The sequence below is a fragment of the Pelobates fuscus genome, chromosome 10, assembly GCF_036172605.1.
Source record: "Pelobates fuscus isolate aPelFus1 chromosome 10, aPelFus1.pri, whole genome shotgun sequence".
NCBI classification, from domain to species: Eukaryota; Metazoa; Chordata; class Amphibia; order Anura; family Pelobatidae; genus Pelobates; species Pelobates fuscus.
In genome coordinates, this window is record NC_086326.1 from 65,207,486 (window position 1) to 65,351,664 (window position 144,179).

At 40.9% G+C, this 144,179-nt stretch overlaps 2 protein-coding genes across 3 annotated transcripts; one reads left to right on the forward strand and one right to left on the reverse strand.

Annotated features, from left to right (window-relative positions):
• Nucleotides 1-15,777: 15,777 nt before the first annotated feature.
• On the forward strand, nt 15,778-77,723 carry PAPSS2 (3'-phosphoadenosine 5'-phosphosulfate synthase 2). 2 transcript variants are annotated; one of them, XM_063434122.1, is made up of 13 exons: nt 15,778-15,898; nt 50,740-50,857; nt 51,355-51,590; nt 55,283-55,421; nt 58,392-58,510; nt 60,043-60,156; nt 60,699-60,810; nt 61,758-61,799; nt 64,194-64,399; nt 66,913-67,048; nt 69,329-69,597; nt 70,346-70,575; nt 76,887-77,723. In XM_063434122.1, exons 1-13 carry the CDS (start codon nt 15,887-15,889, stop codon nt 77,026-77,028), a joined length of 1,875 nt encoding a protein of 624 aa, XP_063290192.1. In that variant the 5' UTR covers nt 15,778-15,886; the 3' UTR covers nt 77,029-77,723. The 2 variants fall into 2 exon arrangements, with proteins under 2 accessions (XP_063290192.1, XP_063290193.1); XM_063434123.1 differs by lacking the exon at nt 61,758-61,799 and having other exon boundaries at nt 15,779-15,898.
• Nucleotides 77,724-82,301: 4,578 nt separating this feature from the next.
• Nucleotides 82,302-106,223, reverse strand: ATAD1 (ATPase family AAA domain containing 1). The gene is made up of 10 exons (XM_063433941.1): nt 106,136-106,223; nt 101,817-101,980; nt 100,344-100,442; nt 96,846-96,966; nt 95,810-96,010; nt 90,656-90,762; nt 89,112-89,201; nt 88,469-88,519; nt 85,418-85,551; nt 82,302-83,759 (listed from the first exon to the last, which is right to left on the reverse strand). The coding sequence occupies exons 2-10, from the start codon at nt 101,976-101,978 to the stop codon at nt 83,642-83,644; spliced, it is 1,083 nt and encodes a 360-aa protein (XP_063290011.1). The 5' UTR covers nt 101,979-101,980; nt 106,136-106,223; the 3' UTR covers nt 82,302-83,641.
• Nucleotides 106,224-144,179: the final 37,956 nt, after the last annotated feature.

Here is a 144,179-nt window from a genome sequence, read left to right on the forward strand (position 1 = left end):
GCAGCCATCCCCTTTCCCCATCACTAACAGCCATCCTCCTCTCCCCTATTATTAGCAGCCACCCCTTCTCCCCACCAGCAGCCATCCTCCTCTTCCCATCACTAGCAGCCATCCCTCACTCACCCCTATCACTAGCAGCCATCTCCTTCTCTACATGACTAGCGGCCATCCCCTTTCCCTCATCACTAGCAGCCACCCTCTTTCCCCCATCACTAACAGCCATCCTCCTCTCCCCTATCATTAGCAGCCACCCCTTCTCCCCATCACTAGCAGCCATCCCTCACTCACCCTTATCACTAGCAGCCATCACCTTCCCCCCATCACTAGCAGCCATCCCCTCTCCCCCATCACTAGCAGCCATCCCCTTTCCCCCATCACTAGCAGCCATCCTCCTCTCCCCTATCATTAGCAGCCATCCGCCTCTCCCTCATCACTAGCAGCAATACCTCACTCACCCCTATCACTAGCAGCCATCTCCTTCTCCCCCATCACTAGCAGCAATACCTCACTCACCCCTATTACTAGCAGCCATCCCCTTCTCCCCCATCACTAGCAGCCACACATTCTCCCCATCACTAGCCGCCATTACTCTCACCCCTATCACTAACAGCAATCCTCCTCTCTCTGTTACTAGTAGCTATCATCATCTCTCCCTCCCATCACTTGCAGCCATCCCCCTCTCTCCCTCCCATCACTAGCAGCCATCCCTCTCCTCCTCTCATCACTAGCAGTATATGTCTGTTTATGTCTGTCTCTGTATGCCTTTCGTCTGTTTGTCTCTTTATGACTGTGTGTAAATCTCTGTATGACTGCGTCTGTATGTCTCTTTATAACTGTGTCTGTATGCCTTGTTCTGTATGTCACTGTATGACTGTATCTCTGTCACTGTATGACTGTGTCTTCATGTCTCTGTATGACTGTCTGCGTGTCTCTGTATGACTGTCTGCGTGTCTCTGTATGACTGTCTGCGTGTCTCTGTATGACTGTCTGCGTGTCTCTGTATGACTGTCTGCGTGTCTCTGTATGACTGTCTGCGTGTCTCTGTATGACCGTCTGTGTGTCTCTGTATGACCGGTTGCCTGTATGTCTGTGTATGACTGTATGTGTGTCTGTGCATGACTGGTTGCTTGTATGACTGTGTTTGTTTGTGTTCCTTTTATGACTACGTGCCTGTATGGTTGTGCCTTTGTGCATGTATGTATTTGTACCTGTATATCTATGTCTGTATGGTTTGGGATGAAAAAGCCAGGCAAAGAGGCTTGTGGTGGGAGAAACAGACACAGAAAGGGGCTAAGGGAAGAAAGAGACACAGAAAGTGGCCGGGGGGAAAGAAAGATACACACAAAGGGGCTGGGGGGAAGAAAGAGACACAAAAGGGCTGTGAGGAGAAAAGAGACACACAAAAGGGGCTGATGAGGAAGTAAGAGAAACACAAAAGGGGCTGATGAGGAAGTAAGAGAAACACAAAGGTAGGAAGAAAGAGATATACAAAGGGCCTGGAGAGGGAACACAGAGTTTGCTGGGCCCCCGTGTGCAGCGGCTGGCTCTCTCCACCATACCACCGGACCACCAGGCGATCTTCCCCCTCCCATGCAAGGTAAGAATATAAACACAAATTAAAAAAAAAAAAATGCTTCCCCCCCTATCATCCAGCACACACACACATCATTCAGCACACACACACTGCATTCATTACACACAATCTGTACTTACTACAAACACACTACATTCATTTTACACACTCTGCACTCATTACAAACACAGTACATTCAATATACACACTCTGCACTCACTACAAACACACTACATTCACTATACACACTCTGCACTCACTACATTCACAATGCAAACTCTGCACTCACTACAAACACACTACATTCACTACACACACTGCACTCATTACAAACACAGTAAATTCAATATACATACTCTGCACTCACTACACACTCTGCACTCACTACAAACACACTACTTTCACTATACACACTCTGCACTCACTACATTCACAATACACACTCTGCATTCATTATGCACACTCTGCACTCACTACAAACACACTACATTCACTACACACACTGCGTTCATTGTACACACTCTGCACTCACTACACACACTACATTCACTATACACACTCTGCACTCACTACATTCACTATACACACTCTGCACTCACTACAAACACACTACATTTATTATACTCACTACAAACACACTACATTCATTATACACACTCTGCACTCACTACGCATTACATTTATTATACACACTGCACTCACTACAAACACACTACATTCATTATACACACTCTGCACTCACTACAAACACACTACATTCACTACAAACACACTACATTCATTATACAAACTCTGCATTCACTACAAAAACACTACATTCATTATACACACTGCACTCACTACAAACACAGTACATTTATTATAAACACTGCACTCACTACAAACACACTGCATTCATTATACACACTTTGCACTCACTACAAACATGCTACATTTATTATTCATACTCTGCATTTACTACAAACACACTACATTCATTATACACACACTGCACTATATGTATAGGAGATGGGGGGGGGGGGGGGGATCTTGGGTGAGTTCCCACACTTTTTCCCCCAGGACTTGACCCCTGTATATATGTCAGTATGTATGTATGTGTGTATGTATATATATGTCAGTATGTATGTATGTATATATATGTCAGTATGTATGTATGTGTGTATGTATATATATGTCAGTATGTATGTATGTATATATATGTCAGTATGTATGTGTGTATGTATATATATCAGTATGTAGAAGTAAATGATAATCAGCACTCCCAGGTATTTGTAGAAAAATCTCTATTTTATTCCAAGAAAAATGTCAACGTTTCAGTTCCTCTAGGGAACTTTCATCAGGACAGCAAGCAACCAACAAATGAAGCAAAAACTGTGTTTAAATAAGAACAACAATCACGACACACTTACAGATCAGCTGTGTGTGGGGGGGCCGAACATTCCAATTACCACACTCCCGGGCTGACACCATCTGCAGTCAATGTTTCCTTAAGCACCGCTCACTTCCGTGTATACACTGGTTGCCAAGGTGAGTCTGACGTGAAACGCCAGGCTTTCACTCATTGGCTAACTCTCCCAGTGATGACGTTACGTGTGATAAGCGCATGCGTATAGAGCAAGAGACTGCGATATAGTATCCACTACCCGATGTGGATTTGAAATATAGCCATTTCACACATCACTTGCATACAAGTATTGTACCTTCATGTGTCAGGGATGCAACCCTGTCCTATCTGTGCCATCTGGTGATTCCGATCGCCGAACCCCTGGGTCAGCACCACCTGAGGTCTAAGTCTCAGCGAGCGCCGTATCATTTCGTATGCGGGCTGGTTGCCAGGGTGATATTGACGCGAGGCGCCTAACTTTCCCCCATTGGCTAATTCTCCAAGCTCCTGCATTCTGTGTAACCACGGAGATTCTAGAGGGAGGGAGATGGTCAATCGCTACACATTTCAGTGTTGCTAGAGGATGGCCCTTCTCCAAAAAGTGGCGAGCCACTGGTTTGTCCGACTTTTTATCCCTATAGGCAAGGCGAATGCTCGACCTGTGGCCTCTTATCCGTTCGCATAGGGCAGTTTCTGTCTTGCCCACATAGTGCAGTCCACATGGGCATGATAATTTGTATATTACGAAATCTGTTCGGCAACCTATCCTGTGTAGAATCTTAAATACCTGACCTGTATGAGGATGATTAAAGCTCTTACATGGGATAAGGTGTCCGCAAGTGACACACCCCAAGCACCTCACACATCCGTTATTGATGTTGTTCTTATTGGTAGGCATGTAACTTTGAATTGGGTCCGTATGTACCAGCAGATTTCTCAGGCTCCTGCTATTTTTGTAGGAAAACATTGGTTTCTTTCGGATGCTTTCCGGGAGGCTAGAGTCCTTTTCCATCATGTGCCAATTCTTGGTCACCGTTTGACAAACCCTAGAGGTGGAAGTGTTATATGTCATCGGGAAAGGGATCCTTGATATCCTATCGCTTGGTTGCTGCGCTTTCTCTGTTGCGTGGTACCTCACTCTCTTAAGGGCTCTATCCAAAATTTTCCGTGTATAGCCCCTAATTAAAAATTTGTTGTACATTTGTTGTAGCTGTACTTCACACTGGGCTACCCTAGAGTTATTCCTGATAACTCTCAGAAATTGTGAATAAGGCAATGAGTCCTTCACGTGTTTAGGATGCGCACTCTCGTAATGAAGTAAGGTGTTTCGGTCCGTGGGTTTCGTGTATAATTGGTATTCTATCACTCCTTGGTCGAGTATGATCTCCAAATCAAGGTATTGTATTTTCTCATTGCTGATATTTGATGTAACTCTGATTGGTGATTCTAACCCATTAATATTTTCAACAAATTTAATTGCATCCTCAGGTACCCCCTTCCATAGGATTAAGATATCATCTATGTATCGAAAATACTTGAGAATGTGTCCCGAATACTTTGTGAGGATATGCTCCCTCTCATACTGGTACATATATGAGTTCGCGTACATGGGGGCCATAGCCGCCCCCATGGACGTCCCCGCTTTTTGTAGATACCACTTGGTTTCGAATCTAAAATAGTTATTTTCCAAAGCCAGGGCTAGCAGATCCAACGTGAACTCTATAGGGGGACCTCGATAGTGTTCAGTTTCACATAATAGTGTTCTCATGGCCTCAATGCCCCCATCGTGGGGTATCACTGTGTATAAGCTGGAGACATCCAAAGTGATTAGAGTGATGTGTTCATTCACCGTTTTTATCTTTTTCAACTCTTCTATCAATTGTGCCGTGTCTCTTATGCATGTAGGAATTGCATAGACCGGTACTTTAAATAAAAAGTCCAAGTATTTAGCTATGGGCTCTAAGATTCCATCCACTGCCGATACAATCGGTCTTCCAGGAGGCTTGGAGGGGTGCTTGTGGATTTTCGGGAGAGTATAAATGACAGGTATCCGGGGATTTCTTTTCTCCAGAAACTGTGATAATTGTATATCGATGAACCCTGCCATCACTCCAATTTTGTATATATGTAATCATACACTAGATACTGGCCATTAGTGGTCGTGCATTTCACCTCCAATCTTGGAGATTGGTGGGTTATATTATATTCTATGGCACTGAGTTCCCTGCCCCTGTAGGATCCTTGAGATTTTTTTGATTCTGATTGTCCAAGAGCAGGCTATACCTCACAGATTAGATATATTCTTATTTTTCTTTATCTATCTTACAGTCCGTAGTAACAGGCTATGGTCTATGCATACACATTTTTTGGAACACATAGGTAGGGATGTGGGTTTCTGTTTGATACATGGAGGATATGGGGATGGGTAGGGAGAACGGCTATAATCCTGTGTATCGACTTACATATGATGTGGCATCTGGTCAGATTTCAAATCCGTTCCGGGTACTAACACTATACCGAGGGTCTGTCTCAGACGCATGCGCGTCAATCTCCGTGGTTACACAGAATGCAGGAGCTTGGAGAATTAGCCAATGGGGGAAAGTTAGGCGCCTCGCGTCAATATCACCCTGGCAACCAGCCCGCATAGGAAATGATACGGCGCTCGCTGAGACTTAGACCTCAGGTGGTGCTGACCCAGGGGTTCGGCGATCGGAATCACCAGATGGCACAGATAGGACAGGGTTGCATCCCTGACACATGAAGGTACAATACTTGTATGCAAGTGATGTGTGAAATGGCTATATTTCAAATCCACATCGGGTAGTGGATACTATATCGCAGTCTCTTGCTCTATACGCATGCGCTTATCACACGTAACGTCATCACTGGGAGAGTTAGCCAATGAGTGAAAGCCTGGCGTTTCACGTCAGACTCACCTTGGCAACCAGTGTATACACGGAAGTGAGCGGTGCTTAAGGAAACATTGACTGCAGATGGTGTCAGCCCGGGAGTGTGGTAATTGGAATGTTCGGCCCCCCCACACACAGCTGATCTGTAAGTGTGTCGTGATTGTTGTTCTTATTTAAACACAGTTTTTGCTTCATTTGTTGGTTGCTTGCTGTCCTGATGAAAGTTCCCTAGAGGAACTGAAACGTTGACATTTTTCTTGGAATAAAATATGGCCCCCATGTACGCGAACTCATATATGTACCAGTATGAGAGGGAGCATATCCTCACAAAGTATTCGGGACACATTCTCAAGTATTTTCGATACATAGATGATATCTTAATCCTATGGAAGGGGGTACCTGAGGATGCAATTAAATTTGTTGAAAATATTAATGGGTTAGAATCACCAATCAGAGTTACATCAAATATCAGCAATGAGAAAATACAATACCTTGATTTGGAGATCATACTCGACCAAGGAGTGATAGAATACCAATTATACACGAAACCCACGGACCGAAACACCTTACTTCATTACGAGAGTGCGCATCCTAAACACGTGAAGGACTCATTGCCTTATTCACAATTTCTGAGAGTTATCAGGAATAACTCTAGGGTAGCCCAGTGTGAAGTACAGCTACAACAAATGTACAACAAATTTTTAATTAGGGGCTATACACGGAAAATTTTGGATAGAGCCCTTAAGAGAGTGAGGTACCACGCAACAGAGAAAGCGCAGCAACCAAGCGATAGGATATCAAGGATCCCTTTCCCGATGACATATAACACTTCCACCTCTAGGGTTTGTCAAACGGTGACCAAGAATTGGCACATGATGGAAAAGGACTCTAGCCTCCCGGAAAGCATCCGAAAGAAACCAATGTTTTCCTACAAAAATAGCAGGAGCCTGAGAAATCTGCTGGTACATACGGACCCAATTCAAAGTTACATGCCTACCAATAAGAACAACATCAATAACGGATGTGTGAGGTGCTTGGGGTGTGTCACTTGCGGACACCTTATCCCATGTAAGAGCTTTAATCATCCTCATACAGGTCAGGTATTTAAGATTCTACACAGGATAGGTTGCCGAACAGATTTCGTAATATACAAATTATCATGCCCATGTGGACTGCACTATGTGGGCAAGACAGAAACTGCCCTATGCGAACGGATAAGAGGCCACAGGTCGAGCATTCGCCTTGCCTATAGGGATAAAAAGTCGGACAAACCAGTGGCTCGCCACTTTTTGGAGAAGGGCCATCCTCTAGCAACACTGAAATGTGTAGCGATTGACCATCTCCCTCCCTCTAGAATCTCCGTGGTTACACAGAATGCAGGAGCTTGGAGAATTAGCCAATGGGGGAAAGTTAGGCGCCTCGCGTCAATATCACCCTGGCAACCAGCCCGCATACGAAATGATACGGCGCTCGCTGAGACTTAGACCTCAGGTGGTGCTGACCCAGGGGTTCGGCGATCGGAATCACCAGATGGCACAGATAGGACAGGGTTGCATCCCTGACACATGAAGGTACAATACTTGTATGCAAGTGATGTGTGAAATGGCTATATTTCAAATCCACATCGGGTAGTGGATACTATATCGCAGTCTCTTGCTCTATACGCATGCGCTTATCACACGTAACGTCATCACTGGGAGAGTTAGCCAATGAGTGAAAGCCTGGCGTTTCACGTCAGACTCACCTTGGCAACCAGTGTATACACGGAAGTGAGCGGTGCTTAAGGAAACATTGACTGCAGATGGTGTCAGCCCGGGAGTGTGGTAATTGGAATGTTCGGCCCCCCCACACACAGCTGATCTGTAAGTGTGTCGTGATTGTTGTTCTTATTTAAACACAGTTTTTGCTTCATTTGTTGGTTGCTTGCTGTCCTGATGAAAGTTCCCTAGAGGAACTGAAACGTTGACATTTTTCTTGGAATAAAATAGAGATTTTTCTACAAATACCTGGGAGTGCTGATTATCATTTACTTCTATTGAATAGTGCAATCGAGCACCAGGTCATCATAACCGTAAGTAGGAGTGCAAGGCTTTTTTTCTTTTTTCTTTTTTGTTTATATCAGTATGTATGTATGTGTGTGTATGTCAATATGTGTGTATGTATGTATGTACATATCTATCAGAATGTATGTGTGTATGTATGTATGTATATATCTATCAGTATGTATGTGTGTGTGTATCTATGTATGTATATGTGTGTATGTATGTATGTATGTATGTATGTATATATCTATCAGTACGTGTGTGTGTGCATGTGTGTGTGTATGTATGTATCTATATATGTATGTGTGTGTGTGTGTGTGTGTGTGAGTATGCCTGTATGTATGTATGCAGACAAAATCCAAAATACTTGCACTCCTGGTAATAGTAAAGCTCTTGCCCGGTGCTAATCCAGCAAAAAGATGTAAATATTCCAGTAAACGGACAGCACTCCAGGGTCTTTCAGATGAAGTAAAATATAACTTTTAATTGATATTAAGAAATAAAAAGTACACATCAACGTTTCGGCTCCCCTCTGGAGCCTTCTTCAGTCTGAAGAAGGCTCCAGAGGGGAGCCGAAACATTGATGTGTACTTTTTATTTCTTAACAAGAATAAAAAGTTATATTTTACATCACCTGAAAGACCCTGGAGTGCTGTCCGTTTACTGGAATATATGTATGTATGCATGTGTGTATGTCAGTATGTGTGTATGCAGTGGTGTATCCTGGTTTTGTGCTACCCTACGCATGACAAAACTCAGTGTGTGTGTCTGTATGTGTGTGTATCTGTATCTCCTTATGCATGTGTGTGTCTGTATATGTGTGTGTTTGTCTGTTTCAGTATGTGTGTGTGTCAGTAGGCCTGTATGTGTGTATGTCTTTTTCAGTATTTGTGTATCTTTCTGTATGTGTGTGTCTGTGCCCTTTTGTGTCTGTGTGTGTGTATTCCTGTGGGCGGGATTTGGAGGCAGGCACCCGGGGGCCCAGACCTTGAACTGTGTTAGGGGCCCCAAAATTTCTGATGGCGGCCCTGCATGTACACATACAAAGTGACAAGCAGGTACACGTACACACACATATAAGTAACAATTAACATATACACACACACTATTACACACTCACAAGTTCTGTGGCTGGCTGCTTCTAGAGGTGTATGCGGGCAATTTGAGAAAACAGATGTCAGTCTCTACTCCCTTGCAATCTGATTCCTGTACCAGTCCCTCTATTTAGCCTCCAGACACAGCAGCCCAACACCCTTCATTAATATCTGCAGGTCCATTGTGTTAGCCGCCGGCGTCCTCTCTTACTGCCCTACACCACTGTCTGAGAGCCGCTCGGGGGGAACAGCCAGCTTTGCTACGAGCCTAATTCCGGCCTCCGCTGGCCGTATGTTTGACAGCCCTGTACTAGTCGTTTAACAGACACGTGGCTCAGCTGAGCTCCCATAAGTAAACAGGGCAATCCATGCCATCATAAAATGTTTAAGGAACCTTTGGACCTTAACAGGTTACTATATTTGAGTCCTAAAATATCTATGTAAGAGAAGCTTTGTACACAACCTCAAAGACCTTTTTTAATTGCCCAGAAAGGATTCGTAATACCACTGTAGAGATACAGAGAACTCATTCACACGGAATTATTACATTGTAACCCAGTATTCAGAGTGCATAAACCATTTATTGAAATGTTTCTCATGATATGATACCTACATAAATGAGATCCACGATTTACTACTGGTTTTAATGGTTCCCTTTAACGTCTCTTGTTTTCTGCAATGTGTCTGGACATGTTAAGTGACCAGAATTCTTGCCATGTCACAGTGATAACATAAGACTGTATGTATTTACTTGGTGCTTCACTAGGCTGCGTGCAAGGATTTTTAACTACACAGACAAAGATGCATTTTGTTACCTACCCAAAATGAATCTTCACATACGTAGACCTGTGTGTCTCTTAACCCTCCTTTTGCTTTTCTTACCCAACATTTTACCTCTTTTCTCTATCTTTTTTTGGTCAATCTTTCTTTATTAAAGGCATATAAGTTGGGGTACAAAAGAGAAGTTAGGGGAAATGTACGAGTGATTTACAGTATAGGGTTAATACATCAATCAGCAAGATTAAGTCACATTTCCAGAATTGCGATGCCTCATGTTTTTTTTGTAAAAAAAATTTGTTGGGGTCTCCATGTGGTCTTCAGCCTGGGAAGGCATTGTGGGCGGCCCTCAGTACCGCGCCCCTGTCGTTGTAGGTAGAGCTTTGGGCCTTGAGGCGCATCTTTGGGCCTGGTAAAGACTCCGTCGCCTAAGTGAGGTGGTTGTGAATGCGTTTTGGGCTTCACCCGTCTCCTCCGCCACTTGTCGGGGTGTGTCTCATGAGCCTTCCGGCTGAACAAGCTTGATGCTTTGCGGGGAGGGTGCGGTGGGTCAGGTGGCGGTTTCACGTTTCGCGGTTTGCTCTCGAGCCTCTTCCAGAAGGCTGTGAATAGCCTGTCAAGGCGGACGTCCAGTGGCTCCATTAGGTCCCATGTGGTGAGAGTCCGTGCGGAGTCCGTCATCTTGTCTGCAGCTGCACAGAGTGGCCGTCGTTTTCGGGTTACCCTGTCGTCGCTTGGCAGCGGGTAATGGGTAGCTGGGACCGGGATAACCCCCGCCGGTCCATAGGGGGGGAACGTGGGCCTATTCTCTGTCTGTAAGCCGTCGCTGGCGACGGAGGAGTGGCCGCCTCCTCCACGCCATCCATGCTTGTAGGCCTCGGGTTGCTTTGCCGGGTGTTCTGCAGTCGGTGCCTGGTGTTTGGCACCAACGTGTAGCCCTCGTCAGCAGCACTCTGTTGGTGGCCCATTTGTCGAGTTTTGATATAGTTTTGTGGCATTTTATCCGACAGGTTCGGCGTTTGGAGCGGGAGCAGCTTTGTCCTGCGTCCGCTCGGCTCTGCGTCCAGGCCACGCCCCCCTCTTTTCTCTATCTTATCCCCCTTTTGATGACTGTATCCCTTGTCTTTCTTATTCCTGCTTTTAAAGTCTCTTGTTTTGTGCAATGTGTCTGAACGTGTTAAGTGACCAGATGTCTTGCTATGTCATGGTGATAACATAATGCATCTATGTCCTTGGTTCCTCCCCAGGGCTGGTGCAAGAATTTTTGACAACACAGACAAAGATGTCTCCAGATCGCATATACTTTGATAAGTGGTACAGCTGTGGAATGGGATTAGGAGGGGCAGAAGGCAATTCCACCCCTAAGGAGATTTGGGGCTAAACAGATACACATCCAGTGCTACAGGGCATACAGTAAAGGCAATGGAGTAGCCTGGTGTAAGGACATGAAGGGGTGCTGCCCTGCGACAGCACTGTCCCTTTAACCCCTTAAGGACCAAACTTCTAGAATAAAAGGGAATCATGACATGTCATGCATGTCATGTGTCCTTAAGGGGTTAAATGTGGGAACCAACTTAGCAGAGAAATAATGCAAGGACACGATGAATGGAGCAATTAAGAAAATGTATTAAAGAAAACCAAAGGATATATATACAAAACAAAATATGTACAATGCCATAAATATATACAAGAAATCAATATACATACAATAGAGCAGGCAGAGTACACGTGATAGTCCTTAGGCAAAAGTAAAGGCCTTAGGCAGGATAGTGCAGCCACCACAGAATATAAGTGGGGCACAGATCCTAAGCCACCAAGCACTAAATAAAAGACACCAAGGAGCAAAGCCCAAAGCAGGTCACACGAAAATAAGGCAGCAAGGTCAGAATCACTGGAAATGGAGTTTAGGCAGTAACACTGCAAGAGAACACTACAAGATCCTTCGTCTCCATCGGGTAGGGGGAAAGTAGGACTCGGATCATGGGTCGTTCCTTCTATAAGTAGCTGACTGGTAATACCAAGCTTTACCCCAGGAGGGAGCCTCAACAGAGATGTTAAATTCACCTCAGATTCTTCCACAATTATCAGTCAGACACTGGATTAAGTGCAGCTCCATCAAGTCTATTGTGTCATTCGATAACGCTCGGATAACCCTCGCCCTTCCGTTCAAGTTTGAGGCATACAGGTCACCATGTGCAAGACCAAAATATCTATTATCATGGCTACATTTTAAACTTGTATGGCTGACCAGAGAATACATTTAAAAACACACTTTTAAGAAGGAATGTAGAGGAGGAGGCTCAGATGCCCAAATTCGCTTACTTAATGTGTAAATTTGGGTTACTATTAAGAAGCAGACAAAAGAAAACCTCAAAAATGGCACATGGTAAACTGGGGCTGTATTTATTTACAGAAGCTTTGCTTTAACCAGGCCGTGACACCCAGTAATAACTGCATTGCTGTTCTGGAAACCAAAATTTCATGACTATTTTTTTTTGTTAATTTTGATAACATTATTTTGCTCTGTTTAACCCCTTATATACCAATTATGGAAAAATTCTGTCCTAAAAATACTTCTTTAACCCCTTAAGGACACATGACATGTCTGACACGTCATAATTCCCTTTTATTCCAGAAGTTTGGTCCTTAAGGGGTTAAAGATCAGGGTTTTGTGTATGCTTGCTAATAATTTTAAGGACCAGATTGTGATAATGTTATTTAAACCATTGTGCTTACTAAGTTAATAAGATCCTGATTTACACCATGGAATACTGGACTCAATTGTATACGTGAAGGATATTCAACCTGCCGAGCACGTTCTCATCCTTTTTTGAAACCCAGCAGTTTGAGGCCCAACTATAGCGGCTGCACACTAAGATGGCTGTTGCCTAATAGGCAGCACAGATGGAGAGGCCTGGTAATCCTCAGGGGACTATTGCAGAAATTGTAGACTCATTTGATCTGATTTGTGCTCAATTCTAGGCAAAGATTCTGTGGGTTTGACAGAAGACTTCCTCGTCAGCAAAACCTTTCAAGGGAAGACCATAGTGTCAAGATGGTGCAGCGAGTATTTTAACAGGGGACTTCTTGAGCTGTTTGTTCAGGCGACATATTATGCTGGTTGCAACTCAAGCCTTGGTCTGCATTGGCGGACATCTGATCCATAGCATTCATAGCAGCACTTTTAGAATGGTTTGTGGCGGCCCTTCCTGTTCATTCAAGCTGGGTGTTAACTTGTGCTCTGTATTTTATGTTTTACTTATGTTCCTTGATGAAGGTTTTTTTTTGTTTTTTTTTGCTTTACGAATCTGTCTTTTATGCTTTATTATATTCTTATGTTAAAATTAGGTATTGAAATTGTCTGCAATATTTATTGACGTTATGTACTTATTGACTTATCACACAATGTCTAGTGTGTGTATATACACGTGTTTACCTCAAAAAAAATTTTTTTTCAAAAGAAACAAGGGGGTGTGAAATGTGAAAACAGGTGGAAAAAAAACACCGGTCAACAATGGCATGAGAGTAAAGCAATTGGGGAAAAGAAATTTTAAAGTCAACAGTATTCAACAGGAAATTAGGAATAACTACTAGAGGGGGAATTAAAGACAAGCAGAGGTAAAATAAAGGGGGAAAGCAACAGAGGGAAGAGGGGCAATGGGGTAAAATGGGAAAAAGCAACAAGACACCGGAGATGTATGTACAAGAGGGAAGTCAAAATGAAGGAAATGTAACTGTGTAGAAGGGATGGGGGGAAAGCTTGATAATGTGGATAAAAGCCATTCAGGGCCAGGAGGGTTACAGTACCTGCACAAGGACAAGGACATGCTGTTAGTCTGTTTTCTTAATGTTCCCTCTAAAGTGCTAAGTTTTTACTGCAAGAATGAGGCCTACTCTCTGGTGGTCATCTGGAGAAGGAGTAATTAAGGCAGCCGAGTGTATAAAACTGTACTGAATAAGCACATTAGTACCTGTGATTAATTTATTGAAAAAGCATCTGGCACAGCAGTGCTCCCCTTCCCCAGAACATTGTTGTGTTTAACAAGAGCATTCCTATTTTGTACTAACAAGAACACTGGTGTTCTATTGCAGGAGACAGATAGTAACATAGAATAATTGCGCCATTAATAGAATATAATCATAGTAAAGGCGTAATTCGCACCAGGATCAAGCTAACCGTTATAAAAGTTTCATATGTTCTCGTCCATAAACCATGTAAGGCAGACTTTACCCCTTGCCTTTAGCTGTAGTGCTTTTCAGGTAATTCCATGTTTGTGACTGCAAACTCAGGTTCCCTATTCTCAACACTCGTGATTAACACAACAGATTTTTTGAATCCATATTTGAGCATCTGCAGCATAGGGCACTATTTTATCTATGCATCATTTGTTTTTAAAGGAAGAATACATTGAAAATGATAAGCTTGCCAAGTTTGGCCAGGGAAGCGTGTATAGTACAATGGGGTGTATTTACTGAAGTCTGCATTGTAGTGAACTGAGCTCCTAGTGGCAGAACTTTAGGCAAAATAACCCAAATTAAATTATAACTTAATTAACTTGATTTTTATTCCACCTTAGTTAGCCTACAATATGCCCTTTCAGTTCCTTACAATGTTGTTACATTTTGGACATGTGTTTTATTTGGTGTAATTGTGTTTGTATCAGCTTTAATATTTCATTATGAAGCAGATTTAATATTTTCTCCTATTAACATAAAAAATACATTATAAAAATAAATCAGCACATTCTCCCAGCCTCTGCAAAACCTTAACCCACAATGGTAGAAAGCTAGATACACATTCACATTAAATTAACCCCATAAAGGAAACTGGTTTTGTTTTTCCAGAAGTATATATTTGTCAACTCAAACTTAGTTTAAGTAAAATTCTTTGTTCTTACTGGATTACATTAATGGTTAGGAATTCACCTAAACATTGCAGCCCAGCCCCCTCTGACTAACCCTCCTCCTGTACCCCTTAAAATAAAACTGTATTCATTGCTGCTTTACCACATTATCTATTTATTGTCATTTGATGCAGGTATGATAGGGTATATGTAAAGCAATACACTTTGTCCAACCCCTGGAACCCAGTTGCTGTAATAGCATACAACTCCTATCATGGTCAGACAGACATCGATGGGAGTGCCCATTTACAGCAAAATAATAGTATAACTCTATATTTTGTTTCTGTCAGCAATAATTGTACGTCAATACTTTTCTCCTCTGTGTAAAGTGCTGCGGTATATGTTTGCGCTATTAATATATATGTGTGTGTATATATATATATATAGATGTATTCACATATACATTTACTCTTATGTAAACCAATCCGTGATGCCCTCTTGGCTCACCAGCAGCTGCAGGCAAAAAAAAAAAAAAGCTATGTTTACCCAAGACGCTGAGCTGCAAATCAGCTGGCTGACGGTGAAGAGAGTTGCAGTCCACACTTCCACCGGATAGTGCCTGGTTTGAGGCTGACAGTATATTCATTTAGTAAAGTCCTTCTATCGTATTTCTGATGCCTTTTGTCCACAAAACATACCCCAGGACATATAGCATTTCAGGCTGTAGAGATAAGAGCGAGACACACCTATTCCATAGATCAGCTGTACAGCATTAACTGATATAAGAGTGGAATCTTCACTAATTGTGTATTTTCATACATTTAAAGTAGAGCTCATTGACTTCTCAAACATATAAAGTGCGAGATTCCCCGTCTGTACCTTCTTCCAACTCTGCAGATGTTAGAATTTGCTCAATTAAATTCCTCTCGTTTGTATGAATAGCAAGTCAATGGAGTACAGGAATTTCTGGGGAGGAGATCAGTTTGTGTAAAGAAGGAGTTACACATGTTGGGCTCCACCCCAGCCTTGCTGCCTGCTCCCATCCCCACTGCTGTCACACTGTATCCAAACCCAAGTGTCCTGAAACAGAATGGTTAAAGGAGGGAGTGGACATGGAGATGAGGAAGCTATGGGCTGGGCCTGGAGGTTAGCTACGTGTCTGCTTCTCCTTTAAAACTGCTTCCCCTGTCTGAGTCTGCACACTCACACAGGTCTAGCTCTGAGTACAGGATCACTCTCCCTTCATCACTCACTCCAGCCATCATGTCCAAGACGGTAGGAGACTGTCTCATTGTATCTTCTTCTCTGAACATTCTATTCCTGAACATTTCTAACCAGTCTCTTCTATGTTGTATTCTCAAAGCTAACTTTGTAATCTACCATCTAACTGTGGGTTTGGTCCGCTGAACTACTACTGGTACAAAGTTTGCTATTGGCAAATACATCCTACCAATCAGTAACCTAGAGATAAAGCAGGAGACATCACTAGTTCTCTCACTGGATGGGCTATGTGTAAAATCAATTATGGAGTAATCACCATAGAAACCAAATTAATTGACTAATTTATACACTTTTAGAACTTAAAGTCACAATGTTCTCTTTATAAACTGCTATTTTACTAGTGTTGTCCTGACTGTAAGTGTTGTATTGTACTTGTTTGTCTATGATCTGATTTTTTTTAATTATTTTTTTTTTTTAAATAGCATTGTGAAATAGGCTTACAATACTATTGTAAACCAGGTGGGGATTAATTTCAGCATTAATTAGTGTAAACTGTATTTTGTCTCTGTCCATCGCGTTGACTGACAGACAGCTCAGCATCTTCTGATCGGAAATTTCAAAGTTTGTAAAGCTCAATTATGGGACAAAGTTCTAAAAGTTCAGACATCAGTACGAACATTCCATTGGTTACCATGGTGATATGACCACAAGTTATTCTACCTGTAACCCCCAATGAGTGTATGTGTGAGGTTGGTGTTGATGTAATACATGTTGATAGAGTGGATGTGCAATCACAGTCATACATATGTAATCCATTCTTCTACAGGCTGATACATTGTAAGTAGTAATAGATGAATGAAAGGAGGACATTCCTTTACAGTGTAACCAACAGCTGCAACATGAGAACAGCTGGAAATGATCCAATTCTAGTTGTACTTTATAATTTACATGTCATTAATACTTTCATTATGTTTTTTTTTCCTTTTTATATTTGTATGTTGTGTTATACCTTTTTTTTTTTTTTTTTTTTTAGCATTTTGACAACTTTTATTTGATTAATTTTGTTAGTTCTTCTATTATTCTTCCACTTTGTAAATGTGTTAATAACTCCAATCATACAGTTTTTAATGATGTGGAATGAATGCTCAGCAGGATAATTTCATGATTGGAATCTGCAAACTTTGAACTTAGAGGCAGGGGAATTCCTGAAAATTCTTCACTAATTATATAAAACAAACAAACATTTCATTATTTCCTTCGAAATGTATTGGCTTTGTTAATTGTGATACATGTGATTTTAAGTTCCTTATGTTAGCAAGGCATTAGACCAGGGGTGCCTAAAAGGTAGATCCATAGGTGTTGTGCAACTACAACTCCTATGATGCTTTGAATGCCTTTAGAATGGCAAAGCATCATGAAAATTGTAGTTTTAAGACATCTGAGGATCTACCTTTTGGGCACTCCTACATTAGCTTATACCTAAATGTTAGACTCAGATTACAGTGATAATTACAGTAAAAATAGAGAGTTCAAAATGTTATTCAGTATTTTAGCACATTGTGAATTATGTTGATCATTTCACTGTAGTTTATTTATAAAATATTTTAGTTATAAAATATTTTACCAGGAAAGATACATTGAGATTTCTCTCCTTTTTTAAGTATTTCCTGGGTAGTGGTGGTAGGTTGAACCTAGGGCTATGCCAGAAAGTGCATTTCTCATCATTCTCAGCCAGTCACTGTTTGCTAAGAGTGATCATACTTTCAGTCGAGAAACCAAGAGGGTTGGGGATACAATACTTTACACTCCAACCCTATATGATGGAAGGATGCAAAAGAGAATACATTGCTGGCCTATACACTGGGCCTATACACTGGGCCTATACACTGGCCTATACACTGGCCTATACACTGGCCTATACACTGGCCTATACACTGGGCTATACACTGGGCTCCTGTGGGTGCAGCTTCATTTTATCATGGCTTTTATGAGGTTTGGTATTTTCACATAAATTGCTAAGGAACTAATGGACCATGGGGTAGTTGTATATTTGGGTAAGTTAGTGAGTAAACATATTCATGGCTATTTACTAAAAATGTGGCCTTACGTTTTAAATTCCCTTTAATTTTCACTTTGAATTCCACAAAAGTAACTGAACTGAAAGCATAGTTGACCATTTCAGCTACTTTGGCCAAGAATTAGAAAATCATTTGGAATTCCTGACAACACTCACCGATTCAACAACCCTGATTAATAACTTTTTAATGTTTTGTTTTGTATTTTTTGTGGGTTTTATGTTAATGAAGCAGTTTTTGTGTATAGATCATGTCCCTGATGTCTGACTGCTCAATTCTCTGCCATTTAGGAGTTAAATCAATTTGTTTCTGTCCATGCAGCCCTAGTCACACATCTCCTGGCTGTGACTCACACAGCCTGCATGATTTTTTTCTTTTCGATCAGATGTTAACTTGCTTTATAAGTTTTTCATTCCCACTCTGTAACGTTAATCACACACAGGAGGCTCCTGCAGGGTCTAAAGTGCCATTAACAGAGCAGGAGATAAGATATTCTAAACTATACAGAATTTGCAGTAAGATATGTTTAAAGATTATTTCTCACTTTACTGGAAATAGTAACAAAGGCTGTGCAAGACATATGCAAGCCGGTGTGACAAGGGCTGTATAAACAAAGTAATTTACCTTCTAAATGACAGATAATTAAGCAATGAGACCGCAGGGGCATGATCTATAAACCAAAACTTTTTCATTAAGCCATAAAATGTACTTGTTAGCCAATACCAGGAAAGTCTCCTCACGACAGCCCTATTCTTCTCTGATGAAGTCATGAAGATGTTTGTCCAAATAGATGTTTTTCAAGAGAAGCATTGAGAACACTCCTCACAAGCAATTCATTAATCCAATGCTTCTCTTCGAGAATACCGATGGTGTTTTTCCAATCAGACATTTCATAAATCGAATCCAACCAGAAATTCACAAACTTTGTATGGGGACACCGGACTTCAAGTAGATTTACTAATTCAATGTATTTTAGTCTGAAGCTCTTAATGACTGTTGGCAAAATTTACATATTGCCAGCAAGGCTAAAGGGGCAGCATCGACACCCCAAAATCTGTCTGTGTACACTTAAAGGGACAGGAAAGGTTTTGTTAACTTCAATAGCATTCAAGATGCAAAATCCACTTCCAAAAAGGTACTTCTTCCCTTCACAATAACGTAATATACACTCTACAGTCAAGCAAGCTTTTTGTTAATTACTTGAATCAATATAATAATTAAACTTGTTCCTTAGGTAAATCAAACCTTAATTAAATGTGACTGCAGAGCATACTGTGTTAGACAATATATTACAAAATCAAGTGAAAAATGTGTTCTATGTTTCAATGTCTCCCTGTTAGATTTTGCATTGTTTGTTTTTGTGTGTGGATTTTACAAAGTGCACACAATGATCAAAGTGAAGGTCAATGGTATAGTTGTGCATTTAATGATCCATAAAGATAAACAATTCATTCTCTAATTGTGAACACATGTAAAATATCTTGCTACAAAGTAGACAGGGATAAACTGTTTCATTTCTCAAACAGTATCTATTTGTAATGTGGGTGAAGCACTGGTGATATCAGAAAAAAAAAATATTGATTTGCATTCCTGATCACCTGACTTCACACCTTTTCTTTCACTGACTCATTGTTGGTATATGATGACGTCATTGCTACCAAGCTAAATCGGCCAATCTAAAGTATGATTCCGTTGATATCATCTGCAATATATCCATAAAAAATAAATACATCTAAATGGCATATTTTATAGCATATATAACCTTGCAGATTTCACAGATCTGCGATAAATGCCGTATCCAAGCTTTCTGAAAAAGTAAATGTTGCCTTTAATTTGCACAAGGTGCTGGGAGTTTACTTCTGGAACAGCCAAGATGACCACCTTTGCCCAAATGTAGTGCAGACATTTTTGTATATATAGATGTTTAGCACTGTAGAGTATGTTACAGCTTCATAAAACATATGGTGTGTACATCCACTATGTCACAGAATGTCCCACTGAGAACTCGGCAAAGTGCAGATTAACAGTCTCTGCGAGGCTGTGGTCCTTGGGTGCGGATTCACTGCTTACAGTCAAAGGTTAGGCCAGTAATTCTCAGTGACATAACCATAGGAAAAACAGATAAAAGGCACTGTTTGTTCATTAATGTATAGATTTTTCAAAATGTTACCATGAGACAGACCTTATTAATAAAGCTCTATTGTTGTAAAGCAGACATTAGAGCAGTTTGACAAATTATGCTATGACACAAATTGTCTTATCTCTGTAAAGAAATATATTTTTTCTTTTTTTTACAATTTAGACTTTGGTTTACCTTTCTGAGAATATAGGTCATTTTTCAGGTGTGGTAAAATATAACTATAGTTTAATTACCCTTTGATCCAATAAACACCCTTAACTTGATGCTGCATAAGTACCAATCAACTCATTCCCATTTCCCGCCTGTAACATATACTTCTTTAAATCAGCATTGTATTTCCAGTTCTGGACAGCCACAGTATACCAGTCATATTTTTTTTTTTGTTTTTTTTTTTTTACAAAATTCTTTATTGAGATATTTTCAAAATGACAAAATAACAAGAGCATATAACTGGTGTAGAGTTATAAGGGTAGCACATAAACAGGCAGACTTATATTTGATGCACATATTAGTTAATTTTATTATGACATTTTCAAACTGTATTGGTGCCTACCGTTGTGTTATAATGGGAGAGTATCATTGTAATATTTCATTATATTCCTTAAATTATATTTCTTTTTTTAACCTAAGAACTTTCTATCTACTAAACCTTTGATTTAATTTAAAGTTAAAGGGACACTATAGTCACCTGAACAACTTTAGCTTAATGAAGCAGTTTTGGTGTATAGAACATGCCCCTGCAGCCTCACTGCTCAATCCTCTGCCATTTAGGAGTTAAATCCCTGTGTTTATGAACCCTAGTCACACCTCCCTGCATGTGACTTGCACAGCCTTCCATAAACACTTCCTGTAAAGAGAGCCCTAGTTAGGCTTTCTTTATTGCAAGTTCTGTTTAATTAAGATTTTCTTATCCCCTGCTATGTTAATAGCTTGCTAGACCCTGCAAGAGCCTCCTGTATGTGATTAAAATTCAATTTAGAGATTGAGATTCAATTATTTAAGGTAAATTACATCTGTTTGAAAGTGAAACCAGTTTTTTTTTCATGCAGGCTCTGTCAATCATAGCCGGGGGAGGTGTGGCTAGGGCTGCATGAACAGAAACAAAGTGATTTAACTCCTAAATGACAGTGAAATTGCAGGGGAATGATCTATACACTAAAACTGCTTTATTTAGCTAAAGTAATTTAGGTGATTATAGTGTTCCTTTAACTTTTCCTAATTTCATCCACATTCCTTTTGGCGACACACATTTGATCGAATTAAAGGGATTCTCTAGGCACCAACACAACTTTAATGCATTTGATAGGATTATAAAAAAAAATATGCATGAATATGCTGCATTTCTTGCATATTGATTTTGGTTTACTTTTTGTAAAAAATGTAAAACAAATGAAGAACACTACACCATAAGATTGCATCTTTAACCACACCTCCTCATTCAAGAAGAAGACTTCCTTATCAGTGTACGTACACAGCTCAGCCATGGACAGCAATGAGTGAGTCAAGCTGCCATCCAGTTTTCTCGTATTTCCTGCTCTATTTACCATAGTACAGCTATAACATAAAATGACAATGCAAAGTTGGTAGTGTTCATTATATTAAATATTCTCATATGCCAGAGGTGTTTCACTTTTCTTTGATAACATTCTCTTTTCTTTATCCTTTGCATTTTGTACCCATCATGACTTTGCTTTTCACCATTAAACATGTTACCCAGTATACCAATTTATTTACAATCAAACCTAAATTGCTTTTAGTGTGCTCTCTCTTCTGCCACTTGCACTAAACCTTTCAAACTCCATATTCAGTGGCCAGATATATTCTCTTATGTGTATGGGAATGGCTGGGGGGTTTGTACGTGTGGTGGCTGAGTGTTATGTATGTGGAAGATGCTGAATGTTTTGTGCATTTGTGTGTGTGTTTCATTCCTTGTCTCCTGCTTACCTTTTCGCACAAGGAGTTTAGAATCAATGGCGATCTGTTGAGGATATTATGGGGTCCCTGGTGGTCCATTGGGGGAGCATGTAAAATGCACCTTACTCAATGTGATGGAGGTACACAAGGTCACATAGGGTAATCTTCTTGATCTTTTGTTGGTATTTGCAGGCAGGTCTCCCCATAACAACCAGAGCCAGCATTTCAGGCACTGGCAGTTGCCCACTTTACCCCGGTCTGAGTCTGGAGTCTTGGACATTTGTCTAAGCTTGATAGATAATCCGGCTCTTGGTAGGAGATATGATGGGTGGCACTGCCTTAGGTGAATGAAATAGAATTCCTGGGTGCACTGCCTACTTTATACACACAGTAGGCCAACACATGTTGCCTGAATGTAATATTATTTTGTGTTTTTAGTCTTCATTGTTTAACAAAAGTTCAAGACAGCAGTTTTTGAAATGAGCGGTCAGCATATTTGGATTGAATTAAAACCAAATGTTAAAACATGAAATGGGGAGCCCCGTCACACTAAAATATCATTTTCCTGTGTCTGATTCGTGAAGTAAGTGTCCCTTAAAGTGCAACGCTTGTGGTCAGCAATGTTAGTGTTGTCCTTCAGCATTTTCACTTTTTATTCTTTTTATGGAATAAGTTAAACACACATATACAGTACATGTATATGAATACTGTGTTCACAAGATAGAAATGGATAAAGGGAACCTATAGTCCCGAAAATATCAATTGTTATTTTGGGACTCTGGGGTCCCTTGTAGCTTTGTCAGCACCCTCCAACCCGCTTTCCTCTATGAAATTTAAGTTTAATAAAGATTACACACTTCCTTTCCAGCATCGCAGCTTTAAGCTCCGCCTTCAGTTATGTCAGCATCCAAGCTGACATCATCCATGATTTACTCCAATCCATTGCTTCATAGATAAGCAATGAATTGGAACCAGGTATTCGCAGGCAAACACCACGCTCCTTCAAACAAATGTTTCTATCAGCAGCATTTGATTCCAGGACCGAGTTTTACTTGGAAGCTCCTCTAGTGGCTGTCAGGAAGAGCTGTATTTAACCATGCAATGTGAACATTGCTGTTTTCTACTATGTTAAAATGGTCGGGCCACTGCACCCAGACCACTTCATTGAGATGAAGTGGTCTGGGTGACTTTAGTGGATCTTTTAGGCACACAATCCTACCAAAGAAAAACAAATTGAAACAAAATGCAAAAACCTTTAACCAGAACTCAAAAATAAAACAAAAACCCAATAAAATAAAAATCATTGTGATTGCATAGACATGAGGCCGATGGTGCTAGAAGCTCATCTTAATCTATAATTTTGGGATTAGGGAAAAAAAACCACCTTTCAGATGATTTTTTTTATTAAAGCGGGTAATCACCCATTGCTGGCAAAAGGCTGTAGAATTCTCCTAATAGCCTAGTCCAGGGATAGGCAACCTCCGGCACTGTAGATATTTTGGACTACACCTCCCGTGATGCTTTCCAACATTATGGCTGTAAGAGTATTGTGGGAGATGTAGTCCACAACATCTGGAGTGCCGAAGGTTGCCTATCCCTGGCCTAGTCAGTGTCTTATTGTTTTCGCACTCTTATCTGGATTAATTTTGTTGCTATTGTAACCAGGCCAAAAATAGAGAAATAAATGTACTATTCTAAAAGGGAGTGGCTCATTGTGTACGCTAATTGCCCTTTCCACACTTATTAATAGAAATTGAAGCTATAAATTAATACTGGCTTAACTGATGCTTGCATAGTATTATTTAATGCAAAATGGGAACAGTCATATATCCTGTGATGTTCATGTTTGAATTCTTACGGTGGCAGAAATGAGGCAGTCTGTACACCAGTTAGAGTGTCAATCACTGGTTTAGAAAATAAAATGTATGCCTGCACCTAAATTGATTGTAGTTTTTCTATTTGTGGGCAGACCAATAGAGTGTAAGCAGTTACAGATGACAGACCCATCCGACTACCTAGACAAGAGGATTTTTACCTTAAAGTTAGTCACATCGCTTTTTAATGCTGATGGACGAGTCATATGTATGTAGAATTTGTATGCTGCTGGGGGGTGTAATTAATATGTATACAAGGGAATTAATTCAAAAGAACACTATAACGTTAGGAATATAAACCTGTATACCTAATGCTACCCTAAGTATTTAGATATCTGCCTTCCCCCTTTCTGTGAGAGTTTAGAGGGTAGTTTGTATTTATCTTTGCTGCCTCGCCATGTTGGACTTGCCATGGCTGCCTCGCTTCCTTGGCTGAAATCCTCAAGACTGAGGGTGCGCATCAATCTCAGTGCCAGGGGGACATCACACACCATATTCACTTCAATGAGATGAAGTGGTTGGTTACTGTGCCTACAGTGTCCATTCAATTATAAGAACACTAATTTCATCTCAATTAAGTAGCTTGGTTGCAGAAATCCTGTCAATTTAAGAATTCAAGGTAAATATTACTGTTTTGCAGAAACAAAATGTTTACCTTAAAGGGTTAAACACACCTCCAGTGACTGTTACACTGACAGCCATTGGGGGTGCTTCTGCAGCACTGACTGTTTAAAGCTTGGACAAGTAAGATGGATGTCCCTGTAGGAAAACATTGAATTAAGCTTGGATGCGAATGAGGCACTTGCCGCACATGTGCATCTCAGTCCCCAAGGCTCCTCTATCCGGAGTATTGGATTGGACCATGCCGGAGGAGGCCCTTTTCCTCACTGAATTTGTAGGAGGACGCGGTTAGTGTCAGAAGGTAAGCTTCAGCACAGGGAAAAACTTTATTTTTTAAATTTTATGGGACATATAGGGTGTCCCTATATACATTAGGAATACAGTTTGTACTACTAATGCTTTATTGTTCCTTTAACATGCTGACTTCTCGTTTGCCCCATATATATTTCTACATAACAGGCAGTATTACTATTATCATAAAGAAATGATTGGTGGTAGATCTATCAAGTCTAATGCCAAACACAGAGACTCATAATCAAACTTGGCAAACTATGACGTTTGCCTTCAAGGGACACTATAGCCATAAAACAACTTTAGCTTAATGAAACAGTTTTGGTGTATAAAGCATGCTTCTTAAGTCTCACTGTGCAATTCTCTGCCATATAGAAGTTAAATCACTTTTGTTTTTTGTTTAGGCAGCCCTAGCTACACCTCCCTTGGCTATGATTGACACATCCTGCAGGAAAACAAAATGGTTTCATGTTCAATCAGATGTAACTTACTTGGTTTTTATTTCCTGCTCTGTAAACTGCAATTTTTTTTTTCACTCACAAGGCTCCTGCAGCGTCTATAAGGCTATTAACAGATCAGGAAATAAGAAATTCTCAATAAAAGAGAATTTGCAATAAAGGAAGTGCAATCATTAGATGACTCTTTGCAGGAAGTGTTTAAGAAGGCAGCGGAATTCACATGCAAGATGTGCCTTGGGCTGCATAAACAGAGTGATTTAACTCTTAAATGACAGAGAATTGAGCAGCGAGACCACAGGGACTATTCACCAAAACTGATTCATAAAGCTAAAGTTGTTTTAGTGACTATAGTGTCCCTTTAACTGAAATGTTTAATGCTCACCTGCTTAAATACCAGCCTGTGTGAAGGAGAATTCAATCTTTATTCAAGGAGTTACTTTGGTACAATTTGAGACTTCTTAATGGTCCCAGTGCACAGACAAATAGAATGTCATGTAAGCAGGCAATATCAATCTCTTAAGTTTGGGGAAGTAAATTAATTCACCGTTAAAGGAACACTGCAGAGTTCTGATTGCAAACACGTATCCTTAACACTATAGTGTCCTAGTGCATGTTTGGATTTTAGTATCAGCCCCACCCCTTTAACCTTTTTTTGCAGCACCAAGTCTCACATAGTGCTGCAGCCCCCCTCCCGCATAATCATCCTGCAAATATCGCTTTCACAATGAACGTATAATAGTATGCTTCTCACAGAGGAGCATTGGGGACAAGGTGTGTGTTGCACGCGTCTAATCCAAATTGAATCCAGTGCTTTCCTATGAGCTGCTTTTGATGCCGTTAAGTGTCACATGACTGAGGAAGCGCTTCTTAACAGCCCCTAGAAGTCTGCGTAGCCCAACAATGTAAACCACGCGGTTTCTGCTAAACAGTTATGTTTTACATTGCAGGGTTAAAACTACAGGGCCACTGCACCAAGACAACTTCATTGAGATTATGTGGTCTGAGTGACTTTATTGGTATTTTAACCCCTTAAGGACACATGACATGTCATGATTCCCTTTTATTGCAGAAGTTTGGTCCTTAAGGGGTTAAACATTAAACATTAATTTCCTTTTGGAATTTCCTCCGAATATAATTAAATAAGTTCGGTTGCCACAAAACCATCCAATATACCGTATTTCACCACATAATAGTCCGCACTGCATAATAGTCGGACCCTGGTGTTTCAGTCCAAAAACTGGTTCAAACTCAATTCATCACGTAATAGTTGCATAATTGCTGTTTTTGTTAATATTGAAAACTAATTGATAATATCCTACTGATCTTATACTGAAGAGAGGGATTATTACCTATTAGTTTATTGTATTTGAGTGCATTTTATCTATGCAATGCATTACTAAATGACAGGAGGACAGGGATGAGGACCAGAGTTTATGTAATGCGTTAGAAAATATGCAGTGTTATGTTATTAACAACTATAATGTTACCAGCAACTGTTACAAAACTGTTAAAAAAAAAACCAAAGCTTTGCATATATAATATTGTAAAAAATAAAGCTTTGCATAATGGTCGAACCCCCATTTTTAAGGAAAGGAATTAGGCATAAAATCTGCGACCATTATGCGGTAAAATACGGTAATTGTCTTAAGTAAGTAACTGAGGAATGGAAGATTTAATTTCAAACTTGTGTGTAAAAACAGGGTGGAGTGGATTAACAACACACAATTGTGTTAAATGGACTCAGTGCCACCTGTGCAGATCATATAACATTATTATTGTAACTTATATCTAGATAACAAGAAGTACAATAAAAATGCCAAATAACTCATAATTGTTTATTTTATAAACAATGAAAATCAACTTAAACTTATCAACAATTCACTATACAGTGAATCGCGCAGGCTAAATGCTAAAAATTAACTTGAATAGCAATACCATCACTAAAAGAGGGTTAGGCTCACTGAGAAGTAGTCAGTTGTTCTTTTGTACAGTTTAATGATCCGTTTCGGTTTCACAAATCTACGCTATTGAGATTATTCTTTCTAGTTTACTGTTTAATCACGTGATCTGTAAGATGAGACTCAAACAAAGGAATGGAGGCTAAAGGTAAATCCATACTAGTAAAATAACAGGAGGTGTCTGTCATGTGGTTAGTAAAGATTTTAGAAGTGGTCAAGGGGCAAGGGATTTATATGTGTAGCATTTTTGCATGAAACACTGCACATACATGTGCACTTTTGTGTCTGGCTCTGCCTGAGTTAATTCTGTGCAAAAATGACACTACGTGCTCGCAACATTTGTAAACAGCTCCTACCATAGCAGGCAGCATCATTAGCCAGCCTGGAATGAGGACCAGAGATCAGTGGCGGATCCAGAGCCTGATCTCGGCACTTATAGATTATTTAAAGAAATAATCCATGCACAATAACCACTACAGCTCTGGGTTATGGTGCCAGGAGTGCCAGGACCTCCTCCCAGAGAAAGTAGTCAAACCGTTTAAGAACAGTTTGACAACTTACCTAGGGTCTGCTCGGATATGGGGCTGTAGTAGGGCATAGGAGCAGTGGTGTGTGTGAGTGGTGCAATGTGTGAGGGGTGCAGTGTGTGTGTGGAGAGGTAGTGTGTGAATGTGTAGGGTGTGTGGGGCAATGTGTGTAGTGGGGCAGTGTGTGTGGGGGGTAATGTGTAAATGTGTATGGTGTGTGTGTGTATGGGGGGCAGTGTGTAAATGTGTGTGTAAATGCGTGGTGAGGAGGGTAGGGAGGCTTTTTTTTATAGAAATATATATATATATATATTTTAATATAAATAAATGTTTGTCCCCCCTCCCTTCTTACCTTTACTGAGGGAGGAGGGGGAACATTTCTCCATCACTGGTGGTCCATGGGGAATCCCTGGTCGTCCCAGTGGTGAATTCTAGCCCACAGCTCCATGGCTAGAGCTCACTCTCGTGAGATCCGGAGCATTGCCGTGGTAACCGCGGCAACGCTCCATGCTCGTGAGAGAAGGACCGGGAGGAGCTGCAGGCTGAGCTCCCGGGTCCTCTCTCCCTCCCTCCCCTGCCAGCTGCGAGCATGGTGCCTGCGGACCGGGGAGGGAGATCTCTGATCTCCCCTCCGGTCCAGGAAGGCACACTGCAGGGATAGTGCATGGACAGTGCCAGCCCTGCATTAGCCCACAGGGGAGAGCCTCGGGGTTGGCAATTACCCCATTGCCCCCCTCCCCCCCCAGGATCCACCAGTGCCAGAGATCCTAATGTCAATAGGATTGTGATAGATTGTGTCTGTCAGCACTTATAGCATGCTGGCAACCAGGGCAGGTGCAAGGACTTGTGTCTACACATTCAAAGATGCCTTTTGCCGCCTTCCCTAAAAAAAAATGTCCATCCCCTTTTGTGTGTCTCCTCTCCCCCTCCCCACCCTCGGCCTCTCTGTTGTGTCTTTCTACCCAACCCCTGGATCCTCTGTTGTGTCTTTCTCCCCATATGTGGGACACCAGAGAGCAATCCTGGGACAGCAGGGAAGGGGCTGGACTTCAAGTGTGACCTGCTGAACCCATGAATGTAGGGATGCACTGAGCTTTCTAATCCACCTGCCTTTTTGTTGATTTGACATTTTGTATATGCTTTTTTTCACAAGCCTTTTTGTACCTTAGGCGCTTGGAGTGTCACTTGAATTCACATAAAACTATCCTATCCCTGAAAGCTGGAGACTTTGAGATTGGAATAAAAATAAAAATTTTCTTCTTTACTACAATTCAAACTTTCAAAAGTAATACAAAATCGACAGCTGTTGAGGAGGGGTCACTTAGACACAAAACATGTTTAACCGCTTAAACATGATTTTGTCCTTTGTACCCGATTTGGATAAGATTTTTCCATGTTTGTTTTTTATTTGACCATTTTTGGAATTTCAATAAAGACTAGATGGACTGAATGGTTCTTCTCTGTCGTAACATTCTATGTTTTTTTAAGAACATTGGCACCTTTATTAAAATCGCAGAGTCTCTATTTTTGAGTGTAAGGATTTATTATGTGAAAACTTTGGTTCATTTGAAGGGGTCCTTCAATTTCCACTGTTGAAGCCGTCCATGTGAGCAGTGAGATTTAGCAGCCTGAGGATGATGTGAATTGTAGTTTAGCATCCACTGTCGCAGCTGAGGTTCAGGTTAATCATTCCTAATATAGGATATTTGATACATTGTGATTAAGCATATGAAAGGCTCGCACACAGTAAGAGCTGTTTCCATGGACACTGATCCATTGTATATATTCAATACTGAAAGTGGAATGTCCCACACACTCTATTCTAGCCTGTCTATCGGGAGCAGACTTACAGTGAGGCCTTCACATTGCACTTATAAAAAGAACCTTTGAGTTTTTACTTGATGCAGCCAGCATTAGAGTCCAGCCTTGGAGTGCTGCCAAATGAAGGAGCACTGAATGGCTCTGTGTGTTGCTAGTCCCCTGCTAGATTATTACAAAACCTTAGTGAAGTAAGCCGTGTCATCCATTTATTTACAGAGAGCATTTATGGCCATCTTTTTAATTACAGGGGGGCGGAGGGGGGTTCAAACCTATGTTTCTAGTTCATTTTAACCACTTATGTGTGAGTACTATCAGGACGTACAATGCATTGCTGTATCCTTAGGCACTCACATTGTAGTCACCAGAGACCTCATGGCTGATTCGACAGTCACGGAAGATGTCATTTTTCTGGAGGTTGTTATCCTGTTCCTCCGTTTCTGGTCTACTCTTTAACCATTGAAATGATGAGATCAGCCTATTGCTTAAACCCATATGCAGAACTTAGTATATTGTTGGCAAAGACGCTTCAATCCAAAATGAAGCACGTAAGTTAAATTTGGGAGGGTGCCAACCAATCCTGGTTCAATACTTTAATTTGGAGTGTAGGGGCCAGACAAGGACTAGGTAAACCAAATGCAACTCTGGAGCTACACATGAATCTCTGGGCAAGCAGTCTGTGAGATTGTCTGTCATTCCTGCACCCCCCAGGGAAATTTCCCAAAGATGCTCTGACATTCTGCCTGTCTGCCTGTCTGCCTGTCTGTCTGTCGGATGTGTAAACCTTTGGATCATGCAAAAAATCTGTGACATTATTTAAAATATTAACCCTATAACAACCAAATACAGAGGATTCAGCGTAGTGACCCCAGACACTTAGATAAGACTTATAATATCAGACCGCATGGAATTTTAGACCAAAGTGAAAAGATTAAAACCTATATTGTCAGACCTAAAGTTATCTTTGTCTCATTCACCTGTGCCCACCCATGGTTAATTTAAAACATATTTAAAAGGAGGTACCTAATAAAGTCACAAATCTAAATAATTAAGAATTGAAAATGTAAATGTTTGCTCTTCTAGATTGAATAATCAAATATTGTGCCTGTAGAAACTTGAAGAATGGGTGAGACTAATTTATTTAGCAGAGTGAGAATTCAAAGTGAATTTCAAATTTAAGGGTTCTGTAGCCAAACTAAAAGTTAAAGGACCACTATAGGCACCCAGACCACTTCAGCTCAATGAAGTGGTCTTGGTGCCAGGTCCATCTAGGGTTAACCCTTTCTGCTGTAGACATAGCAGTTTCAGAGAAACTGCTATGTTTTCAATAGGGTTAATCCAGCCTCTAGTGGATGTCTCATTGATAGCCACTAGAGGCGCTTCCGCGCTTCTCACTTTGAAAATCTCAATGAGAAGACGCTGACGTCCATAGGAAAGCATTGAGAAATGCTTTCCTGTGGACTGATTGAATGCGCGCGCGGCTCTTGCTGCGCATGCGCATTCAGCGCTGATGTCAAAAGAGGGAGGAGAGTTCCCCAGTGCCGAGGCAGCCCGGCGCTTAAGAAAGTACGTGTTTAACCCCTTCAGCTCGGCGGGAGGGGGGCCATGAGGGTGGGGGGGACCTAAAGACCATATAGTGCCAGGAAAACGAGTATGTTTTCCTGGCACTATAGTGGTCCTTTAAGCCGACTGAGAGAATTTTTGCAGTTCAGGTATTTTTATCTTAAATTTAAAATTCACTTTGAATTAACTTACAGTGTGCAAAGGCTTATTTACTAACGTAGAATTCAATGTATAAAAAGGAAAAGAAACAAGGGAAGTCTTGCCGCTACTTTATATCTAATTTCCAGCGCATTTGATTAAATCTGCTGTTTTTTTATGTGGTGTTCCTTTTGCCCCATAATTTCTAAATATACACTATTTTTTCAATGCCGCAATGGATTGTTTCTTTTTTAGCACTCTAAATATGGCAGTCTATTGAAATAGAAATTTTTATGAGAGACATTTGCCATAGAGAAAACTGTTAAATTTTAGATCATTTTTAGAGCACTTTAGTACAATCAAAATTATATCGGAACTTAACCATCACTTTTCAGAACACCGGGGATACATTTCCCCTAACGTGGCTGCATTCATTACTGTCCTTAACTTTAGCCGAGGCTTTGCATTTTGATCTGCCAGTGGAAACCAAACGGCAAAGTCCCCGGGGTAAGAAACACATTTGCTATCTTCGTTCTCTACAACTCCTGCAACTCACTGAAGCTGGCTATTGTACGTGAGGTGAAAGAACTCCTTTTTTTTTTTTTAAATGACCAAACAGTCTGAGTCATTTAGTCTCCCTGAAACACTTCTTCAATTGCTCATACCAGATGTAAACTGAGTTCAATCTACATCAGCCAAAAGTACGGGTAAACTTTTCCTGGTGCCAAGGTAAAGCTGATGGAATCTAAGTTCACGTTGGTCTCCTCCTAGTAGACAAACACTGCTTGTGTTACAGAGAAATAGGGATCCCATCGCTGCTTCATGTTGCCACATCATCACTGCGTCTGTGCGCCTTGGCTTGAAGCTGAATACAGCTGGGCAATGCCCTGACTTAACACAAAACACTGAATTGGAGTAAATTACAAAATAAATGGAACAATTTAGGCAAAAAGTATGGAAACCTTTTTAAACTCCCCTCTAGTCACAATTTTAGCCTTAATTGTGCAATCCTGATTTCAGTTCACTACAGATGATTTAGTGAATTGGGAGAGGATCGGGGATGCTTTGCACAGTGTACGAGCCAAGGAACAGCCATGGAAGTCCATAGCATTTCCATTACAAATGTTGACATAAAAAAGGAGAGAGTTTCTCCCCCCCCCTGCTTTCCCCCCCCCCCCTATTTTCTCCTGCTAACCTCATTTGGGCCACAGACCCATACTCCGACTGGGACACATCTGACCACTTGACAGTGGAATCATGAGTCAAATAGGCATACACCACACGAAGCCTGCGGTGACTTGGGAGTCACTGACGCAATACTGACCGGTCACCCCCCTCACTCAACAAAACAAGGCCGCGCACACACTAGACCTTGACGCCCTGACTGGACCTAGATGGGAGGCCGTGTACAATCATACCGGGGGGGGGGACACGCGAAAACAACAATGGAAGCCTAACCACTGTATTACTCAACAGGGACCTGCGAGTCCATAGCTGATGTGGGCCTGCGTGCCCGAATGCCTACTTGTTTTTACGTACATGTTCTAGCACACGTTGTGCTTCACTTACAATGCTCTCGAAGAGACCTGCGAGTCTCACTGTGAATGCCAAATATGTTTCAGTTACGATACACTTGGAGAGACCTGCGTGTCTCACTGTGAACATAAAATAATAAAAAATATATTTACAAAAAAAAAAAAGGAGAGAGTTGTTAAGGCAACCCATTGAACAATTATCGGGATGCTGTTATAGTGTGGTTTGTAATAACATTTATAATTAAGAAAAGCATAGATGTGCCCTGCACTGTAATGATGTAGCATGCAGTATATGTTTAGACAGTGATTAGTGTTTGGGGGTAAAGGGTTAAAAGCTACAGTTTATTGTAGTGGTTGTGGTGTATGAGGTATTTAGGTTCAGGATTACGACAACCTAATGCCCCCACACCGTGTGTTTGGGAAGCGATAAAGATGTGTATTTCCTTAATTATTTTTATAAAATCAGGCCTTCCAATTGTACCATTTTTTTTGTCAGGACAGTCCATTTTTCAATGAGTTGTCTCGCTTTTCCGTGACCTGTCCCCAGAAAGCGTAGTCTGAGCACATCATTAGACATACTCACGTTGTGTTAAAGGCCCTTGGAATGACTTCTGTCTCGGTGTTCTGGGCATGGTGCGCCCTTTGTGTGTCTAGCCAGCATGACTGGCAGTAAACATGGTATGCATTAACACCAGGCTGACATAGCTATTCTTTGGGTAGATCCATCTCCTTTGGGTTACTGCCAGTGATGCAGTTCGCAGTTATGGCCTGACTACTGTCACCCTGCCCACCGGAGTCCCGTAAAGCTAATGTTGGACAAAATTATTGTACAGTTAAGCAGGATTTGGCCATACGAAAGTGCTCAAAAGTCATCTATCTCCACTAAACCAACTTAGACTTCCTACCAGTTTGGCAACCCCAAAATTAATGGAAAAAATAGATTGCTAGCGAAGCATTATTCATGTTGTACAATACAATTTTTTTTTTTTTTATATATGAAATGAATACATTTTATTTACATGGGTATATACTTTGGTTGGGTCTGTCTCTTTAAATAGTATCCACAGAAATACAAAGTCATGCTATAATAAAGCATTTACCAAAACAACATATGTATACAGACACATATGAACACGCAATGCGTGGTATATAAATGACAGAAATATCATACAAACAGACCACTATAGTATAAAGTATAAACAAAACCCAAACATATAAAAAAATGCAAAAAACCATACCAAGATAAGTGAGAAGCAGGGACAGAGTCAATCCAAAGAAAAAAAAAACAACGTTTCGGCTACAGAGCCTTTGTCAAGGGAGCATCTATCTATCTATTTGTCTGTCTGTCTCTATCTGTTTGTTTGTCTATTTTTCTATCTATCTATCTATCTATCTATCTATCTATCTATCTATCTGTCTGTCTGTCTGTCTGTCTGTCTGTCTGTCTGTCTGTCTGTCTGTCTGTCTGTCTGTCTGTCTGTCTGTCTGTCTGTCTATATATATATATATATATCTATCTATCTATCTATCTGTCTATCTATATATATATATATATATATATATATATATATCTGTCTGTCTGTGTGTACAATACAATTTTATCCATATGGAGTGACTCAGTTTGGGTTACCAGATCCGCTATGTTTTCCAGAGAACAGATGTTACATAAACGTAAGGGTCAGTACATGAAAAGCACTTCCCAGCAGCATGTGATCTCTCAGTGCAACAAGGAAGTACTTTTCATCTCTGATTAACAACTTTGAATTCTACATACTGCAGGGCAGTACTTTCCTAGTGCTGATCAATATCAATATGTATAATATGTTGCCAGATGGGAATGGTAGATCTGGACTTTTTAGCCCCAGAAGATCTTCTTCTCCATTAAAATGTCAGTACCAGACGTGTGATAATTTGATTCACCATGACCTTACATAGAAGGTAATTTGTTCATGTGTAAAGCTGAGTGTTAAAGGATAACATCGGATTACGTTTAAATGATTGTACTTGCCAAGTATGCAAATACATGTAGTTTAATTGTTGAATTGAGAAAGTGCAGATTAATTTGGAAACCCCTGGGATTTATTCTCAAAATGGATATCTATGGCATAATTGACAAACATGGGCAGAAATACGTTTGAAAATATTGGTAAACCCATTTTTTTGGTTTTTTTTCGAGTACTCTGTTAGGACATAACATTTCCCTGTTTACTGAATGTTTCGCCCCATGTTCTCCTTGCAAGCATTGACATGGTACTGTGGAATCAATAGGACATAAGTTAGTTAGAGCGCATTCTAAAATGGTCAAATGAATTCTAATTGTTACCAGATCACGCAGGGAATGAAGAATGTTCTCAATGAGCCCTTCATTGTGCTCGGCTGACTGTAGTTCAACTTTGATTCATGCATTTTATCTGCATACATCGTATTGAATAACTGGTCTAGGTAATTCTGCCCCAGGAACTTCTAATTATTAGTTATCATTGAAGTCGCTTCAAGCTCCGAATGATGAAAGGTTGGGGTGGATCTATAGGAAATCAAAACTGCTATTTTTAGGATATATCAGCTGGTACATTCGTCCGCTGAGTGATCACATTGCTATAAATATAAAGTGAGATGAAAATGGATTGTTTCTATGTATGTATAATATATGTCTTGGCAAATCCTAAATTCATGGTAGTGATTGCTCCGGTTAAATTAATTGCATTTTGTAGGAGCTCTGGGGTGGTTTATTTAATTAAATCTGATTGGATCTTGAGGAATAGCTAAAACTATCTGAGAGATCATTTATGTCACTCGTAGGCTAAAATCCAGACTACAATCACAGTGGCCTTTGTTTACCAAATGGAGCAAGATGACTTCCAAATCAAGAATTCCAAACCTCAGATTTTAATGGCTTACAATTGTCAGAATTCTTTGAGTGCAATAGATGGCTAGTGAATCGAGCATGCCACCTAAAGTCCCAATTTTGGCAGGAAAGTCACGATTTCCACGCCCTGTTCCATGGCTTTGAGGGTACCAACAAGAATAGGGCATTAAGCAGGCGTGCTCTATGCTCAGGGCACAAGGACTCTGCAACACTTAAAACAATGCTCCCTGCAGAGGCTGCCATTAGTTGGCTGGCCTGTGGGATTTACAGGCCACCTGATGTGCAATCACACCAGGGTGACCTGCCAGCTAATTGCGTGGACCAGCCCCCTTTGTGGATAGACCCACCCTCTATGGATAAAGCCAATGACACAATTGCATCACTGGCCCACCCCATTTACCCCCTCTTAGAGGTGTCCCGATTCTCTGCATATTGGAGTTGTGGGATATGGTTATGGGAATTGTAGTTCAGCAAAATCCCGGTTCGTGATGCCTGTTTCAAATGAATGTGAGGGTACTTTGGCTTTTCACTACAGATGCTATTGAATGGCTTGAAATATGTGACTGGTTGGTCCAAAATTTCAGCTTTTTTACTTACAAATTCCAAAGTTTCAGGCAGAGTGCTGCCAAATGTAGTAGAAGCTATCATTACAAAACAGTGGGATTTGTAAGATTTTATAGCCAATTCTATGACATTAAGAGTTAACTCCATTATCTGGGTTTCTGTAAGTTTGCCTGCACAAAACATGTGATTTTTTTTTGTCTTTGCCTTTTACTAAATTTGTTCCGTGTGTATCCAGTTAAAGTTTGGCATTTTTAATTAAGGAAATCATCTGTATTACAGGATTCCCATGTGACCGTTATTGATTTTTAAAACAGGCTCTGACTGCAAAAGTGAAGTTACATACATCCGATGGAAGCATGCAGTGCGCGTTAACAGACGCATTTTATACACAGAATTGACGTTCAGAACAGAGTTTCCAGGGGTGTATCTAGCAATGGGAAAAAAGTGCATATTAAATTCTATGGAGTGTTATTTCTCCCTGGCTATCTTACTTATTGATCAAATTAAACAGATTTCTTTTTTTCTTTAAGAACACGTGAGTTTGTTACCCAGTAACTAAGGGTCTTACAGAGTTCTGTTTCATTTTGTAAGAACTTATCGATTTGTGTTAGTGACATGCAGTGCTTTCAGTAGATACTCTGCTTCCTGGTCTGTTTTACTGATCATGGCTTTAGAATACTAAATAACTAGATAATTCCAGTGGCGTCACAAGGGGACGGACATAACCAGGGTGTGCATCAGGAGTGGGTGACACCAGGGCCGGGGCATATTTTAGGGCGCACCAGCTCTGGGGGCGCAGGATATGAGTGACCCAGCAGGAGGGAAGCACACAGCTACTCTGAGTAGCGTGGACCGTGGTACAGGAGCTTCCTGTACCCGGCCGGACTTACAGGAAGTACTTTCTCAGTGAGCACTTCCTGTCCGTCCAGCCGGTTAAAGGAAACAAAAGCTCCTGTACCACGGTCTTCGCCCACCTGCCAACTACACAGGAAGGTAGGAGGCACACAAGGGAGGGGGGAGACCACCAGGGGAGAGGGGAGACACCACTTGGGGGAGGGGGTCTCTCTAAGGGAAAGGGGGCAGGGGAGAGCACTAAGGAGCAGTGGAGATCACTAAGGAACAGGGGAGCAGGGGAGAGCACTAAGGAACACACAGAGGGTGTCAGGAGGGAGACGCACAGAGGAACCTGTGGGTGGGAGGGGAAATACACATAAAGGAGCCGCAAACCCTCTCTTTCACACTACACACATACACAGAAACACACATAAACATACAATGCATCCCTACTCACACACCGAAACATACAGTGAATCCTACACACACACAGAAACACACCATGCTTCCCTTACACACTCAGGACCCCTTACTGACCTTTTAAAAAAAAAAAATAAAGTGCTGGTGGTCCCCTTGATTATAATTATCTAGATCCTTCAGAACCTGTTTTTAATTAGAACAGTAAGGAAAGAGCAAAATAAAGTAATAAAATTCATTTCTCCTTGCTAATCCGCTGTGAGAGAGACATAGTTACCTGAGCCCAGGCAGCTCAATCACTGACCAAATCATTTTACCAGGCCACCTGTGCTAATGAAAAGGCAGCTTGTGTTCCTGTAATGAGATCCTGGGAATCTGCTTTGCTGTTGGTATCTTGACATCCTGGTAAATAATGTGTTGTCAGCATTCTTTGCATTCCATAATAGAAATAGGGATTAATAGAACTTTCATTGACTTGTAACCGCAAAGTTTGATCTGTGTGTTCCATTCCACATTATGATAGGTAATCAGGATTTCTAAATCCACCAGGTGTTTCTGAACCCGGAAATTAAATGGAAGGCCAACATGCGACAATAGTTTTTCTGCTGTATGTAGCATTAATATGCTATTGCAGCTCGTGTCCTTGACCTGTACCTGGCCAGCTCCATCCCCATTGGATTCCAGGAAACCCACCCACACTGATAGATGTTCACCAAACTGCAAAATAAGCCTCCCCCTCATACAAATAATACAAACGGCACAAACACACACAGTGACCACAAACATAAAACCACTAACAATCTACATGCACAGAAAACTACTTCAGACACACAATTCCACAAACAGGTCCCATAAACAGCCCATGTTCATAGGTATCATTCACAAAACCACAAACTACTCGTGAACACATACTATATAACAGCCCACATACACACAAATACAACCCTACAAAGCAACTGAGGCACCCATGGATAACACAAGCAGAACACACACCTCAGTTTAAAAAAATAAAATAGGACTGGCACGTTAAGGGACTTCAACATCCTGTTTTGGCACAGTATTGCTAAAAGGTTGCCTACCTGTGCACTAATACACGAGTTATAATTTAACAGTTAGGAAAAATGGTCTTTTGCAAAATGGCTATATAGGCCTAAAGTTTCCAACAGAATTTTGTTAAAGCGACACTGGGAAATTCCCAAAGACACCAAGGGTGACATCGAGGAAAGGTGGTATTTACTTACCTGAACCTGTTCCTTGCAGGCTCCACCATCTTCTTCTTGCAGCCCTCTTCAGTTCTGGTGCTTTGTTTTAGTATATCTCTTGACTGGGTTGGAATTCCCCATACATCCAGGTTAGAAAGGTGATTTACTTACCTTTTTCCAGCACCAAAGAGAACATCTTGCGTATGGCCCCACCCCTGATTCACCTCCTTGGCTGAACTCATCAGATTTTCCCATTAGAAAGCATTGGATTGGCTGAGATTGTCTGTTCTGATGATCTTTGCCAAGGAGGCAGGCTGAGGAGGAAGAGCCAAACATCGTCTTGGCCAATCAACAGCTCCTTATAGAGATGCACTGAATCAATGCATCTCTATGGGGAAAGTTCAGCATCTCCATGCAGAGTGGAGACACTGAACCTCAGTGCTGCACCTCTTGTAGCCATCTGAGAAGTGACCAGTGCAGGTGTCCCTAGGCTGTAATGTAAACACTGCCTTTTCTCTGAAAAGACAGTGTTTACGTTAAAAAGCCTGCACTGACTATACTCACAAGAAGAACTGCAGTAAGCTCTGTAGCTGTTCTGGTGACTATAGTGTCCCATTAATTGCTACACGGGTTTTAACACAATTCCAAAATGTGTTTATGCCTCTGAATCACCTTTTATGCCTTGAGTCAAGCTTGCGTGACATTTTTGATTGGTGACTTGACAAGGTGTTCTCACCATTGTATAGAAAGAACAAAAAGTTAACTGTGGTGCTATATTACACAGAATTCCTAGGGTTTTTAAAGTGTTCCCTTATAGACACTCACAATATAATAATGAAAGAAAAGAAAAAAACAAAAGGAAAAAAAACGTGTGATTCACCATAAAGTGATAATAAAAAATTGATACAAACTGGATATCTTAGATGTATTCAATATGAATATCACTTACACTTGCACTTACACTTACAAGGATGGTTCTCACCATCGTAGACTTTGTTTCCATTGGGGTTAATTTATTGTCAGTGCCATTGAAACTGTAGAGCGGTCAGGAACCTGTTTGACTACTCACAAAACCTGTCAAAGTTCATGCATTGTCTGCACAGACTCCCACACATGATCCCTCTGCAAATCCTGAACTGTGTTGTATGGAAGATCTGATATCAGTGGGACATATTTTACAAACGTTCTCAATTCTTCTTCATATAGAGATGCTATTAGCTATGACAGGTGACATCCAAGGAATGCAATTATGTTGTCTGTCCCCATTTTTGTTTCCATTTAATCGTATAAGGAGCAAGGACAAGACAGGTCTGTTTATATCTTGACATGATTGGCATAATTTTGGTCTTTAAAGACCACAACATTTAGGTAGATCACTACATCTCAACAAGGTGGTCTAGGTGCAGTGAACCTGTAGTTTTAACCCTGCAATGAAAAAGATGTCCGTTTTTTTTTCTTGACAAACTACACTGTTTACATTACAGGGTTAAACACACATCTAGTGGTACTTCCTCTGCAATTCCCGATGTTCAATCAGCCGTGTAAAGTTCTATGTCAACAAATGCAGCTCATAGGGAAGCAGTGGATTCAATGCTTCCCTGTGAGAAGCATTTGACTGGATGCAGAGCTTGCTGTGCATGTTCTCCTCATCGAGGAAGTGATGTCTCCATGATGACGTAACAGGAGGATGAGTGCTAGAAAAAAAGAAAAGTAAATCCTTTTTTTATCTTAATTTTTTACAGTTTAATAGGGGTGACCTGAATCGAACTAGGAAATAGGACAGTATAGCATTAGAAATACATGTTTGTTATACTAAGGCTTGCGCGTTCTTTTAAGAGTTTAATTTTATACATACCAAAAAGAAGTCACGCGCGTACAACCAAAATCCTCTTTCTAATAAACAATGTATCATTCTCTGTTTATTTTTTATTTTATTTTTTTAATTCTTTATTTTTGTTGTGCGTGGTATAACAATAGGCTTGGTCAGCCACAATAGCAGTTCCAAGCAGTAATGTAATAAACAGTTATAACATAACGTGGCATAGGAGTATACAGCACATTTTTAGTTTTGGATGATAACATATTGGGGTCCAACGCTTCAACAGTATATATAGAATTAGACAGGTTTAACATATGTAAATTAAGTTGAATCGTAAGCTTATATCTTGCAGTAATAAACAATAAAACACAGCTCACCCTGTGGATTAATCTCGTTGAACTAATAAAGTTAGGGCTGACCCCTGTGTCATGAATGCCAGCACTTTCGAGGGCAAGTTAAAAAAAAGAAAAAAAAAAACCAAAAACGAGGAGGACTGAACCGTGAGTAGCATTTGCGTATGATCTATATAAAGGTGTGTTGTGCAAGGGGGCAATACAGGCTGTGGGCCTGTGGAGTATGTCTGCCGTTAGAAATATGCTGGGCACTACAGATTGACATGTTAAGGCCACCCGTACCTACTATATGGTGGGTCACCTGTAGATGGTACCACAGGCTGTATGTGTGGGAGCCTATATGAATTGGGCTTCTGGGCACCCCATCAGCAATGTAAGAGGGACCAGCAGTATAAGTAACAACCAGTATAATAGGAGGAACGAGGGCTAAGATAAAAGTCATTAATGCCTCTGCCTCATTACACATTTGTAAGTCCCTAGTTCAGATACCATTTATCACAGAGAGACAAGGCTGGGTGGTGATGCGAGACAGAGTCCATTCATGCAGCAAGAACGTGTTGGGGTAACAGTCCAAGCCGCAGTGTGGCAGCGACGTTCAGCCAACTCCTTTAGCCGGTAGTGGCATGGCACAGACCGGAAGGTCCCATAGAGCTGTGGTGTCACGGGCCAAGAGTGCCTCAGGGGCTCCTCCGTTGCTTCCCGGGCCTCCTTGTGTACCCCGGGTGGCGGGGCTTATCCCGTGGTGGCGTAATGGCCATTCTGCTCTCCTTGCGGTTGGTATCTCTAGGTGTCTCCTTGCTGTGGGGACAAGGTCCATCCGGGTGCTGGGTGCGGTTGTGCTTTTCGGTAGGGTGTAAGGTTGTGCCTCGTGCGGATAGGTCGTGGTGGTTCGCCATGTCGCTGAGCGGTCAGTGGGTCTCGTGGGTTCAGTGGACTCGTTCCGGTCGGTTGAAAGGCCAAGTTCCAGGGTCTGAGTGGGATGTCGCTGTTTCCCGCCTGAATTCTCCCCGGCTCTGTCTTCGACTGGAAGCCATCTTGCGGGCTCGTGGTAAGTAACAGCCCAGATATCGCCGGGTTGCCGGTCGGATCCGTGCCGCCATTGACCTCATAAGTAGGTTGAGGGACCAGCCGTTAATATGGCGTTGTGTCCACCCGCTGTTGCGTAGCCTGGTAAAGAGCTCCAGGGTGTTCTTGGGCGGCTTAGCGAGGGTGCTTCTTGGCGCATGGCGCTGCTGTGTCGCCGTCTTGATTGGGTCCCCGACGGCCTTTTGTGATGTGGGTATAGTTGCTTGTACAGGTCGCTTTGTGGGGGTAGTCGTCCCCAGCGAGGACCGGGATGACCCCCGCCGGTCCAGAGGGGGGGGGGGTAGCAGGGCTGTCTTTAGTGTTCGCTTGTAAGCTTGTCCGTCTCCTCCAGGCCCCAGGCTCTGTTCCAATGTAGGCCGCATGGCCAGGTTGAGTGCCCGTTGTGCATAGTGGTGCATGGCGGACATCATTTGATTCTCCGTGTGGTCCTGCATCTGTTTTTAAGCCCCGTGTGTCGCTTGTACGGGTGGTTTGGACAGGATTGTCGGTTGTTTGCCCTCCGTGGCCAGAGCTCTCAGGGAGCACGTCTGGCCATCTTGGCTGTCAGGCCCCGCCCCCCCTCTGTTTATTTTTTTTGATGAACTGCTCCTCCAACTTTTCTTTCTACACATTTTATCCTATAATTGATAATGGTCTAATAATAACGACCTCGATTCAATATTTTTAGATAAGCTCTTAATTATTTAATGTTGTTGGATAAACTAAAATTATATTTTTAAATATATTAATAATTCATAAAATATATCATATATATATATATAACAAATATGTTCATATATAAATAAATATTAAAATATTACATCATTTTCAACGTTTATCTAATATTTAAATAATATGAAAAGTTTATCCAAAAATATTAAATCGAGGCCAACGTTGGCACTTTAACTTTGTTGTATCTTGCTGAACCAAAAAACTTTGTTTTGGGAATTTTTTAAATCAAATTAGATGGGTACAGATAGTAAGTAGGAGATTGATTAAGAGCGTGAATAACCTTGTTCGTTAGAATCTCATGTTTGGACTTGTGACAAAGGGATGTGTTCAGGTGAATGTACAAATGCAATTCAGTACACAGTGCATCACCTTGCTCCAGCAGGAGAACTTCACAAGAACATTCTAATGCATCAATAAGTGTGATTTTTTATTTTTTTTCATCAGTCTGTAAATCTAAAATGTTTTGGTTGAATGACCTTTATTAACATATTGCTAACTCTCACTACGTTGGAATTCTTCCTTTTCATGTGAAGGCCATTGAACTTAAACATTTTGGGTCACACTTGTGTTTTACTGCCACCCTTTTACCTGAATGTAAAGGTGAAGATTCACTTGTGAAAACCTTTTGCTTAACAATGCTATCACAATTTTTTATGAGTCTCTTTATTCGGTCAATGCACATGGTCTAAATTAGAACCATTTTCTTTTGCTCTGTACTTTTTTGTCATGCCACCATATTTAAAAATTGAAGAAAAAAATTTGGAGTTGAAAAAATAGAAAAATGCAGCATGTTTACTTAAATACACATTCGTTTATAATGGGGGGGATGGAGGGGGAAAATCTTACAATTCCTTTCCAGCCAAGAATAGCACAGCATCAAGGGGGAGGTGTAGTTGGTCAATATCTATGGATGTAAAACTGACTGTTCTGAAGGAAGTAATGGAAAATTATTATTATTATTGATATTTATATAGCTCCAGCTTATTCCGCAGAGCTTTACAATAAAAGGGGAATTTACCAAATGAGACAATAACAAATTGTAACAGGAACAATAGGTAGTTGAGGACCCTGCTCAAACGAGCTTACAGTCTAGAGGAGGTGGGATGAGTCCCTTGTCTACAAAGATGAATTCCCTTCCCTGAAGGGGAGATTTTCAACCTTCTAATATATATATATATATATATATATGTATATATGTATATATATTTGTAACAAAAGCAGAATTCTCTTAGATGCACAACATAGTGTGTTTCCATTTACAGCACTCATAATGCCATCAGTTTGCACTTTGCCCCAGGTCGAGGAACTGATTGGTAACTTCTGATCTGTACACACACACAGATCAGAGTTTACGATCGTGATAAGATCATTGAACTCTGTGTTAATGCCCTAAATCCTTTAAGAAACATCTCGATGAGCAACTCAAAGGGCTGGATGTACAATTTACAAGGGGAAAAGTAGGGTTCAGATAACATTTTATATGGATCCTTAACAGATCGTTCACCTTTTACTTAACAATTTTTTTTAACTATGCTTCGTATTACGTGTTTATGTGTTCCAGAGGTCATTGACCTAGGTGGCATGTGAAAAGATTGCGTCCCAAATTTTTAAAAAATATTCTGTTTTAAATTCTTATCTCATGTCGATTGTTCAAATTATAGCCGTATTATTTTAGTTCTTTAGAGTCACAATACGTCGCATATCTTCCCAAAAATAGATTATCTAGTCCATAGTCACATCGAACCCAGTACCCCTAATCCAACATGGTTAACTCCGATAGCAGGGGTCTATCAATGCGGCCATTGTAAGGCCTGTAAATACATTCTACCATCTAAATCAGTTGTGAGTACGATAACATCAAAAGAGTACCAAGTCAAGGAATTCATCAACTGCAGTTCTACAAAAATCATTTGTCTGATAACCTGCAGTTGTAAGATCCAATACATTGGCAAAACATATCAACCATTCAAAAGGAGGATTCTTCAACATATCTGTTCTATCACTACTTTAAAAATTTCCACTCCAGTCGGCAATCATGTAAGGCTACACCACAGGGGGGATCCTACCAACCTTACCTTCCAAGCCATAGAAAAATTATCTATGAACTCTAGCAAAGGTAATTACAATAAAATGTTGCTAATGAAGGAATCCAGATGGATCTACTATTTCAAAACCTTAACTCCGAATGGTTTAAACTCCCTTTATCCATAAATGAATTCACCAATAATACAGACTACTACTAAGGAGGGATTTATAACCCCCCCAGCCCCCCCTTTATTCACATTTTTTCCTTCTTGCTACACATACTTATCAATTTAATCTGGTTTTTCCCCAAATGAAGTTTGTTGCCTTAATTTACAAGACGCACGAGAGTATCAACCACTCTCATCCCCCCTCTTTTATTATTCATTCTCTGTGTAATTTTTTTCAATTAGTCAAGTATATTTATTTTAGGTTTATATTTCTGTTAGCTATTATTTGCCAGTGTCTTCTTACCCTGGTCCATAACAATATATTCCCTTTCAGTATTTGAGCTTGCATTTACCATCCATATCGAGCTCATTCATACCATTCATATTATTATTTTTTATTTTTTTTGTTTAACCCCTTAAGGACCAAACTTCTGGAATAAAAGGGTATCATGACATGTCACACATGTCATGTGTCCTTAAGGGGTTAATAACCACTTTGCATTAATGAATCCTTATCTCTTATTAATTTAAACACCATAAATTGTCTTCTCTGTGGTTTTTGCAGCAACATTTTTGCCTGTCTTATATGATTGTATCTTATATCTGAATATGAATTGTTAACAAATTCTATTCCTCAATAATGATATTATTCTTTTTGTTCTTTCTCTTTGACATTACATCCTACTTATCAATTACCATCATTTTTATTCAAGAACATCATAAACATAATCTTTTTGCATGATCCTCTGTGCAATAATAACGTTAATCTTTGGTTCTAATTACCCCTATCATGGGTATTGTCTTTATCTGGCACAAGAAGGGTTAATCAGCCAGTACATTTGTTCAATCACTATCATGACGTCTTTTGTTCTTTCTTTTTGACATTACATATCACTTATTAGTTACCATCATCTTTATTCAAGAACATCATAAATATAATTTTTTTGCATGATCCTCTGTGTAATAATTAAGTTAATTTGGTTCTAATTACCCCTATCATGGGTATTGTTTTTATCTGGCACAAGAAGGGTTAATCAGCCAGTACATATGTTCAATCACTATCATGACGTCTTTGTAACATGGACGAATCAGATTCATTCGTCACTGACCAATCAGGAGTCAACTCATCATGACGTTTTATAACACTGACGAATTAGATTCATTCGTCACTGACATATCAGGAGAGAATATCTCCCTTTTTAAACAGAGTGTCTCACACCGACTGGTTCCCTTCTGACGAGCCTGGTTGGGTGAAACGCGCGCGTCAAGGGATTTATCATGCCGCTTGATTCATTCATATAAGTAATATTTTCTAAGTTTGCACTTTATCTTTCTCTATTCCACTGGGATAATCGGGTTGGCTGTAGGTGCTCTCGAAGGCACGGACGGGCTATTTATTTTACTACCTTATAGATCAGCATATCTTTCTTTTTCTTTTTCAACATTAGGATTTACTGCATCCTTGCGCTATTCTTCGAATATATTACATCAGTGTGCTCTATGCAGCAAGTTTACTACTAACATTAGCTACGGACTTACCAGAGATTATTTAATACTATTTATATTTATCGCTAACTGATCGTCCGGTATATTGTATCTGTATATAGCATATTAGCATGCTTTCCCTGGTTAGCTGACTGTTAGTAATTGTCACGAACAGACCTGAGATAAATGCCACTATCAGCCTCCAATATGATATTTATCGCTATTTAACTTTGTGACACATTTGATACATCTTGGTAGTCTGCATTATCATTTAGCCTCCGCTTCAGCATTCAGAGGTGGGCTTTATATATATTTAGCTATGATTTAATACTTTTCTAAGTATATATTTTTTCAACTACCGGGCTGTCTGTAGGTGCCCTTGCAGGTACAGGCGGGCTGCAGCACCAGGATTCATTGCATTTCTGCTTTATTCCCTGAACTCAGTACATTAATGTGTTCTACCCAACAAGCTTACTATCCGCATTGGCTACGGACTGACCAGAGATTGTTCAATATTATTGATACCAATCGCCATCTGATCGTCCGATATATCTGATCTGAGTATAGCACATTAGCGTACTTTCCTTAAATCAGTTTATTGTTAGCAACTGTTATGAACTGACCTTAGATGAATGTTATTTCTTTACATATTTGATACATCTTGTCAGTTTGTATTACCATTCCCTCCCCCCCCCCACAATTTTTTGCAATTTTTAATAATATACAATAAATCCTTTTTTGTTTTCATATTTTTTAGCCTCCTATTGATATCTCAGTTAATTTTCCAAACCTTCTTACAGGTATTCCCAGTATCCGTTTCATACCGGTACACTACTTTCATTTTTGTATTGATCTGTACACACACACAGATCAGAGTTTACGATCATGATAAGATCATTGAACTCTGTGTTAATGCCCTAAATCCTTTAAGAAACATCTCGATGAGCAACTCAAAGGGCTGGATGTACAATTTACAAGGGGAAAAGTAGGGTTCAGATAACATTTTATATGGATCCTTAACTGATCGTTCACCTTTTACATAACAATTTTTTTTAACTATGCTTCGTATTACGTGTTTATGTGTTCCAGAGGTCATTGACCTAGGTGGCATGTGAAAAGATTGCGTCCCAAATTTTTAAAAAAAATTATGTTTTAAATTCTTATCTCACATCGATTGTTCAAATTATAGCAGTATTATTTTAGTTCTTTAGAGTCACAATACGTCGCATATCTTCCCAAAAATATGATGACCATTTATAAGCTGCTGATTAAGGTAAAATATTAAAATAGGTGTGCCTTGGTCCAAAAAAGATTAGGAATGACAGATGTAAACCCCAGCATTTGTAAAATGCTAGAAGTATCTCTATGCTTAGGTGAAGCAGGAGATATGACTTATTTGTCGGACTTGCCCGGTTCATCCATTGGATTTGGAATAGAAAAAAAAAAGTTTTCAAAGGTCATCACCTTCAAAAATGTTATCAGTTTTTGAAAGATTCTAACTTTAACCCATTTTTACATCCATGGGATGCAGATTGTTAGTTTTATGATGCTTTGAAGAACATGCAAAAGAGTTCATGGTGTTGTCTTGGCCTCCAAATTCCCTAGATCTCAATCTAATTGAGCATCTATGGGATGTGCTGGAGCAACAAATACTATCCATGGAGGTCCCACCTCGCAACTTGCAGGGCTTGGAGGATCTGCTGCTAATGTCCTGGTGCCAGATACCACAGGACACGTTCAGCGGTCTTGTGGAGTCCATGCCTCAATGCATCAGACATGTTTCAGCAGCACAAGGGGAACTCTAAATGATATTAGGCAGGAGGTTTTAATGTTGTGGCTGGTCAGTATATAGGATATTCTGGAATATCAAAAAAGGCTTTTGTTTCAATAAAACTTGATTAAAAAAAAATGTAACAAAGTATTAATGGAACTGTGAATAAAAGCTCAAATTATTTATCAAAGCATAAGGATATTTATGTTCTTTAAAGTTATTTTATGTAAATGACCCAAGTGATGCCCTGTTCTCTGAAGTCAGCAGTTTTGTTTTGTTTTTTTTACTGTCATCACCATACACTTTTAAAATACAGCATAATATGAAGAAATAGTAATGGGTTTAGAATGAAAATATTTTGTTTTAATGCATTTATATTTTTAAATAAAACCTGATTCTAGGCGTCGTCATGTTTATATAAACCAAATCAAAAATATAATGTTTTGGACTTGGTGTGCGGTACTTGTAGAAGTTGTTGACCATTTCTGGGAAATATCTGGAAGTGCTGACCCACTAGTTGCTAGGTCGTCAGATGATATAAGTACGCCAGTTAATAAATACAAACTTCAAACTGTGCCAATGAATGCAACCCTAAAGTGTGTATTTTTCGTAATCGTTACTAAATCAAACCATAATATAGCTTGTAAGTGCTTAATAATTAATTGACACTAATAGATTCGGCAAAAGTCTACAATGTGATAAAATCAATATGAATGACAATTTGTGATCCAGAGATTTTGTTTATTGACTGTGATACCCTGAATGTTTAGGGGATGTTGAGATGTCATCCAAAACAACATGAAAATGAGCCCAACAATACAGAACTCCTAAGTAAGGAACAACAGGTAGCTCTCCCGCTATCATGTAACTACCGCTCCCATGATGCTTTGAATCCTAGGCTGGCAAAGCACCATGGGGAATGTAATTAAATGCTGACCATCAAGCAACCTGAAACAAAACCGTTATTTGTGTAGATTACAATCTATATCATACCTACAATTTGCTAATTTAAAATGTAGTTTTTCATATTTTTGCTTTACTAATAACCAGGTATATACAAAGATAATTAAAACACAGTATGATAGACATAGATATAGGCCACCATTTAATTTATTTCTGTCTTTCACTGAGAAATATACTGGATTTACATCTGGCACAAAATGAATACCGTAATTACTTTTTGGAAACAAATATATTAAACATTATCCTTCTAAAATGTTTTGAATCGATTGTCCTTGGAGCAGTGATGTCTAGATTGTTCCCTTACTGGTCAACAACAGAGGTTCTATTTTGCCAATTACCCATTAATTAACAAATTTTATGATGTCACCAGAGTCTGAACTTTAGATATTTTCTTATAGCGGGAGCCTATTATTATTATTATTTATAAAGCACCAACAAATTCTGCAGCACCGTGCAATAGGGGGACTAACAGACAAGTTGAACGCACGTGAATAGAGGGTGTTTAGGGTCCTGCTCAAACAAACCTTCGTTGTTCATTTCCTTGTTGGCCTTGTTGGCCTTTCCTTGCTGGCTACAAATGATCTATTACTGATTAATATATGATTGCCTAGCAAACAATGCATATAAAAGATATAAATAAATTTTAATATATAACTCTATTGTATCTTGCTAATCCTGGGTTCTTTTGATGATACTGGGCATTCTTTATCATCAAAAAGATTGTAGATCAATGCAAGCTCCCAGGAACCTTGTTGCGTTACGTTTTTATTATTATTTATTTGTAATTGTTAATTTCCATATGATGCTTCATTTTCTATTAAACTTCTATTTAACATTTGAAAAATTCCATCTTGGTCCAGTTCAATCCAAGCATAGCCAGGAAGCTAAGATGGAGGTGCCCAGTTGCAAGATAAAAAAAAAAGAGTGAATTTCTACATGTAATATTATTTTTCACATCTCATAAACACATATTTGCTAAATACAAGGGATAAGTTAAGAAAATATTACAAATCCTATGAACAGGCCGTTCCACTTGAAGTGCTTACTACAGCCTAGTTTCCTAGAACTTTGATTACTATAGAAATATTATATTCTGCGAATTTTGTATTTACCTTATGTAACAAAAATTTAGAGTGATAGTTCACTTTAATTATCAGTTTGTCCTTCAAATTGCCTTTTGTTAGGTTTGTTAGCAGTGTTTTCTAGAATGATGGTAACACCAGTTCAATGAACTCAGATGCTGCCCTTGACCCACAAAGGATTGGCCACCTTGACTTTTTTGAATACAATGTTTACAAGGCCAATGTAGTTTAGATAACATGCTGATATACGTCTTTGCATAAACTCTGCTCATCCGTGTAAGCACCTGTTACCATAGCCTTACATCACACATCCATTAATTTACACACTTATATCAAAGGTCATTTGCCTTCAGAGTATTACAGAGTGAACTGGAGGAGAAACTGCTTTCTATTTGTTGACCATATCTTTTTTATAATGTGTGTGTGTGAATATATATATATACAAATATTGAGAGAAAGGCTTGCACTCACGGTCTTTTATTTCATTCCTTAAAATATGATCGACGTTTCAGCCAACGTCCGTGGCTTTCATCAGGATCTTTACATATAAAATCTTTCTTATGTTTAATATTTGACAACTATACCAACGCCACACAAATAGCCTACTTCTGACAAACTTTGCCTTCTGTTTAATACAGGGTCATGTACAAAGGTCTACAAATGTGGTGTATCAGTCCCACCACGTGAGCAGAAGCAAGAGAGGACAGGTTGTGGGCACCAGAGCAGGCTTCCGTGGCTGCACAGTTTGGCTAACAGGTACACTAAGTATATGATGCTGTGAATATCATCGCAATGATTAATGTACATATAGAGTTTATAGAGAATGTGGAAATTTCACATCTGCACATTTGTCATAATCCATTTGTAATCAATCAAATAAATGCAGATAAATGAAATATACAGAATGTTAGTAGACACATTGACAGCTTTAGGGATCTGTTACTATGCTTTGAGTGAATTAAAGTTGAATTTGTGATATTTAAGCTAAAGTACCGTATATACTTGTCTATAAGTCGATCGCATGTATAAGTCGAGGGCAGTTTTGTGACCAACAATTGTGAAATATGCTATGCCTCGTGGATAAGGCGAGGGTAAAACTTGGGGCTATGAAATTCTGTGATTTTTATAATTATATACACACACACTCATACAAACACACACACTGTTTTGTTTTGTTTTTGCTTTGCAAATCATCAGTTTTTTTTTTAAATGCTGCAGAATTTTGGAAAATATAGTATTATGTTTTGTTACAGGCTTGTCAGGAGCTGGTAAAACCACTCTGGGCTTTGCCTTGGAAGAGTACCTTGTGACACATGCCATTCCCTGCTACTCCCTGGATGGAGATAATATTCGGCATGGTCTGAATAGGAACCTGGGTTTCTCCAATGAAGACCGAGAAGAGAACATCCGACGTATCGCTGAGGTTGCAAAGCTCTTTGCAGATGCAGGCCTGGTTTGCATCACAAGCTTTATCTCGCCGTATACCAAGGTAACTAGTGTTTGTTCGGCGCAATAATCTGTTGACGTCAAACTGATTGGTCTATCCCATAATTTCAAGAAAATCAGCTAGTCCTGGTAAATTTTGTCCTTGGACAGCGTTAGCATATTCATACATAGAAAATTTCCAAGGTCCTATATCAGACGAAATGCACCTTCTTCCTCAAGGGTAGTAATGAAGTGGTCATGGAGTAAAGAATGCTGCTGGGGTCAAGACTAGGTGGGTCAAGACTGGGTGGACCATGTGGATTTAGACACAGAAGTGCCAGAACCAATAGTCTCTCTTTCCAAATGCTGCCTGGAAACTAAGGGTTTGACCTAGAGGCTTTGCAATGAATTGCCAGGGCCTAAGGGCCAAACCAAAAGTGTTTTGACTTAAATTCCTTAATTTCGATTTGTAGCGACATTGTGGTATGTTGCTATTCAAGCAAAATTTTGTTGAGGCACAAAATTAACCCAATATTAATAATATATAAAATCTGTATTATATTCTTAATTTCTAAATTCTGTATAGTTCTCTATATATTATTCTTTATTTCTTTCTAATATTTTCTGCCAGTGTTTTGTCTTTCTTTGCATTTTCTCTTCCAGACAGATTTTATATATTATAAATCTTGAGATCATTTTATGCCAGAGCAAAAATTTGCTTGAATAGCAACATACCAGATTGTTGCTATAGACACCAAAATATAGAGGTATAACAAATCAGAAGACACCTCTTTCTACATTTCTCCCTTACAGCAAATGTAAAAAATGGCACAGGATCTAAAATAAATAAATAAATAAATAAATAAAAACAGACTTCCTTATACCACGAGGTAAGTGTACACAGGGGAGTCTCCAATACTGAATCACCATTTATTAGATGAAAAGTGTACTAAACAGACTTCTGATCGATTGAAAGACCTATTGAAGATTAGCAGTGACCTTCAACCCCTCTGTCTCCACTCCTATAGTATATATCTGCATAATGTTTATGCAAACTGTACGTTTTACAATTTCATTAACAGATAACACTATCATCGATAATCTTAGTTTTGAAATACCTTTGTCCATTGACATTCCGTGGATAAAGATACACTAAGTTTCTTGTCAAAGTGGGGAAAAAAACATTTCATATTTATTCTACTCTGGGATTTCTTCAATAAACAGAGGAATATAGTGTGTTACAGCTCGCTACAGTGGTTCAGGTTGCCAGGAGTGTACTGTTGTCCCCCTCCCCCATTGTAAGTAGTCAAAACATTTTAAAAATGTGACTTCTTACCTGGGGTCCAACTACTAATCCCAGAGAGCTAGAAATTCCTAGCGTGAGCTTCTGTTAGCTCTCCATGTGTACCATGTGTGTCAGCTGATTGGCTGAAAGTTATCAGCCAATGAGCAAAGCCCTGTATTGCATTCCTGTTTAGGAAATACCTGCTCTCCATCATTAGTAGCAGAGAAAGGGAGCAGCTGTAGTGGTTATGGTGCTTGTTGTTCCCCTTTATAAAACAAACTTCAAAATATAGACCAAAAGGCTGATTTTGTAAAATTTGTCTAATTCAATTGGTCGCATCTTGGCTGTTTATTAGACTGAATTTTGCATTTCCATTTTCAATTTAAAGTATTTTACAGTTCAGTAAATAAGTATTTCTGGGTTACTCACCAAAGTGGAGTTTGATCATTTTTAACAAATGTTAACATGTTGTATCTCTGATAATCTGCTCTAAGCAGGACACTTATACTACATTTAGCAGAGACTTTTTCAAAGACGTTGTTTTACCCTAGATGTTTAAATTGGGCTTCAATTCAGTACACTGGTTCTTTGTGAATTGACCCCTAAATGAATAAATTGGCTTTTATTTGTCATGAAAATCCATGTTTCATTGATCATTATTGCTGGTGAATGGAAACAATTACATAGACCACAGTGTGTACAAATCATTTATTTATTTTTGTGCTTTGCTTTTATAAGTCCAGGGAGATTGTTATGCAGCTTGTTGCTTTTACCCCTGGGATCCAGCCATCCCTGACCCACCATCCGATCTTCACCCAGTTGAGAACTTCGTATTTAGGAAACCGAAACATCTGCTCTAAATAAACAACTGGAAGCCAGTTTTTCTTTGCATACTGTTTCGCATTTCATAAAATGTGGCGCCAATAGTTTATTTTTCTTTATACCTTATTGCCTACTTAAAAAAAAAAATACACGTAAATGTAAAAAAAAATAAAAATCTATTTTGGAAAACAAAAACAAATAAAATACAATCCTTGATATAATTTATAATGTAATATGTCTACTCCTGATAACAACTATAAACCAAGATAATCACAAAATTAAAACAAATAGTAGGAATCGACAAAAAATATAGTTTAGCGGAGGAATTATTTGTATTGGATTTTTTTCTTCTTACATTTAAAATAATATTAATAAAATAAAAAAAATGTCAGTACACTATTGTGAAGAGTGATCAAATGCGTCAAAGCTGTTATCATTCTGCGTAGTTGTGGCTTTGGGGATGGGACTTTCAGGGATGCATGATTGGGAGGTTTTCTATAATCCACCTCCTTCTAGTCACTTTGACACTGGAAAAGAACATTATAGGGTCAGGAGCACAAACATGTATTTCTGATCCTATAGTTTTAAAAGCACCACCTAGCCCTCCTGCCCCCCCCCCCCCCCCCCGCCACCCTCCCTTCACTTCTCCCCATTTCTCTTTAATTATAGTAAAATCTGGCTTTGCCCCGATCTGCCTGCTTGGTTGACATCATCAGAATGTGATCTCAGCAGATTAGGGGCAGAGCCAGCTAAAGCCAAACACAACCCTGGCCAATCAGCATTTCTTCATAGAGATGCTTTGAATCAATGCATATCTGAGGAAAGGTCAGTGTTTCCGTGTAGAGGGTGGCACTGCCCCAGGAAGCACCTCTAGTAGCCATATGAGGAGTGGCCAGTAGAGGTATACCTAGGTCTCTGAAAAAACAGTGTTTACTGCAAAAAGTCTACTCACCAGAATAAATACAACAAGCTGTAGTTGTTCTGGTGACTATAGTGTCCCTTTAATATCTTCAGGTGAGCGGATCCAATGATATGTCAATTCTGGTTCATCATCTGCCATTAACAAGTTAAACAAACACCTCCCCATACTGAAGGAGACTATTCACTTATGCATAACTTATTATACTTTATTTTGTAACAAAAAAAGTGCGTCATAGTTAAATAATAGCAAAAGAGTGTTTTAGAATAAAATCTGTGTACTGTATTGTAGGTCACAAAACCAGTTAGGATTTATTCAACACAGAAAAAGCTCTAAAAGTCTTGTAAATATTGCAGGCTATGTAGTACTGAAGTGCAGGAAATAAATGTTTTATGAAATAGTTTTGAATTGCGTTACCAGTGTGTTAAATGTTACACGTAGTACCGAATGAAGGAATGTGTGTGTTATATGAAAAAGTTTTTTCCACTTTTAAAAGTTTGTTTGGCTATAAAATCCAAGTTCAGTTGCTTGTTGCGAATGACCGATGGGTTGAATGCCAGTTTACATGACATGTCTAATCAGTTTATATTTTTATTTTATTATTTATTTATTTTTAACCTAATTTGTATTTGCATCACTGTATGTCATGCACAATTCCGAGAACATCCACTGAGCATATAGTTTTCAATTTGAAAATATAATTTGTGATTTTTGACTATTCAATTTGTAGGATCGGCTAGAGGCGCGTAAAGTGCACGATGCTGTAGGCCTTCCATTCTTTGAAATCTTCGTTGATGCCCCTCTGGATATTTGCGAAAGCAGAGATGTAAAGGGTCTATACAAAAAGGCCAGAGCTGGAGAAATCAAAGGTAGATTACCAATGTAGTTGTGGTGATTGGTATCTATATATATATATGTATTTAGTGATGTCCCGAACAGTCGCCGGGAACCGTTCGCCAGCGAACATAGCGTGTTCGCGGTCGTGAACACGCGCGATGTTCGGTCCGCCCCCTATTCGTCATCATTGAGTAAACTTTGACCCTGTACCTCACAGTCAGCAGACACATTCCAACCAATCAGCAGCAGACCCTCCCTCCCAGACCCTCCCACCTCCATGACGAATAGGGGGCGGGCCGAACACGCTGTGTTCGCCGGCGAACGGTTCCTGGCGAACTGTTCGGGACATCACTATATGTATTTAATAGGGATTTTAGATTGAATTTTAAATCTGCAGGAATGACTAATCTACTCACACGAGAAAAATAGTGCTTAAAAATATTGGATGGAGATGAGAAAAAATGCTTACCTAGTCTTTGCTGAGACCATACATGTGTGCTAGGATTTGTGCTTGATACTATTTATACTACTATATATATATATATATATATACATATATATATATATATATATATATATATATATACACACACGTATGTAAAAGCACGGTACTTGGGCACCACTAGAAGAATCGTAAAAATTGAAGTTCCTAGCTGACATACAATGACTGGCATTACTTTACTGAAATTCCATTTTTAAAAGCTCTGTTCTGACACGTCCACATTCAGTGTCCTGTACCATTCTACTAGAACTTCCCCAGTGAGCTCTTTAGCCCACCCTCCGATTTAGCCTTTAGGTGCCAATGGATTTATTTATTTAAACCTATAATGTTATTCTTAAGTGTGCTGTAATGGGATGCATTTAAATTACACCAATGGCATGCAGTATTTTCTAGCTAACATTATAAGGCTTAAAAGGTAGTTTATTGGGGTGAGTCTATGTAAGATATTTGCTACAATAAACTTACATGGGGTGAGTATTTTTTTTAAATCATAATTGTAAGCATTTAGCTAGCATACCACAAGTGGAAGCATATAGCTAACATACAACGACTGTAACATTTAACTAACATAACATACGTACATCAGCCACAACATTAAAACCACTGACAGGGGAAGTGAATAACATTGACTATATTGTTACAATGGCAACAACAGTCAGTTCTTTAATTTCATGTGTTGGAAGCAGGAAAAATGGGCAAATGAAATTATCTAAGTGACTTTGACAAGGGCCAAAATGATATGTGCCAAATAGTGATGGCTTGACAACTGGGTCAGAGCATCTTCAAAATGGCAAGTCTCGTGTGTGTTCCTGGTATGCAGTGGTTAGTACCTACCAAAAGGGATGCAAGAAAGGACAACCAGTGTAAAGGTGTCCGTGTCATGAGTGCCCAAGGCTAGTTGATATTAGCCGTTCTCGGCCAATCTTACAGAAGAGTTACTGTAGCTCAAATTGCTGAGACATTTAATGCTGGCCATGATAGAAAGGTGTCAGAACACACAATGCGTTGGCAGTTTGCTGCGTATATGCACTTACACCCCTTCATGGCAATGGTGTTCCCTGATGGCGGTGGTCTCTTTCAGCAGGATATGCACATTGCAAAACTTGTTCAGGAATGGTTTGAAGAACATGACAAACGTTCAATGTGTTGCCTTGGCCTAAAAATTCCCCAGACTGAACTTTTGTGGGATGTGCTGGAACAACAAATCTGATCCATGGATGCCCCACCTCGCAACTAGCAGGACTTCATGGACCTGCTGCTAATGTCTTGGTGCCAGATACCACGGGACATGTTCAGAGGTCTTGTGAAGTCCAAAACCTGACCTGATGCATCAGAACTGTTTTGGCAGCATGAGGGGAACCTACACGATACTAGGCAGGTGGTTTTACTGTTGTGGCTGATCAATGTATAGCTAACACACCACGATTAGAACCGTATAGCTAACACACCACGATTAGAACCGTATAGCTAACACACCACGATTAGAACCGTATAGCTAACACACCACGATTAGAACCGTATAGCTAACACACCACGATTAGAACCGTATAGCTAACACACCACGATTAGAACCGTATAGCTAACACACCACGATTAGATTTGTACAGCTAAAAGACCACGATTATAACCGTATTGCTAACACACCACGATTAGAACCGTATAGCTAACACACCACAATTAGATTTGTACAGCTAAAAGACCACGATTATAACCGTATAGCTAACACACCACTGTTATATGCTCTTTCAAAATGCCTGAAGTTGAAAGGCCTGTATTATATGAGCAGTTATTTAATATTTGTACTAGTAGTTATTAAAATGTTTAGAAAGTGTGTCATAAAACACTAATTCCATTGCAATGTATGGTGATTAAAATGCAAATATAAATTATATTTTCTTGATCTGTATGTTAAACATTTGGCTCAAGGACCCATATCAAGGTAATTGCTAAATGTGTTTCACACCCATATTTAAAAGAAGTCAGGATGATTATAGGTCATATATGTGAGTCTTAGCCCAGCAATCATGCCAGGAGCATCACAGGGGATGGCGTGTTCGAAGTTAAACAACTTGTAATTTAATCCAATTCACATAGGCCACTGATTGCCAGAGTGTTATATTTACCTTTATAATGAGATGCATCTAATTTGATTTATTTAGGATTGCATATATTACATGCATTCTTTACATAGAATATTAAACATAGAGTAGCAATATCCTGTTAGCCACGTACTGACCGAAAATGCAGTTGGGTAGCAATACTTTAAACTGGCACTCACTGCTTCATACATAATCATTACACTCGTGCACTTTATGTGAGTTTTGAAATCTTTCATTAAAATCTTTTTTAATAAATATATTATTTTCAACAGAAGTGTTCCTGGATACAATTCTACGTTACAAGATATGTAACACTGTAATAATTGTAGTATATTGGGTGAAATAGTTTTTAGCGTGGGCTTAGTTATGTAAATTTAGATATCTTTGTTTTGTTTTTTTAGGGTTCACTGGTATTGATGCTGAATATGAGAAGCCAGACGCTCCTGAGCTTGTACTAAAAACCAATATTCACAGTGTAAATGATTGTATTCATCAGATAGTAGAGCTACTGCAAGAAGCGGTGAGGAAAATGCATATATCTTCCTATCTATCTATCTATCTATCTATCGATCTATCTAACTTTTTATGCATGGGGTGCGACTGAGTGGCTTAGAGTGTCAGCTGACGGCTTTAGCCACTAAGCGGGGCATCTGTCTAGCAGCACCCCACACTTCCTGAAAATAAATGTAATTGATGATGAAGCCTGATGACTCTGTGGGAACTTGAGATCCCATGACGGAGGCTACCCTTGGGGTTAAACCGGCAACCACCTGACACCATAACAACTTCATTTAGATTAAGTTGTTATAGTAGTTCAATATACGATTCTTATATTACAGGTTGTTATTGTTGAAGAATTGTGATGCTATAGTTTAGAACCAGTAACACGATATGTTGTTATTTTTTATATCTTCTTGACTGGAATGTAGTACCAAGGAGAAAAGCGCAGCTTAGCAGAGGGGGCCTTCACAGGGCTTGGAGGCGGGCTTAGGGGGAGCCTGATGGTGATTGGTGGGGTAGGGTGTAGGGGTTGGGCTGATATAAATGTCAGCCATTTTAGAAATCCCTATTACTAATTTGACTTACCAGGCTGAGTTGGTCCCTCCCTCCCTTTATGCATGGGTTAAGTCTTGTCCGTTTGGTCACAGCGGCGGGCTAGGAAAGTTAAGGGGGTAACGGGCCTGCTTAGGGAAGAGAAGAGCAAGAGTAGTTAGTTGGCTGGTTAATATGGTTGGTCACCTGTTGGTAAGATGTTGGTCGGTTTCGAGCTCGTTGGTAGCTCAGAACCCGGGTGGTGTAAGGGTATCAAGGTTTTCCCCTGCCAGGATCATTTGGAAAAGTTGGATCCTGTTAATGTTATATTTACGTGTTGTTATACTATATTATGTTATATATGATGGGTCATTGTCTTATGATTTGATATGTGTGGAAGTGATAATGTTGGATGGCTGAGGATTTGGGGGTGGGCAATGACTTTAAAAACGTATTTATATGTTATTATTATTATTATTATGATTATAATAAAATTAAAGCTGTGGATATATTGACCCATACCTAAGAGTGTCAGCGTTTATTAGGGGTGTGTTGGTACAAGGTAGTAGACAGCTCCTCCTGCCCATATGGCGACAATGTACCTGTTGTGATTATTTACTTGTCTGCTCACACTGTTTAAAATAAAACATTTTGTATGGGTCCTCTTGTGACAACATTTAAAGGGACTCTCTTGTGGCAAAACTGATATTCCTGTTTTGTAGTAATGTTAATTTAAAATATACATTGCATTAGCATTATATACGCACAGTTATTTTAACTAGTTTACCAACTGCTGAGCTGCTGCATTCAGGAAAAAATAACTATGATGGCTTCCAGAAATTAAAGCCATTACATCTGCATGTAGGCAATATGGCAATTTCCAGCAGCCATCTTGGAGGAGGCAGGTGAGTTCTCTAGGCAAACATACTTTTTGATTGACATTCTAAATGGTGATTTTTTTGTAATGTATCATATGAATGCTTTCTACATGAACTGATCTTATCTCTTCATTCTTTCTAGGCCATTGTCCCATCTGGAGCTACTAAAGACGTCCATGAATTGTTTGTACCAGAGAATAAGCTGAATAAGGCTCGAGAAGAAGCAAAGAACATACCCGCTGTTAACATCACCAAGGTAAAAAGCAGCTGCCACTCTACTTCTGCCACTTGAGGTCTTTTTAAAGGATATACGCACATATTTTAACTTTGTCAAGTCTACAAGCATTGCAGTTAGACAAATTAGTTATCCTCACCAATGAAATAGGATTGCATGATCATAGTTTCTACCTTATAGGCATTTTGATAGTTGAAAGCGTTGTTACCTTTGAAAAGATTTTAAAAAAAAATGTATTATCATTTTGTTTTTGTGAAGACTTTCTTATCTGAGTAACATTATGTCCACCTATTTGCATAACGAATATGTTGACACCTAAAGACAAAAAGTTGAGGTCCACAGGCATCACAACATTGGGTGAATGCAAAAAATATACATTTATGAATATATTTTTCTTTGCCTTCACCCCAAGTTGAGATGCCTGTGGACCTCTATTTTTTTGTTGTTCCTGTTGGGCTGCAGATCACCCTCCATGGAGCTCCCACGTAAAATGTATTGTGTGCAGCACTCCATTAACTTTATATTATGTTGACAACTGCGTGTGGTTTCTCCCTTTCATTTAGTTGGACCTCCAGTGGGTGCAGGTTCTGAGTGAAGGATGGGCCACTCCATTAAAAGGCTTCATGCGTGAGAGGGAGTATCTACAAGTTCTTCATTTTGACACCCTCTTGGATGGTACAGTTTTTTTATATTCAGATTTTAAACTATTCTATTATTTGCATAATTGGCATTTATATTGCGCCAATCTCATTCCAAAGTGCTTTACAATATTATCAAGGGGGAAATTTAACAATAAATGATAAAATTGCAAAATGTTACAGGAACAATACGTTGATGAGGACCCTGCTCAAACAAACTATTACAACAGTTGTGTGTTTTTTTTTATCTGTTTGCATATTGATAGGCAACTGTTATTTTGTGTTTCTATATATTTTGGAAGCACTTATCCAGAAAAAAAAATGAAATTTTGTGTGGTGTACCATTGTCGACTGTTGTGCTATATCTTCCAATTCACTTTCCTGTTGACCTACCACTTGACAATTAACTGCCCATGTTTAACATCTTATTACGGTCTTTTTTCACATTATTGCCTCTTCAAAGGATATGTTTTTCCCAGAGGTCAGTAAGACTGGAACAGACTCATAGTAACAATGTGTCTGATGATATATGGATAATTGATATAGGGATTATTAAACCCTGATGTACGATATTTACATTAATCTAAGCAGATATCAATTATTTAATTTAGCAGGGTTAAAGAGTAAAAGATTAAAACGCAGGCACCGTTGGAAAAATAACAATGAACTAATATTTGATTTTTGAAATATAATATTTTCAAAGTGTGCAACAAAAATATTTTTCAGGAGGCTCGAGGCTTGGCTTACTGTAGATGACCTTTCTAAGGGCCCCTTTTTATTTATTTTTTAACGCAAACCCCAAATTGTTATGAATTGAATTAGCACAAACTAGCCTCTGAAATACTTTTACCTGAGTTGCAACTTTTGTAAATTTTTTGGACTTTTGCAATCTAGAGCTTAGTGCATAGCCCCAATTCTGACTGAACCCTTTTTTTTTTTAAATGTATGCCTGGTGTTGATGTTTTAAAATAAACTTTTCTTTAGATACGAAGCATAACTCAGATTTATCATTCTCAAGGTATCTTGGTGAGTTACCTTATTTGTAAACTTATTCTACAAATACTTCAATTATCCAAATAATAAAAAGAAAAAAAAATTGATCTGCACTTTTTAAATTTTTTTATTTATTATTAAAAATAATATTTTCATTTTTAATGGATTTCAGTGGCTTGCACTTGTGGAGAAAAAAAAACTTTTTTATTAGAAGTACATTAAATCTTGTTTTTGTGTATAGCTTTTACATGCAACCCACTAAATACCCCATTCCAAACAAAAATAATAATTTAAAATAAATATTAATCATGATTCATTTTGTTTAATTTGTGTTGTCTGATACTTCTATTATTAGGAAGGCACAAGGATGGTATTAAAAAAAAATAAGTTGCAAGCTGTGTCCTCCAAACATATGTTAAACAGCTGCCAAATGTCTACAGTTTGATAACCTGTTTTTTTTTGTTTTTTTTTAATACAATATAAGTGTTGCCCACTTTGCTTTTAGTTGTATACATTATTACATTAACTATACCATCATTGTACTTTGTCATATTTTGTAGAATTACAATGTCTCCGCTTCATCAAGGGGTGGTAATGGTTTATTAATCTTTATGGGAGATTTACAAAGGCAGGGCCTGCTTCAAAAGGTCATAGTAGATCTTTTATTGGGCTTAAATCACTGTCACTCTCCGTGTTGTGCGTTATCCATAAGCTATTTGGCTGGAGTGGCAGATCCCTCCTCCAGTTTAACTCGCTTTCTCTTAATGAAATAAAGTGACGTTAAATGTAGTTACTGTAATTACAATATATTAACTGCTGCAGTTAATATAGTTTAATCCCAGTGACTTCATTTACTTCAAAGCCAAGATGACGCCTACTATATTAAATATGTCCTTGTTTTAGAGTTATGCTTGCCTTTGTAAATCTAACCACTTTTAGACCATACCACTTGTTTGATGTGTTTATGCAAAAACTGCTTAATTCTTGTTTTAAAAAAAAAACAAAAAACATTAATTTGTTTTATCTCTTTGGCAAGACCCACATTATAATTTTTTTGTCTTTTGTCAAAACAATAATTGTGCAACATGCTTTGACTTGTACCAGTTGCCTGGGTTTAAATAAAGACTTCCCATTTAATTTGACAACATTGTATAAAAGAGCGAAATACCATCCGGTCATTCGTACATAGTTGGGCTCCGACTACATTTATAGTGTATGGTTAAATAGGTTTGGTAGAAAACAAATGCCAGTACCTTGGCTTGAAAGATGGCCTATTTAATTACAATACCATGCAGAAAATTCTACCACCAGACACTATATAATGCGTGCTACTTTATATCAATGTTTAACGTCATTTACTAATGGTAAGTAATGAGTCATTTTAAATGTGATTTCTGTTTTCACAATGAACCTAATCTTTCGTACTTTTCTCAACGTTAAGAATACATTATGCAGCCATATTGAATTTCATAGTTAATTCAGTAGTAATATTCATTGAGTCCAGTCCAATAATGACACATTGTGAGATCCTGATTAGATTTAAATCACATACCAGTTTCTGTGATGTATGTAAAATAGAATAGCTTCTGCATTGTGTGTTTAGCACAGATTATCTCCAGCTCTTTGTGGCTTAATTCACTAAACATAAAATTGGAACGACTTGGCAAAATTAGAACTCCCCAAAGTTGTTACATTTCTCATTTTAGTGTGTTTAACCACAGTTGTGTTTAATTCACAAATCCCTAAAAATGTATTGTGCCAAAGCAGCTGTTTACATCCACAATAGTATGAATATCACACTGCCAACGGTCCATATGCACTTAGACGTTCCCTTTTTAGAAAATTAACATGTCCAATAGTTTTAAAAGCTACATTTAAAATGCAAAATTTCACATAGACTAGTTCTTATTTACTTACAAAAGCAATCATCCCATTATCATTGCCCAGTTGCTATCTCATACATAATGCCCATTATTTATATTCAAAAGTCCTTTGAATGAACACATGAGCTATCCCAATTCATTGTGCCAGCATCGCCGTGCATTCAGCCACCAGCAGATAATACCTCTACTTGGGTAACACGGATTTATTTAATACATTTTGACTTTTTTGTTGTCCAACTTAACAGTTCTGGGCGAAATATGGAAAATTCACTTTTCAGTTCTCTGCAATAAAAAGATTAGAACAGAACCCTCACATAAACGGGGTTATTCACACAAAAAAAAGATGTATCATGGATTCAAAGTAAATTTCTTATTTTAGGCCAATATATTTAAATTGCACACATAGCTGACTTGGATAAATGTGCCATTTCAGACTAATATTTCCCTTTGAATGTCTGATAATTCACACTTTGATGAATAAAGCCTTTACACTCATGTTGTCTGCCTGCGCTTTAAGGCATTAATGAACAGGTTATGGTTTCAGGAGGGGTAATCAACTTGAGCATCCCCATCGTGCTGCCAGTATCCACTAACGATAAGGAAAGGTTGTCTGGCACTAAAGCCTTTGCTCTGGAGTATGAAGGTAGGAAGGTGGCAATTCTACGAAACCCAGAATTTTTCGAGCACAGAAAGGAGGAGAGATGTGCACGTGTTTGGGGAACAACTTGCCCTCAGCATCCTCATGTCAAAGTAGGTTTATTATTATTATAATTATTGGCATTTATATAGCGCTTTACAATATTATAAATTACACAAATACGAAAATTTACAGGAACGATAGGTTGGAGAGGGCCCTGCTCAAATAAGCTTACAGTCTAGAGATGCAACTTCTATGCTTACGTTAGATGATTCTTTAAACTGTGTCGATCTTTTCCCATGGCCTTAATTTAATCCAAATGCTGGCATTCCACATTTCTTCTGGGTTCATTCCTAACTTATCCCGCAGTTTTACTATATAGCAATGTGTTGACCATGGAACATAATCAAATTGTATTTCAATAAAACCTTTTCTCATGTGTGGACACTTGGAACAGTGAACTACAAGAAACACACCCTGCAAAGACTGCTATTAGTATTGATTGTCAGCGATCCCTATAGATTAAGCGACCTGTGTGCATCAATAATGTACGGTTGGTTCGATGCACAGCATAGTCGTCATTTGGTTTAATTATGCGATAGTGAAGCTGCACATTATGCTGTACACTGTTGGATTGTGAACCAGAAGTATTGTGTAGTAATAATAATAATGGATGTACACAGTGATGGAACCTGCTTAATTGTGGAAACAGTGAAATATGAGCATGACTATAAATCCACTCAATACTATTTAAAAAAAAAAAAAGTGGGGGTTCAGTGCACAAAAATACCACATTAAAGGACCGCTATAGGCACCCAGACCACTTCAGCTCAATGAAGTGGTCTGGGTGCCAGGTCCCTCTAGTTTTAATCCAGACTCTAGTGGATGTCTCACTGACAGCCACTAGAGGCCGCTTTCGCGATTCTCACTGTGAAAATCAGTGAGAAGACGCTGACATCCAAAGGAAATAATTGAGTAATGCTTTCCTATGGGTGGTTTGAATGCTCAGCTCCCTTGCCCGTCTCTTAGTGATGCCGGAGCAGGAGTGACGTCATATTCCGGCTCCGGCATCACTGCTGTGCGCGCGAGGGAGCTGAGCAGGGAGATCACTGCCCACTGCTTCCTCGCTGCCTGCGGCTATTTTGTTATTAGAAATTTTGGCAGAACCCCATTTGTGTTCTTGTGGAACGCTTATCAAAGCTTCATACAAGGTTATTCATTAACGTGTGACTTTCTGGGAATCCAAAGTGTATTTCACATTTTCAGGTAAGGTAAACTGAAAACATAGCTGACGTGGAGAATTTTTCTCATTCACCTACTTTGTCCTAAAATGTTAAATTCATTCCCAACAGTACACACATGTCAGCAGGTCTGTGTGTGTTTTTTAGTAACACAGCATTCTAGGTAGATTAGGACACAAGCTCATGTCATATTTGCAGAATGCATAAATAGTAAGCAATTAAAATCCCATCTTTATAAAATAGAATTTCACAAAATAAAAGATTGTTTACGGATCACCTTTAATTACATTTAGATTTATTCACTGTGTGATTTATTTATTTTTTTGAGAATTCCTTTTTTTTTTTTAATTCTTTATTTTATTTGTGCTCAGAATAACCTCAAGCTTGCAGGGCCACAACAGCCGTAACAAGCAGGTTTATATACAAATTGTGGCAGATCAGAAAGCACATTCTATTTATATATATATATATATTCATGAAACATATACAACAGGGGTGCCCAAAAGATACATGTACAGAACATCGTTATCATGTGGCCGTAATGAAACAGGTTTAGTGATGTCCTCTTTCATGAAACATATACAACAGGGGTGCCCAAAAGATACATGTACGGAACATCGCTATCATGTGGCCGTAATGAAACCGGTTTAGTGACGTCCTCTTTCATGAAACATATACAACAGGGGTGCCCAAATGTTACATGTACAGAACATGGCTATCATGTGGCCGTAATTAAACCGGTTTAGTGACGTCCTCTTTCATGAAACATATACAACAGGGGTGCCCAAAAGATACATGTACAGAACATCGCTATCATGTGGCCGTAATGAAACCGGTCTAGTGATGTATATGTTTCATGAAAGAGGACATCACTAGACCGGTTTCATTACGGCCACATGATAGCGATGTTCTGTACATGTATCTTTTGGGCACCCCTGTTGTATATGTGTCATGAAAGAGGACATCACTAGACCGGTTTCATTACGGCCACATGATAGCGATGTTCTGTACATGTATCTTTTGGGCACCCCTGTTGCTTATGTTTCATGAAAGAGGACAAAGAGGACATCACTAGACCGGTTTCATTACGGCCACATGATAGCGATGTTCTGTACATGTATCTTTTGGGCACCCCTGTTGTATATGTTTCATGAAAGAGGACGTCACTAAACCGGTTTCATTACGGCCACATGATAGCGATGTTCTGTACATGTAACTTTTGGGCACCCCTGTTGTATATGTTTTATAAAAGAGGACGTCACTAAACCGGTTTCATTATGGCCACATGATAGCGATGTTCTGTACATGTAACTTTTTTCGGAACTGACTATTGCCAGATGGTGAATGCAAGTTATATTTATACGTCTGATATTTTAATCATTAAGATGGTCCTGGAAAGTGGAGATTGGCTGGCTGGTGGAGAACTTGAGGTTCTAGAAAGAATCCGATGGGAAGATGGTCTAGATCAGTATCGCCTCACACCTCTAGAGCTAAAGCAGAAGGCTAAAGAGTTGAATGCAGGTAAGCCAGATTATTTTATATTGATATATATATATCCTAACAATCTAGGGGTGGGGATGATTTATTGGCTTAGTAAATCCCAGCTTGGATCCGCAAAACCACACACTAGAGTTTACTCACATAACTAGAATGGACAGGAATGACCAGGAATCACAATTTTTAGACCAAAATAGCCAAACTTGAAATATTTTTCAAACCGGTATCTCTTCTAGCTTGACTATTTTGGCCTGGATTTGCAAAAACGTGAATGACAATAGCTATGTAAGGCGAATATTACAGATTAATAATGCTAGATGTACTGTACAGTTTAAATATGGCAATGCAGGTGTACATGCTGATACTTTTCTTAATACTCTGTAAATCGAGGATATTTAAACGATGATTATTCAGCTAAATAATTAGTGATTCTTATCTGTTCAGAAGCCACAGAGTGAATCATTTTCTACTCTGTTTTATTTCTTTATTATTTCTAAGTGTTGTTTGTTCATTCATTGTGAACTCTGTTCTCAAAAGTCTTCTTGCCAGCTCTGATTGTGTAATAATCTTATCTACTATAGTATATGCCAACATATCCCTCCCTCTTTGAGAATAACAGCTCTCTCTTACCAACCAGTGACATTGATGCATGTCCATGGAGAAATACATGGGGGAAAAAAAATGCAATGCAAATACGAGATAAGACTGCCCAGGGATGCCTATTACTGCTGCTATCAAACAACAGGCATAGTTAGCAAGCAAGATTAATGAACCATATAATAATACCACAATCACAAGCAGAATTTGGGATTGTTGGGATTGTTGGTCCCTCCATAAGGAACATTTGTGCAAACAAATGGGTAAAACTTCAGTTAGAAAGGTGAAGGTACCACCATCATTCCAAAATAAAATCTTCAAGTACAGAATAACTCATTGTGGTGCATGTAATTAACAAATACCGTAGACATATCACCTGCAAAACATGAGTGTTCCAAAAAGTGTCTGTCTGTTGATTTTATACACTCTAAGGAGTTAATAAATGAAGATTTTATTTTGGATTATTGGCACCTTCAATGTTTGAATTGGTTCGGGAAGGTCTCTATTCATTTGTTTATATGGAAAAAAGTCTGTGAGTATGATGATTCAAGGATTAAAATTATAACATTTCAGTTAATTTACTACACTTTCTAAATAATAACTATCCGGTGTAGAGCACACTTGACGTTTTCTTGGACTATGTTTAGTAATCCTGTGGGATATTTAACAATGTTCCTGACCAAGGTTCAGAAAGTGATTTCAGATCAAAGTTGACTGTAAACAACACTCCCTCTAGATCGATATGGACGACGGTTCAACAAAACTCGGCCAAAAATTCTTCCTAATCACCAAGGCTAAACAACATTAAATCAGTGATGAAATATAATGGAATCTAATGAATCGCCAGGTTGACTTAACTCTATACTAACTACCTAGGTTTAATCCCATAAGGAACAAATGCATGCTGTTACCACCACAGTTGGTCTTTAACGACCTTATTTCAGTATGGAACGTCCTGCTTATTAAGCCTTTGCTGGTCTACACAGCCCTGTTATTGTTACGAGTGTGATGTTCTATTTTGATATGAATTTTTCCACCATTGGACCTTGCAGGGTTACTTCAAGCACCATGATCATTGAAAACACTGTTTAACCCCTATGATCCCAGAGGTGTAACTCCACCTGCAGCAGCATCACTGGGTAGTGTGAATTCTGTGCATATTCCTTTGTGGTCAGTTGACGCTGGGTTACAGTGTTTTCACTGGTTTTGGGGAGATGGGGGGATAAATATAATCTTAAAAGCTTTCATTGTACTATATTGACTTATTTTAACTCAGTGAGAGTTCAGCCTTGTATATCACCCACGGTGAGATTTATAAGGTCAGGTTTACTAATTATTTAAATAGAATGGAGCTGTACGGGTTACGAAATGTCTATACATTTTATTCTTGGGCTGCCAAGTTTAGAGCCATGTTCTAGAGATAATACGCCTTATATTGACAAACCATCTCCCCTCTGCATAGCAAGATCTAGTGGAAGGAATTCTACACCCCTACTACACAATTATTCTCTAAAATAGGGACTGTGAATAACTGACATAGAATCTCAATGTTTAGCCAAAATTCTCAAGCTGAAAACATGCTGATTTGAAGAATTTCCAGAGTTCAGCTGGCTGCCACTGTATAGAGCGGACATTTGTGTTGACACTTAAGAAAATATTGGAGAGAATGCAGTTAATCTTCGTTTTTTTTTTTTTTATCTCCTCCAGATGCTGTGTTTGCCTTCCAGTTACGTAACCCTGTTCACAACGGACATGCTTTGCTGATGCAGGACACCAGGCGCCATCTGCTGGACAGAGGCTACAAATGCCCTGTGCTTTTGCTGCACCCGTTAGGAGGGTGGACAAAAGATGATGATGTACCTTTGGATTGGCGCATGAAGCAACATGCAGCAGTGCTTGAAGAGGGGGTTTTGGATCCAAAAACAACAATTGTTGCCATATTTCCATCTCCGATGCTGTATGCTGGGCCTACAGAGGTAATGTAATTTTTTTTTTTTGTTATGCACAAAAATAGTTGCTAAATTTAAATCAAAACTGCGGATTTTGGTCAAATTATAATAACAACAGTTGCTATACTCACAGCTTGGCTAATTTTAACTGTATTAAATCCAAATAGCAACATTGAGGCTAAATAGTGATTAAGACTGTGGTTGAGTTAGAGGTTATCTCCAGATCAGCTATTTTGGCTGAAATGTTGCCATTTCGATTGCAATTTGCTGTCGTAGTTCAGACTTAAAGGGACACTGTAGTATTAGGAATAAAAAGCTGTATTGCTAACACTATAATATCCCTCTGCCAACGTACCCCCTCCTCCCCACTCCGCAATCAAAGGGTTAAAAACCCTTTAAAAGTCCCTCAGTGCTGGCTCTATCTCCACCTCCTTCCACATCATCGCAACGAGGAAACTTATTGCATCAATGAGAGTAAGTGGTCAGGGTGCCTATAGTGTCCCTTTAAGTGGATATTGCTGGTTCCACTTCATCTATTACAATATTACAGATGCAAAACTAAAATCCTCTTCATTCAGGGGCATTAAACATTTATTTTCAAAAGCTATTTTGGCTTACTTTATTCAAGCCAGGCACGATTCAACGAAACTCGCTGTTTCGGGAATAAACCACTGAGTTGGCATTGTGATGTTTAGTCGTTTAGTTTCTGATCCTGTTGTGTGCATATTGCATTGTGCTATTTGTATCACCCACCGTCTGTCCTACCGTCACCTAGGTACAGTGGCATTGCAGATCTCGGATGATTGCCGGTTCCAACTTTTACATTGTCGGACGTGACCCAGCTGGAATGCCACATCCTGAAACCAAAGCGGACTTGTACGAGCCAACACATGGTGGGAAGGTGCTCAGTATGGCGCCGGGACTGACATCCGTGGAAATCATTCCCTTCAGAGTTGCTGCATACAATAAGAACAACAAAGCAATGGAGTTTTACGACAAAGAAAGGTAGAACGTCAGTAACACAAGTCTGATTTTCATATAAAGGTTGTGATCGATGTGAAAGGCATTCTATAGAATAGCTGAAGCCTGCATTTTAAAATCAGTTCGAGACAGCCGAATCCCTCTTCCAGGTTTAGCTGAGACATCAAGGAGGCAGATCAGGGGCAGAGCCTGCACAAGCCAATCAGCATCTCCTCATAGAGATGAATTAAATCAATGCATCTCTATGAGAAAAGTTCAGTGTCTTCATGCAGAGGCTGGAGACACTGAATGGCAGTGCTGTACACTAGGTAGGACTGCCACAGGAAGCACCTCTAGTAGCCATCTGAAGAGAAGCCAGTGAAGGGATCCATAGGCTGTAATGTAAACACTGCCTTTTCTCTCAAAAGACCGTGTTTACTGCAAAAAGCCTGAAGGGAATGATTATATTTATCAGAACAAATACAATGAGCTGTATTTGTTTTTGTGACTATAGTGTCCCTTTAATGGCTAAGAGCGATTTAACTAATGCACTGTAGGGCTTCACCCAGGAGAGCTAACTGAACCTCTGACTGGCAGCAAGCACTAGGTAAGAAGTTATATTTGGGGAAACCAGAGTACTCCTGGCACCATAACCACTACAGCCCCTTCAGACATTGGTAGAGATATCCTGAGAGACAAGGGGCTCGTAGTACAAAATTATGATTTATCTTTGCCAGATGTCTGAAAAGAGGAGAGCTATATTCCAAAAAAATGTACTTGCACGCATATGGTTTCCAAATTTAACGGAGCCTTTATTGCAAAGGATAGATATTTATGTATATATTTTTTTCCCCACACTGCCAAATAAATATGAAAATTATAAAAATAATATTTCAAACTTTAGGCAGCAAGCAACAGCCAATATTTGCAGATTTGAAGTGTGTAAATATAATTGGTTCCTGATACACAAAGCATTCAGTATTCTCTTAAAACAGCATCATGAGCAGGAGGGCAGCATGTGTTTGTCAGATAACGCTGTAAGTGATGCAAACTCTGCCAATATTTGTATTGTCATTGAAAAATTAGTCACTCCAATATAATCTTTTTAATACTTCTTATAATGTGCTTTTTGGGTAATTGGATTGGCTATTGAATTGCACTATTGTTAATAGTTTGTTCTATAACAGTATTAGTATCATGGGTATAGACAAAAATGGGATACAGAAGGGGCTGGAGATCACTGAGAAACCGCAGTCACGTATCACCTACTCCTAGCCCCATGATTCCTATCACACACAACACGACCTTAGCAGGAGGTTTATCCTCGAGGGCATGGCCCGCCGTTAGCGACAGGACGTACATTCCCTTCTACCGGTTCCTTACAGAGGGCAGACTACGCGACTCGACATCGTTGCTGGGTTCTGCCCCTAGGACACCCCTAGATGTTCTCAGGTACCTACAACTACAACACTACTACAACTCGATACCGCATAAAGAACGCTTGCATCGGGAACTTACCTGGTTTGAAGACCTATGCGACCGGGGCAGCCCGCTGGACCATACAATCTCGGCACTATATCAGCACTTAATCGCCGGGGACGGGACCCAGTCGCACACCTTCCGCCGACAGTGGGAAACACAACTTGGGAAAACTCTGACACCAGCACAGTGGGATACAGCTTTACTCTGGCAGCAGAAAAGCTCCATGAGCTCCTACTACCAGGAGGTCAACTACAAATTGCTCTCGTTATGGTATAGGACCCCGACCCTGCTGCACAGGATATTCCCATCAATCACACCGTTGTGTTGGAGATGCCAGGCAGAACGAGGTACATTGATTCACATTTGGTGGGAGTGCAGAGACATAGTCCCATACTGGGCGATGATAAAAAATGCTATTACCGACGTCCTGGGTGACATCCCGGAGTGGAGTGTTGAGCTCGCCTTGTTGCACATCTCGACCCAACCTGTCCGAACTTACAAGAGGTCCATACTACGCCATCTGCTGAATGCCGCCAAAGCTAACATACCGGCACATTGGAAAACGCGCGATACCCCAACGGAGAAAGAATGGATCAACAGGGTGGAAGACATACACGGAGCGGAAGACATCCATGCCACCATGACCGGCCGCACAACGAAACATCTGGAGATGTGGCTCCCATGGTTCACGTACATCACCCGCTATAAACTGGCGAGGGGTGCTCGCGGCCACCCTAGTGGGGGGACGGCGGCAGTGGGTCCCCCCTGATGCAGACCAACCTTCTTCACCCTCCTCCCCCCCCTTCCCCCCACCTTTACTTTCTCCTCTTCTCTCTCTAACTCTGCTGCGGCTCGACTGTTAGGCCTAGGGGTCTCGGGGTTGGAAACCGGGATCGGGGAGATATCGTCCTCCCAAACCACAGGCTCCATACCACTGATGCCTCTGCCTTAGGCCATTACGTGGCGCAGACGACCGCCTACACCATAGCAATTGCGAAATAAATTTACCATCTCGCATCTTCACGAAACATGCCGTGGCGATAATCGAATCTGGTTCCCTGCCCACGACGAGGTACCACATCGCTTCACACTCCCTCCCCCCTGACAACACTGACACACACACTACAATTATGACATAATCTCTCACTCCTCACACTTGACTTACCCACGACAACTACAAGTGACCTACACCTGAGACGTACGCACCCCGCAGGCTCCGCCGACGGGGACGACGATTTCACTTATGACCACTTCCGTCTTTGAACATGACGGAAAGGCCCCTGGGAACGCGAAGTCTTAGCAGGGACAACTTCTCCGACCACTTTGTCCCGAGTGGGGGACCGGGCCACAATACACACACTGAAGAGAATAGGTGTCATCCCGGGCACCCTGTAGCAATCTGTGAAAGGCACCCATGGTGACCCCGACATCCACGGGTTCACATGACTGTTAGACGCCATAGTTACGGATTGGTGCGCCTGACTCGATGAAGGTACATAGACTACCATCTTTATTGTATGCCCTGGCATTCCGCCAAAGATCCTAGAGTCCCATACTTACGTATCCTTCCCGTGTCCCGGGCCTAGTTGGGAAAAAAAACGAAAAAGAACAGCTTCCCCCGACGCTAACCACACTTGTCCTTAACGTATTGAGGTGCCTTGGGAAACCCTACAGGTTCCCTTTGTTGAGTGCTCCAAGAGATATCCTCATTACATTTATTTCAGTGCCTACTTTATCCATTAAGCACGTATATTATGTTCACTTACCAGGAGACCTGCGCGTCTCCTTATTGATAATACCGCTGAGATTTGCATGTCCCGTGTTATGACATTTTATTCTAAATGCCTGAAACCTGCGTGTTTCCCACTGCTTATTTACTGCACATTCTATATGTCATGTTACTACCTTAATAAAAAAAAAAGATTTACAAAAAAAACAAAGGCTTTGTTTTCTAATCTATTGCCCTGTTCACACGGACATACCTCCCAGAGCTGTGAATTGTCAGCTCCTGAGCCAAGAAAGTGATCATTTGTTTCACAAGGAGCTGTAGGACACTGCGCAGCCATCACTCGCAGTGACAAGTGTTATTCAGCTGTATCCCATTTTTGTCTATACCCATATCTGTATTTGAGGTTCATTTGGGGGAAACCTCTTGGGAAGCTGTATCCATCTTATACGCAGTTAAGTACCTCTGCATATTCCTACCATTGAGTTGGTTAGGTGTACTTGTGTATATATTTTTTTTTTGTGTATTTTTTCTTTTTCATACAAGTATTAGTATCATTACTGATATTTATAAAGCACCAACATATTTCATTGCGCTGTACAATCAGGGAAGACAATAAAATATAGACAAACTGACATTTATAGCCCTTTCATACAAAGTACTAAGCATGAGACAAGAGGGAGCAGGGGGACATTTAACCCCTTAAGGACACATGACGTGTGTGACATGTCATGATTCCCTTTTATTCCAGAAGTTTGGTCCTTAAGGGGTTTAACCCCTTAAGGACCAAACTTCTGGAATAAAAGGGAATCATGACATGTCACACATGTCATTGGTCCTTAAGGGGTTAAAGACAATGGACAGGAGAAACAAAACATGTGGAGTTTAAAATTGAAGTTAACCCAATAGATGGTATGTCCCAAGAAATGGAATAATCACCTGTACAGTAAATAGTAGCAAACTGCATGTACAGAAAACAGCACTAAAAAAGTAACAGTAAAGAGTAAACAATAGTAGAAAGAAAGAAAAAAAAAAAACCTAAATATTTAACCACAAAAGGCAGAATAGTGGTGCTTTAGTTTGCTCAGAGCTTGTTATTGCTGGTAAAAACGGGGGATTATTGCTTGAATGTAAGGAAGACCTTTAGATGGGATAGAAATATAATAAATAATATCTCTCTCTCTCTCTCTCTCTCTCTCTCTCTCTCTCTCTCTCTCTCTCTCTCTCTCTCTCTCTCTCTCTCTCTCTCTCTCTCTCTCTCTCTCTCTCTATATATATATATATATATATATATATATGTCTTATTCACTTGTAGTGAATTGAATCAATTTTAATCAAAGGCAAGCAAATTTTATGCTTAAAGGACCACTATAGTGCCAGGAAAACACACTCGTTTTCCTGGCACTATAGTGTTAGTAGGACCCCCCCACCCGCCAGGCTCTAGGGGGAGGAAGGGATTAAAGGCTTACCTTTCTCCAGCGCCGGGCTCCCTCGGAGCTGGGGACTCTCCTCCCTTTTCTGCCGAATACGCATGCGCGGCAAGAGCCGCGCGCAGTCAGTCTATAGTCTCTCTGAAACTGCTATGTTTACAGCAGGCAGGGTTAACCCTTGATGGACCTGGCACCCAGACCACTTCATTGAGCTGAAGTGGTCTGGGTGCCTATAGTGGTCCTTTAAATAGCCAAACTAGCAGATTAAAAAAAATCCCACGTCAGCTAATTTGGCCTAGTAATTTGGTTACAGTTTACCACAATATGAATTTATGAATAAAACCAAACGTTTTCTTTTCTCCTCTATAAAAGGAAGTTAGACAGGGGGTAAAAAACAACCCACAAAATGAAAAAAACAAACCCAAAAATCTTTGAACGTTAAATGGCATTGTAAAGCGTAGCAAGGCATTTTTTATATTTCCAAATTGCTGTACTTGCGACTCCTGACTTGCCACTCTAGTTGTGACATCAGGTTGTTGACAAAACGCACCCCTTGTTTTATGATAGCTGAGTTTTGCGTAGTCTTTCATAAAAAGAGCATTTTAGAGATTTACTAAACCGTTAATGATGGAAAAATGAAAATAATACTTCAGAATTTACCGTCAAATGGCCAAGTGAGGGCCGGTAGTAGAGCTGGAGAATTTTTCCAATGCCACCATTTTGGCCTGAATGTTGCAATTTGAATGTCTGAGACTGGCCTGGGTTCATAAGGTCAGGATTCAAGACACCTGCGTGGATGTTGGTCAGATAAGTGGTATTTGTGAGTAGAGTAGACCTACTAATGGTCTCCCACAAGGATTAAGGGTAAACTAGAAAAGATACAAAAAACAGACATTTACTTATATGTTAAAAAAAAAAAAGGCTTTTATCTTCTTTTAATAGCCATACCGAAATACGTGCATTGTCTTGCCTCACTAAATTTGCTTACCACATTTCAGTACAGTGTGCCTGCTGTACTCCTTTGTTCTATATCATGATACAGTTTCTCTGCAGTGTGCAGAGGGGCAGAGAATGGCTTGGGCTAATTCTATTCAGCTATTATATTAAAAAGCACTCCATTGCCCAAATAAGGGCAAACAAGGGTACACAATTAAAGGGCCGTTTTCGGTTGAAATCTGCACTTTGTAAAATGACAAGGGGAAAAAACAAAAAGTTCACACATGAAGCACTTCAGTAATCTAAAGTGCTTTAGGCGTGAGGAGTGTTCCATTAAAAATGAAACCATGACCGTTGACATTGTTGTGTGGAAGTAAGCACAGGAACTGTAGTTATTAATATTGAATTTCACAGACCTTTCATAGCCTTCTACCAATTTCCATACAAATACCATGATGTTTATAAACAATATAAAAATTTGACATAACGATTGGAAATGTAAAAACTCCCAAACAAGTAATGAAAAAAAATATATAAAGTTAGATGACTATACGTAGTATTTGGTTTTCAATTTGTAATGTGACCGGTCAAGCTCAACAATTGGAGGAAAACTTTGTTACACTTTCCAATGGCTAAAACACCAAGAAAGACAGACTAAGCCCTCTAGCTCTTGCTAAGATAAATGATATTTTGCAGGGCTATTGACCACCCCGTACTAAGGCAACAGATCATTATACCTGGTAGGAGTTTAACTTGTCTTTCTTTTTTTTGGTTGCATGTAGGCACAACGAGTTTGACTTTATTTCTGGGACTCGGATGAGAAAACTTGCCCGTGAAGGAGAGAATCCCCCAGAAGGCTTCATGGCTCCCTTGGCATGGAAGGTGTTAACAGATTACTACTGTTCGCTAGAAAAAAACTATTGATCTGAAAGCAACGGAATTATGGAAGCAATAGCCTAGTTTTTTTTTTTTTTTTTTAAATGAGATTATGCGCTAATTTAGAAAAAAATGTATTTTATAGCTTTTAACACATTTTAATTGCTTTTTTGTACAAGAAAAAAAATAAAAATAGTATACCAAGTTAAAAGAAATATAAGATGTTGGTCAAATGTAATAAGACGAATCCTCGCAGATAGCCTTATGTTGTGTAAACACAGCATTTGTACACTATGCACAAGCAAAGTATTTGGTTTATAAGTCGACATCTAAACCGTGCTTCCAATTAAATACATTTGTTTGAGGCAGTCAGTATAAAAGTTAAAGGAGTACAGTATAAAATGTTTGATATATATATATATATTTTTTACCCTAAAAAAAAACAACTTTCACCTAATTGGCCCACTCATGTTAATCTATAGTCTATCCTACCTTCAATTCGTGTGCCTATTAATTAAATAACACAAGTTAGAGGGGCTTTAACAAGTTCAGGGTAAAAGTTGTTGCAAGAAAGAAGTTAGGAACAAGCAAGTGTCACATAAATTCTATTTGCAAAAATGTAAAGCCTTTTATACATCGCTCAATCATAGAACTCTAATAATTGCTCCATAAAGTCTTCTGTATAAAGAAGTTTGTAAAATTGAGTAATTACTGTGAAAACCAATTACATTGCCCCATCAGTGATCCCCAATGTAGTGTTTCAAATATGATCCACTACTCTGTTATTTAACCCCTTAAAGACCAAACTTCTGGAATAAAAGGGAATCATGACATGTCACACATGTCATGTGTCATTAAGGGGTTAAAGCCATTAATTTATTTTATTTTTTTGGTGTGTGTTTAAGTTTATGGATATGCCCACCAGAAGAACCACTGGTTGAGCTGTCTGGAGAAACATTGTAAAGAAATCTGTGGAATTTTAATTAAATGTAAAACTAAGCTTAAGTAAAGCAAAAGAAATAATGAGATTTGTGTTTAAATATTTCATTTGAAGTTTCTAATCGAAAACTGTGCAATGAGAGGTCCATTTAAACAATTGCTGCCCTGCCTCAGATTATTTTATGTCCCTACAAGATGCTTGTAGCCGCCCAAAGAGAGTAATCGCGGGACCTTTTGTTTGTGACATATTCCCTGCTAACAGGTTTAATGCACATTAGAAACACAAGCACAAGACCTCAAAAAAAAAACCAGCAAACTTTTTTTGCTACATATCCACACGAAAAATTTAAGGTACAAGCATTCCACCATATTTTTTATCCCATTATAATTAATAAATGATTTTCCCAGCACTATTGACAAGATGGAAATTGAATATAGTTATTTTAGATTTAAAAAAAAAAAAATTGTTTACACTATTAAAATTATATGCACAATTATCTATATATTTAATAGAACATTTTATGGATCATTTTTGCAGTTTTTCATGAAATGTGAAGACAAATTAATTTGATAATAATGGACCAAATTTGTATCATGTAGAATAGATCGTTATTGAAATTATAACTGCTTCATAGTATACTTTGAGTAGTCTAGAGGTGTTTGTGTATTAAACAACAAATTATTATTAAAAATAAATTATAGTAGAGCTGGATACACTACTCAAAGTAAATTATTACAGGCCTAAATTGGTGTAGAAGAGATTAAACAGATGTAGTTTTAGAGGAGGCAGTGAAGTGAATAAGCCTCTAGCAATTAAACTACAACCACAATACTTATCTGCAGTTAGCAAAGCATTATGGGTATTCCAGTTTAAGTGACCAGTCTATAAGGATGCAGAACATCAGTCATTGGCAGGAATTGTAGGCAATATAAAAAAAATGTTTTTGTTTTGTTTATAACTTTAAAGGATTTGCAATTGATTTTTATGTATAGTATTTTGATTACATTTAAATTTGTCATTTTATATAAAAAAATAAATCCAAATCTATTTATTAAAGACGAAGCAGGACTTGTGTATTTTTCTTTTAGACATTGTTTGTCTCTGTAATAGTGATATGCATATCAACTCACAATATTACATTTCTGTATTTACTTGATGACCCTGTATGCATGCGCAACTTTTCATGAAACACTGCACATATCACGATATTTAAAGGGACACTATAGTCACCAGAACAACTACAGCTTATTGAATTTGTTCTGGTGAGTAGAATCATTACCTTTGAGGCTTTTTGCTGTAAACACTGTCTTTTCAGAGAAAATGCAGTGTTTACATTACAGCCTAGTGATCACTTCACTGGCCACTCCTTAGATGTCTGTTAGAGATCCTTCCTGGGTCATGGCTGCCTAAAATGCATCCAGACATTCAGTGTCTCCTCCCTCTGAATGCAGACACTATTCATCTCTATTCATCTCTATGAGGAGATGCTGATTGGCCAGGGCTGTGTTTGAATCATGCTGGCTCTGCCCCTGATCTGCCTCTGTGTCAGTCTCAGCCAATCCTATTGGGAAGCATCGTGATTGGATCAGGCTACCACTTCTGATGATGTCAGCGAGTAGTGGGCAGGTCTAAAGGAAACATGGACACACTACACAGCTTCAGGCTTGAATTCAAGTAAGATTGTACTTTATTTTTAGAGGCATGAGGGGACCAGGGTGGCTAGATGGTGGTTTTAACCCTGTAGGGGCAGGAATACATGTTTGTGTTCCTGACCCTATAGTGCTCCTTTAATGTTGCTGCTGGTCGTGTGTTTCCACCTTCAGAAGTGTGATTAGCCAGCACAGAATGAGTGTTCCTCTGTGGCTCATTAGTTCTGTGAATATTCCACTAAGCTGATATTCTCAGCCAATGAATGACTGTCAGGAGCTGCAGAAGGGCTGTTGGGTCGAACCAGGTATGAAGCATACTATTGCAAAAAAATGTAATTAATTTTTTTGCCCCTAGCTCAAATCTCTAGGTGTACAATGTTTCAAGCAGAAATGTACAGATTCCTTCATCATGACAGCTTCTAAAAGCTGTACTATAACAGTTTGTCCTGTAATTTCACTCTGATAGATTTAAAGTAACACTATTGTTGCCAGAATCATTACAGCTTAAAGTAGTGGTTCTGGTATCTATAGTCTGTCCTTGCAGGCTTAGGACTATAAACGCTGCCTCAGAGAAAAGTGAGTGTTTACATTGCTGGCTAGTAACACCTCTAGTAGCAGTCACACACCTCTAGTAACAGTGCTTCCTACCTCAGTGCTCTGCATGGAGAAGCTGAATGCTCTTCAAAGATGCAGACTGACACAATGCAGCATTTTGCCGTGCATGCGCAGTAGCCTCATTTCTTATGAGAAAACATTGGATTGGCCGAGATCATCAAGATTGTCGTGGCAAGGGAGAAAAGGTGAGTAAAACTTTGTTTTCCAGCACTATGGTGTCAGAAAATACAGGTTTGTGTTCCTTCACGTAGTTAGTATCCCTCTAATGGCCGCCACAAGTGACATGTTCAGACTAATATGCCTCAATCATTGCCGATGCGCCTCTAGTGGCTGGCTGGCTTAACCTCAGATGTAAACATAGCAGTTTCTCAGAAACTGCTATGTTTACATCAGGCAGGGTTAACCCTAGAGGGACCTGACCCGCAGACCACTTCATTGAGCTGAAGTGGTCTGGGTGACTATAGTGTCCCTTTAAATACATTTATATTTCATTTTACTGTAAAACAAAGATTAACAGTAATCTTTGGCGACATCTTGTGGCTAAACTCTGTATTACAATTGTAATTTGTTTCACTCATTAATAGGAATATATATATATATATATATATATATAGTTTATTCCATATATATATATATATGGGATCGTAGTTGTTCTATATAGACCTATTCCTATTCGTGATTAAAAAGCTTCTGAGACAGTCAAATCCCTGTGTCTAGTCCCACCAACTTGAAAAGTCACCAGCCGCCACTGCAATTAATATATCAAGAAATAAATTAGAGATAATGGACGTATGAAATGCTATCACCAGCATACCTAATATGAGGTCTGCTAAAGAAGAAGATACATTAATGGTTGGTTCTAAACTTCCACTAGCAATAATGTTTAGATCAAATATTCTACGTACATTAAAGGGATACTATGAGTGCCAGTAATAAAAAACTATATTCCGGGCATTATAGCTCCCTCTGCCTTTACTTACCTAAAACACAGAGCTGATATCCCTCTGCACTGTGTCACGGCTCTGCCTCCTCCTCTGTCCTGCAATGAGCGGGCGCTAATGCGCACGTGCAGCAAATGCTGCACGCGCATTAGACCTTCCCGTAGGAAAGCATTGAATCAATGGGGAAAAATCTGACGCTGTATGTCGTCATGCTGAACGTGAGGACCTCCAGCGTCAGATAAAGGACCAGAGGTCCGTTTGGATCCAGTGGCTGTCTGGGAGACAGCCACTAAAGGCAGACTTAATGCTGCAATGTTAACAATGCAGTTTCTCTGCAGTGCTAAATGCATTAGGGACACTGTACCCAGACCACTACAATAAGCTGAAATTGTCTGGGTGCCTATAATTTCCCTTTAAAAACAGGGTGGCAGGCTACACTAGGCACTTCAGTCAATAATGTTCGAAAGTGTTCTATTAGAAAATTAAATAAGCTACATTAATAGACAAAAAATGTGGCACTGAACATTATGTAATTTATTTTTGGAGTGTTTGGCAGAATGAATACAATTTCTTTACAGTATGTAATATTTTTAAAAGTAAGCTGGGTCTAAATTAATTGAAAGGGGATACCAGTATTCTCCGTAACAGCAGGAGTAGTCAAGAGAACAGGAAGTCCTCAAGGTATTCCTAATTGCACTTACATGCTCCAGTCCCTGGGAGAAGAAATACAATTTCCCAGTAACGTCTGTAACAGAGTGAACCAAAGAGAAAACAAGGTGAAAAGATCTATTGTGCAGGGAACAGTCACGCACTGATCCATTTAGCTAGACCAATAGTTATAAATAGGGTCTGTAAAACTCTTATTGTTATGCCAACAAAGGTAAGGAGGAGTAAACAATCACAAGAACAGCGGATGGGGTTAGCAGGGTCCTCTGTCAAGAACTGGGATATTGTGCATTTTTTATAATTAAACTCTGGGTATTGAGAGAGATTCATCAACAGCTGATGGGTTAACTAGCCAGGATGATACTCACATACATTAAAGCTGTCACTGGCCTATATTTCATCCAACACATAACAAGTAACACACAAAAAACATTGCAAAATCCCATTTTGTGAATGTGTTTTTTTTATTTTTTTATTTACACAAAGACAAACATAGTGATAAAAACACTGTTCTCAACTTTAGTGGCAGATTTTATTCTCACATCCCGTACCAGAGGTCATCAAATCCTAAACACACAGAAAACATCCGTTATACAAAACTTTTTGAAACCGTGTCTATTTACATAGTATAGGCCTTTCATGGCTACACACAGAATATCTATGTAGGCTTATTCCACAGCACCATCTGCTTCACATGGCCACACTATCATTGATCCTTAAAAGAGAAGGTTCTGCAATATCTATTCTTTTCAACTACAGATGCAATATTTTGATTTGAGTTATTACTGCAATTATGTCAGACTCAAAGAATTCCTAACTCCTGGGAAAACTTGTATCACGTGTTAAGTGAATACAGCATCTGGAACAACAGTCTCTATACATTCCCTTTCTAGAAAACAGCTACAGAGCCTCTAACAGACCCACTTCTAGAACAATCAGAATATCATAATCCTGTTTGTTCATACCATGTACACATAGGTAGACTGAAATAAATTATGTTTGTTTTTGCTAATCAGACTGCCAGAAAAGTAAGAAATGTCAGTTTGTTTCTGCTACCATTCTATCACTAACATTGAGAGAACAAATTAAATGTTCAATCATTGGGGAATATATCTGTTAAATTTCATATCATATATGTACACACAATAGGAGTAGCACAGATGGGGTTTCCATTAGTATTAATGGTTCATCAGTCAAAATCTAATCTCCATTACAGCCATTCAACCCTGGTAGTTGATCGGAATTCCCAACCAAATATTACATTATTACCCAATTTAAAAACCCATGAGTGGTGGTACTCCTGTTTTGACCAGGTCTAACGATCAGAAAGACAGATAATGAAACGTGAATTCAAGATATTTGAGTGAAGCTTTATGCATACACCTCAATACAAGCAGCAGGAATACAAGTGCCAACATTCTTGGGTCTTTTCCCCGCAATAAATCTTAAAATCTTTATGTTAAAAATGGATCTGAAATGTTGAGACAAAACTGAATGTCTGAGCTGTATTGCTGCTTCTGCAATCAGTGTAGTAAAACAGCACATCTTTTGGAGTGCTGAAAGTCAAGCCACATTAAGCACATAGAGATACTGAACAAACGTAAACAGGACTACACCGACCCTTTTCCATATGCTGAACTGATTGTTAAAGACCTAGCAATGCCGGCGATTATTATGTGGCTCTTTCTTTATGCTGAATTCCTACTGACGAGTAGCAGAGGGTTTAAGTTCATAAAAAAAAAAAATTTGACTCCCATTTGCGAAGGACTGCTCTCTTCCCCATGCTCAACGCCTCCCAGCTGCCTCTTCGCACAAGATAATCTTGCAATGGTGGCAGCTATGGCATGACCTCAGTCCAAACTAACGTGCATTAAAACCCCTTGGTTCGTCGCATTCTTGGATTTCCTCATTTTCTCAATGGCTTTGATTAAATCTTGCTGTTGTATTGGTCGAATTTCATCATAAAAGCTGAAGGGAGATTTAAACGGACAAAATGTGAGATTTCTTACAAATTATTGGTGAAGTATTGCTAAACAATAACAGCATTTAAAGTTCCCCGATCATTCAATATAATTCAATTTAAATAGAAACCACCAAGGGTATGGTCTAAAAGCAATGGATATTTTTCACAAGAACAGAGAGGGGGCAATATCACATTACTAAACAATCGGTGTTCACGGGTCATTTTCTGCATTTATAAACTTTTACCCTGCAAGCTCTGAAAATACTTCAGAGCTTGCAAGTGTTAATTACAACACGTTTTTTCCACATAAAAGGTGTATTCACAATAAATTAAACATTTTGGACCAAAGTAACTAAAACAAACACATACTGTAAATCATTGTAAATAATGGAATCTCTTAACCGTAAGACATAAAAAAAATAACTACAACAAAAACCCACCTAAAATATAAAAAAGATTTCCTTGCAAAGCACAAACTATCCCTTTTGGAAATACTGCACACATAACAAGTCTCGACTAGAACAAAATGATGTTTACAGTACTTGTAACTTTTAGCACTAGTCATCAACCAGCTTTGGAGTGGTTTGACACAAAAACAACAACATGAAACATGGCTCCCCAGGCCCCACTATCTCAGTCATTCTGCAGCTGCACTTAAAATGAGTAAGTTATAATATTTGACAGCAATGATATGCTGAAAGTGCTGGGATACCCACTGCAATTAATGGGGTCCAGACTCAAGGCACCATATGAACCACAATGAGAAGTGGCTGTGGTGCTTAGAGTGTCCCCTTAAATTATCATCTAAAACAAGAGGTGTAATCCCTGTACTTTGAATTGATTTAAATCAAATTATCCATGCTGATGTATCTGGGATATTAACAGGAAATTAATAATAAAAGTGAAAAACCTTATTAATGCATACAGGCTACATCTAGCGTGGCCTAGTGCAGTGACTGGGACCAATTTACTAAGCATAATGGTAAGCGCAGTGATTACATTAGGTTAAATACTAGGATTTATTTAGATTAGAAACAGAAACTGGTACCTCTGATATGTAGTACTTTACACCAATTCTAAACTATAATCCGGAATGGTTGGTGGGCCTCTGTCTTCAGTAATCTAAAAAGGATTACTCCAAGCTCTAATTTTAAGTGGTCGAGCCTGAAGGGTGCATGTGCAGCATTTTGCTGCATATAATAAGTTTAACCCCTTGGCTGGTGGAGGTGTAACTCCACCTATGGCAGCGTCATGGGGTATCATCAGCCAGTTCGGAACTCCAGATCTGGCTAGTGCCAATTCTGTGCAAACCATTTTGGCACAATGTGTCATTCGGTGGCTGAGAGGGGTCAGCTGCTGCTCTCAGCAAATCAATGGAGCCTGGATTTGCTTCCATTTTCTGCAATTCTGCAGAAGCGGGAAGAATCTCAACACGGCAGCAGGCAGCCTTAGAACCAGCGGGGACCCAGGTAAGAGGGAAAATCATTACTAAACGGTTTGTCCCATTACTGGAGAACCGGGCCAGGGTACTCCTGGCATCATAACCACTACAGTGAAGTAACTATTTAGAAATGCCAAGTAAGTATGATATGTACATGTGGCAACAAACTGCCACTTACCTATTACTAATGTGAGAAACATCTAAAAATAAAAGTATACACACCCATCCTCTGTATTACTGTTCACATATTCCCTAACACAAAGCAGTGCAGCATCCCGACACATTTCCTTTAGATCACTGCCAGAGAATCCATCAGTGCTGCTCGAGATCTCCATTAAGTCCACCTGCCCATCCACCTATGGAAATAAAATGCAAATGTCATCGTAGTCAAAGTAAATACAGACTTCTAGATACAAGTTACTCTCGTCTTTACTATTATATGTAAAGTACCAACATAATCCACATCAGTGTACAATATGCGGACGAGAAGGTGTGTGGAAGTAAATTCAGCAAAATATTCTTCATTTGCTCACAGAAGGGTTCTGGGGACCAACACTTATCAGCATTATGTTACCCCAGCAAATGCTAAGTGAAGTGAGTACAGGGACAACAAGTATAAAATCCAAGTAATTATCCCCACTCTTCCCACAAAGCCGTGTGTACTTGCATTAACACTTTGAATCCTCTACCCTCTTATGGACAAAAATAAAAAAATGATTGATACTGGATGCCACACTACACTTTTGCAATTGGCATCAATGGAAAAATATTTTAATCTAAAAAAACAAAAAGGAGTATAGCTAATAATTGATAGTTATTAAAATGTGCCATTACCTTTGAAAAAAAAGATAGAAAAACAAACCCAAAACATATATCATTTCCTTTTTAATCATCGGTCAGCCAGATGGATGCAAATATTTGCTTATACTACTGGAACACAATACACTGTTCGAAATGGATTTATGTTTTAAAATGGACACATCAACGCTAATGAAATTGGACACACCGCTTATGAAATTATTGTTTGTTTGTTTTTTTTTTTTTGTTTTTTTTTTAAATTCTTTATTTTTGCGTGCACAAGACTTATACATGGTGCAACATATGCATCGTTTGAGAGGGTAACAGGCTTTAACATTGGGTAAATAATGCATTTGATAAGTTTTAGCACAATTTTTTTTTTGTTTAGTATAACATGCGTAAGATCCTAGGTCGAGGTTGGGGTCGTACAGGGGTTTAGTCGTGCAATTCGTCTGCGGGTGCGGTACCTAGGTCATGGGTCAGTGTCGGAGGCGTGACCCTATAAGTGTTAGAAAGTAGTTGCGTGGAGGTGCGTAGTGGTGCTAGGGCCCATGTGGGTGCACTGGGTGTCGTTTTGTCGGTCAGGTAGTCTGGTGAGTGGTACAGGTGCTCATTTCTACTTTCTGAAGTGGCCTGGTCGTCTAGTTCCACTGGAGACCACTCGTGAGAGTGTCGGGGGGGGGAGGGGTAGGTTTTGGCTTAGGCTATGGCTTGTGGTCTGGTAATGAGGCATCGCGCCAGCGTCACCGGCTATCTCCTCTAACTTGCGGTAAACGGGTAGTAACGTAAACTTCAGCATTGTATTGCGGGGAAGGTGGGGAGAATACAGGTTGTGTTAGGCAAGGCATATGGGTATTGCCGTTGAGCGGGCATGGGTAAGAGACCTCTCTCCCCCTGTCCGTCAGGTGGCTTGCGTGTCCATTCTCTGCCCTCTTGGCACAAACGTTTCCGAGACATCTGGATTCCAGACGTGGGGAGTGCCCGGGTTGGGCAAGTTTTGTAGGCCCAATTTTGCAAGCAGTGTAGGGGCCTCAGTCTCTGAGGTGAGTTTATGGGTGGTCCCCTGGTGGGTGATGAGCAAGGAGCGAGGGCTTCCCCATCTATATGGTATCCCCGCTGTGCGTAGGTGGCCGGTTAGTTCTGTCAGCGACTTTCTCCACTGGAGGGTGGCCTTGGATAAGTCCTGATAAAAAGTTAATTGGGCTTCCTCGAAGTCAAGCGGGGTCTTACCCCTGATTGCGCTCATGATGTGCCCCTTGTCTTGGGGTAGGATGCAACGGACGATGACGTCTCCGGCTAGCGTTGCTGCGGCTCTGGGAGGCGTGGGTAGGCGGTAAATCCCTGCAAAGGCGAGTTTCTTTGTTACTGCAGTAGGGAGTAATGATTGTGTGAGTCGCCTCACGTAATGCGGTAGATCCTCTTTGCTCACTGATGCCGGGATGCCTCTAATTTTGATGTGGTTGCGCCGGTTTTTATCCTCCTGCGCCGCCACTTGTATTGCTAAGTGTTGCTGGTCGTGTTGTAGTTGGTGGAACGAGTCTTGTAGCGTAGAGATTTCTCCCTGTATTGTTTTGACTTGGTTTTCAGTGGTTGTCACTTTTTCTGTGATCTGTTGCATGCTAATTTTGAGCGCAGGTAGGTCTGCTGCCAGCAGGCGTTGTATATCCTGCAGCATAGTTTGCATCTGCTGCAGGTCCTGCTTGGTGGCTGGGTCTGCTGTTCCCTGTGGGGGTATGGGTTTAGGGGTTGTGATCTGTATGGGCTGTGGGGTTCTCTGAGTGTCCCCCTGAGTGGTTTGTGCAGGTGAGGTGTCTGCCTGTGGGGGGTCTGAGCCCTGGTCGGGCGCCATTTTGGCTGGGGTTTGTTTCTGTAGCAGTGCCCCTATATCAGGCTGTGCTGTGGCAGTACCTTGGTGTGGTCTTTGTGATCTGCGCCCCATCTCCTCATGGGATTGGTCAGGGTCCTGTGGATGATCGTTGCTTGGGTCTCCCAGGCTCTCTCCGCCCCACAAGTACTCCAGGCCGCGGTAGTTTGGCGTGTAGTAGGCCCGGATTTTCGTTTTGGGCTTTGCCTGCCTCGGATTGTACTTAAATGGCATCGGGCGATGCAGAATGATCTCCCCCGGGCAATGCAAGTATTTATTTGCGTGGATGGCCTGTAGTTTCGGTGATGTTTGACGGATTCAGTTTGAGTCGCCCAGAGCTGCTAGAAATGGCGTCCGTCTCGCTCCGCCGGTAAGCCCCGCCCCCCGTTTGTTTGTTTTTTAATACAAATTTCTTGGAAACAAGAGGTTTACAAAATTATAGCGTTGCGACATAAAAATGCTTCTTTAAAGAAACAACAACCAGGTCTAGAAGTTCCTTTGCTTGAACTCCATTAAGGTATAATATGAGTAGAAATCATTACATGGTTTCAGATAATCATGAATACATAAAACAAATCACAGCATAATAAATTAATTTAAATATTCCTCACATTTTCATTCCTCAGGATGAGATTGAGAATTGCCTCTCGCTGCTTCATGGACTGCAAACAGAAAAAGTTATTTAAAATTTTCAAACTAAATTGCACTTATTAGGTTTACTAACAGGAAAAAACAAAACCATACATTCTGATTGTTTAAAGGGACACTTAACAGAGATTGACCATGACCTTTTTATTGGACAATGTAAGACAAGGTTTATATTAATCCAATACTGTGACTCTAGCGGAGGCTGTTCCTAATGAAGACCTTTGAATACTGGTACTATTAAAGTGTAACACAACCCATGTGTGCATTATTAAAGGTTAATAAGTATGTATGGGTTCAATAAAGGGTTTGTCTTTGAGATTTTGCCTTTTAGCTGCGAACAAGGTGAATTGTTAGTGCAAGATTAATCTAGGCTTGAATTAACTCAGTAGGAAAGTTTACACTTTCATGACCATTTCAGTGGTACTAAAAACTTCTGTTATATTAACGCCTAGGGATTTGTGATAGTGTGCAGGTAATTGTTATTATTTTTCAATTGTTTGGTTCTATGTATTTGGCCTGATGAATACTATAGCCATTGATACTAGTAGTGTGAGTTTGAGCGCAGGGCTTATTTTGGAGTGTAAGCAAGCAATCGTGGTGACTGACCGGTTGATTGATGTGAAATCTGGTCGGCATTCTCCGCATTATTGCTGTGTCGAGATCTTGGGGCCGATTGGTGGCTCCCATTACAATCACCTGAGTTGACATAATAAGAGAGAAGTAAGCAACATGTAGATACATTCGTTGATGAAAAAGAAGACTCCATTTTCTCTTCTTGGAATACATGTAGCATGCCAGTGTGAAACAGCAGACATGATAAAACAGAGTTCAGTTTTGGGTGGGGAGGGGGGGGGGGAGAGAGGGGAAACCCAGACAAGAAATGTAATTTTGTTAAATTGATCACAATATAAATAAGATAAGATTTGTGCTTTAGCTCCTTTTGTTAATGGATAGTAAATAAAAGCTACTGAAAATCCCAGAATAAATGTAATTATGAACAATAGTGTCAGTCTCTTCGAGTGGTTGTTACAACTGGATAAAAAACATTCCTTTTATTGTCCCAGCATAGATAATAACAGATCTGTCCTTAAAAGTCCTTGCCCATGAGGATATTCAGTAAATTGTGAATTGTTGTGAATTTCAAAATTTAGGTCAAATAACACAAAAAGACAAATCTGACATGGAAAATGTATCTGACATGGCTATCATGGCATACAATTAGGAAGAAAAAGTATGCCACTGAATTCACTGCACAATCCAAAAGGTTTATTCAAGCTCTAATTAATAGCTGTAGAAGAATACACACAAATATAAAGGCATAATTCATACATCCAGTATTCACTCCTCGTATCAAATGATTAAAAAAAAAAGAATTAAATGAACATCCCTGGCTGGAGAAGACCTTGATTTATTTTATTGCAAATAAATAAATAAATTCTTTCTACAGCAGCTGAACTAGCAGATAGCATTTGATGGATAATCCCACCAATCAGGAGACTCACATTCTGGCCATGTTCTTTGATCTTATCCCATAAACTGCTTCCAAACAGGAGTTTGTGGTATTAAAAAAAAAAACAAAAAACAAAAAAAAAAACAGCATTTCCATTTATCACCTCTACAGGGTTGAATTGACAAATAACTTATGTGATTGTGGCTGTGAATAGTTTGTGCAACCATGGTTCAGGCTCTAGGATATGCAGGTGGGGAGTAGAAAAGCCTGTGCATTTCTTACAATAATTGTTATGGGCAAAAGTATAGGTTCTTTCTCTGACAACTGGGTAAGGAAGGGCTGTCGTGTAGCTGTACTGGGTTTTTAAAATCTCTGCAGTTATAACAAATGATGTGCACTTCGATAGGAACAGGGAAATTACTTGCACCATAACCTATGCATTAAATATACATTGTTAAGTTGTTATAGCTCTTCCTTGTCTCTAAAAGTGGAGCCAATTAAAATATAAGAGTAGCCCTTATATATTTTTGCACAATTTGTAGGCTAATAAAAAAAGGGGTAAATTGTTTTTAATGGGTTAACTTGCAAATGTTATTTTAGGCAACCTTGAGGGATCTCTACCTATCTTATGTCAAACTGCAGGCATGCCTTGGACTTTGTTGCAAGTTCCATATCAAAAGAATCTTAACTAATGCTTTACCTGACAATTGTGGTCTGTGTCCAGTCCATCCCAAAGACTCATGAACTGAGCCTTCATCATCGCTGTGGCTTCATGGTCACTGCTTGAGCGACTTCGAAGAAAAGAATCTATATTGAGATTTAAAAAAATTTCAAATGCCTTTTGAAATAAAAATTCAGATCAACCAGTGCTATAAAAAGGTCAAAAGATTATAGATAGGATGACACCGCACCAATTTATAGGACATACATTATGACAAACTAAAGGTAAATGCATAAATCAAGTTAATTTAACATTTAGCTTGCTTTTCAAGTTGTTTGTCATCAAGCTTAGAAGTAAAAACGAATGGATGTACAGACAGTGTTCTTTTATAACGCTTCTTGAAACATCCTTCTCCTTAAAGGGTTTCTCCACCCCACACCCCCTTATTTGTCTTTTCAATCTATAAATAATGCCCCACTGGCATTACTTATCAGAGTCCCCCCCACTGAATGCTTGAAAAGCATTCTAAATGAATGTTTTTACTTACCTTCATTCAGCGCCAGGCAAAGCTCCCAGCGCTGCTCGGTGCGCTCACCCTGACATTACAGGAGCTGTGCCAAAATCTAATCAAAGGCTTTCACAGATATTGGACCATTTAACCAGCTCAGACCACACTCTTAGCAGGGAAGAGGAGGGAGACTAGGAAGAAATAAGGGGGGGAATAGAGGAGGAGGGAGGGCGAGAGAAACATAGAATATCGAATGGAATAGGGAGGTGGGATGGCTACAGTTAAGGAGGTTGGGAGGGACAGGGAAGATTATTACGTCTGACGGCAGTGTGCAGTGCTCGCTGACGACAGAGGTATTTTATCTAGACTCCTACCACCATGCCATTTCAAATCACTGAAGTGGTCATGGTGGTCGGAGTAACCCACATGACTGTGTATTTGGGCATATAGACGCAGATCCTCTCATTAACCATCATCATCTTGGATAAAGTGAACAATAAATTATTGAGTCTAACAGTCTGTACATTTGCTATGATCTCTCTATCAGAGACTTTTACAAATTTTTGTAGAACCGACAAAGTTGGCTATACTCTCACACAGGGGCATATTAGCCGCGAGGCAAACAAGGCATTTGCCTTGGGCGGCATTTTCCAGGGGGCGGCAAAAAACGCCGCCCCCAAATGCCCAAGGCAAATGTCTTGTTAGCCTTGCGGCTAACAGACATGCTGGGCTGGTTGCTGGTTGCTGGGCGGCCGGCGAGGGAGCTCTTCCCCTGAGCTCTCTGCTCAGCTCCCTCGCGCGCCGCCCGCAGAGTGAGACTGGGAGCCGGAATATGACGTCATATTCCGGCTCCGCCTCCCAGCCTCACTCTGCGGGCGGCGCGCGAGGGAGCTGAGCGGAGAGCTCAGGGGAAGAGCTCCCTCGCCGGCCGCCCAGCCTGCCCGCCAGTGCCGTCCTGCAGCCACTTGACCACCAGGGAATTGGAGAACCCCCCCACCCCCAGCATTCCCAAAGGTAGGGGGGGGGGGGGGGGAGGGTGAGTAAATAAAAATAAAATAATGTGTTAATGTGAGTGTGTGTGTGTGTGTGTGTCTGATAGTGTGTGTGTGTCTGATAGTGTGTGTGTGTCTGATAGTGTGTGTGTGTCTGATACTGTGTGTGTGTCTGATACTGTGTGTGTGTCTGATACTGTGTGTGTGTCTGATACTGTGTGTGTGTCTGATACTGTGTGTGTGTCTGATACTGTGTGTGTGTCTGATACTGTGTGTGTGTCTGATACTGTGTGTGTGTCTGATACTGTGTGTGTCTGATACTGTGTGTGTCTGATACTGTGTGTGTCTGATACTGTGTGTGTCTGATACTGTGTGTGTCTGATACTGTGTGTGTCTGATACTGTGTGTGTCTGATACTGTGTGTGTCTGATACTGTGTGTGTCTGATACTGTGTGTGTGTCTGATACTGTGTGTGTCTGATACTGTGTGTGTGTCTGATACTGTGTGTGTGTCTGATACTGTGTGTGTGTCTGATACTGTGTGTGTGTCTGATACTGTGTGTGTGTCTGATACTGTGTGTGTGTCTGATACTGTGTGTGTGTCTGATACTGTGTGTGTGTCTGATACTGTGTGTGTGTCTGATACTGTGTGTGTGTCTGATACTGTGTGTGTGTCTGATACTGTGTGTGTCTGATACTGTGTGTGTCTGATACTGTGTGTGTCTGATACTGTGTGTGTCCGACAGTGTGTGTCCGACAGTGTGTGTCCGACAGTGTGTGTCCGACAGTGTGTGTCCGACAGTGTGTGTCCGACAGTGTGTGTCCGACAGTGTGTGTCCGACAGTGTGTGTCCGACAGTGTGTGTCCGACAGTGTGTGTCCGACAGTGTGTGTCCGACAGTGTGTGTCCGACAGTGTGTGTCCGACAGTGTGTGTCCGACAGTGTGTGTCCGACAGTGTGTGTCCGACAGTGTGTGTCCGACAGTGTGTGTCCGACAGTGTGTGTCCGACAGTGTGTGTCCGACAGTGTGTGTCCGACAGTGTGTGTCCGACAGTGTGTGTCCGACAGTGTGTGTCCGACAGTGTGTGTCCGACAGTGTGTGTCCGACAGTGTGTGTCCGACAGTGTGTGTCCGACAGTGTGTGTCCGACAGTGTGTGTCCGACAGTGTGTGTCCGACAGTGTGTGTCCGACAGTGTGTGTCCGACAGTGTGTGTCCGACAGTGTGTGTCCGACAGTGTGTGTCCGACAGTGTGTGTCCGACAGTGTGTGTCCGACAGTGTGTGTCCGACAGTGTGTGTCCGACAGTGTGTGTCCGACAGTGTGTGTCCGACAGTGTGTGTCCGACAGTGTGTGTCCGACAGTGTGTGTCCGACAGTGTGTGTCCGACAGTGTGTGTCCGACAGTGTGTGTCCGACAGTGTGTGTCCGACAGTGTGTGTCCGACAGTGTGTGTCCGACAGTGTGTGTCCGACAGTGTGTGTCCGACAGTGTGTGTCCGACAGTGTGTGTCCGACAGTGTGTGTCCGACAGTGTGTGTCCGACAGTGTGTGTCCGACAGTGTGTGTCCGACAGTGTGTGTCCGACAGTGTGTGTCCGACAGTGTGTGTCCGACAGTGTGTGTCCGACAGTGTGTGTCCGACAGTGTGTGTCCGACAGTGTGTGTCCGACAGTGTGTGTCCGACAGTGTGTGTCCGACAGTGTGTGTCCGACAGTGTGTGTCCGACAGTGTGTGTCCGACAGTGTGTGTCCGACAGTGTGTGTCCGACAGTGTGTGTCCGACAGTGTGTGTCCGACAGTGTGTGTCCGACAGTGTGTGTCCGACAGTGTGTGTCCGACAGTGTGTGTCCGACAGTGTGTGTCCGACAGTGTGTGTCCGACAGTGTGTGTCCGACAGTGTGTGTCCGACAGTGTGTGTCCGACAGTGTGTGTCCGACAGTGTGTGTCCGACAGTGTGTGTCCGACAGTGTGTGTCCGACAGTGTGTGTCCGACAGTGTGTGTCCGACAGTGTGTGTCCGACAGTGTGTGTCCGACAGTGTGTGTCCGACAGTGTGTGTCCGACAGTGTGTGTCCGACAGTGTGTGTCCGACAGTGTGTGTCCGACAGTGTGTGTCCGACAGTGTGTGTCCGACAGTGTGTGTCCGACAGTGTGTGTCCGACAGTGTGTGTCCGACAGTGTGTGTCCGACAGTGTGTGTCCGACAGTGTGTGTCCGACAGTGTGTGTCCGACAGTGTGTGTCCGACAGTGTGTGTCCGACAGTGTGTGTCCGACAGTGTGTGTCCGACAGTGTGTGTCCGACAGTGTGTGTCCGACAGTGTGTGTCCGACAGTGTGTGTCCGACAGTGTGTGTCCGACAGTGTGTGTCCGACAGTGTGTGTCCGACAGTGTGTGTCCGACAGTGTGTGTCCGACAGTGTGTGTCCGACAGTGTGTGTCCGACAGTGTGTGTCCGACAGTGTGTGTCCGACAGTGTGTGTCCGACAGTGTGTGTCCGACAGTGTGTGTCCGACAGTGTGTGTCCGACAGTGTGTGTCCGACAGTGTGTGTCCGACAGTGTGTGTCCGACAGTGTGTGTCCGACTGTGTGTGTCCGACTGTGTGTGTCCGACTGTGTGTGTCCGACAGTGTGTGTCCGACTGTGTGTCCGACAGTGTGTGTCTGACTGTGTGTCCGACAGTGTGTGTCTGACTGTGTGTCCGACAGTGTGTGTCTGACTGTGTGTGTCTGACTGTGTGTCCGACAGTGTGTGTCTGACTGTGTGTCCGACAGTGTGTGTCTGACTGTGTGTGTGTCTGTTAGTGTGTGTGTGTCCGACTGTGTGTGTTTGTTAGTGTGTGTGTCTCACTGTGTGTGTCTGTTAGTGTGTGTGTCAGACTGTGTGTGTTTGTTAGTGTGTGTGTCTCACTGTGTGTGTCTGTTAGTGTGTGTGTGTCCGACTGTGTGTGTTTGTTAGTGTGTGTGTCTGACTGTGTGTGTGTGTTTGTTAGTGTGTGTGTGTGTTTGTTAGTGTGTGTGTGTTTGTTAGTGTGTGTGTGTTTGTTAGTGTGTGTGTCCGACGGTGTGTGTTTGTTAGTGTGTGTGTCTCACTGTGTGTGTCTGTTAGTGTGTGTGTCAGACTGTGTGTGTCTGTTAGTGTGTGTGTGTCCGACTGTGTGTGTCTGTTAGTGTGTGTGTGTCCGACTGTGTGTGTTTGTTAGTGTGTGTGTCTGACTGTGTGTGTTTGTTAGTGTGTGTGTCTGACTGTGTGTGTGTGTGTGTGTGTCCGACTGTGTGTGTTTGTTAGTGTGTGTGTTTGTTAGTGTGTGTGTCCGACTGTGTGTGTCTGTTAGTGTGTGTGTGTCCGACTGTGTGTGTTTGTTAGTGTGTGTGTGTCCGACTGTGTGTGTTTGTTAGTGTGTGTGTGTGTGTCCGACTGTGTGTGTCTGTTAGCTAGTGTATGCGTATCTGTCAATGAATGTGTGTGTATTTAGAAGGCTGGGCAGGGGGGAAGGGTTGGGTGGGGGTGGCGCGCGTGCGCGCGGGTGGGGGTGGCGCGCGTGCGCGCGGGGGGTGGGGGGTGGGGGGGGGTGTCTGAGTTTTGTCCTGCCTAGGGCAGCACAAAACCAAGATACACCACTGCTCTCACACATACCTAACCAAACTCACAATCAAAAGGTCTTGCTTCCCCATAACTACCCTATTCCAGAGTCACCATTACCTATTTCATCAATGAAAATAATTGATGGTTGTAGCTTTACAGCCAAGGAGAAAACAGCAGCTGCCAGTTTCTGGGATTCCCCATACCACTTGTCCGTAAGCGTGGATGGCTGAAGGTTAATGAAGCGGCATCCTGCTTCTTTGGCGGTTGCTTTGGCAATCAAAGTTTTACCGCACCCTGGAGGTCCATAAAGAAGCACTCCTGTAATACAAACAGTGCACGGTTAGCATTTTATTTGATCAATCAATAAAGGTCCTTAAATTGGATTCATATAACAACTCAATAAAAAGCACTGCCTAATAAAGGAATGGAGAGCGACTCTAACACAAGGTAATCTGATCTGAATCACAATAAAGAGATTAAACAGGCATAATATTATATGTTTTCTTTAAACTAAGGTTAAAAGGAAACCTGTTAATTGTTTTAAATTTACTTATAGAATAACAAAGAGGTATAATACATTGAGGAGTTGGAGTGAGAGTCAGAGTCGAAAGTTTTGTGTACCAATTCTACAGCCCTGGTTTAAACAATGTTAATTGGCAAGTATTCAAACCTTTGTCTACACTTTTATATTGCTTGTTTCATACAGGAATATACACTATATCAAGGTGAATTTGCAACTTAGCATGAAAATAGCCAAACTATAAAGATTCTCTAAGTCATTCTTCTGACAGCTTGTGTCTCTCTTTCTTTTGAAAGGAGGGGAAAGTTAGCTGGTGCTGGTGGAGAAAGATTATTTTCTTGTGATATGCAGCCAGATGCATTTTGTCTGGAGTCTCTCTTTAAGAGTGTCTACTCCAATAAAAAGTCTTCAATTTTAGAAGCAGACAGAATACAGTGAATTTAAGGAGCATTGAAATGAACCTCTATTGAAGAACACATAGCTATGGTCATCCATTTGTGGTCTCACAAACAGCTCTATGCTTATCCATAATAAGGAACACTATTGTTGTTAATGCTCCTGCATTATGGAAAACAGAAGAAATGAGGAACTGCTTCAAATGCAGAAGTTAAATGGAATAGCAATAGATATTACCTTTTGGAGGCTGGAGCAGTCTGGAATTTTCAAATAAATGCTTCTTCCTGACTGGGAGAATTACTGTATCTTTAAGGTCTGTGATGACATCATCCAGGCCTGCAATATCCTCCCACGTTACCTGTAAATATCAAAAACATAGTTAATACAGAAGGAATGGAACAATGCTTCATAAGGAAATATCAACAAAGTGCCTACATATCGATGACAGGTTCTAGGTAGGCGAACTATCAATAGAATAATGGTGTGAAATGCTGGGATCAATGTGACCGTCTTTCTGGTTATTGGTTTTGAAGGCTGCATAGCTACAACAAGACTCACTGGGAATCGTCGTCAATTAGCCACTGAATTGTCGATTCCCACACAACTCACAGTTTAGTAAATAGCCCTAAACACCAGGCAGAATTAGTCACTAAACTATAAACTTAATGGAATTCCCCCAGGAACTGATCAATTTAGCCCAAAATAGCAGAGTTAAATCTGAGAGTTGTTCCAATTTGACTATTTGTCTTGGTAAATTCCTGAAGATTCACAGAGTGGTTAACTCTGTATGATTTTTAACAGTACACAATCTTAAACAATGACATTTGATAAAGTGGATTTGTTTACACTAAAATCTGGAAATCTGTCTGTTGGTTGGAGAAGTTTACAGATAATTGTAGTTATCATTGTCACATCTTGAAACCAAAAGGGTGGCCACACAAGCCACACCTTGTAAACCAGAATGTGGCAACTTGTGACAATAACCTCAGAATTAGTAACTTATAACGCCTCCCTAACCCCCCAAAAAAAGAAAAAAAAAAAAAAAGTACACATTTATTTATTTTTTGGTCGGGGAGGGGTATACGTTGCTAATTATAAGGTTGAGATATATATATATATTTGTTATCACAGTATGTGCTATATTTTATTCAGTATTTAAATTAGTTGATAGCAACCCACAACTGGGTCATACACATAATTGATGGATGACAGATGCAAATTTTATTAAAATGGATTCTACAAAGTACAAAAATGCAAAGAGGACTTGAAAAGTTCACCATGGAGGACCTAAGGAATTTGTGACGCAACAATACATATTCTAAACGAATACATACTTTTGAGATTTCTAGGTACAACTCCTTTTTCACATGACATAAAAAAATGTTTATACCCAGAGGCTACAGACATGACGTTCATGAATCCAGCCAGTCGGGTAGATCATTGGAGCAGCACACTCATGACAAGATGATTATCAGAGACCTGTCTAACAAGGTTTATGGATTTGTGCAACTAGAAAGTAGTCAGGACTATGCCCTTTCAGCAAACAATTGGGATGCACAATGGTAGGAAAAAATCTGCAGAATTAAAAGAATTTAAAAACTTTATTGCAGTCATGCCACCATCACCGTTTAATGAGCAGCAGTTATACAAGCTATCTCCAATGAACTCAGCATCATAGTTTCTTGGCATATTCTTTTCAGAAGACCCTGCAGGACAACATCTAGGAGTAGGAACATCTCATGTATAGTGTTGCTCATTCAGTTCTTTTGGATGTGATGGAGCAAGAACTTACATGTTTGGTTTTAAATCTAAATTGCCAGTACGCAAATCTGTACTTGTGCAGTTTTTAATGAAAGTACAGAAATGCCACAAACCAAAGCAAAGTTAAAGGAGGAAATTATTCACAAAATCTTTGAACTGAAAAGACCAGATGCATTTAGGTTCTAGTTTGCAGGATGCAACAAGGCTCACTACACCCATGGCACAAGGCCACCACAGCAACACAAAAATGGGTACAGGAAAATTTGACTTACAAGCAGGAAATAAATATTTCCGCTGATGAAATCCTATGGAAGAAGGCTGTCTCTACATACCGCCTTATCATAGACCACAACTGCCCTCCCTTTGCTCTTCAGCACAACACCTTGACTCACAGCTCTCAAACAATATGTAGTCTCACTTATTGCGAAAATAAAGGGATACCGTCCTAAGATGTCTTTCCAAGGCAGAGAGAGAGAGAGAGAGAGAGAGAGAGAGAGAGAGAGAGAGAGAGAGAGAGAGAAGAGAGAGAGAGAGAAAGAGAGAGAGAGAGAAAGAGAGAGAAAGAGAGAGAGAGAGAGAGAGAGAGAGAGAGACACACACACACCAATCTCTGTATTTTACTCACACCACTACTAATAACTGATGCATCTCCCGGTCTCTTCCCCCTCCTCACCAGAGGGGTGAGCAGTAAGAGAAGGGGCTGGAGAATTCTAGTTATATGTATGAGAATTTGTGTATGTATGCATGCAAGCTTACTGGGTTATTGGCTAACTGTGTGCCTGTAGGAATGCAAGAGGGGCTATTTACATGCGTATAGTGCGTGAGCGAGTGGCTAGTTGTGTGTAAGAGTAGATTAATGGAACACTCCATGCATACACACAACTTAAGTGGATTTGATAGGTTTTTGGTCTTCATGCTGTGTTTTTCACCCTGTTCCAGTCTATTTAGTTTGGTTTAAAAAAAAACAAAAAAAAAAACACAATAATACATATTTAAAAATATTATTTATACTCACAGACACATCTATCTATAAACAATTGCTGCTTTCTGCAGTATAACTCTACCATCATCCAGACTTTCCCCTTTTCCCCTAATGGCTTTGTCAATGGAAGGAACAAAGTGTGGCTAAGCCAATGAGAGATCAAGGGGAGCTGAAGGGAGCTGCTGGGAAGGTAAGTAAGAGCTTGCTGCGGGCCCTCCAGGGCCGCCGGGCTTATAATGGGCGCGGCGGTCCTGTTCTGCATTATCGGCAATATCTGTATCTCTATAGGCAGATACCGATATTGCCAAAAATACAGAATATTGGCCGATAATATTGGCCAGACCGATAATCGGTCGATCCCTACTTTTGATCGCAGCAGAGATCTGACTGCCATTCTGTGGTTTACAAGGAACTGTTTCCTAGTTTGTTGCAAAATTGGAAAGCACTTCAAACATAGTTTTCCCTTCTTTTGGATCAAAACAGATATGAGAAAGGCTAAACTTGATAGATGCATGTCTATTTTCAGCTTGTGTAACTATGCAACTAATTTCTAAATGTTATTGGACCTATTTTCTAAACCCAAAATGGGAGGGTTTATTATTGAGTGCCAATCACAGCAAATTACTAGTGATGCCCTATTTATTTGCAAGTTGTGCTGTGCAGCAATCCAGTCCCATTAACTTTAAAATAGCCTGACACCATTTCCAGTAAATATAAAAAAAAAAAAAAAAAATGATTGTGTGTGTGAATATCATACTGCTGGCTGAGCAAGTAACCTGGAAAGGTTACATAAGAGGAACCATGGGGACATTAAGCGCATTTTCCCAAATCTATCCAGGTAGTGAAGCAGCATCTGTCTTAGGCTTGCTACTTTACAAAACCATACACAGTGATGGAGATTATTATTATTCATACACACAAAAAATTATGACAATGACAGTTCTTCTTTAAAAGATGACCAGGTATAAGTGCTTATAGTAGTTCAGACTTACCAGCATGCTGAGTGGATCTACAAGATGGGCTGCAATACTCATTTCATACTCTGTGAGCTTCACATTCTTTACACCAATCTGTCTCATTAGCTTCTCAGCCTGCAGAACAAACAGAACAGAGTTTTCAGCCATATACAAGTAGATATTTGTAAGTGCAAAAGAATGTGAGAAAATTTTTAACAGTTAGCTAGTAGCTAGCAATAACACGGTTGCTTACTGTAAATGTCTTTACAATTTTTCTTTGCAACAGCCTCACAATAGGTGAAGATTATAATCCTTCTGAAGGACAGGCAGGCAGCAAGCTATATAACACAAAATTGCAATCGCTGACCCAACAACTCCACTGCAGTCCTTCAATGCCTATGTAGCAACAAGCCTGCCTGCAATGTTGTCAAAACTGAAGCAGAATGGGCATTAAAGTGACACTATAGTCAGCAAAACAACTCTAGCCTAATAAAGCATTTTTTTATGTATAGATCATGTTTCTGAAATTTCACTGCTCAATTCTCTGCCATTTAGGAGTTAAATCACTTTTGTTTCTGTTTATGCAGCCCTAGCCACACCTCCCCTGGCTGTGACTGACACACTCTGCATGAAAACAAAATGGTTTCATGTTCAATCATATGTTACTTACTTTAAAAGTTTGTATCTCCTTCTCTGTAAATTGAACTTTAATCACATACAGAGGACCCCTCCATGGTCTAGCAAGCTATTAGCAGGAGTTACAAAATTCTAAATTAAACAGAATTTGCAATAAAGGAAGTGCAAACATTAGGTTATTTTTTACAGGATGTATTTAGGAAGGTTCTGTAAGTCACATGCAGGGAGGTGTGCCCATGGCTCCATAAACAAAGTGATTTAACTCTTAAATGGCAGAGAATGGAGCAGTGAGACTGCAGGGATATTAAATACACGCCCAAAGTTGTTTTGGTGACTATAGTGTCCCCTTAAATAAAGCAGGGGGTTCCTCACCAGCAGGTTCATAGTTTATAAGGATAGTCGGCCTAATCTATCTTGCTTTTAATGGTTTTGAGGCTCCCATGTTTTTTCTGGTGCCAAAGAACAGAGCAAAGATTTTCTTTTTATTTCTGAACTCATATTCACCAAATAGACACGCATGAGTGCAAAATGAAGGCAAAACAACTTGCTGCTTAATATTGGAGGTTCATTAAAATTTAGGCTGGAAGACTGATATTGAGAGAAGAGTTTAGTTTGACCTGCTGTATCACCAAATAGGGATTGTTATCACAAATATCCCCTTATACGAGTTCAGCTGTACAAGCAAGATTGATACTGATCTTTGGAAATTTAGAATAATAAACACTTACCAAAACTCAACTGTTAATGCTAAAAACACAAATCCCTTTTTAGTTCATTATCTTTCTTATCCATTCCCCATAAACAGAACAACAATTTTACATTAAACTGTATTGTACTACACAAGATTATGAAGTATACAAATGTATCCTGTACCTGCTTCTGGGCTTCAATCTTTTGTTTTCTAGTAGGATCTATGGCATCTACCATCCATTTAATTGTAAAATAAGTAACCGCTCCAAATATTGTCAGTCGGAAAATTAGTCCAACAACTTCATTCCGACTGAGAGGACGAGAAAAGGCCTCTGTGTGAACCATTTCTAGAGAATAAAAGGTATATTGTCATTATAATAGTAAAGAACTAGTAACAATGCAAAAAACACATTGTGGCTTTTGATTGTAACTCTAGCAACAACTGTAAACAAAGCTTTAACAGAGCAAATGATCAAATCTTCTCAAAATGAAAAGACTAAAGTATGACTGTTACATTAAAGCGACCCTCCGGGAAAAAGGTGAATTATTTATATACACAACATATATTATACATTATTTACATAATACATTTCACAATAAAAAAGAAAAAAAAAACTGTGAAAATGTTTAGTGTTTAACATGAAGCAAACATAGCAAATAAAAGGTTTCTTCTGATTACACCACATTAGCATTTTGCACCAGAATTTTTTTTTTTCTTTCTTATTTTAATACATATGTTCAGTTATATTTTCTCTGGTTAAAGGTAATAAGTGGTGACATGAATAATTGAAGATTATTTATACTGTTATTGTAATGGGAAAAATAAATCTCTCTTAGCAATATTTTTCAATTAAAAAGTTAGATTTTTAAAAACAAATCTGGTGAGAACACCCAGGAAGATACATTGCACATATAGCACAACATGCTTGTTGCTTCTCTGTCTTTATGTCCCCCACTCACCTGCTCTATTTAAGTACCCTTGTTTCCCCTACATCTTGCTCTAATTACAATGCTCTCGTGTCCACACATGGTGGGAGCTTGGGAGCTCTGTAATCAGAGGACAGGGTGGGGGAGAAAGACTGAGAGATAACAGACATCTAGATATACTTACTATGCATTTCCTAGGAGGTTCTCTTCATATAAACAGTGGTAGCCTGATTTCCAGGTGCAAGGCCCAGTGCTGTGAGTGACAGACAGCTGTATATACACTGGCAAAGGAACTGATAATGAAGAAAAGGTGTGGCAAAGGAGGAAGGCCTAAGATGCAGAATGCTGCAACATTTATTTTCATATAAACTATTCAAATTGGAGCTAGCAAAAAAATACAGCATATTACCGAGGCCAAAAACTATTAAATACATCAAAGTTGTATTGGTGCCCATAGTGTCCTTTTATCCAATAAAGGGACCACAATGCATAGTTGTTTCTATACTGGTACTAGAAGTTACCAAAAATAAGAACGACCGGAGGTAACACAACTTGAAGTTCAACTGCACAGTAAAGTGTGGCATGCTTACCGATTCCTTGCAGCATTTTCAAATGAAAGGCAATGGCAGGTCCTATTGCTTCACAGACCAACAAAACACAGATAGCTAGATCGCCGCAAGAAAGCAACTCAATCAGCTTCATTCAAATAAATTATATATTTTTTTTATAAAAAATGTCATCATCCAGAAAAACTGTTTTTCTTCCTTATACATTTTTTTAAATGAAGAAAGATTTTAACGTCATTTGAATGAAGATGATCCGAGGCACCTTTGTTATGGACATCTGACTGTTTGTTTTTCATAAGTTATATTTACCACCTAACTTGAAATAAGCTCTTTATAACATTTTAAGACATATTCCTTACATTCAGAACACAGATATTTAAAGATTAACAAAGTAGTAAAGGACAATGCCCTCATAATACACAGTCCTTAGTCATGTGTGGTTCTGAAACATTTTCTGCAAGAGTACCAATTACAACAGGACTTGAACATTTTTGTGATGTATACAAGAAACGACACTAATACAAGTGAACGTTATGTGTCTCACCGATGACTCTACCCTTGTTCAGCACGCATGTCTATAACCAATCTGCCTATCCTATATGTACTCTTTATTACTTGTAACCACTGTTCCAAAACCTTTCAATAAAAACGAGATTGTCAAGAAACGGCACTAATGTAAATAAACAATAAGATTGCTTAAAGTGAGTACAAAGCCTAGCTGTCTAGGGTGTTTCCACATGCTGCCTGGTTAGTTTTCTAACCCTTTGAGTGAAAAATGTCTACTCGTCTCATTCACTTAAAGGGTCAATTGGTGACAAACACATAATCAGGGCATACTTACTAAATTCAAAAGTAAATTTCACATTTTATACTACAGTAACTGAAATGGAAAAACTAAGTCAAGTTTATTTTCGATTTGGCTAAACTGATCTAAATATTAAAAATAATTTAGAATTTCAGACAATTTACCTATAGTGAATAATCCTGTAGCTCACAAACATATCCAATATAAAACTAGTCAATGACCCACATATCACTCCTAAACCCATGTCACCTATTATCCTATTTATTTTTACCCACATTTACCCTGTGATGTGCTGCATTAGCCCAGCAGGTACAAATGCTTATATCAGCACATGATGCTGGTCCTGCTCAATCAATATGTGAATGGAAGAGGAGGGAATATGAAAATAATTTCCTTGCATTCTAGACAAGAACTACTTCAAATTGCAATGAACAGTGATAGCAGCATGAAGCTATGACTGCTCTAGCGCACGGTAATGGCTGCTAGAAGTAAGGGATCATATCAAAGGCAGCTTCCCTAATTAACTGGTGTCTTGCGATCAACAGTTATCATTATTAACAGGAGAAAAACTGTGAGAATTTTTTTATATCTCCCCTAATGGTACATAGCAGGAAAGAAGTCGCAACCTCAGTCACCACACTCCGAGCCCTGGTCTGATATGGCTCAGTGATCTATCATTTCCTAGGAGCATGCGAGAGATATCCCTCAAAATAGGCTTCGTCTGATAAAGCCACAAACTAAGTGCTGGTCACATGGATGGCCTTGGATTTGTTAAGACCCGATATACATTGTGCATCATAGAGAGGACCATGTATATTTTATTTATATAGCCCTAAAATATCTACATAACTTTACGGAAAGTATTACAACTTTAATGTGGTCGTGCAGTAGATATATAGACAATTTTAGGGCAAAGCGGACAAGCTGGAAAAATAGCTGGGTTGTTGAATTTCTTACAATTTAGCTTTTGGGCCTAAAACTTACAGTTCTATTCTTTCTAGTTACTGAATGAACCCTTCAGCCTTTGGTGATTGTCAATGTTGGAAATGGCACACAACAAAATGTCGGCAGTGTACACAATTTCACAAGTAGCTGCAGATGTTAAAACAGATCTGCCACTTGCCTGGTGTCTGCTTTTTGAGATCTGAATATGGATTATGTGACTACTTGCATGCTAGCATTTCAGTGAGTAAGAGAAGACAGACATACTTATCTGATGAATTTCTTTCTACGCACTGCCATTTCACTTTATCCAACTGCAACTAAAAGCTGTCTCATCTTGGTTCACTCACACATGCAAGAGTAAAACACAGGGGTCCATGAAAGATTCCCCTGAGACTCTACAGTATCTATGCTTAAAAACTAAGTGACAGTGCCACTTTGAAATAGCCTGAAGACAATACTTAGTCAAGCTCCTGTATTCTGTACGCTATTAACTGCCAAGGCTCACCAGCTGCCTATTACATGAAGAAAGGTCACCCACTCACATTTCCTTAGATTCAGTGGGTACCTTTTTTATGTTTTATTTCTTCTTCAGGTAAGTACTGGGGCCAGGCTCTGCATGATGCAGTCTCAAGCTGCCTGCTTTATCTTAGAACCCTTCTAAATACAGCTTATTGTGTCCAGGAATCTGAAATCCTATAGTCAATTACCCACAATTCCTGGTTTAGAGAGGGGAAACCTGTATCGTGAAAATATAATTCAATATGACAAACCAGCCAGAATCCTGGTGAACTCACATCTCTCCCACCTTTTATTATGGATGACTAGGAAAAACTACTTCGAAATCTTTTTAAAACCAATGAAAACCTGCAAAATGCATCTTCAAATCCTCCACATTACTAGGCCGATGCATGAAACCATCGCCCCCCTTTACTTTCACTTTTAATTCAATATGTTACAATGTAACTCCAGTACTCAAAGCCTGTCCACTCCACCCCCAATGCTGAATATTATGGATTATGAACATTCCATTCTGAGTGCTGATTTAGGAGTGCCCAGAGAGGAGCCCTGGAGATCCATGGCGGTCACACAGGACCAGGCAGCACTGTCTGCATGGTATGACCTTCCCATGCTGGCTGACATTACTGCTGAGGTCACCCCCTGGCACAGGACACCCGGTAATACCGGGGACCATGCTGGGTTACGGGCATGGAGGGTGAAAACCGTCGGGAGTCCCGTTAGTAGGACACTAAAACACTCACCGGCTTAATGACACTGTCCAATCCAGGAAGTGAAAAGCACAAGCAGCAGTCCTGCTTGACGGTGCGTTCACAAACACTCTCCCCCCGGAAACAGTGTCTGCGCTATCAAGGTTCCTACTACTAGAAACAGAAGAGGATCTAAAATTCTAAATGATCTGTATGGGTGCTTTGTATGCACAGACACAGTCAGGGTTATTCACTATAGAATAGCAGAAATAGCTCTACTGGGAGAAAAAAATCTTCTTCTCAGCTCTAGGCACAGTTTGGGATTCAGATTTAATTAGCTGAAATTCTGAGTTTTGTAAATAGGCTAAACAGGGTTATTCGCTGACAGGGAAATGTTTTGAATCCACAGTGAGTTTCAAATTTAACTTTAACAACCCTCTAAGTCAGCCTTTGCTTGCAATTGGGCTACATGGGATTTAAAGGAGCACCGTAAAGTTAGGCATACAAATCATGTATACATAACGTTATATAGTGATGTACATTGCCTTTTCTCAGAACACACAGTATTTACACTGCAGAGAATTGTCACTTTAACAGTATATTCCAACACGGCTTTTAGCATACCAACAGTATGTAAAATGTCCAAGCTACCCAAGAAGACAACTAATTTGAAATAGTTGCTGTGGGATCCTAGCTGTGTTTCATATGGCAAATTTAGAGACTGAATTTTTGTTCATGCTCATGTAGCGCATCTCTGGATAAAATATAAATACATATATATATATATATATATATATATATATATATATATATACACTGAACAAAATTATAAACGCAACACTTTTTTTTTTTTCCCTCATTTTTCTTGAGCTGAACAAAAGATCTAAGACTTTTTCTATGTACACAAAAGGCCTATTTCTCTCAAATATTGTTCACAAATCTGTCTAAATCTGTGTTAGTGAGCACTTCTCCTTTGCCAAGAAGATCCATCCACCTCACAGGTGTGGCATATCAAGATGCTGATTAGACAGCATGATTATTGCAAAGGTGTGCCTTAGGCTGGCCACTCTAAAATGGGCAGTTTACTGTATTGGTGGGTTCGGGTCAGTCCGAAAACCAGTCAGTATCTGGTATAACCACCATTTGCCTCACGCAATGCAACACATCTCCTGCATAGAGCTGATCAGGTTATTGATTGTGGCCTGTGGAATGTTAGTCCACTCCTCTTCAATGGCTGTGCGAAGTTGCTGTATATTGGCAGGACCTGGAACATGCTGTCATATACGCTGATCCAGAGCATCCCAAACATGCTCAATGGGTGACATGTCCGGTGAGTATGCTGGCCATGCAAGAACTGGGATGTTTTAAGCTTCCAGGAATTGTGTACAGATCCTTGCAACATGGGGCCGTGCATTATCATGCTGCAACATGAGGTGATGGTCGTGGATGAATGACACAACAATGGGCCTCAGGATCTCGTCACAGTATCTCTGTGCATTCAAAATTCCATAAATAAAATGCACCTGTGTTCGTTGTCCATAGCCTATGCCTGCCCATACCATAACCCCACTGCCACCATGGGCCACTCGATCCACAACGTTGACATCAGCAAACCGCTCAACCACACAACGCCATGCACGCTGTCTGCCATCTGCCCTGTACAGTGAAAACCGGGATTCATCCATGAAAAGAACACCTCTCCAAAGTGCCAGACGCCATCGAATGTGAGCATTTGCCCACTCAAGTCTGTTACAACGACGAATTGCAGTCAGGTCGAGACCCCGAAGAGGATGACGAGCATGCAGATTAGCTTTCCTGAGACGGTTTCTGACAGTTTGTGCAGAAATTCTTTGGTTATAAAAAACGATTGTTGCAGCAGCTGTCCGGGTGGCTTGTCTGGCTGATCTTGGAGGTGAAGATGCTGGATGTGGAGATCCTGGGCTGGTGTGGTACACGTGGTCTGCAGTTGTGAGGCCAAATTCTCTGAAACACCTTTGGAGATGGCTTATGGTAGAGAAATTAACATTCAATTCACAGGCAACAACTCTGGTGGACATTCCTGCACTTGGCATGCCAATTGCACACTCCCTCAAAGGTGTGCTGTGTAATAAAACTGCACATTTTAGAGTGGCCTTTTATTGTGGCCAGCCTATGGCACACCTTTGCAGTAATCATGCTGTCTAATCAACATCTTGATATGCCACACCAGTGAGGTGGATGGATTATCTCAGCAAAGGAGAAGTGCTCACTAACACAGATTTAGACGGATTTGTGAATAATATTAAAGAGAAATAGGCCTTTTGTGTACATAGAAAAAGGTCTTACATCTTTGTGTTCGGCTCAAGAAAAATGGGGGTAAAAACAAAAGTGTTGTGTTTGTCCTCATTTTTCTTGAGCTGAACAAAAGATCTAAGATTTTTTCTATGTACACAAAAGGCCTATTTCTCTCAAATATTGTTCACAAATCTGTCTAAATCTGTGTTAGTGAGCACTTCTCCTTTGCCAAAATAATCCATCCACCTCACAGGTGTGGCATATCAATATGCTGATTAGACAGCATGATTACTGCAAAGGTGTGCCTTAGGCTGGCCACTCTAAAATGAGCAGTTTACTGTATTGGTGGGTTCGGGGCAGTCCGAAACCCAGTCAGTATCAGGTATGACCACCATTTGCCTCACGCAATGCAACACATCTCCTTCGCATAGAGCTGATCAGGTTATTGATTGTGGCCTGTGGAATGTTAGTCCACTCCTCTTCAATGGCTGTGCAAAGTTGCTGGATATTGGCAGGACCTGGAACATTCTGTCATATACGCCGATCCAGAGCATCCCAAACATGTTCAATGAGTGACATGTACGGTGAGTATGCTGGCCATGCAAGAACTGGGATGTTTTCAACTTCCAGGAATTGTGTACAGATCCTTGCAACATGGGGCCGTGCATTATCATGCTGCAACATGAGGTGATTGTCGTGGATGAATGGCACAACAATGGGCCTCTGGATCTCGTCACAGTATCTCTGTGCATTCAAAATTCCATAAATAAAATGCACCTGTGTTCGTTGTCCATAACCTATGCCTGCCCATGCCATAACCCCACTGCCACCATGGGCCACTCAATCCACAACGTTGACATCAGCAAACCGCTCAACCACACAACGCCATACACGCTGTCTGCCATCTGCCCTGTACATTCATCCGTGAAAAGAACACCTCTCCAAAGTTCCAGACGCCATCGAATGTGAGCATTTGCCCACTCAAGTCTGTTACAACGGCGAACTGCAGTCAGGTCGAGACCCCAATGAGGACGACGAGCATGCAGAATAGCTTCCCTGAGACGGTGTCTGACAGTTTGTGCAGAAATTCTTTGGTTATAAAAACCTATTGTTGCAGCAGCTGTCCGGGTGGCTTGTCTGGCTGATCTTGGAGGTGAAGATGCTGGATGTGGAGGTCCTGGACTGGTGTGGTACACGTGGTCTGCGGTTTTGAGGCCAGATTCTCTGAAACGCCTTTGGAGATGGCTTATGGTAGAGAAATTAACATTCAATTCACAGGCAGCAACTCTGGTGGACGTTCCTGCACTCAGCATGCCAATTGCACGCTCCCTCAAAGGTGTGCTGTGTGATAAAACTGCACATTTTAGAGTGGCCTTTTATTGTGGCCAGCCTATGGCACACCTTTGCAGTAATCATGCTGTCTAATCAGCATCTTGATATGCCACACCAGTGAGGTAGATGGATTATCTCAGCAAAGGAGAAGTGCTCAGTAACCCAGATTTAGACGGATTTGTGAATAACATTAAAGAGAAATAGGCCTTTTGTGTACATAGAAAAAGTCTTAGATCTTTGTGTTCAGCTCATGAAAAATGGGGGTAAAAACAAAAGTGTTGTATTTATAATTTTATTCAGTGTATATATATATATATATATATATATATATATACAAAAAGCCAGCCACAAATTCAACAAGCCAGCTATTTTCCAGCTTGTCTGCTTTGCCCTAAAACTATCTATTGAACCACCACCTCGAAGTTTTAATATTATCTGTAACGGTTTAATAGAAATCGACACATTAGGGCTATATAACAAAAATAATATACATGGACCTCTGCATGATGCAGAATGTATATCTGGCTAACCATGTGACCACTGCAACCAGAAATCGGAACTGGTTCCTAAAATTGTATCCTTTGTCCCTTATTGGCCAGTTGGGGATATTATAATACCTCCACTGCGCACATAGTTTGTGTCTTGTAAATAAGACAGTAGAGTAGAGTAGAGATACAGGCATATTATATATATATATATATATATATATATATATATATATATATTAAAAAAAACCAAAAGCCAGCAGTCACGGGTCTTGATATATGTACGTGTGTATTTTATTTATTGTTTATTTATATATAATTTATATAATAATTTATAGTAATAAGTCAAATATAAATGTTATATAGACTAATCAAATTTTGATCGTCTTTTGGAGTAGGTTAAAATCTAAATACTCTTTAACAGTAATAAAGGTTTAATATTGTAATATGAAAACAGTTAAAAACTAGGAACTGTTACTTAGAGTTTGGGGCAATTAACCAATGCCTATTCACCTTATATCTATATCAGTTTAGAGAAGTTTTGTGACATCATAAGATACACATCATCTCCACACTAGCACAGTAACTGCTGGTCCCATACTGCTTCAAAGTTCCATGATCTCCATGGAAACAGAAATTCAAACAATGAGAAGCCTAAACCGTCTACTATCAACAGCAGACTTGTGTAACTCAAGTTAGAGAGCACTTTCATATATATATATATATTTAATAGACTTATTGAGATAAATATGATGTCAACCACCATGATGCAAGCACATTACAGTCTGCATCATGGTTCCATTATTATTATGGAGCAGGAAATTCACACTGAAGCAAGCCTGATGATATCTTTTGAAATGAGTATACATGTAGAAGAGAGTGTGAGTGTATGTACAGTGATGGAAGAAGTCTCTTCAATGTATTATACATCCTGGTATGAGAGCAATGGTTTTACTTCCCCAGAGAATAGATTTAACATCTGGAACAAGCATGATGTTGCCACCAATGACCAACCTCAATGCCCATCAAATGAGACCTCCCCTTGGACATCTTGGCTAGAAGAAGCATCTTCACTGTATTTTCCAACCTCGGATAAAAATAATGGCTTCACTTCCTCGGAAAATAGATTTAGCATTCAGAAAAAGCATGATCTGTCCACCAATGACCAACCTCAATGTCCATCAGAGGAGACATCACCTTTGCCATCTGGACTAGAAGAATCAACTTCACTGTATTTTCCAACCTTGAATAAAAACAATGGCTTCACTTCCCCGGAGAATAGAATTAGCATTCAGAACAAGCATGACGTGGCCACCAATGACAAACCTCAATGCCCATCAGAGGAGACATCACCTTGTTCATCTGGGCTAAAAGAAGAAACATCTTTACTGTATTTTCCAACCTTGGGTAATAACAATGGTTTCACTTCCCCAGAGAATATATTTAACATTTGCAACGAGCATGATGTAGCCACCAATGACCAACCTCAATGTCCATCAGAGGAGAACTCACCGTGGCCATCTGGGTTAGAAAAGGCATCTCCAGTGTATTTCCCATCTTTGTATGACAGTGATGAAGTCACTTCCCCAGAGAACACCTTTAACATCTGGAAAAAGCTTGATGTGGCCTCCAATGATCAGCCTCGATGTCAATTAGATGAGATCTCACCTTGGCCGTCTGTGCTAGAAGAAGCACCTTCAGTGTATTTCCCATCTTTTTATGACAGTAACGACTTCACTTCCCCAGAGAACACCTTAAACATCTGGAAAAAGCTTGATGTGGCCTCCAATGATCAGCCTCAATGTCAATTAGATGAGATCTCACCTTGGCCATCTGGGCTAGAAGAAGCACCTTCACTGTATTTTCCATCTTTGTATGACAGTGACGACTTCACTTCCCCAGAGAACACCTTTAACATCTGGAAAAAGCTTGATGTGGCCTCCAATGATCAGCCTCAATGTCAATTAGATGAGATCTCACCTTGGCCATCTGGGCTAGAAGAAGCACCTTTAGTGTATTTTCCATCTTTGTATGACAGTGACTTCACTTCCCCGGAGAACACCTTTAACATCTGGAACAAGCTCGATGAAGCAACCAATGACCAACCTCAATGTCCATCCGAGGAGGGCTCTCCTTGGCCATCTGCTTTAGAAGAAGCATCTTCCAAATCTTTTCCATCTTTGTATGACAGCACTTCCCCAGATAATAATTTTAACATCTGGAATGTCTGGAACAATGTGAGTAGAGAGCCAATACCCCAATACTTGTAAAACACTTTCAAGGTTTTTTGTTTTGTTTTTACTAAAGTAAGAATTGTTAGGAATTCAAAATGACTTTGAAAGGGAATTTCAAATTTAAGGCCAAAGAGACTAAACTGGAAGTATAGCTGACTTGGAGAATCTTTCCAGTTTGGCTTCCTTGGCCTTTAATTTGAAATTCACTTTGAAAACCTGACATGACTCACCTTAGTAAATAACCCAATTAATGTTAGATTAATTTCATCATTATGTTTCTGTTAAAATACCTATAATGTTTTATATTTATCTATTATGTTCTATCCACACACGAGTAATGCCAGTAGCTATGTTCAATAATACAATAAGCATTCAGCAAGTTTTGGCTTACAAGTCTTTAGAGTTTGTGTTATACAGGACCACCTTTGGACTGAAATTTTATAATATTTAAGTCTGGATTGGCTATTAGTAATACGATACACCTCTTAAGTAGTGCTTTAAATAATGAAAGAATATAGTATAGAGAAGGTGATCTGGTATAGTTATATTATGTATATACTATAAAATCAGCGACAATAATGTAATACATGTAAAGTATAACGGGTTAGTGTTATGCCTCGCTACCATGATAAGCAGTATTTTTGGTTATTAAGAACATTTCCTGACAAGGGGAGGGGGATTGGAACCTGTTTAGAACTCCAGGCTTCTGGATGTAGATTTTTAAGGTTAACCATGCAAAATAAAATAAAATAAAAATAATGATGACAGTTGAGGGAGGAGATTGCTATTTGGGAGGAGATCTTTGCAAATATCAGAAAGGCTTTCCAAACCTTTGGCATAGAATATTTAATACTGTACAAAGGATTGGACTGCTGGGTATAAAAGTATTGTATTGCATAAAGTTATATTTTTCCAGAAACACTACTTTTTTTTTTCATTTTTAGATGAATGTTTAAAGGGATCGAGAGATCAGCTAATGCAGAGAGTTCTTTGTGAGCTCAATGAAAGATCTTAGTGAAGAAGACAGTGATATTTAATTAATGTATTATTTTGTTGTAGATTGATTTCCGTTATTAAAAATTTGCATATTTATTCTTGTATTAAATTGTTTACATTATTTCAAATATTATGAATGTGATATAAATCTTACTCATTTTTCTTGGAGTCCAACGAACAATATTTTTAAGAACTATGTGCCTGCCTGCAATGATAGCAGTGGGACTTTAGAGACTATCCCAGTAAATGTTGCATTAAGACTTTAATTTTCACCAGTTTGGAATTCATTGACTATCTCTGAAAGTGAAAGGGCCAATTACAATCTAAAGAAAGTAGGATCCATTGTAGAAGGTCTACAAATTATGCTGGAAAAGCATAAAGGTTTAGATTTGAAGCTGAAGCACTCTCTGCATGGTCCAAGTGCCCGCTGCACAGCACAAGCATGTCTAACGATGTGCTTGTGCTGTGTTTCCTTGGGACATTACTCTGGTGTCTCTAGATGAGTGACATCAGGCAATAAAACTGGGACAGTGTGATAGTATTCTAAAATAGAAAGTGAAAGAGTTGGGAGGCCTCCACAGAGATGAGTTTTCTCAGACACGTGGATACACACTCACAGATTCACATTCCCAGTTACACATACGTATTCCTAAACAAACAAGCTCTTGCAGACACACAAACACAGTTACATGAATACATACTGACAGATAAACATAGGATTCACACACAGGTATGCTACATACTTCAAAACAGTGAGATTTTTGATCTGGGGGACAGTGGATGGGCTGGCCTAAACGGGCATAGTAGTGATGCTACTTGTATCACAGGTGATACCCAAATTGGTGTTCTGACCTGGAAAAGGGGCGGGCCATGCAAAGAAGGGGCGTGTCACTCTGGGTGAATGCATGTCAGGGTACCTGTAGTCTCTGCCTCAGAGGAGGTGAGAGACTTAGACGTTTATCCTCCCAGAGGGGTTGTTTCCTCCGTTCCTCGCGGTCCTCTCGGCCATTTACAAGCCGACTGCGAGGGATCCACTTCCTTATATGACGCGACGCTCAGTAGTCGACGTCATGACGCCAACCCGGGTCGACCTGTCAGTCAAGTCCCGAGCACTAATCAGGACTCGTCGGGGGCATGATTACCCTCTAGAATCAAGGTATAAAGTAAGGCTTTCGGCATCTGCTCATTGCCCTGTCGTGGTTCTAGCCTGTCTAGTCACTCAGCGCTCTTGTATTCTAGTTGTCTCTTTGGTTCTGACCCGGCTTGTTTGTACTACCCTGTTTATCTCTGTTACCCTTTGACTTGGCTTGTTCCTCGCTTACCTGTCCTCTCGTTCCCTTGACCTCGGCTTGTCTCTGACTATTCTCTACTTACTCCTTACGTTAAGTCCGGCCATTCTAAGGTCCGGTATACGTACCTACCACCTGTTTGTACTCTGCGTGTTGGATCCCTGTCCCGATCCTGACATTACGACAGGGCCAATGGATCCTGCAGGTACAAACACTCAGGTTGGTCCTTCTGACTCTAGGTTCGACGCCATGGATCACAGAATGGACCAGATGGCTCTAGCACTACAGGCGTTACTATCTCGCTCTAGTAATCAACCAGAGGAGATGCGTAATACTTCTATCTCTCCTGTGAGTTCAGGTCTAGAGGTAGCCACTGTAGGTGCTTCTTCCCGTATCACTCCACCTGTACGTTATGCTGGTTCTCCAGAGAAGTGTCGTGATTTCTTAAACCAAATAGGTATCCATTTCGAATTACAACCCCGCTCCTATCCTACAGATAGGGCGAAGGTTGGATTTATTATCACATTACTTGTCGAGAAAGCTTTGAGATGGGCTAATCCATTGTGGGAAAATGATAATCCGTTAGTATACAATTATAATGCCTTTGTAGCTGCTTTCAGAAGAACTTTTGACCCTCCAGGTAGAAAGGTCAATGCAGCTAGATTACTGTTGCGCCTTAGACAAGAAGACCGAACACTTGTGGATTATGCACTAGAGTTCAGGTCCTTGGCGGCAGAAGTTAAGTGGAATGAACAGGCTTATATAGATGTATTTTTAAACGGGTTATCAGACATAATCCTTGACGAGGTTGCTACTAGAGAGCTTCCTGAAAATTTGGAGGATTTAATTTCTTTTATTTCTCGCATTGATGAACGTTTAAGAGAGAGGCAGAACACTCGAGAGAGAAACCGTAGACCTTCCTTTAAACTAGCTCCTTCATTTCAAAGTTCTGAATCCACAACCTCACTTCTTCCAGAACCTATGCAGATAGGCAATACTCGTCTCTCAGAAGAGGAAAGACAGTACAGGAGAAGGGAGGGGTTGTGTATGTACTGTGGAGTCAGAGGCCATTTACGCCTAAATTGTCCTAGTCGCTCGGGAAACGCTCGCACCTAAGTTTCTCTAGAGGACAGGCCTTGGGTGTTTCTATTTTGTCCTCTAATCATAATTATAAAGATCACAGGCTTCTGCTACCCGTTTCTTTAACTTGGGAGAAGGGAGTATTAGAAACTATGGCATTGATAGATTCCGGAGCTGCTGAGAACTTTATCGACCAAGTTTTTGTTACTAAACACACTATCCCGTCCCAGTTAAGGGAGACACCCTTGGCCGTTGAGGCCATAGATGGTAGACCTTTAGTTGAGCCTGTGATTTTTCGTGAAACCATACCCGTTAAATTAACTGTTGGTATCTTACACGAGGAAGACATATCTTTATTGCTTATTTCGTCTCCATCCGTTCCCATAGTCCTGGGGTATCCTTGGTTAAAAAAACATAACCCTATTATTGATTGGGAATTAGGGGAGATAGTCTCATGGTGTCAGGGTTGTCAGGACAGGTCCTTACGGACAGTGTCACCACTTTGCGCAGTTAACACACCGATTAATTCTACCTACTCTACAGAGGTACAAATACCCCCTCTGTACCTGGATTTAAAGGCAGTATTTGACAAAAAGAATGCTGATACTTTACCTCCTCACAGGTCTTTTGATTGTAAGATTAATCTACTACCTGGTACTATGCCTCCCAGGGGTAATGTATATCCTTTGTCCACTAAAGAGAACTTAGTCTTAGAGGAGTACATTCGTGAGAACCTTGAAAAAGGATTCATTAGGAGATCCTCCTCCCCTGCCGGGGCTGGGTTTTTTTTTGTTAAGAAGAAGGATGGTACACTAAGACCGTGCATTGATTATCGAGGTTTGAACAAAATAACCATTAGGAATGCCTACCCTATTCCTTTGATTACCGAGCTCTTTGATCGTCTAAAAGGCTCCAAGATTTTCACCAAGTTAGATCTCAGAGGGGCGTATAACTTGGTGAGAATTCAGCAGGGACACGAGTGGATGACGGCGTTCAATACCCGTTATGGGCACTATGAATACACAGTAATGCCTTTTGGTCTCTGTAATGCACCGGCAGTATTTCAGGACCTAATCAATGAAGTTCTTAGGGAATTTCAACATGAATGCGTTATTGTATATCTGGATGATATACTTATACACTCTAGAGAGATTGAGACTCACCACAGACAGGTCAGAAGGGTATTGCGCAAGCTTCTTCAACATGGCCTGTATTGCAAATTGGAGAAATGCAGCTTTGACCAATCCCAGATAAATTTTCTTGGTTATGTGATTTCTGGGGAAGGGTTTAAGATGGACCCGGATAAGCTCCAGTCCATTTTGGATTGGCCTTTACCCAGGGGTCTCAAGGCCATTCAGAGGTTTATTGGATTCTCCAACTATTATAGGCGCTTCATTAAGGGTTACTCTTCAATTATAGCTCCTATTACCAATATGACCAGACAGGGGGCTGACACTAAGAACTGGTCTACTGAAGCCCTTTTTGCTTTCAAAACACTCAAGGAACTGTTTGCTTCTGCACCAATTTTGGTTCACCCTGATACGACTCTGCCTTTCCTACTCGAGGTAGACGCCTCAGAGACAGGTATAGGTGCCATCCTGTCCCAAAGGTTAGGTGTGGATAAGCCCTTACATCCATGTGGTTTTTTTTCCAAGAAACTATCAGGTCCTGAGAGCAGATATGACATTGGTGACAGGGAACTACTAGCAGTTATCATGGCTTTAAAGGAGTGGAGACATTTATTGGAGGGCACCTTACATCCTGTTACTATTTTGACAGACCACAAGAACTTGTCCTATATTGGGGAGGCCAAGCGCTTGTCCTCCAGGCAAGCTCGTTGGTCTTTATTCCTCACGCATTTCAATTACGTGCTCACTTATAGACCTGGTTCTAAGAATTCTAAAGCCGATGCTTTGTCTCGCCAATATGAACCTTCTGCCATATCTGAGCCGGTTTTGTCTTCTATAGCACCCAGGGGCAACATTATCGCCAACACGAGTCTTAAGATTCACTCTCCGTTGCTTGGTCAGAACATGAAGTTGCAACATCTGCCTCCTAGACAGACCCCTGGGGCAAGGCATTTCGTTCCTCCTGAACTCCAACTGGAACTCTTACAGTGTTTTCACAACAGTAAGGCGGCTGGGCATCCGGGTATTCGCAAGACATGTTCCTTGATCTCTAAAGATTTCTGGTGGCCTTCTTTACGAAAGGATATTAGGGATTTCATCGGAGCATGTGAGGTCTGTATGAAGACTAAGCAACCTCATACGCTTCCATGTGGTTTGTTACATCCCTTGAACATTCCAGAGAGACCATGGTCCTGTTTGGCTATGGACTTCATTGTAGATTTGCCTGTTTCTAAAAAACAGACTGTGATCCTCACGGTGGTTGATAGGTTTACTAAGATGGCTCATTTCGTGCCCTTAACTAAACTCCCGACTTCTCCTGAATTGGCGGAGATATTCGCGAGAGAGATTTTTCGCTTACATGGGATACCTTCCGAAATTGTTTCCGATAGAGGCTCCCAATTTGTTTCACGTTTTTGGAGATCCTTCTGTTCTCAACTTGGCATCAAATTGAATTTTTCTTCTGCCTATCACCCTCAGTCTAACAGAGCTGCTGAACGTACCAATCAAAAGATTGAACAATATTTGCGTTGTTTTGTTTCTGAACACCAGGACGATTGGGTCGGTTTGATTCCTTGGGCGGAGTTTGCACACAATAATCTCGTTTGTGATTCTACTCGTTCCAGTCCCTTCTTCATGAATTATGGCTTTCATCCTTCCATTCTTCCCTCGGTTTCTCCTTCCCAAGGGGTACCGTCGGTTGATGTTCATGTTGCCAATTTGAGGAAGTTGTGGGATCAGACTCGACAAATTCTCCTACATAATTCCATGTTGTTCAAGAAACACGCTGATAAGCACAGAAGGGCGGCTCCGGTTTTTGTTCCAGGTGATAGGGTGTGGTTGAGTACAAGAAACATTCGTTTAAAGGTTCCTTCTATGAAATTCGCTCCTCGTTACATTGGCCCTTACAGGGTTCTGGCTCGAATTAACCCAGTTGCGTATCGCCTAGCTCTTCCAGCTGCCTTACGCATTCCCAACTCCTTTCATGTTTCCTTACTGAAACCGTTAGTCTGTAACAGATTTTCCTCCACTATATCCTCTCCTCGCTCTGTTCAGGTTGAGGGTCAGGAGGAGTATGAAATCAACTCCATCATCGATTCTCGAATCTCCCGGGGGAAGTTACAATATCTTATTGACTGGAAGGGATATGGTCCTGAGGAGAGGACTTGGGTACCTCAGGAGGATGTACATGCTCCTCGCCTCCGCAGGGCTTTTCACTCCCGTTTTCCATCTCGTCCCGGTTCCTTCCGCCCGGTGGGCGTTTCTGAGAGGGGGGGTACTGTCAGGGTACCTGTAGTCTCTGCCTCAGAGGAGGTGAGAGACTTAGACGTTTATCCTCCCAGAGGGGTTGTTTCCTCCGTTCCTCGCGGTCCTCTCGGCCATTTACAAGCCGACCGCGAGGGATCCACTTCCTTATATGACGCGACGCTCAGTAGTCGACGTCATGACGCCAACCCGGGTCGACCTGTCAGTCAAGTCCCGAGCACTAATCAGGACTCGTCGGGGCGTGATTACCCTCTAGAATCAAGGTATAAAGTAAGGCTTTCGGCATCTGCTCATTGCCCTGTCGTGGTTCTAGCCTGTCTAGTCACTCAGCGCTCTTGTATTCTAGTTGTCTCTTTGGTTCTGACCCGACTTGTTTGTACTACCCTGTTTATCTCTGTTACCCTTTGACTCGGCTTGTTCCTCGCTTACCTGTCCTCTCGTTCCCTTGACCTCGGCTTGTCTCTGACTATTCTCTACTTACTCCTTACGTTAAGTCCGGCCATTCTAAGGTCCGGTATACGTACCTACCACCTGTTTGTACTCTGCGTGTTGGATCCCTGTCCCGATCCTGACAATGCACACCAGACTGACTGACAGCTTTTCTCAAACAATGCACAGAACACTCGTGAAGTGTCAGAAATTCTTAGTGGCTTCAGTATAATAATTATTATTTTATTATTTATATAGCGCCATCAAATTCCGTAGCGCTGTACAATGGGTGGACTAACATACATGTAATTGTAACCAGACAACTGGATGTACAGAAACAGAGGGGTGGAGGGCCCTGCTCCATGAGCTTACATTCTAGAGGCAGTGGGGTATTGTGACACAGAGGGTAAAAGTAGGGGTATGAAGTAGGTTGTTAGAAAAGTATTCACTGAGGGCTTAGTAGGTAATTTTTGACAGTTGCAGGAGAGGAGTCATGGAGGATGGGGGATGAAAACCTGCTAACAGTTTAATTGAATTGCTTTCTTTAAGAAGTGAGTTTTCAATGAGTTTTTGAACGAGTGGAGACTGGGTGAAATTGGCAGAGCGTAGGGGCAGTGGCGTACATACCAGGGTCGCGGCTGCGACCGGGCCCGGCCCACCAGGGGTGTGTCTTCAGCACTTACCTTTCTCCAGCGCCGGATTCCCTTGGCGCTGGGGATCCCTCCGCCTCTCAGCTCCGAATGCGCATGCACGGCAAGAGCCGTGAGCGCATTCAAGCCACCCATAGGAAAGCATTACTCAATGCTTTCCTATGGACGTTCAGTGTCTTAGAATTGCGGAAGCTCCTCTAGCGGCTGTCAGTGAGACAGCCACTAGAGGCTGGATTAACCCTCAGTGAAACATAGCAGTTTCTCTGAAACTGCTATGGTTTACAGCTGCAGGGTTAAAACTAGAGGGACCTGACACCCAGGCCACTTCAGCTGATGTGATCTGTGTGTCTGTAGTGGTCCTTTAAGTGTGTGTGCATCTGCATGCACTGGTGTACATACCGCGGTCGCAGGGGTCGATGCCTTCAACCCCTGCGACCAGGTGCCCGCCGCCATGTGTTACGGCCTCAGCCCGCGCAGAGTAAGCGCGCGCGGGGGAGCCCACGGATCAATTTTTGCACCGGGACCCCATAGGTCATGTGTACGCCACTCTCAATACAAGAGAGATCAAAAAACATTTTCATACATACAGGACTTTTCCAGGTCTATTATTACACATCAAATCCAGTTTACAGTATGATTTACCTGCCAATGCAAGTAACGCGGATTCAAGTCACAGTTGTCTTTAGGGAATTAGTGAAAATTTAATGAACTATTTGCAGGATGACCTGTAGGGGGCAATGCTGCTTAACACTTCAAGAAAGCATTTACTACTTAGTACAATACCTTGTAAATGAGGCTCAGTGCAATGATATATTGATTTTCAATCTACTTTGTAAAGTTCGGGATATTATTTTATTGTCACCATCCTATGCAGCCGTGTGATACAAATATTTATGGTGTTCATCATAGTGCAATTAACAACAGGGGTGCAGCGATATATCATTCTATTGTTTCTTGACACTTTAGACATAAATGATGATTGTAGTGATGTTTAGCCAAATTTGATCCTTATTGTCTATTTTGCCCCACAATGTGTGTGTGTTGCGATATTGGCATGCACATTTTTTTTACTGATGTGATTGAACACAGATACAATGTAGCCACACAATGATACGCCTGTGGAAGTCCAAAAATTCAGCAGTTTGCACATTAGCTGACGCAAAATTAGATCTTCACATATTATCTGATGTTCCTGCAGAATATATCGCAGAATATTAAAGTCAGTGGTGATAGTTATTTGTAAATTCTCAGCTGCCGTAATCAATAAAGTCTCTCTCCCGTTAGTGATACGCTTAGTAAGTTGCATGAAGACGAAGACAGTGTGATTCTACGCTGCTCCTCTCCTGCTAGATCACTAAATGGAAAGGGCTGAATTAAGGACAATAGCCAAAGCTGCTGTATTAGACAGACACCTGTCAGTAGGAAGAGGTTTTTCTATTCTGCATGTGCAAAAAGGTTCAATATCTATTGTAACTAGGCCTCAAATGTTTTTTTGGTTTTTTTTAGGCTTGAACCTTGCAACTTTAATGACACTGCTTAAATACATTATTCTGACCTGTTTTGTGTATTTGCTTTCACCTGGAATCTAACAAATCGGCTACGACAAATTCCAGGTCGTTTTGTCACTCAGAACAGTTACGTTGTTATTCACTAAAGGGACCATTCATGGTGAATTCAAAGTTAATTTCAAATTTAAGGTCCTATTGCAGAATGCAATAATATTTTTTATATTGGATTATAATAATAGTTAAAGGGATACTGTAGTACCCAGAATACAAAGCTGTATTCCTGACACTACCGCTCCCCCTGTTTTCTTCATTCATGTATTTGTTTTCTTCATCTGTGCACTTTCATCTGAGTCTCAGAATATATCTTCGGCATTACACTTTTCAAATGTCATAAGAGCTCCATTTTCACCTTGTTGTTGCATGCTGCTCAGTGCTCACTCTCAGGAATCTGATAAAGAAGGTGTACTTTACACCAAACCTACCAAGAGCCCCTATTTAGGAGTGATAGTCTCTATTTTGGAACCAAATGACCCTGTCCCTCTTTTTCATCCTATTGTCCCTCTTTTCTAGGAGCTCCATAATGTTGGTGTGTCTGCGTGTATAACAGAGCTCCACAGTATTAATACTCACAGTCATGTACCTTTAAGCTACAATAAATGTGTTTAGAAAGTAGTCTGTGTAAATAAGATACATTATTATTTTTCTAAACTTTATTTTAATTATATAAATTGAGTAAGTCACCTAAAATAACAGCACTACCTCTGGCCACACACCCACTCACACCCTTAAATTAAAGTGTCCCTCTCTGTCCATTGGGCATGTTGGGAAGTATGCCACTCACATAAACAGTGTAAGATTTGTAAGACCACTGGTGGTATTATCACACTCCTTATAGCTAAAATATTTGCAAATATGTCTGCCTAATAACCCCATCTCTGTAATGTCATTGCATTTTCTTTGGAGAAAAATCAGCCACTTCTTCTCAAGATCCTTGGGTTTGGAGCAAATAAATGACATTCAGAGGAAAGTGACCTTTTTTCTTTCTTTTAACTTTATGTACCACAGCGGTCTACAAAAGACAGCCATAATGTTTATGATTCCAGGCAGCAGACCCAGAGATCCCAATTTTATAGAAATCACTATGGATACCTCAGTGAATGTATCTGATTATCCCATTTATTTCTCTGGTGATTACTCTACTTTGATAATTTTTATATTTATGGCACTTTTATAAATCCTCACCTCAGACTTTATATACAAATATACCTGGTAGATAGGCTATTACCTTATACATTATATTCTGTCTATACACTGAATGTTGAAAAAAATTTAAAATCCTGGGAGCGGGGCCTGGCTGCCATGCCGAACAGACACATCCTAGACAAGCTCCGGCTGTACATCGACTTTCATGAAAAAAATCCTTAAGCTTGATCCCCCATCACAGATGGTGGATACCTCTGAGGTGCTGATACACTGACTTGGGATGTTCCTGGGTACATATCGAGGTTGACGGGAGTCTGTGCTGCCGGAACGCTGCAGAATGGTTTAGCGGCCTACCACATGTCCCAGGACATACTTGAAAACGAGAGAAATCTCAATGTATCTTTTCTGGTAAAATATTTTATAAATAAATAAATAATAAATAAATAAATCTGAAGGAGAGGAGAAGAGGATGATCTCCACTTCCAAGCTGAGCCGTTGTTTAGTGCCCCATTTCCTCCCCCCTAGGACCAGCAGGGGTGATCACAGTCTATCCTCTGAGGGCTGCCTTGCTGGGCTGAGTGCAGACAGCGAAACTGCTGACACCGACTACCGAAACCCCGAAGCTTAGAAAGTGTCAGATGCCACATGCTCCACTGATCCTGGTAGAGACAAACACAATGCCCTGCACAAACTGAATGCAATTTTTTAATTCTTCTGGGTGGAGTTACATAGCCATCCGAGCTCTAAAGCTCCTGGTGATTCGGCTGATACCTTACCTGAAAGTCCACAATGTGAGGCTGTGCTGATGACGGTGGAACCCTTACCTAACGGGGCCTGACAATGACACCTGAGGCCCATCTTGAATAAGGTCAGGCCCGTCGCTACCCGACAGGCAAACCAAGCAACTGCTTGGGGCCCCGAGCTGGCCTGGGGCCCCAAGCAGAGCCGGTGCTTCCTATAAGGCTGCAGCCGCCTGAGCGCTCTATAGAGAGCCTCAGGCGGCTGCAGCACTCCTTTCTCGTCAGTGGCGTACTAAGGGGGGGCGGGGGCGGCAGGGGGGGCGGCCCGCCCCGGGTGCCACTGTCCAGGGGGGTGCCATGACTTCACGTGTCATGTGTCGCCCCCCCGGCCCCAATCATCACGCTGCGCTCAGCCGCACCTTTGAGAAGGGGGAGGAGTCTTTGGGATGCGGCGTGATGATGCCGTACGCAGCGCCGCCGTCAATCCGCCTTCACGGATCTTCAGCGCAAGGATCCAGTGGTCGTCTCGGAGGGAAGGCATCATCAAAACGTGAGTAGTAATTTATGTGTTTTTGTAATTTATGTAATGTTATTTAATTAATTAAAGGTGGTGTATTAATTATGGGGGGTGTATATTAATTAAGGGGGGGTGTATATTAATTATGGGGGGTGGATTAATTATGGGGGTGTATATTAATTATGGGGGTGTATATTAATTATGGGGGGGTGTATATTAATTATGGGGGGTGTATATTAATTATGGGGGAGTGTATTAATTATGGGGAAGTGTATTAATTATGGGGGTGGATTAATTATGGGGGATAGATTAATTATGGGGGGTGTATATTAATTATGGAGGTGTATTAATTATGGGGTGGTGTATGTTAATTATGGGGGTGTATTAATTATGGGGTGGATTAATTATGGGGGTGTATATTAATTATGGGGGGTGTATTAATTATGGGGGGGTTGTATTAATTATGGGGGGTGTATATTAATTATGGGGGGTATATTAATTATGGGGGTGTATATTAATTATGGGGGTGTATATTAATTATGGGGGGTGGATTAATTATGGGGGTGTATATTAATTATGGGGGGGTTGTATTAATTATGGGGGGTGTATATTAATTATGAGGGGTATATTAATTATGGGGGGTGTATATTAATTATGGGGGGTGTATATTAATTATGGGGGGTGTATTAATTATGGGGGTGTATATTAATTATGGGGGTTGTATATTAATTATGGGGGGTGTATATTAATTATGGGGGAGTGTATTAATTATGGGGGGTGGATTAATTATGGGGGGTAGATTAATTATGGGGGGTGTATATTAATTATGGGGGTGTATTAATTATGGGGTGGTGTATGTTAATTATGGGGGTGTATTAATTATGGGGTGGATTAATTATGGGGGTGTATATTAATTATGGGGGGGTGCATTAATTATGGGGTAGTGTATTAATTATGGGGGAGTGTATTAATTATGGGGGGTGTATATTAATTATGGGGGTGTATTAATAATGGGGTGGTGTATATTAATTATGGGGGAGTGGATTAATTATGGGGGAGTGGATTAATTATGGGGGGTGGATTAATTATGGGGGGGTGGATTAATTATGGGGGGTGTATATTACGGGGGTGTATTAATTATGGGGTGGTGTATGTTAATTATTGTGGTTCCTGTAGGCTTTGCGTGCGTAAGGTGGGGAGGGCGTGGAGGGGGGGGGGCTCCATGTCTATTTTGCTTGGGGCCCCCAAATTCCTTCAAACGGCCCTGAATAAGGTGGAGTACGCCGACCCCCCCGCCCTACTCAGGTCTTGTGGTGCACTGTGGCTGTGCTTGCCCTGACCCAGAGCTGTGGAAAAACAGAAGGGATATCGCAGACCCTGCAGAGCTTACCAGACGGACATATGGAGTTCCGCTGTGTCCAAGCTGGTGCGCTGTTAGTCCCGACTTGGAGACTTTTGGGGAATGATCCTGCCCAGTCTAAGTGGGGAATCGGCTGAAATGCGTGCTGGACTCGAGACTCTTTCTATGGAATGGTGCCTTACACTCTATGCTTCCACTGGGCTGAGCATAGATCTTGGTTTTGTTTAATTTCTCAGAGAGATTGTTCATTGTTTTGCAGTTTACTCCTTACCCATTATATAGTTTACCACTATTTTACTTAATGTTTACTCATTTACTTTATTTTTCTCACTGTGGGACCTTCTTGTAGCCTAGTTGGGGGGTAATAATGCTGTTTGATAGCATTATTACTCAAAGAGTTCTCTTCATGTCTTGATCACCTTACCAAAAGCATATATCCAGAGTTAAGACATAATTGCCTAGCCTCACAATATTGTACAATAAAATTGTGCTAAAATGTCAAAATGACGTGCAACTGTTACATTATGTTTTCTGACGTATTTGCTCTTGCTGTCATGGCATTGCAAGCTTGCCTGTATTTTCATTGTACAACAAAAATAAAGAATAAAAAAAATAATAATCTATAAACATATTGTTAAATATTATTGAAACCTTTCCAGTTTTACTTTTTAAGACTTTATTTAAGCAAATGGTAGGTCACACATATACAAAAGGGAGAGAGAAAAATACAAAAGGAGAAGAGACTCAAGAGAAAATGGGGGGAAGGGAAAGGGAGATTGCAAGCGTGGCTCAATCAACATTAGGGATCATTGTGATAAGGTCTAGCAAGCCATGGCCGTCAGATCAGAAAGATTGGGTACAAACTTTGGCGGTTAAATGAGACCTTTCCAGATTTAATGTGACATATAATTTAATATGTAATTTTCGTTTTATCAGATCCCGGCATGAAAAAAAAAAACAGGAAATGATTGTGGTTAGCTGTGTGATGAGAACTATAAATAGCTAAGAACAATGAAACACAATAAAATGTGAGACCCGCAGTACATTCCACTATTCATTGCTGGTTAAACTTAGGGTGTACAGCATAGCAGGACTGGCCAGATATGTAGAAGATGAGGCCGTGCTACTCAGGTTTAGACTTGGTAGAAGGTCCAAAGTTCTGAAGAAAGCAAATCAGAATCAAAATCGGTAGATGGTAGATGGTGCACAGGTGAGGCTATCAGTAATCAAGCTTGAGACACAAGGCATCAATCTGGGAAAATGAAAAAAAAACACAAAAACACAATAACTCTTAGATCAGTCAGATTGCTGTTGTTGTTGGGGAAAGCATTAAATGGTTTCTCCAAGGACTATCACTACTTTGTTTTGAAGTGGTCATGGTGCAGATGTAACTCCCCTTCCGGCAGCGTCATCAGCCCGTGAATGAGAGTTCTGGGCTGGCTAATGACAATTCTGTGGATATTCTTTGCACAGAGGGTCATTCAATGGCTGAGAGCTACAGAAGCTGAAACAATGTTTATGTTTCTCCTCATTGCAGTGTGTGCCTTGCTGTGCCAAGACTGAACTGGATTGTGACATTGTCACGGTCTCCGGTACCAGTGACACTGACAGATCAGACAAAGAAATTGCAGTACCGGTTCTTAGAGTGGCCGGGCTATGCAAAATAGAGAGAAGTCAGAGTACAAGCCAAAGTCAGAGGGACACAGAGAAACGGAATAACGATAAGACAAGCTGAGGTCAAGGATCAGAGAAAGCAGGATAAATGGGGAGACAAGCTAAAATTCGGTAAGCAACAATCAGACAGAGTAAACACACTATTGGGCTATCAAAAGACCACAACAGGGCAACAAGGCACGGAGGAGGTAAGTTTAAATATGCTTAGGGTAATTCTGATTGGCTAGTTTCCACTTAGAATTAATTATAACACTTGGAAGGTATTTGATCCTTTCACTTTGACCCCTGATGTCATCAATGTGCGCCGAGTCAGGTGGCTGACTCGGGCGCATATTTAAGCATGCTGCACGTAAGTGTGCAGCGTTAGAAAGAATGCCGGTGAACCTGCGGTCACTGAAAAAGCCGTGAGTGGCAGGCACTAGAAGCCGCCACTCATGGTAAGCGGGCAAGTGAAGCCTCTGTGAGCGGGAACCAGAAGCCGCCGCTCGCGGTGAGCGGGCAAGTAAAGTTGCTGCTCGCCGTGAGTGGGCAACAGAAGCCGCCACAAGCCGTGCGCGGGCAGGGGGCCTGACAGACATCAATTGAAATGAAAAGGTAGCAGTGATTTTCAACATTTTATTCAATGGTGTAATTTCCAGAAAAGTGACAGTTTTCCCTTTAAAGCAGCACTGTCTCCGTCTGGGTACTTTTCATAACTTGCAAAGACATCGCCGCTGTGGAGCCTGTGGCCATGTGATGCGGGGGCAGGCATAGTTGAGATTAACTTAGCTGAACTTCGCTCATATCGTCACCTGCTTTCATCCATGCTCTTAGCGCCAAGAGCCAACATCAGTGCTTCTATTACTTTCCTCTTGTAGTTCTGTCATTCAGTCAACAAGCTTGATTATTATTAAGATTTGGAGAAGTCATGGTGCTTGGAGTCTGTGTCAAGCAGAAACACTGCACATACAGAAATATCTGCAATAGGGGCTAGTTACACCAAGGCACACATGACCATTGCTCAATATCAATTCTGTGCATAAAATACATCTGTCGTCAGTGAACACAGCACACTGGTAGCAAACTTAATGAGCTGCCCCCAGCTTTGCATTGTGCAAGGACATTTGATGACATCAGGCAGAGGTGCGGAGGGCATCCATGGGTGCTTCGCCTGGCGCTGGATTCCAGGTAAGTAAAAATGTAGACGGCTAATTAATAGCAACCAATAGGACATTTTACATAAAAATGCCCCCCCAAAAAGGGTTGTAGTAACTCTTTAATTATAATGCAGCCGCAGTGCAGCTTGATGTCTCTAAAACTGGTGCTGGAGTGATTCTTACGGTAACAGCACAAGAAATATGATATGATATAGATCACCCAAAAGCAATCATTCATTAGAATTTCTAACTTGAGGAAATGAGCTGCAATGTAGGACATAAATTGCTGTAAAGCAATGATGTCATCCTTTGGCTTGCCTTAACGCTATACATCAAGCTTCCTCTCAGACCACTGAATGAAGAACACACTGGGGCCTCTAAACACCTGAATCCATGATGAACCAGACGGTCACAATTATTCTCTGACTTTTATTTCCACAGTGATTTATTTCACGAATCCACAAAAGGCTTGCTTGTTACCGACATACACAACAATTGTGGCTAGCCTAATTATACAATGTAATTGGTATCATGTGACTTTGTTTTGCTCCAATTTATTCCTAATGCAGGTTTAGAGCTCTGTCATCTTTGGTTTCTTCTTTATCCTTTTAAAATTAAAATGGTAAAACTAGTCATTTAATAGATTGGCAAATTGTGTGTTTGTAAGAGTTATTCAATGCTTGTAGGGTGTGTCTGTGTAACTGAGAAGGCAGTAGATCTATTTACAACAGTACTTGTCGGAAAAAAATGCAGGGTTTTTAATTCTGTCTTTTTTTTCTGTGAGTGCAGAACGAAATGTACTGATTGTGAACTTGGCATGAATGGGTAATTTAATAAGTGTAGCCAATTACTTAGGTATGGTTAGTAGAGAAATGGAACAGAAAATAGGGTTAATGTACGTTTAATGAGTTCAAGAAAGGATGTCTGTCCAGAGCAAAACCCACATAAATGCTAAAAGAAAATACTGGGTGCTCTGAAACTTTTGAAATTGGCAGAACATTTTTTTTTTTTCACAAAACCCAGCTTGGAGTGGTACCAAGGCTTGGATGTGGCTATTAAAAAATAATTTACATGTCTGTGCAATACACTTTGGACAGATAAATCCATGTAAAAGTAACTTCAATGGAAACAATGCTATTCAATCGCCAGAGATAAACTTAAGTCTGCTCATATCACAGCTGCCTTAAACATTTCACAGTTCCCTGAGCATGATGGGAGAAGTATTGCAAAATGGTCAGTGACAGTGTTTGCTTGCACCCATTGTGGTTCCCAAGAAGGACCACTCAAATATGAAGTTGCCAGTAGGTTAGGTGGGTACAGGGGTGTTGCAACTAGTCTATGACCTAGATACATGGGTGTACACACAGCATAAGTATGTCATTAGGAGGCAAAGGGATTTAGAGTTCCTTTAATTAAAATTTGACCAAAGAATAACAGTGCGATAATGCATTATAGCTTCCTCCCAGCCACCACCCTAAAAATGTTTCTACGGACATCTCTGCCTACATACCAGGCAGTGCTGGAGAAGGGTTAATTTTTACTAGTGAAATTTCAAGCAATGCAAAATTGAATTTATATATATGAGAAAATATATATCCTAAGTATAATGAAATGTAACCCGTCATTTGTCACTGTAAAAAAAAATCACACAGCAAAACTATAGAATTGAAATATCCATTTTTTTTCCCCCTAGCATAGTAAAGACAAAATATTGTGCCTTTGCATATTGTGGGTATTTAATACCTATGTTACCATAATAACTTGAAGGGTCGAAGCAAACTTGAAGAGATATGTTTGATGGGGTCTTAAAGATGAGCGTTAGACTTCTGCATTAGTTTTCAGCCAAAATGCAGTTTGTCAATTCACCAGGCACGATCCCATCAGCAACAAATGCTATTACCCTCAGCAGATGTGGAGAAAACCTTTGACCAGGTGGACTGGCAGTTTATGCATGTGGTCCTGCAGGTGATGGGCCTTGGTGAGAAGTTCCGGAGAGGCGTACAAGCTCTGTACACTATCCTGAATGGCACATGACAGGGTTGTCCCCTATCACCTCTTCTTTATGTTTTAACACTGGAGACACTCCTAGAAGCTATTCGGCGCAACCCCAACATTTCTGGTCTCACCACGCTTACGTTTACACATAAAACGGCAGCATATGCAGATGACATGATGTCCAACTCCGAATCACACTACCGAACCTACTAAAGGAACTAGAAACCTACGGCAGGTTGAGCAACCTAGAAATAAATTTAGATCAATCCGAAATACTTGATAAAGCTGTGGCTGTGGACCTGCAAGGCAACTTCCCATTTAAGTGGTGCCACTCACATATCACGTATCTTGGGGTGCAGATCCCGTCAGACCTGTCCTTGTTGTACTACAATATTTTTTTGCCACTGTTAAATAGACTAAAAGCTGACTTACAAGCTTGGTCCCTCCCACAGGTGTCCTGGTTCCGATGCTGCAATGCCGTCAAAATGACACTGTTACCACAAACTTTGTATCAGTTTCAAACAATACCCATCAAGCTACTGAAGGCATTTTTTGCCTCTCTTACATCTGCGACAATAACTTACATTTGGAATTAACTGGCAACCTAGACTCACATACAAACAATTGTTTCATCCTAAGGATTCTGGAGGGGGGGGGGGGTGGGATTGCCAAGCCTACAGAAATACTAAGCTGTTCACTTATCCAGGATCATAGAATGGCATGGGGGCTCACGATTTTGGGCAAAAGTAGAAAAGGAAGAGTCGGTGGAACCATACCAGGACAGACAGGAATCACTTGATAGGGTGCAGGCACACACCCCATGGTGGGTCCAACTCTGGAGGTTTGGTATGGTCTTAGGTACAGGATCGATATGACAACATTGAAGGGTCCTATGCAGGGGTCAAGTCCTGGGTAAAAAAGTGCAGGAACTCACCCAAGATCCACTCCCCGCCCCCTTCCCCCCCACCCCAAAATAATGATATGCTTGTATGCAGGGGCTGAGTAAGGGCACGGGGCTGAGGAGGGGGACAGGAGCTGAGGAAGAGGGACAGGAGCTTGGGGGGGGGGCATGGGCTGAGGAAGGGGACATGGGCTGAGGTAAGAGATAGGGGCTGAAGAAAGGAACAGGAACTGAGGAAAGGCACAGGAACTGAGGGGCTGAGGAAAGGGACAGGAACTGAGGGGCTGAGGAAGGGGACAGGGGCTGACAAAGTGGTACAGGGGCTGACGAAGGGGCTGACGAAGTGGGACAGGGGCTGAGGAAGTGGGACAGGGGCTGAGGAAGTGTGACAGGGGCTGAGGAAGGGGGATGGGGGCTGAGGAAGGGGGACAGGGGCTGAGAAAGGGGGACAGGGACTGCGGAAAGGGACAGGGACTGCGGAAAGGGACAGGGACTGCGGAAAGGGACAGGGACTGCGGAAAGGGACAGGGACTGAGGAAGAGGGACTGAGGAAGAGGGACAGGGGCTGAGGAAGAGGGGCAGGGGCTGAGGAAGAGGGGCAGGGGCTGAGGAAGAGGGGCAGGGGCTGAGGAAGAGGGGCAGGGAATGAGGAGGGGCACAGGGGATGATGCTCGTATGCAGGGGCTGAGTAAGAGCACTGGGCTGAGTAAGAGCACTGGGCTGAGTAAGGTGGACAGGGGCTGAGTAAGGTGGACAGGGGCTGAGTAAGAGGGACAGGGGCTGAGGAGAGGGACAGGGGCTGAGGAGAGGGACAGGGGCTGAGGAGAGGGACAGGGGCTAAGTAAGGTGACAGTGCTGTGGAAAAGAGACAGGAGCTTAGGAGGAGGGGGCATGGGTTGAGGAAGGGGCCATGGGCTGAGTAAGGTGGCAGGGCTGAGGAAGAGGGACAGGAGCTTAGGAGGAGGGGGGTCATGGGCTGAGGAAGGGGCCATGGGCTGAGGAAGGGGCCATGGGCTGAGGAAAGGGACAGGGGCTGAGGAAAGGGACAGGGGCTGAGGAGGGGGACAGGGGCTGAGGAGGGGGACAGGGGCTGAGGAGGGGGACAGGGGCTGATGAAGAGAGCAGGGGCTGAGGAGGGGGACAGGGCCTGAGCAAGAAGACAGGGACTGAGGAGGGAGACAGGGACTAAGTAAGGGGACAGGGACTGAGGAGGGAGACAGGTACTGAGGAGGGGGGCAAGGGCTTGAGGAGGGGGGCAGGGACTGAGGAGGGGGGCAGGGACTGAGGAGGGGGGCAGGGACTGAGTAAGGGGACAGGGCTTGAGGAGGGGGGCAGGGACTGAGGAAAGGGACAGGGACTGAGGAAAGGGACAGGGACTGAGGAGGAGGACAGGGACTGAGGAGGAGGACAGGGACTGAGGAGGGAGACAGGGACTGAGGAGGGAGACAGGGACTGAGGAGGGAGACAGGGACTGAGGAGGGAGACAGGGACTGAGGAGGAGGACAGGGACTGAGGAGGAGGACAGGGACTGAGGAGGAGGACAGGGACTGAGGAGGAGGACAGGGACTGAGGAGGGAGACAGGGCTTGAGGAGGGGGACAGGGCCTTAACTAGGGGGACAGGGACTCGGTAAAGGGACAGGGACTTAGGAGGGAGACAGGGATTGAGGAGGGAGACAGGGACTGAGGAGGGGGACAGGGACTGAGGAGGGGGACAGGGTCTGAGGAGGGGGACAGGGACTGAGGAGGGGGACAGGGACTGATGAGGGGGACAGGGACTCAGGAAAGGGACAGGGACTGAGGAAAGGGACAGGGACTGAGGAAAGGGACAGGGACTGAGGAAAGGGACAGGGACTGAGGAAGGGGGACAGGGCCTGAGGAAGGGGGACTGGGCCTGGGGAAGGGGGACAGGGCCTGAGGAGGGAAACAGGGCCTGAGGAGGGGGGCAGGAACTGAGGAAAGGGAACAGGGCCTTAAATAGGGGGACGGGGACTCAGGAAAGGGGCAGGCCTGAGGATGGGGGCAGGGACCGAGGAGGGGGACAGGGACTGAGTAAGGGGATAGGGCTTGAGGAGGGGGGCAGGGACTGGGGAAAGGGACTAAGGAGGGAGACAGGGACTGAGGAGGGGGGACAGGGCCTTAAATAGGGGGACAGGGACTGATGAGGGGGGCAGAAACTGAGGAGGGGGGACAGGGACTGAGGAGGGGGACAGGGACAGGCCTGAGGAAGGGGGACAGGGCCTTAAATAGGGGGACAGGGACTCAGGAAAGGGACAGGCCTGAGGAGGGGGACAGGGACTGAGGAGGGATAGGGCTTGAGGAGGGGGACAGGGACTGAGTAAGGGGATAGGGCTTGAGGAGGGGGACAGGGACTGGGGAAAGGGACTAAGGAGGGGGCAGGAACTGAGGAGGGGGGACAGGGCCTTAAATAGGGGGACAGGGCCTTAAATAGGGGGACAGGGACTGAGGAGGGGGACAGGGACTCAGGAAAGGGATAAAAAAAATAAAAAAAAAACTAAAGTGCCTTCCCCCCTCCCTGAGGCTTACCTTGGGCCAGGAGGGGTGGGACAGGATCTGGAACCTGCAGCCTGCAGTCAGTGGAGTAAGCCGGCCTCTCCTGATGATGTCAGGAGGAGGGGGCGTGACTTCCTCTGCTCCCCAGCGGTCCTGTGAGAAGAGCAGAGAAAGTCACGCCCCCTCCTACTGACATTATCAGGAGAGGCCGGACGACTCCACTGACTGCAGGGGGAGAGGTGAGTTTAGAAATCCGAGTCCCCAGTCAGAGGCAGGGGATTCGGATTTGTGCTCCCCCTGCTCTGGCAGCCGCTTGTGCCAGCCCTGGGTCCTGCAGGACTAGTAACGGGAACGGCGTTCCTGCTGTGGAAAAAGTGCAGGAACGCCGTTCCCACGCGTTCCTGCAGGACTCGAGCCCTGGTCCTATGTACCCATTTACAACAAATCCCTCATTTCCATAGGAAATGGCACAGAGATTTTTTTTTACAGAGCTATGGAGGCCTTGGCTTTCCTACATTTCACTTAGGTTGGGGGAGGCACTGGGGGCGGTGTGGATTGGTGGTGCGTCTCCTGGAGCAGGGCAAACATGAGGCTTTCTTGATGGTTGGTGTGGGGGGTCAGGTGGGGATAAACGTCTTGAGGAGTGATACGGATTGGTGGAGCAACAAGCATGCTTGCATGGCTACTGGTCTAGCCAACATCAAAAGGGAGTTACACAAATGTATGCATAGGTTTGTGTTGTTATTTGGTTCTCTCTCTCACTCTTCCCTCTCTTTCTCTTCTTTTTTCCCTCCTACCTCGTATTCCAGCTTGGACCTTGTGTCAGTGCCTGTGCTCACTAATCATACTGTCCGATCCAATGAGTGGCGGTCACGGATTGCGGAATAGCAACATGTAGTGGTTAACCAGTCCTAGGCCATAATAGCTGGACAACTGTTTACCTTGTTGAAGTTGTGAACCACCGAGAGTAAATTACTATACTTTACAACTCTTTTTTTTTTATATAGCGATTTTGATGTACATACTATTTAGGTTGTTGTAAATGAAAAGTACCGCGCAGTTAGAGAAAAGAGCGATATAGGAAAAGATAAAGAGAGATGGAGGAGGGGCTTAATGGGAAACAAGTGGAGAGGCAGCATGTACACTGGAGGCACCTATTACAATTCACAGCCACTTTGGTCAGTAGTCCTCTGACCTACCTACAAAGGGTTACTGTCTCGATATGGATGAATCGTATTACTGATTGTAGCCAAATAGAAAGTACAAGATGAACCCAACTTTGTTCATGCGACCCTGTTAACTTTGTCTGTTTGAGTACTGTAATCTCCAAACAATGGAAAAATGTCTTGTATAAATATGTCACAATAATATTAAGTTTTTATGCAAATTCCATTCTGAAAGAATGACCAGAAAATCTAAAAATAAAGATTGTAAAAAAAAATAAAATGCAGTTTGTCAGAATGTATGCCGATCTGCAGGCCATACAAATTCCATAACTCCAAAGCACCATACGGACTTGTTACAATACAAACAAGTCATGCAAAGAACAAGCATGTTCCTTCGATGCATAATTTGGAGTTCCATCCTGTCATAAGGTATAACCCTAGCACACAGAGTTTAGGATAGCAAGGGACTGACAAAAGAAAATAAACGTATTACCGGGTCTTAGTGTGGCTGGACTTAACGTTAGATAGAGATTAAAGCATAGTCACAATACAACCCGAGTTCAGGGTAATGGAGAGACAGTGAAAACGAGAACTTAGCTAGAGTAAGGTACATGGTAAGCAGTCAGATAGCCAAACAAGACAGGCAAAGGTTAACGACCAGGTAAGTTTAAATAATACTGGGTTTCATTTTTATTGGTTCACATCATGCCTGCATCCCAAAAGATGCGTGAATGGAGGCGCCGGAACCACATTGGCCACTGGGAGCTCACGGCAAGGTTAGGCTCCCATTTTCAAGAACGTGCTTGTGACGCGAGCAGCATTCTTAATACTTTATGAGCCACACGCCGATCAGAACGTTCAGCGCGCAAGGCCTGGAGTCAGGAGTGCTCACGCCGGGTGCGACTTGAGCGGAGGACCCCAGCCAGCACGAGGACTGGGTATGTACCACTACACATCCAAAAAAGAGATGATTGATAGGAAAAAAAGATGATTGATGGCTAGGGGGTAGCCGCTAAATGTTGATTTCTTTCATAGTGCGAGTGACAAGTGACCAACAGGGGTAAAAAAAAAAGGAGGAGCAGTAAAAAAAAAATGTATATATATATATATTTTTATATTAAGTATTTAATGAATATTTAGCATACACATATGTCTTTTTGATTACTGTCCCTCCTGTTTTTCCCTCTCTTGGTTACTTTTTCTCACTTGGTCTGTGAACCAAATAGTGGTAAAATGCTAATATATATATATAAAAACATAAAATGTAATTTTATTGCACGCACTCTTGGCAAGGTGAGAGAGTGATGTGATATCTGTTGGAAACTGCAGTAATTTATGTAAAATGTTTCACAATCCAACTGACTATGAGTTTCATCTCTCTTTTGACCAATGGAACGCATCCACCATGGCAGAAATTATTTGGGCTCTACGGCTGGGAACATGCAGTTAGTGACATGTTTCATTAGTGAATTTTCGATACAATCTCATCCACTACCAGTTCTGGCTAGTATAATGACACCGTCAGCATTTGTCAGAGAACAACATATGCAGATTTGTTTCTCATTATAGGAGTAGCACATCATGTTCATTGGTTCCCTGTCAACTCCCTACTTCTAAATGAAGAATATCACCAAGCTAATGCTATGGACACACATATTATTCAACCCCCATTGGAAATTAGGTTTATTGTCAAAATGTACTGAGTTTCAGCTGTTTACAATGAACAAATCAAACAAAAGCAATTGAAATTAGCTCAACACAACGAATGCTTCAAGGGGTTTCCCTAAATTCAACTGAAAATGCAACTTATAATGACTTCTCCAGTCTCAAAATTATTCAACCACCTGAATAGAATTTTTTACAACAGCACAAATATGCAAATAGGTGTTGTATCACGGACAAGAGCTTCATTAGTTGCACCAGGTGTGCTTGAGCTGGAACACTTGAAATACCTGAGCTGGAGAGGGGTTTGTTGAGTGTCACGTTTTACTGCATGTTAGAATTATGGCAAAAGAATGGTTTACAAAGTTGAGACAAGATCATCGCCCCTTCATAAACAATGATCAGGTTACAAAAAGATAACGAAAGCACTGAATGTTGCTAGAGACACAGTTGGAAGCATAGTTTGGAAGTTCAATGTGAAAGGAACAGTGGTTACACTACGTGGACGGCACTGAAAAAATAAGCTATCAATGGCTACAACTGGGTTTCTGAGAAGGAAACTTGTGAAAAACCCTTGAGGGACTGCAAAATACCTGCAGCAAAACTTGATGGCAACAAGCACTGAGGTTTCAGTGAGCACAGTAAGAAGCATACTAGACGCAGAAGGTTTCCATGCCAGAACTGCAAGTCGTACACCCCTTCTGACCCAAAAACACAACAAAAGTCACTCTTATATGCTCAAAATCATATAAATAGGCCACAGAAATTTTGGGATTCTGTTGTGTGGGGCGATGAAACAAAACTGGAACTTTTCAGCCCAATGGATCAGTGGTAAATCTTGAGAAAAAAGAATGGAGCATATGCTTTGGGGCTGCTTGCATCCTCTGGCACTGAGCATTTGCAGCATGTGGAAGGCAAGATAGATTTATTGGAATCCTAGGAAAACGTCATGCCATCTGTGAGGAAGCTGAACTTTAAGCCATTATTCATGAGCAAGCCAGAAGTTGGTGTCTGGCTATGCATCTCGTTTGCAGCAGGTCATAACAGCAAATGAGTTCTCTACTAAGTACTAAAGATGCTTCCATGAACTTGCTGAAATATTTTGAGACTGGAGAAGTCCTTAAAAGTAGCATTTTCAGTGGAATTTGGGGAAACCCCTTGAAGCATTTTTTGTGTTTTTGAAGCTATTTCAATTGCTTTTAATTGATTTGTTATTTGCAAACAGCTGAAAGTCTGTATAATTTGACAATAAGCCTGATTTTTAAGGGGGGTTGAATAATTTTGATTGCAACTGTAATTTGGTCACCTGAGAATACAGAAACACTGGTTCAGGTAGAAAGCTCAGAAAAAAACACTAACACTAACAAAGATCCAATCCATGGTTGAAAAAAGAGGATTATATGCTCGGTCCATATATCAAAATCAAGGCATAGCAATGTTTGATCAAAAGTTAAAGAAACAAAATAATTTAATTGATTTGTCTTGGAATTGTCACTTTTAACAAATAAGCCACAGTGACATGCATTTAACATCTATAGCATTTCAGCAAGCTGAAATATTTTAGGGGACTGAAGTGTCCCTTTAATACATATAACAAGATATCAAAACTTGGAGAAAAAAAACAACTAATTATTGTTTTAAAAAACAACTAATTATTGTTGTCAGGTCTATTCACTAAACTGAACATTCAAGATAAATTAAAAGTAAATTTTAAATTTAAGGTCAAAGTAACTGAACTGGAAACATTCTCTAAGTCAGCTAAGCTTTCTAATCAAATCAGCAACTCTGGCCTTAAAATTGAAATTCACTTTGAGTTCGCCTTGAATTCTCACTTTTGTAAATAACCATATAAATGTGCAGTGGCTCAGCTGTGAAAGTGGAACTCCGATGAGGCAAGGACTGTTTACTGCTGATGGCAGTTAAAGAAGTGAGAACAAAAATGTATCTTATTGCTTGAATATACAGTGAGGGGGAAAAAGTATTTGATCCCCTGCTGATTTTGTAAATATGATTTTTATTGACGAAAATGCAGATGTGTACAAGCATGCAAAGTTGGTGAGGAGACATGCAGGTCTCATGCGTAATGTTATATATCAATGCATCTAACTTGACATCATATTCCTACGGGCTCGCAGGACTCGTTTTAAGTAGGTCGTGTTTCAGTACGTTTGCCAGCTTCCTCTCTTCCCATTTTCCTTTCCGCCGCAATTCCCCTTATCTGATTTGTGTACCTGTGCTCAGGGTGTTGTGCACCTTCTGTCAGGGTAGGTAGGATTATCTGGTTATGACCTGGGAGACTCTGTCCCCTAAGTCCCCCGGGTTCCTGTATTTATTGGAGTCTCCCCTGCTGATTTTGAACATTGCCTACTGACAAAGAAATGATCAGTCTATAATTTTAATGGTAGGTATATTTTAACAGTGAGAGACAGAATAACCCCCCCCCCCAAAAAAAAAATCCAGAAAAACACATGTCAAAAAAGTTATAAATTGATGTGCATGTCAATGAGTGAAATAAGTATTTGACCCCTTTGACTTAGTACTTATTGGCAAAACTCTTGTTGGCAATCACAGAGGTCAGACGTTTCTTGTACTTGTCCACCAGGTTTGCACACATCTCAGGAGGGCTTTTGTTCTACTCCTCTTTGCAGGCCCGTCGCTACTGGGCAGGCAAACCAAGCAATTGCTTGGGGCTCCCGAACTGGCCCGGGGCCCCAAGCAGAGCCGGTGCTTCCTATAAGGCTGCAGCCGCCTGAGCGCTCTATAGAGAGCCTCAGGCGGCTGCAGCACTCCTCTCTCGTCACCTCCCCTTCCCTGTAGCGTGGCCGAGCTCCTCTTCCTCCTGGCTGTCAGTCCGGCCGGGTACCGCGCGGTACAGGAGATTCAGTTTCCCGTTCCCTGCCGGACTGACAGGATATGCAACAGCAGTATGTGCACTGTAAATCTTTTTTATTTATATAAAGTGTGGGTGAACTTAAACTGTATGGCTATACTGTGGTTCCTGTAGGCTTTGTGTGCATGTGAGGAGGGAAGGGGGTTGGGGGGACCTCCATGTCCATTTTGCTTAGGGCCCCCAAATTCCTTCAAGCGGCCCTGCCTCTTTGCAGATCCTCTCTAAGTCATTAAGGTTTCGAGGCTGACGTTTGGCAACTTGAACCTTCAGCTCCCTCCACAGATTTTCTATGCGATTAAGGTGGTGAAACTGGCTAGGCCACTCCAGGACCTTAATGTGCTTCTTCTTGAGCCACTCCTTTGTTGCCTTGGCTGTGTGTTTTGGGTCATTATCATGCTAGAATACCCATCCACGACCCAATGTCAATGCCCTGGCTGAGGGAAGGAGGTTCTCACCCAAGATTTGATGGTACATGGCCCAGTCCATTGTCACTTTGATACGGTACAGGTGTCCTGTCCCCTAAGCAGAAAAACACCCCCAAAGCATAATGTTTCCACCTCCATGTTTGACAGTGGGGATGGTGTTCTTGGGGCCATAGGCAGCATTCCTCCTCCTCCAAACACGGTGAGTTAAGTTGATACCAAAGAGCTCGATTTTGGTCTCATCTGACCACAACACTTTCACCCAGTTCTCCTCTGAATCATTTATATATTCATTAGCAAACTTCAGACGGGCTTGTACATGTGCTTTCTTGAGCATGGGGACCTTGAGGGCGCTGCAGGATTTCAGTCCTTCACAGCGTAGTGTGTTACCAATTGTTTTCTTGGTGACTATGGTCCCAGATGCCCTGAGATCATTAACAAAATCCTCACGAGTAGTTCTGGGCTGATTCCTCACCGTTCTCATGATCATTGAAACTCCACGAGGTGAGATCTTGCATGGAGCACCAGACCGAAGGAGAATGATAGTTATTTTGTGTTTCTTCAATTTGCGAATAATCGCACCAACTGTTGTCACCGTCTCACCAAGCTGCTTGGCGATGGTCTTGTAGCCCATTCCAGCCTTGTGTAGGTCTACAATCTTGTCCCTGACATCCTTGAAAAGCTCTTTGGTCTTGGCCACGGTGGAGAGTTTGGAATCTGATTGATTACTTCTGTGGACAGGTGTTTTATACAGGTGACGAGCTGAGATTAGGAGCACTCCCTTTAAGAGAGTGCACCTAATCTCAGCTCGTTACCTATGTAAAAGACACCTGATTGCCAGAAATCTTGCTGATTGATAGGGGATCAAATACTTATTTTACTCATTGAAATGCAAATCAATTTGTAACTTTTTTGACATGCATTTTTCTGGATAAATTTTTTTGGTTATTCTGTTTCTCATTGTTAAAAATACACCTACCATTACAATTATAGACTGATCATTTCTTTGTCAGTGGATCTAATATTTTTTCCTCACTGTAAGCAGACAAGAGTATTTTCTTTTGTGCAAACGTTTTTTCTTTCTTCTTTTTTTAGAACATATAATGATAAGTTCCTGCCTGTCTCAGTAAAGGATGGATAACGTTACAGTTATTTAAGTTTTGTTGAAGGCACGTGAAGTTCTAATTCATGGTTTCATAGATTCACTCTGTCATGAAATGTTTATAAGTAAGAAGATATGCACTCTGCACCTCTCGGTGTTTGACTTAAAGGGTAGACATGTGCAATTTGTTTTGTTCCGAATATATATTCGGACGAATTGCGGCAATTCGGACATTCGGATGCTCCTGAATGTCTGAATTGCCAAATTTCTGAAGTGCCGAATTTCGGAAGTGCTGAACCAAATTGCCGAATTACCAAAGTGCTGAATTTCAGAATTTTCAAACTGAACCGAATTGCCAAATTTCGGAAGTGCCGCAGTGCTTCAGATTTCTGAAATGTGGCAAAACAAGAGAAGGATGGAAAATTACATGAATGATGACAGGAATCTAGACCAATAAGCTAATTCCTGGCACTGGGAGCCCTATAGATGTGTAAGTGGTTGAGGTGGCAGTCCAGGCACCTAAACCTACCCCTAACCCTACATCTAACTCTACCCCTAACCCTAGATGTGTAAGTGGTTGTGGTGGTTGGGGTTAGGGGTAGGGTTAGGTGTAGGGTTAGGGGTTAGGGAGCCCTACAGATGTATAAGTGGTTGTGGTGGCTAGAGAGGGATGCTTACGAATGTTGAAATTCCTGAAGTGCTGAAGTCACGAATTTCAGAAGTGCCGAACCAAAGTGCAGAATTGCCGATGTCCCGAATTGCCAAAATCCCTAATTCCGGAAGTGCCGAACCAAATTTTTGGCCCATGCACATCCCTATTAAAAGGTCCATTTCATAAACCCATCAGTTCAAGAATTTATACTGTAGTGTTTACACCAGTTATAATTTGTATGAATATACAGATAGATGTCCTGTGGTAATATATCCTAATTTTGTTATATGTTCGTATGATTGCCATTCTGCTATGAAATACTGTGAATTGGACCAGTCATACATTTCTATCTGCAAACTTTGTAAATAATCAAAAGTAAAGAGGGACACGCACCAGACATTAAAAGCGCATATACAAGTCTCAAAGTGTTCGGAAGTTTGCCTTGTTTCAAAATTCATAACAAAAAGAATATTTAAATTCTGTAAGAATTTCTTTAAGGTGCAGTGGACTTTAAGTTTTATCAGGTATCGTAACCACGGCATATCTTGTTCCCTGACTAATGGAAAATACTGAGAATTATTCAACTTTTCAATGGAAATCCCAGGTTCTGATTGGCAATTGTTATCACAAGGTCTCAGTAGCATATTAATTTAATCTCAAAAAAATGTAAACAATAAAACAGACACATTCAAGTGTTAACTATATTTGTTTATTGGGAAAACAATTTTGAGCCTCTCATTTTGGCCTATGAATTCTGAATTGTTGGACAAGTTTAACTATCTTGGTATATATACCAAAATGGCTGTACTCGCCATGCATACTTATTATAAGCATGCTGCTGGGGCCAAGTTATACAACAAACAAGATCAAGCACTTTGGCACTCTTGGCATAGGGCATCTACCTTCAAAACCTCATGCTGTCGTGCTTGTTTGCAAGACTGGTAGTCAAGACCTCATGCATCTATGCACTCGCCCAAAGGCATGTGCCAAGAGTGGTCCAGCTAGCTGGGGGTTCTTAGTAAAGGCAGACCAGGGCAGTAGCTAGCCTTAACGTGTTTTCCACTTGCTAGGATGTGGCACATTGTTTAAAAACCACTGCGCAACACCATTATTACGATATCTTTCCTCTCTACCGCCAACTAAAATTATCTTGGAAGTATAAGCCTTCCATCTCTGCAAATTTTGACACTCAAATCCAAAATTATAAAAATAGTTTAGGATTTGCACACAAGTTTATTTCTGGATAATTTATGAACTCCGGAGATGGTCTAACCGGTGTCAAACAGCCCAGCCTTCATGGAAATACAAAAAAAATCATTATCGCAAAACAATGTTTATTTACTATGTTTTAGTGATGACCAGCAATAAAGCAGAAAATAAGATAAAATTAGGATATTAATTCATATTCACATTTTTTTTCCCAGTTCAGAGTTTAGTGAATAAACCACACCTATATTCTATGTTAACATAATTTTTCCTTTTTTTTTTTTTTTTGAAGCGCCTTACAGAGAGTACAAAATACACAATATAAGCAGCTGGTGAAAAAAAAGAGACCAGATGTTTGCTGCTCAATATGTTTTTTTTTTTTATATACAAAGGACAGGTAAAGAAAGGGTGAATGTGTTATTAAAAATGTATTAAAAGTGCCAGAAACCTTTTTAAAATAAGAAAGTACAATACACCAACAGATGATTATGAAAAGCAGTCTAATTTATTGCTTAAAGGAGCTCTACTATGAATAAAACTGACTTCTGTTTGCTGTATTATTATTTCATCCAGACATTACGCTAGCCAAATGGTTGGCAAATGTATATTTTATTAATGCTTACCTTGCGGCATGCCTTTCGAATGTCTCTCTTTATGAGCAATAGTCCATCAATGAAGTCTAAACTCCTTTGTCCCTAAGAATATTTGCGGGGGTTATTCACGAAACTCCAAATTTTGGTTATGAAGGCCTCAATATAACATTTTTTTAAAAAGCTTTTCAAATTATTCAATATTTTAAGATCTACTTTTAAAATTGGTAAAAATATATCATATGTAAAAAAAATATCTAGCAAAGAATATCACCATATTAAAATAAATGCAACATATTAAATCATTAAAACATATATCTGAGGGGTCTGGGTAACCGCCGGACAAGATGGATGTATAATCCTTAGCTCCGGCACCTGATCTTTAAATCCGCTCCAATCCTAGCACACAGAACTCTGAAAAACGATATAAAACAAAGACGTTGCAGCACAAGAGTAAGAAGAGCACTTCCGAGGCTGAAAAGCTGAATTTCTTTCAACAAAAGACACAGCATGCACCCTCAGGCCTGCAGGCCTCTATCCAAGAAGGTGCAGATGGCACAGAAGACAGTGAAATGTCACCTTCTTACAAGGAAGAGGCACTGACTCTGGGTTATCTTACACAGGCTCTGGATGCCCTTTTCCAAAAAGTTCATTACGTCTTGGCAACACTCTTTGGACTCGTTACGCAAAGATCTCCAGGA

Bases quoted from the DNA above. Each gene is read 5' to 3' on its own strand.
- PAPSS2 (XM_063434122.1), top strand. The intron at 58,511-60,042 runs GTGAGGAAAATG...CATTCTTTCTAG, and splicing joins TAGAGCTACTGCAAGAAGCG to GCCATTGTCCCATCTGGAGC. The intron at 60,811-61,757 runs GTACAGTTTTTT...ACTTTTCTTTAG, and splicing joins TTTTGACACCCTCTTGGATG to ATACGAAGCATAACTCAGAT.
- ATAD1 (XM_063433941.1), bottom strand. From the start codon at position 101,978: ATGGTTCACACAGAGGCCTTTTCTCGTCCTCTCAGTCGGAATGAAGTT. The intron at 96,967-100,343 runs GTAAGTCTGAAC...TGATATTTACAG, and splicing joins TAGATCCACTCAGCATGCTG to GTAACGTGGGAGGATATTGC. The intron at 88,520-89,111 runs GTCAGTCACCAC...TTCTGTTTGCAG, and splicing joins GATTTCACATCAATCAACCG to TCCATGAAGCAGCGAGAGGC.